The 141,536-nt window shown below is 42.5% G+C and overlaps 8 protein-coding genes across 12 annotated transcripts; 2 read left to right on the top strand and 6 right to left on the bottom strand.

The window, feature by feature from the left end:
* Window positions 1–1,052: 1,052 nt before the first annotated feature.
* Window positions 1,053–6,284, bottom strand: dnal1 (dynein, axonemal, light chain 1). The gene is made up of 8 exons (XM_026163961.1): window positions 6,204–6,284; window positions 5,733–5,771; window positions 5,009–5,118; window positions 4,766–4,821; window positions 4,623–4,678; window positions 3,935–4,061; window positions 2,366–2,506; window positions 1,053–2,286 (listed from the first exon to the last, which is right to left on the bottom strand). The coding sequence occupies exons 1-8, from the start codon at window positions 6,204–6,206 to the stop codon at window positions 2,237–2,239; spliced, it is 582 nt and encodes a 193-aa protein (XP_026019746.1). The 5' UTR covers window positions 6,207–6,284; the 3' UTR covers window positions 1,053–2,236.
* Window positions 6,285–11,430: 5,146 nt separating this feature from the next.
* Window positions 11,431–15,807, bottom strand: LOC113020200 (gastrula zinc finger protein XlCGF57.1-like). Of its 3 annotated transcripts, none has more exons than XM_026163962.1 (3): window positions 15,678–15,807; window positions 14,994–15,252; window positions 11,431–12,963 (listed from the first exon to the last, which is right to left on the bottom strand). In XM_026163962.1, the coding sequence occupies exons 2-3, from the start codon at window positions 15,187–15,189 to the stop codon at window positions 11,462–11,464; spliced, it is 1,698 nt and encodes a 565-aa protein (XP_026019747.1). In that variant the 5' UTR covers window positions 15,190–15,252; window positions 15,678–15,807; the 3' UTR covers window positions 11,431–11,461. The 3 variants fall into 3 exon arrangements, with proteins under 3 accessions (XP_026019747.1, XP_026019748.1, XP_026019750.1); XM_026163963.1 differs by lacking the exon at window positions 15,678–15,807 and adding an exon at window positions 15,631–15,650; XM_026163965.1 differs by lacking the exon at window positions 15,678–15,807 and adding an exon at window positions 15,480–15,502.
* Window positions 15,808–17,590: 1,783 nt separating this feature from the next.
* On the bottom strand, window positions 17,591–38,309 carry rab40c (RAB40c, member RAS oncogene family). Of its 2 annotated transcripts, XM_026163967.1 has the most exons (7): window positions 37,584–38,309; window positions 36,671–36,852; window positions 30,277–30,337; window positions 26,547–26,607; window positions 26,396–26,473; window positions 22,909–23,131; window positions 17,591–22,408 (listed from the first exon to the last, which is right to left on the bottom strand). In XM_026163967.1, exons 2-7 carry the CDS (start codon window positions 36,810–36,812, stop codon window positions 22,134–22,136), a joined length of 840 nt encoding a protein of 279 aa, XP_026019752.1. In that variant the 5' UTR covers window positions 36,813–36,852; window positions 37,584–38,309; the 3' UTR covers window positions 17,591–22,133. The 2 variants fall into 2 exon arrangements, with proteins under 2 accessions (XP_026019752.1, XP_026019751.1); XM_026163966.1 differs by having other exon boundaries at window positions 36,671–38,309.
* A 2,032-nt stretch (window positions 38,310–40,341) lies between these two features.
* Window positions 40,342–52,488, bottom strand: pigq (phosphatidylinositol glycan anchor biosynthesis, class Q). The gene is made up of 14 exons (XM_026163968.1): window positions 52,369–52,488; window positions 51,133–51,323; window positions 50,756–50,942; window positions 50,214–50,377; window positions 49,882–50,078; window positions 48,806–48,937; window positions 48,579–48,699; window positions 47,667–47,793; window positions 47,390–47,543; window positions 44,213–44,324; window positions 43,187–43,267; window positions 42,815–42,929; window positions 42,659–42,720; window positions 40,342–41,691 (listed from the first exon to the last, which is right to left on the bottom strand). Exons 2-14 carry the CDS (start codon window positions 51,283–51,285, stop codon window positions 41,539–41,541), a joined length of 1,758 nt encoding a protein of 585 aa, XP_026019753.1. The 5' UTR covers window positions 51,286–51,323; window positions 52,369–52,488; the 3' UTR covers window positions 40,342–41,538.
* Window positions 52,489–54,262: 1,774 nt separating this feature from the next.
* On the top strand, window positions 54,263–61,593 carry eef2kmt (eukaryotic elongation factor 2 lysine methyltransferase). Its single transcript, XM_026163970.1, has 8 exons — window positions 54,263–54,414; window positions 59,175–59,237; window positions 59,312–59,392; window positions 59,517–59,618; window positions 59,792–59,925; window positions 60,003–60,247; window positions 60,337–60,528; window positions 61,075–61,593. Exons 1-8 carry the CDS (start codon window positions 54,307–54,309, stop codon window positions 61,173–61,175), a joined length of 1,026 nt encoding a protein of 341 aa, XP_026019755.1. The 5' UTR covers window positions 54,263–54,306; the 3' UTR covers window positions 61,176–61,593.
* Window positions 61,184–67,469, bottom strand: alg1 (ALG1 chitobiosyldiphosphodolichol beta-mannosyltransferase). The gene is made up of 13 exons (XM_026163969.1): window positions 67,063–67,469; window positions 65,575–65,652; window positions 65,386–65,489; window positions 65,010–65,158; window positions 64,776–64,865; window positions 64,170–64,283; window positions 63,878–63,984; window positions 63,193–63,231; window positions 63,050–63,109; window positions 62,852–62,962; window positions 62,631–62,745; window positions 62,348–62,423; window positions 61,184–61,761 (listed from the first exon to the last, which is right to left on the bottom strand). Exons 1-13 carry the CDS (start codon window positions 67,424–67,426, stop codon window positions 61,627–61,629), a joined length of 1,542 nt encoding a protein of 513 aa, XP_026019754.1. The 5' UTR covers window positions 67,427–67,469; the 3' UTR covers window positions 61,184–61,626.
* Window positions 67,470–68,817: 1,348 nt separating this feature from the next.
* Window positions 68,818–78,619, top strand: c4h16orf89 (chromosome 4 C16orf89 homolog). The gene is made up of 8 exons (XM_026163973.1): window positions 68,818–69,077; window positions 70,909–71,061; window positions 71,602–71,752; window positions 72,043–72,160; window positions 72,762–72,921; window positions 73,523–73,627; window positions 75,771–75,860; window positions 77,048–78,619. Exons 1-8 carry the CDS (start codon window positions 68,897–68,899, stop codon window positions 77,149–77,151), a joined length of 1,062 nt encoding a protein of 353 aa, XP_026019758.1. The 5' UTR covers window positions 68,818–68,896; the 3' UTR covers window positions 77,152–78,619.
* Window positions 78,420–110,719, bottom strand: ift70 (intraflagellar transport 70). 2 transcript variants are annotated; one of them, XM_026163971.1, is made up of 20 exons: window positions 110,525–110,719; window positions 110,096–110,161; window positions 108,894–109,103; window positions 97,476–97,532; window positions 97,211–97,346; window positions 96,530–96,634; window positions 96,303–96,431; window positions 93,678–93,727; window positions 92,157–92,309; window positions 90,004–90,069; window positions 89,820–89,873; window positions 88,709–88,774; window positions 88,383–88,459; window positions 88,064–88,271; window positions 87,912–87,959; window positions 82,386–82,457; window positions 81,550–81,653; window positions 81,244–81,322; window positions 79,621–79,750; window positions 78,420–78,966 (listed from the first exon to the last, which is right to left on the bottom strand). In XM_026163971.1, exons 1-20 carry the CDS (start codon window positions 110,570–110,572, stop codon window positions 78,830–78,832), a joined length of 1,995 nt encoding a protein of 664 aa, XP_026019756.1. In that variant the 5' UTR covers window positions 110,573–110,719; the 3' UTR covers window positions 78,420–78,829. The 2 variants fall into 2 exon arrangements, with proteins under 2 accessions (XP_026019756.1, XP_026019757.1); XM_026163972.1 differs by lacking the exon at window positions 87,912–87,959.
* Window positions 110,720–141,536: the final 30,817 nt, after the last annotated feature.

Genomic DNA, 141,536 nt, shown 5'->3' on the forward strand with positions numbered 1-141,536 from the left:
TTTCTCTCGTCTTAGTGGACATATGTTAACTTTGTATAACACATTCTTTTGCAGCTTCGTCCTTGAGCTACAGAAACAAATGAAACACTGCTTTTCACTGATACCATCCAAGGCAGTCTTACACTGTGGCTTTTCAAGGACGTCACGTTACATCAGGTCACACTGTGCTCACACTTTAGTGTCTGTGTTGAGTAACAATAATAATCTTCCAAAGACAAAGAAGCAGCTTTATGTAGCACACAGGACTTCATCGGTGACTTCAAAGCTGAGCAGTGTTCATGAGACTTGTGATGGGAGGCTGTTCGTCCATCCTGCACGTGCGGCTGTTTAAATATCTGTCTGCTTTTGAACATGGACCACACCTCCTAGTTTAAATGCATCCCTGACTTCAGTTGCACGTGGACGCTGGCAGCACCTGCAGTTTGATCTGTGGTGGATAAACTTTCACCTCATGCAACCTTGTTTATAAAGCGGGTGTAGCTGCCAGTGTTATTAACAGTTAGATGCCTTTTGATGCCAGTTTTGCAGGCTGTGACTCACCCCGAAAGACACAGCTGCTCATAAGAGTGCGAAATGAAGAGGTAGTCAGCGATCAGCATCTGTGAGGTGGTTTCACAGCCCAAAGTCTCTGTGCTGACTTCATAAATCCAGCTTTGCACTTCATAATCGTTGCATTATTTGCCTCAGTGCCTGTATGCTTTGAGTAATGCTCGAATACTATGAAATTAGTATTTCTGTGTGTTTTTGCTTCTGTGACAGCCTCTCGTGATTTGATTGGATTCATATAAAACACCTTCCACAGATGCACCGCAGCCTGAGCATTTCTGCACGTTGGAGCTGAAGTTGAAGTCCAAATGAGTTAAATCAGACATTAAAGCTAAAGCTGTCAGTTTGCCAGTGAACGGTCTGTGCAAATTTGATCACGGCTGATGAGAAGAGGAGCTCACGATGCAGTCAGAAACAAAACAGCACCACTAACAGGCTGATCGGTGGTGCAGGGCACTGGGTATGTTCTGGGCGTAGGTTTGTTGTCTGCTGTGAGTAAAGACATGTTACATCAACAATATTTATTAAATCATTCCAAGGACCATAATAATGTACAAACATGAAATAACTTAAAACACATGAGGTTACAGAGACAGTGGTGGATAAACGAGCAGGAAAAACCTTCTTCTTCTTCAGATTTGTCTGGTGAAGCTTTGCAGCCTCTGCGGTGGACACACACCGAGTGACACACACCGAGTGACACACACCGAGTGACACACACCGAGCAGAGGAGGCTGATCTGAGGCAGCAGCAGAGCGTAAACAGAGATATTCCCTTTGTTTCCCATCAGAAGCTCAACTTCTGAGAGGTCAGCTGATATCAGTGCACAGCAGGACGCCACTATTGGCTGGATTGTGACTGACACATTTGAGAGGTTGCTCACTCCAGAGCCAGTGGGCGGAGCCTCACCTGGCCCAGCCTCACACTCCCACATCGACATCCTCTGATGCACGATCAACCCCGTGAGTCGTTTTTAGACCTACGACCTCAACGTTAGTGGGTTGTAGGGGTGGCAGTTTCAGAAGTGGTTAAGCTCAGGCACTAAAGGGGTCATTTACAGGTCGCACACAGTAACCAATGAAAGGCAGGCGGCACGTTTGGAGACAGCCTCTGGTGGACATTAGAGGAACTACAGCTCCATTTTTCAGCCTCAAAGGCTGGAGTCCAGGGAGGTGGGAGGTAGGCTCTGTAGGGAGCAGCACTCGTTAAAAAGTGGCGTTAACTATTTAACCATTAGTGACTCTTCCAGTGTTTAGTCTTCTTCTATTATTACTCAAACAGCTGCTGACACCACTGCTGAGCAGTTTTCCTTGTCTGATGTAGTGTCTACTTTATAAAGTTGGTTTTAGTCCAGTGTGATGTGAACGGAGGGAACACAGAGTTCAGTATTTACAGCCAGAAACACCTGGTGTGATGCTAACAGTCTGAGAACACGGAGGATTTGATGCTCTTGCACCATCACAGTTAACAACAATCAGCTTTAAAATCCCAGTCGGTCAGTAAAAGGCTGTAAACAGCTTTTAGGAAATTAGCTTTAAAAACTCTAAAACAAACATTCTTGTGCTTGTTGATCTACAACAAAGTCTGTGCTGTCATTAAAAAATGGTTCATATAAAAGAAAGCACCGTAACAAACCACAGAAAACTCAAAAAAAGAGGAAGACTCTGAGGGAACGCAGGGCTCACGCCTCTCAGCTCTCTCCTTCTCCTTCATCCACTTCCTGCTTGATGACCGGAGTTCCTGAATAATGCAGAAGAAGAGATCAGTTGCAGGCTGCAGCTCGGCACTATGATCCGTTCCTGCTCTGAAACACTCGTACCGTCCAGTTTCTTTAGATTAGGGAGTCTCTTCGTGGCCTCGTCCATCCACGTCCCCTCGGCCGAGTGTTTCTCCTCCAGAGGATTTCCGACAAACACGAGGTCAACGAGGCACGGCAGCTCCGCCAGCCTCACAAACTCTCCTGCAACGCACGCAAAACACAACATTCACCACAGCAACTTCACAAATCAACAAGTTAAAAAAACAACGCTGGATTCAAGAAAAATAAAAACTTATTTCACCTAAAGAAAACTTTCACAGTAGAACAGACAGCAGGCGCACCGGCGCTCTATAGATACCTTAGTAAATCTTAAAACATGGACTTGAGTAAATATCAGCCGACCGTCCTCCATGTTGTCCTACAGCTGATTGCGCTCTGCTCGATTATAAATCCCACTTTAGAGGACCACGACTGTCATCACCAGCTGCAGTCCAGCATGGAGGAGGAGGCTGTCTGAATCCGTCTGATTTTAGCGTCCAGAATCAGATCAGCCTGCCGGTGAGCAAACAGGAAGGCCTGGAGCTCGATGGTTACCAAACACTGTGTTATTAATAATACGATAGAGCTTTAATGCAATTGCACAGCAATGTGCCATGCTCCGGGTGTTTCACAGAGGGAAAATGATAGAAGTTTTACTTCATGAGTAATGCTCGAATACTATGAAATGAGTATTTTGATTTGTTTTGCTGCTGTGAAGCCTCTGGACGCTATAAACACTACACAGCTTATACGAAAGGCAGATTTCAGTCAGTGAACCTAATCAGCACCACCTTAAATATAAACTGATGTAACAATAACTCACCACAGTGCAAGACTGAGATCACCAAAATCAAAATCATTCCTGCCTGTGACCATCTCCCTGTACAACTCCTCCATCTGATACACATAACATGTTGTATTGTTAAATAGTCTAGCCTGTTTTTGTTCATGTTACCGTGCCTAAGCAACTGTAACCCACATAATTTCCCTATCGATTAATAAAGTAAGCTGATTCTGATTCCTGTAAACTTCATCACATCACTGCAAACTAACCAGTTCGGTCTGCACTAAACTGGCTGGTATGTTCATCCAGAAAATCAGTAAAACTAGTTTGTTTTGCAAGAAATGTAACAAAAACACAATTCAGAGAAACATAATGTTTCTCGTTTGATTTATAAACTAAACTAAAATGAATGAGGCCAATACATGTAAGATCTCGCAGTCCTTAGTGTAAAAATAGTCTCTTATCTGCCCCTCCTGTCCTCTTTCATCTTCCTCCATCCATCTCACACATTGACATTTTTTCTCTCCCTGGAAAACAAAGCAACTGTTCATTTATCTCTCAGACAAACTGCAGACAAAGTGTTTGTGTGTGATCATTGTCGAGCTGTTTGAAATCACCTGACACTTATATAAATATTATACTATTCATGCTCGCTAGTCTTTTGTAGCTGGCTAAAGGCGCAGCAACGGCAACTTTACATCGGCACCATGAACCCGTCACAGCGATGAAGGAAAAAGGACCGCGGGATGTTTTTGTGTTCTTATTACTGAGCGAGCATCACCACACCTGCTCTAACCCCCGCTTACCCCAGTCTTTGACCAGGTTGTTGGACATGTAGAGGACTTTCAGGTTCTTCAGGCACTGGATTCCCTTCAGCTTCTCTATCTGGTTATAAGAGATCCACAACTCCTCCAGTATGTCACCTACAGCCTCCTGCTCACACACACACACACACACACACACACACACACACACACACACACACAGAATCAATGTAAAATAATTCACACAAAAAATGGATCCTGGAATTTAAAAAAAAACCTTGGTTATTATTATTACTTTTAGTTTTACTGTTATGATTATGAATGTAACAAAAGCATTTTCCAAATATATGATGAAGAATCATCTCGTTATCTTATTATTCATGTGACCTCTTGCCAGGTTGTTGATGATGATGTTGGGTTAAGTGAAGCCAGATCACAGGCAGACATCCTGGATCTGTTGAACCTGTGTCGTAGGTTTCAGGTCAACATGCTGTCATGTTAATAATGTCGGGATAAACACAGAGTTTCTGGTGGTAATATTCTTTTTATGACACAGGTATGAAAAGATAAAGGAGAACATTTTGCATGGGTGCTCGTGATTTGTCAAATCTAAAGTGCTTGGAAACTTTAGACCCGGCAACAACTCAGTCATCATGCGTCTTAACTTGTGGCCGTGCATTATTTGTCTCACCCACGTCCCCAGGACGCCTCAGTGTCCCGTGTGACTCACCAGCCCTGCGAACGACTTGATGTTGTTCCTTCCTAAAGACAAAATCTTCAGGTTCTCTGGAAGGACCAAACATCCCATTACAACAACACGTTTCCATCTGTGGTCAGAGTGTGTGTGGGTGTGTGTGTGTAGTCAGCACTCACTCAGGCCGTTGAGGTTTGTTATCTTCTCGATGCAGTTTGTGGACAGAGACAGTTTCCTGTGAAGAAAGCGACACAACAACACGTGATGGATTTGAAGGATGAGTGTTTGGCCCAAACCTGCCACTGCTGCTGTTTTTAAGGCTGTTTCTGGGTGTCCTCCTGTTCTGCTGACCCGCACAGTTTAACATGAACAAGTGAAGTACTTCTGACTTTATGAGACGGCGTCCCGTCTGCACGACTCACTCGCAGTTTGTTAGCGTGGAGAGCGATGCGTCCATCTTCTCTATAGGAGGAATCTGACCGTACAGCTTGACGGCTTTTGCCTCGCTTCGTTTCTCGCCTGACTTCTCCTCCTGCACACACACACAGTCACATACATGTACACACTGTGGCAGCCAATGTGTGAGTCTGGGTGGTGTCGTTCTTGGACATTAAGGTGTCTGAATCTGCAGAGCTGATTGTGGAATTCAAGATGAATCCTATGACTGTCTCTCCTGTGGTGGTAAACTATTTTGTGTAGCAGTGTAAATATCTTGGCACGTGAATCAGTGATGAGCTTCAGGTGGACAGAAAAGAATAATGCTCATAAAGACCTTTAAATCTTTGGACTATCTGCCTTCTGAGCTCAGAATGTTGACATTATTTTTCAGAGCTCTGGTTGGTCTGATAGGCAGTGATTTCATGCTTGATCTTGGACTAGAGCTGCTGGGAAGCAGGTTAAGGTCTGCAGCACTGGTAACCATGGTGATATAAAGCCAAAGTTTTCTGAATGAGTCTCAAAGCCTGTTTCAGAGTACAGCCCACTGCTGTCTTTCTAAAGGAAATTATTTTTCCATGTGTTTTATGTGATGTTTTGTTTGGTTTACATCCGAGTCCACTGTATTATGATTGATTGATTGATTGATTGATTGATTGATTGATTGTGTGTGTGTGTGTGTATGTGTGTGTGTGTGTGTGTGTGTCGCACCCATTTGGCCAGCGCGTCTTTCACAGTCATTGCTTTTGCCTGGAAACATCAACATTTAGACCAATCAGAAACATGTCCGATTTAAAGTGTGATGATAACACAAACAAACACTCTGGTTTGGGCTAACATAACAATAAGAACCATCTTAATATCAATGATAATAATAGTTCACTATAGATTTTTAATGTTGGGCTCGATGCTGACTCTTCACACACAGCCGAAGAAGAGATTAATCCAGCTTCTCCTTCAGGACTCTGCTGCTGTTTTCCGGCTACTTAACGAGCTAAGGAGCTAATTAAAGTTAGCCCGTGTTAGCCGGCGGATGTGGCGCTGCTTCGTGTTTCCGGCCGGTAAAACGCTCAGACATGAGGTGACTCCGAGCTTCTGTCAGTTTTTAGAGGTACCATCACTCAAGCAGCAGCTCAAAAACGGCAAAAAGCTCCAAAACCAACCGAAAACACAAACACTCACCATGTTCGCGTCTGATGTCCGCTGCTGTTGCTATGGTACTGTCGGGGACCGGCTGCACATGCGCACTGTACTTGACCCGTATTAGAGGTAAAAATTTAACTAGAAAGAAATAAAAGTAATCTGCTACAAGTCGTTGTTGACCTGATAAAAGCAAAGTATTGTTATTCAAGATTATACTATTCAAGACTGTAGTAGTAATAGTACTAATAGTGATAATATAAATCACTGTAGCATAAAAGGACACTTCTATTTGTTTCCATTTCTTTAGTTGAACTTATAAAAAATGCCAAAGACAACAGTTTTACAGGTGTAAATAGTATTTTTGCTTCAAAAAGGTAAATCCCAGAGACAAAAACGTGGGTTATCTCAGTTGGTGTGCAGTATGTTCTTAAAAAAATTGGGTAAGCTAGACAAGTAAAGGAAAAAGATAGTGTCAGTCCTATAACAAACTATCTACAACAGAAGAACAGCATATGAAAGTCATGCCCTTAAAAAAACAGGAAAAAAAATCCAGATCCTGACAATCCACATGAGAACTGCATCTGGACCTTCAGCTGATCCATGAAGGAAGGGAAAGAGGGAAATGTTTGGTTCAATTTGTCAGTATATACGGTGGAGGAGAGAGGTATAAGTGAGGGTCTACATCCATCCAACACAGTGGAGTGTCTGTCGTGGTTTAGAGCTAAATTCTAGTGGGTGGTGTTGGAGATCTTTCCAAAACTGATGGAATTCTGAACACAGAAAAGTTCATTTTGATCAACCATGCAGTGTCATCTGGGAAGCATCTGATTGCTAACAGCTTCATTTTTCAGACAATGACACCAATGCACTGCAGTAAAATCATATAAAATATAAAACACACTAGAAAACCTTCAATCGTGGATTTCTGAAATGCTTTTTAAAAAATAAACAGCTGACAAGACAACAAGGATATCGATTAAAGAGACCCACGTTCCCTGTAATCAGTCTTATTTGAATCAAACTCTGACTTCTTGCAGGATTAAAAGGCACTTATAAGGTTTGTGTTTTTACCTCCTTCACAGGACCTGCAGTCCTGACTGTAGAAAACAAAGAATCATGTTTCAGCCTGATGAGACGAGCATTGGAAGTGGAGATGGCAAATCAACTAAAGATGCATGAAGTTAAAAAGGAAGCAGCTGAATTAACTGATGACACATAAACCTTGTTTTTAAACCTCGGCTTCTCAAATCTACCAGAACAACGAGTCAAATGTGACACATGAGTCATCAGTGATGAAGTTTGTGCACTTTTGCTTCACTGCTTTGATTTCTATTGTTGTTCCCATTGTTTGGACTCTGTGTCATCATCGTCTCATCTAACAGGCAGAAATCTGAAAAATTGAGCAGTTCTCTAAAAAAACACTAGAGTTACATCTGCACGTACGTAGGATTTTTTTTTGTCAAATTTAATTTGCAAAATCTGTCCATCCAGATCAAAATAAAACAGTTTGCCTGGTTCATAAAAAAAATGTAGCCACCAGCGGGCATTGGTTAGAATGAAACTCCTTTATTGAAATTGCACTGACACGATGCTTTATACTGTGTATACAGTGGGGCAAAAAAGTATTTAGTCAGCCACCGATTGTGCAAGTTCCCCCACTTAAAATGATGACAGAGGTGGAAAATAAGTATTTGGTCACCTCAAACAAGGAAAATCTCTGGCTCTCACAGACCTGTAACGTCTTCTGTAAGAAGCTTTTCTGTCCCCCACTCGTTACCTGTATGAATGGCACCTGTTTGAACTCATCATCTGTATAAAAGACACCTGTCCACAGCCTCAAACAGTCAGACTCCAAACTCCGCCATGGCCAAGACCAAAGAGCTTTCGAAGGACACCAGGAAAAGTATTGTAGACCTGCACCAGACTGGGAAGAGTGAATCTACAATAGGCAAGCAGCTTGGTGTGAAAAAATCAACTGTGGGAGCAATCATCAGAAAATGGAAGACATACAAGACCACTGATAATCTCCCTCGATCTGGGGCTCCACGCAAGATCTCATCCCGTGGGGTCAAAATGATCATGAGAACGGTGAGCAAAGATCCCAGAACCACACGGGGGGACCTGGTGAATGACCTGCAGAGAGCTGGGACCAAAGTAACAAAGGTCACCATCAGTAACACACTACAACGGCAGGGAATCAAATCCCGCAGTGCCAGACGTGTTCCGCTGCTGAAGCCAGTGCATGTCCAGGCCCGTCTGAAGTTTGCCAGAGAGCACATGGATGATACAGCAGAGGATTGGGAGAATGTCATGTGGTCAGATGAAACCAAAGTAGAACTTTTTGGTATAAACTCAACTCGTCGTGTTTGGAGGAAGAAGAATACTGAGTTGCATCCCAAGAACACCATACCTACTGTGAAGCATGGGGGTGGAAACATCATGCTATGGGGCTGTTTTTCTGCCAAGGGGACAGGACGACTGATCCGTGTTAAGGACAGAATGAATGGGGCCATGTATCGTGAGATTTTGAGCCAAAACCTCCTTCCATCAGTGAGAACTTTGAAGATGAAACGAGGCTGGGTCTTCCAACATGACAATGATCCAAAACACACCGCCCGGGCAACAAAGGAGTGGCTCCGTAAGAAGCATTTGAAAGTCCTGGAGTGGCCTAGCCAGTCTCCAGACCTCAACCCCATAGAAAATCTGTGGCGGGAGTTGAAAGTCCGTGTTGCTCGGCGACAGCCCCAAAACATCACTGCTCTCGAGAAGATCTGCATGGAGGAATGGGCCAAAATACCAGCTACTGTGTGTGCAAACCTGGTAAAGACCTATAGTAAACGTTTGACCTCTGTTATTGCCAACAAAGGTTATGTTACAAAGTATTGAGTTGTATTTTTGTTATTGACCAAATACTTATTTTCCACCCTGATTTACGAATAAATTCTTTACAAATCCTACCATGTGGATTCATGGATTTTTTTTTTTTTTTTCACATTCTGTCTCTCACAGTTGAAGTGTACCTCTGGTGCAAATTACTGACCTCTGTCATCATTTTAGGTGGGGGAACTTGCACAATCGGTGGCTGACTAAATACTTTTTTGCCCCACTGTAACTGCTTAAAGGTTAATCAGGCTAGCTTAATGAAGTAGCAGTAATTGCTATTTTTGTTCACTTACAATGTGCCATTTAAGTAATTACATATAAAATCTAATTGAATTAAAATCAAACTAGAATAATAAAGAATAAAGAGAAACAGGAACTCAACATTGTGAGTAGCTCACAGCATTTACACAATTAACATGAACACGAAAGCTACCAGTAAGAGTTTGTTTGTTTGTAAGCTTTTGGGGCTTTACCAGTTCATAAAAATAAAGAATAATTAGGATTAAATAAAATAATTTAAAAAAAACATATACAAGAGATTTTAGCTAAGTGTATTAATGTTTATTTATATGTTATATATGTGTTATAAGTTATTTATTCAGCACTGCTAAAAGCTAACCAGCCAAGCTGAGCAGAATAAAGAAGACCCCTGTAATTATCCATCCATCCTCTTCCACTTATCCAGTCCAGGGTCAAGATGCACCCCACCTCCTGCTCCACCCAGGGTCTTCTTGCTGTGAGGCAAAAGTGCGAACCACATGCCAGCGTAATTCTATAAAGCCCAATTTTAAAAAAAAAGAAAAATACTGGTTTTAATCACATTTTCTTAAACTCGCTGTAGTTCTTTGGTCATCTGTGCACTGTGGAGAAATAAGCAAGGAAACAACCAAAGTTGACTCAGAGTTTATTAAGAAAATTTGAGCAAAAGATTTAAAAAAAAAAACCCCAACAAAATCTAAAAATTAGTCTCCATCAAAATACAGAAGGCATCTCTCAGCAAACAGCTTTGACCAACTCGAGTTAGCAGCTCGACATTAAGTGAATATCTGAAGTCGTGACTCCAAACTGCTGCACATTATCAGTCCGTCAGAGGCACGATGTGAAGGACACAGATTTACATCATGTAACCGCCTGCATGTGTACTAAACAATAAAACGTTACATTGTTGTCGTTTGTTTGGGGCTTGAAGTACAAAGTTAGACCACGAGGCCGCCCGTGTAATAGGATAAAACGTCTGAGAGCAAACTTTTGTTATATTCTGCGATAGCGTTATAGCAGGATGTTAGCGTTTGATGCTCGACCTATATGTGGGTGAAGTTGGAATAATGACAGAAAAGCATTTAACGAAACAAAGCGTTAAACACGTTATGGGTTATGGGGGCTTTTCAACGTAACTACCAGAATTTCTCCTTTGGTGTGTAAACTAAAAAGCTGGATTTGATTTTTAAACTTTGTTTCCTCCCTGAAAAACAAACAAAAACATTAACTTCTTTGACATTTACACCTAATTCAAAATTTCAAGTTATTTTCTCAGACGTGTGAGACGCGTTTTGATGCACGCTAAATCATCCAGGTAAGGAGCATTGGGAAGAAGCATTTCATCCAAGTGACTTCTTCAGTCTCAGCTGACAGTGAGCTGTGAGCTCGGTTCTCACAATGAAAACACTTCGCCCAGAAGAAAATCAGCTTTCAGGGAAGTTTCAGGTGCGTCATGCAGAATTTTGGGTTTCTCTTAGAGAAACCTTATTTCTCTTAGACTCCAGGAGCTACTCTAGTGGAGTCATTAGAAATATGAAGCTGATGAATCTATTATGGCTGCTATAACCAAATATGGCTTTAACCCCTCAATGCCTAGTGCATTATATTTGATGTTTTTGAGACTTCTACATCATCAGTGTGATTTTTTCCCCCAGATGTAACAAATATGATACAAATTAAAAGTCATATATGAAAATAAAATGTAATTATTTTTATAAAGAAATTTGTCAATTGGTTCAAAGACTGCCCGTTTTCAAAAACTCTTAATTTTCTGGCACTTAATATTATTTTACATTTTGGGTTTTAAGTGATTAAAAAGAAAACAAAACTGTGTTGGAGATTTAAAAAAGTCTAATAATTCAAATTGTCCCTTAGAAACATCGGACGAGTCAGAAATGTGTTCTCTGCCTTTCTTTGGTGCAATGTGGGTCGTCCTTTAGTCTTTACCTTCACCGTGAGTCACGCCGAGCTCAATATTACTGGAACGTTTGGAGTCACAGCCGCCTTATTTTTGGAACAATAAGCCACCTTTGGATATTTTCCTTCCAACATTATATTCAGGACCAATGATGCATGAAGACGATATAAATTCTGTCAGTTTTTCACAATAAAATTCAAAAACATCTTCATTTTCAAAATCTTTATTTACACAGCAGTCACTTCCCAGACGTGTGGCTCTTCATGTGCAGCCTCACGTACGTCTTTCGGTGGAAGCCTTTCCCGCAGACCTCGCAGCGGTACGGTTTGACTCCCGTGTGCGTGCTGCTGTGCTGCTTCAGGCTCGTTTGGTCGCTGAAGCCTCGGCCGCAGACGTTGCACAGAAACGGTTTCTCCCCCGTGTGCGTCCTGATGTGCCGCAACATGTTGTGTCTGCAGTTGAAGGATTTCCCGCACTCATTGCACAGAAACGGTTTCTCCCCGGTGTGAATCCTCATGTGCATCTCCAGGTTTCCGTGCCCGTCGAAACACTTACCGCACACTTCGCAGACCTTCCCGCTTTTGTGAGTCTTCAGGTGACTTTTCAAGTTTTCCTCAGAATCAAAATTCATCCCGCACACGCCGCAGACATCTGTGGCGTGACTTTTGGCGTGATTCACCAGAGAAACCACCGAGTGGAACATTTTCCCGCATACTTCGCATATAGCCCGGGACTTTTTTGACTGCGATGTCTTGAGCCCCTTGTCGCCGTCATCGTTAACCGATGAGTTTTCTGGATTGCGGGTTTTCTTGCGGATATGAACCAGCAGGTGGCGCTTCAGAGTCGAGTAGTCATTGAAGCATTTCCCACAGATGGTGCAGGTGTACGGTTTTTCCCCCGTGTGTATCCTGATGTGTCGCACCATGTTGTGACGGCAGTTGAAGGATTTCCCGCACTCGCTGCACAGGAACGGTTTCTCCCCCGTGTGGATCCTCATGTGCGTCTCCAGGTTGCTCGAGGTCCCGAAACACTTCCCGCAGACGCTGCAGATCTCCGCTTTCACGTGAGTTTTCACGTGACTGTGAAAGCTCTCCTCGCTGTCGAAACGTTCCCCGCACACGCCACAGACGTCCTTGGGGTGAATCTCCATGTGGTTCACCAAAGAGATGTTGGCGTGGAAGCCTTTCCCGCACACTTTACAGCAGATTCTGGATTTGAGTTTTTTGGCCAGGTGCAGTGTCGGCGCCATCGGTACACGAGGCCCCTTCTTCTTCTTCGGCTTCCACTCGTGGCTTCTGTCGCTGTCGTCGCTCTGAGAATCCACACTGGCCCTCCACTCGTCATCGCTGTTGACAGTCGAGGAGCTGGAGGAGGCCTCGTCATTGTCTTCCACAGTCACTTCTTCCTGCGCCTGCTCCTGTTCTGTGGACGTGCTGGGTAGAGGATCGCCACCGCCTCCTTTAGTGCTCAGAGAGCTGGGCTGATGCTTGAAGATGAACCCGATGGCGCTATCCTCCTCCCCTTCAACCTCTTGCAGCGCCTGCTCTTCCTCCTCCCTCAGCTCCTGAAGCGGGTGCTGTGGCTGCTCCTCGTCCTCCTCCTGGTTCTTGTCCGTCTGTAGAGATTCTTCATTCTCCAAGTCTTGACTGGGGCTCCACTCCAGCTCACACTGCTCCTCTGCCTGCTGCTGATCCTCAGGGAAGTCCTCGTCCCAGACAGTCAGCGCGAGCTGCGGCTGGTCTGCAGAGAGAGAGAAAAAAAAAAGTTCAAACTTTCAGGAAACAGTGATGTCATCAAGAGCCATGATACAAACTATACTCCAGATACCACCACAAATAACTGACTGAGGGCTACATTTTATTCTGATCTGCAAATTTGACAGATAAACAAAAGTGTTCATCAATGGTTCAAGACTGACATTTAAAACAAACAAATAAAAATCAGACAACTGATATTTTGTCTTCCAGACAGGAAGAATGAAGAGATTTCCCCTAATATTTGTTATGCATAGTCCCCGCCCCCTGGAGGGGAGGAGTCTGTAATCAGGTCTGTTTGTCTGTCTCTTAGTAATCTAGCATCTAGAGTTTCAACATATCATTTTCTAACTTTGTGTGATTGTTGATACCAATAACGGCTCAAGCTGATTTAGTTTTGCTGCATATTTGGTCAAAGTCGCACCAAATGTGAAAATCAGTAAAAACTTCATATTACCCAGTTTTCTATGGATCGTCTTCAAACTTCACAATAATACACTAGACCTCAGGGCACATGAGTGCTTAGGTTTTAGATCTCTCTTATAGAGTGTGTTTCACCTCTCTATGCTGTCTCCCCCCCCCCCCCCTTATCCTGGTAATGCTGGAGGTCGCTTCCTGTTAAAAGGGATTTCTTCCTTCCCATCCTTGCCACGATCACCTCACAGGGGATTGTCTGACTGTTGAGGTTCCCTCTCTTTGTATCAATATTCAGCTTTTAAGCCCTAACTTAAAGTTAAGTTACACTTGGTAGTTTTAAGTTTAGCTTAATTCACTTTTATTTATATGGCGCCAAATCACAACAACAGTTGCCTCGAGAAGCTCTACAGTTATGATCAGTCACGGATCGGCCTCCCCAGAGCCCGGACCTCAACATAACTGACACAGTATGGGATCATCCCGACAGAAAACAGAACGAAAGTCAGAAATATCCAAGGAAGATCTTTGAATGTCCTTCAAGAACCCTGCAGAGCTATTCCTGAACACCACTTGCACATTCTAAGGAGCTTGGATAGAAAGCGACTGGACTTGTTTAAGTGTGTTGAAGACATTTCACCGCTCATGCAAGAAGTTTCTTCAGTTCTAAAACCAAATGGTGGAGAGGCCCAGGTATTTAAGGCCTAGTGGGAGTTGTCCCTTAAGTGTGTTCTTTATTAATCACGTGCCTCATCATATGAGTCAAGGTGTGGACAGAAGCGTGGGTCATTTTTAGCAGAGGTTTCAGGTAAAACCACTGTGAGACCTTCACTCCCTGACTGAGAACCTACACAGACTCTGCTTGGAAATGTTTCAATACAAAGAGCATTGGTGTTGCTCAAGACTTGTGCAGATCACTGTAATATTTGCATGTGGAGAAATAAAATTGTCTTACTAAATGTGTCTGTGGAGTTTGGTGTCCCAGCAGCAGTCTCTTCATGAAAACCAGCCCGTAAAAGTTCATTTTTCTCAGACTGTAGAGCAGCTCGGTGAATCACTTGTCAGACTTAAATGTCATGCTTGGGTAACAAACAAACGAATTATATATATATATATGTATAGTTTGAGAGAATTTAATGAGCAAACACTGTCTTTTGAACTGTTGAAATGAGGCCAAAGAAAGTTTGTCAATCTAAACTTAAAGCCGTTAATTGAATAACAAAGCAAGTCACGCTAGTCAGAAATAGGCTTCCAGACTTTGTCAGGTGAACATCTTTGAATTCAGAGGCGGAAACGATTTATTTCGAAAAGTTCGGCGCCCTGACGGTCACCTTTCAATCAGTCATTTAAAGTTTCTATTGCTCAGAGTGTGAGGCAGCTTTGTCAATAACTTTTATGCCGAATTCAAAAGCATACTTTGAAATTAAGGAATGTGTTTTTATTGAGGTTGGGACCTTTGCTTTTAAATGGGAAACGTTAAATCTGCAGATTTTTTGAATGGGGTACCACTGGGCAGACATGCTGCCCCAGATGGGCCTGTTTCCAGTACGGCCTGTTAGCGGACAACCTGAAGGGCTGAAGACACGCCGGCAGCTCACAGACCTGAGTGTTTGCCGGCGTACGTCTCTGATCTGGACTCTCTCTGCAGCATCCGTCGCTGGCGGCGGATCTCCCGTTTGGACAGCAGGATCTCCTCCTCATAGCCCGCGATGGTCTTCTTCACCGCCTCCAAGATGTCGTCGGCGGCCGCGGCCAGCCGCTCGTTAACGAGCACTCTGAGCAGCTGGATGCTGGACATGACCGAGAGCCCGATGAGCCAGAGACGTGGAAACAAGAGCTTTCTGTTTTCAGACGCTGATTTCTGAAGAGAAAACAGCAGCACAATGTGCTAAAGGACTACTGTCAAGATGGCGCCTATGTTCGTCTGACAGGAAGAATTACGGTTAGCTGGGCTTCTTTTCAAAATAAGAGCTTCAAGTTGATAGCTGTTGAGATTATTGCATAAAAGCAGGTTTTAGTTGGATTTTGCACAGGTAAATTAAGTTTGTTTTTATGATAAACACCAAAATGACAGAACAGGGAGCTCACTTCTTTCTGACGCACATCAGAGCTTTACAAACTCCAAAGCATTCCTAACATGAACATCAGCAGGTAGGGACCAAGATTACCCTTTAAATCAGGTTATATAACCTATTTTAAAAGGTAATCTTTCTCCCTTACAGGTACTTTTTGTAATTACCCTCTACATGTTTTAGCTGCAAGTGAAACCAGGTGGCAGTGTTTTACCAGGAGGTGATTCGAGGGGTTTTCAATTGCGTGCTTCTCTTTATTCGTTTTTAGTCTCACAGGACTGGAATGGGATCAAATCGGCGCTGGACGCTCTCTCTCTCTCTCTCTAATGCAGGGGTGGGCAACTCCAGGCCTCGAGAGCCGGTGTCCTGCAGGTTTTAGATGTGTCCTTGATCCAACACAGCTGATTTAAATGGCTAAATTAGCTCCTCAACATGTCTTGAAGTTCTCCAGAGGCCTGGTAATGAACTAATCATTTGATTCAGGTGTGTTGACCCAGGGTTAGATCTAAAACCCGCAGGACACCGGCCCTCAAGGCCTGGAGTTGCCCACCCCTGCTCTAATGCTAAAAACACATTTTAATTAACCCAAAAAGTAAATACTAGATTTTGGAAGATTGTACTTGCTTTTTAGACCACAGACTTTTATATACTAAACTGAGACGTTTTATCTACTTTATTCTGAAATAATTTTGAATCACCTCTGAACATAATTTGGTTTTTAATCAATCAATCTTACCATACAGATAAATGTAATCTAAATGATTTTATTCTTGTAAAACACTTCCAACTGCAGTCTAAATACTTCCGGTTGGACTTCTGTTCAAACTAAAGCAACACAACCATCCACTAGATGGCAGCCTTCTCTAATAAAACACTGATTCATGGACTGTGCTCATGTTTTATGTGCATAAAATGATTTATAATTATTTATTTTTTTGAGGTGTTTATCTTTTGGGCTGTAAAATAAACAAAATCCTGAGACAGGTTGACGTCAACATTCAATACTTTTATTGTGAAAAATCTTCATACACATCGCCTTAAACTGTACAATCAATAATTTAAAAACAAGAAAGAAAAATGTTCAGCTTGATGTTTAAAGATCATTACCTCTCTCTCACACTCACTCTCTCACACTCTCACTCACTCACACTCTCACACTCTCACACTCTCTCTCTCACACACACACACACACACACACACACACACACACACACACACACACACACACACACACACACACACACACACACACACACTCACAGCAGCTTCAGCCAAAACGACAGGAGTAGTGTTTTACTGGTCATTTTTCTTCTTGCTGTTACAAACATTCCCACAATCCTCTGAACGTTTTTGTGGTTATTCAAATAAAAAACTGTGGCTGGATGAACAAACACAACAACACACGAGGTTTGTTGTGCTGATGTCGAGAAAATAAAAGCCTCAGAGTGGGAGAAGCTAAAAACCTAAAAATGTTGGCAAAGAGATGAAACCTGATGGTGAGAGTGTTTTTCCATTCATGAACTTCCGTAACAAACGTTTAAAATACGTGTGAAAACTGCAGGAGAAGAAAACTGCTGAACCACGCTCACAGGCTCCTCATCAGGAGGACAGTTTCTTCACTTCCTGTTGTTGTGACTACGAGAGTTTCTGCACGTTTACTAAAAACCATGTGATCATCACTGCTGATTTCCTTTTATTCAGCTGTGCGTCAAACGTAAAAGTTCCTCCAATTATTTACATGTATCTTCCATAGTGTGCAATAGGTCGGCAGCCTTAACATGAAATTTCCCACTCGTGGTACTAATAAAGGTATCTTATCTTATCCTGGGACTCCATCAGAGCAGCGCCACATGACTTGCAGATCAGGAATGACCTTATTTATCGCCGCCCGGCCTTTCTGTCAAACAAGCTGACTTTCCTCCCGTTGCTTAAAGGCACCCACCTTCCTGAACCTTCTTCTGACTGGCTAAAGTCTGGACGACTGCTGAGGGGCCGTTTTAATTATTTGTGAGCTGTGCTGTCTGCAGAAAGGACGGGATGAAGAAATCTGCTTCTCTAAACCTTAATCAGAGCAAAAAGAGGCTGAACTTTGGCTTAACAGGGTTACATTTACATATTGTTGCCTCATTATTAGAACCAGTAGACATGTTTAATATAGAAGTCTGGCATTATAACAGAAACATGCAGAGTGCTTTAAGTGTAGTTTACAATCCTGCATGAAATGAGGGGTATGTCGAAATTTTTAGGACTGAAAACACAAAAACATTTAAAATGAATCGTCTTAATTCACATTAAAGTTAGTAAAATGATGTCACAGAGAGTGGACATGCCTAATATTGTATCTCAGACCATCCAATTGCACGTGGTAGCCAATCAGAAGAAAGCTGGTTTAAACAGGGAGGAGCTAAATTACTCTGTTTCAGGCAGAGGATGAGCTGAGGGGCTGCACAGAGGCTCGGTTTCAGATAAAGAAGGGTTATTCTGAACTGTGAATCATGCAAAGCTGCTCTGAGGGAGCTGGAAACGAGCTGAACAGGTCAGCTGTAAATCTACGTCATGTTTCTCCTTTAATCAGCGACTCATATCTCTGCAGTTTATCGAGAACTTAAACTCTGACTCTTCTTTATTTGACCTTTCAGGTGACTTGTGCGTTATTTTAGATGAACAGCATTCAGCCCGATCGAGCTTCTATTTTTAGAAGCTTTGCACTAAAACACTTTCAGTGAGAGGCCGAGCACAGATGCTGTTTACTGGGCTGAGATCAGTGAACATTAAACCACCATAAACAAGACTCATCTCATGGTTTGGCTATTCTTAGAGAACATTAGGCTGGTCCTGAGGGTGCTGCTGGAACTACAGTTAATGTGTGTGGTGGAGGAATAATCTGACTCTGGATCAGTGGCGGGCATCATTAAAGGTTAGAAAGGAGACAAAACAAAACCGAGCGGATGGAGAGGGCGCTCCCACCGACCGCCTGAAGAGACGCCACAAAACCTGGAACGAAGCGCAGAGAAAAAACGAAGGAAAAGAAGGCAGAAGCAGAAACTGAGGAGGAAACAAACCACGCAGCGAGCAGAGAGGAAGAAAGAGACAGAGATGAAGCTCTTCAGAGATCTATGAAAGGAGCATCTATTATTCAGCAGCTATGAATCATGGGACAGCGTGCGGAGGCGGCGGTGCAGATCAGAGGCAGAGAGAGAAGAAGACCTGCTGCTTTGGTTCCCGTGGGAGATCCAGTCGGAGGAGTTTAAAACGCAGCGACTCGGAAGACTTCACGTGTTCCGGCTCGTTTCTACACGAGCGGCCGCTCGCGCACGGAGGCCGACGCTGCGCTGACGAGCAGGGCGGGAACACGGACGGCAAACACGAGGCGGACGGTCATTTAATTCCACCCTCGTGGTCGCAGCTTAATTCAATTATCAAGAGCTCACGTTTAAACGCAGTCTGCTGTGTTTTGTATTTCAAACATCAGGAAAACCAGCAGCAGACATCCTGAACACACGTCTGTGCTTCAGTCCTCTGAAAGGACCTGCAGCTCGCTCCCACCTGACCTCTGACCCCCTCAGAGTCAGCTGATTTCTGCTGAGTGGTTTATTTAATGACGCCGTGCAAAGGTAAAAAGTTATCCCAGCAGACGTGTGCGATACGCGGCCACACGTCTGCTTTTTTCTACATTTGACACCGCGGTCGTCTTCTAACTCCGACTCCTTCTGGGTCTAAATTATTAACTACTGCAGTTTTTGTCACTCGTGAAAGGAGCTGATGGTTGTGACGGAAATGAAGGCGAGATTTTATCTTCAGATTGAGACTCTGAGTGGGCGGAAACTGATTTGGTCGCAGTTTATCAAAAACACATTATTGATTTTCTCTGAAATGTGACGCAAACCACAGAATAAAAAATTGCAAACAGCATAAAAAAGGAAGTTAAGCATCCTGAAATGAAACTGTTTATGCTTCCACTGAGAGAAAGGCTTTTTAGATTTTTAACATGTCCCGATTAATGTTCTGCTCTGTGCGACGTCTCAAAAAGTGAAACGAGTCGATTAAAATGAAAATGTTCCTGTCGGCTGACACTTTGCTCTGAGAGTTGGTTATGAAAGACAGCGAGTGACATTCAGAGCGCTCCGATAAACACGGGTCACTGTTTACTATCAATACTGGAAAGTTTCCACTGCAACACGAGCCTGACCAGCCGCTGCGACTGGTTTCCTGTTTGCCCTCATCAGAACTTCAACTGTCACATCATCAACAGCTTCAGAAAGTCTCGGGCGTCGCTGCCTCTCCCCACGAGAGCTCAGGCAGACTGAAGCGTATGGAAACACCTCCGCAGACAGACGTGCGGGACGCCCGCAGCTACAGCAGTCACAGGAGCGCAGTAAGCTAACAGCTGAGGGGACTGTGTGGGTTAAAGATGTGACCGGATGGTTACAATGACTCGCCACCCAATGAAGAGCAGCAGCTGTGCTCGGGTTAAACTCGTGAAAATAAAACCAAACATGTTGTTACACAAAGAGCGGGCGCGACACTCAGCGAAGCCCGAGTGATCGCCGATCCACCAAAATCACCAATCAGCAACCAAAACATAAACACGTGAGCCAATCATGTCGCAGCAGAGCTTCAGGACCGTTTCAGACAGAGCCAAGCTTCATCACAGTAAATATGATCATTTTAATCGGAAACAGCACCCCGATGCTTCAGCGCCGTGTTGGGAAACTTCAAACTGCATTTTAGGCCAAAGAAAAGCTGCGTGCTGAGGCTCTCTGCCCACGCGTTCAGATCTGAGCACAAAAACACTGTGGAGATTTCCTCTGTGCTACTTCTGGCTCCTAATTAACAGTTTGCAGTTTTCAAATCTGCACGATCGGCCGGTTTTCTTTGTCTTCTATGACTTTAAGTTCATTCAATTTGAACTTTTTGCAGTGAAAATCTGAGAAATTCAATGACAGCTGGAACATCTTTCAGCAAAGTTAGTGTGATTTGGGTTTTATTAATCAGTGATCAACTGTGACACTGCAGCCATTAGGGTGACACCATATATTTGCTTCACTTCTTTGTGCTCAATTTAGAGGTTCAGCTGACGGTTGAGTCATAAAAGAGCGAAAAACCACAAATAATCTGTTTAAAATGCAATAAAACCCCAGAAAAGCAGCATTATTTAATGAAAAATCACTCGGTCCCTCGTCTCTGGGTCTCTCAGAATCAGCTGAATTTTTTATGTTCAATAACTTTAGTTTATTTAATGAAACCAAGCAAAATTGTGACTCCCAGCGTCACAGTTTGTGCACGAGTGTGAGAAGACGCATGTATAATGTTCTTAATCCACCCTGATGTACTTCAAGATGCGATAACTCTGAAAACATTCAGAATGTGAAGGCTTCATTAAACGTGCTGAACTTATCGTACGTTGCTGTTTTCAGTGAAACCAACACATGGATTAATGGACTGCAGCAGTGTCACTATCTGCTCCGTTACCAACACGTTTGGGTGGAGCATCGCTTCGAGGCGAGTCTGGATCGGCGGCACGTTGTCAGAGAAGCAGCAGGTGAGCGCAGACGAGACTCTGCTGAGTTAGAAAGGTGCGACACGACAGGTGAGGCGTGAAATCTGAAAAGCACGATGTCAGGAAGGAGTGGGGGGAAAATCAAGTCGCTGAAGCTCTCGGATGAAAAAGAAAACAGATGCACCACTGACACATAACCACACTCCACACTAGAACACCAAATGTGGATCACTCCTCCACTGAAAATAGTCCCAAGCACATTTCCACCTGTCTGAAAACTTCAGTTTGGGTTTGTACATTTGATTGGCTGACTGTCACATGTGAAATATTGAACAACAAACACATTTTCCTTAAAAAATATGTATATAAAAAGCGTGTTTAAAAGTATAATTCATCACATTTGGCTGCATTTAAGCGACAAATGGAGTCCATCAGAAGATCAGAAGCTGAAGGGACTGCAAACTAAAAATAGGAAACTCTTTCTAATTCATGGTTACTGTTGTGCTTTTAGCGATCTATCTGCTGCATGCTCGTTCACTTGGGCTCAAGGCACACTAACAAGTCTGGACTCGGCTCGGGCCGGGTCCTCCAGGGGTTTGTTGGGGGGGTGGGGCCTCTAAACCTCTGTGGATTTATAATATAAAATCACTTTAAAACACGTGTGCTGACAAAAAGCGACTGATCCTTTCTAGTGTTTTGATGGTTAGCTTATCAGTCATAGAACAAAAAATATCGGAGGTGTGGACAGAAAAAGGAAACAGGAAAGGTGTGAGAGTGAAGGCTGCGGTGATGCACAGACACTGAGCGGCGTGCATCATGTAGAGTAACGAAATATGCGTTGGTGAGGGATCTCTGTTCATGTAGTAGCCTCTCCAGCAGGGAGGAGTTTCTGGAGTCTTTTCCTCTTGTTTTAGTGTAAATAAGATCAAAACATTTGTAGTTACTCTCTAAATTTCCTGAGGCACCATTCGAACCCCTCCCCCTTCACCTGCAAAGAACATTAAACACTTGAAACATGACCTCGTGTAGGTGGGAGGTAGCGCTCATGCATCCCTTTATCCATCATTCCTGCTCTTCGGGTTCAGGGATTTCCTCCAGCTAACGACACCCTGCACATCTGTCTCCTGATCCCACGCCCGCTCCAAGCTGCGATCCGGGGAGCGGCGCTTGTTAGGAGATCTTACAGTTGCTGCGGGTGCAGTTCTGCGGCGGGCTCTGCGGCGGACGGATAGACTTGGAGCGCTTCAGGCTGTTGCCTTTGGAGCCGCCGGCTGGGTTGGCCAGCGAGTAGGAGCGTCCGTGCATCATGACGGCATTCATTCCGTTGGCCATGGAGAAGGACTTGAGGTGGGACTTGATTGCGACGGGCAGCGGGAGCTTATCGATGAGGTGGACCGGCGTGCAGGACACGATGGCTCTGCAGCAGAGGTCCTGCAGGCTGAAGACTGCAGAGAGGGAGGGCACAGAGACGAGGTTACCGTCAAACATCCGTTAAGGGAAAATGTCAGGTTTTAGATAAATGCTTTTTATTACCGATTTATGAACAGATTGTAACAAAACTAGAGAAATCAGACCTCTTTCGACTCTTATTGCCTCGAATAAACTGAGGACTGACACACAGGAGGAAGCTCAGACTGAAAGAGGCGAGTTTCAGCACACTGAGCCCGACTCTGTTCTCTATAAAGTCTCAAAGGACGTGCAGGACATCACTTCCCACTGCTTTATACTGTAATTACACACGAAGGAGACAGAGCGATGACAGGAATGAGCTCAAATTAATTAGTTTGAGCTTGTGTGGCGATATGACATCCATCTGCTGATGGGCTCCACAGTGCTTCACAGACTCATTTTCTCTTGCTCTCGGCGGTAGTGAAAATCCAGTTTAAGTGCAGTTTAACAACCCATCTTTCCTCACTTTGATGACCCCAGCTCCACATCCACCCACCTCTGTTGGGCCTCCAGAACTTCTCCATGCCATGCCTCATGAGGACGATGCGCGACAGCTCCGTGAACGACTCGATGACGTTGAAGTTGCACAGCGGGCTCACTTCAAAGAAGGTCATGCCATTCTTCTCGGCGTACGCCCTCGCCTGCTCGGTGGGAACTTGCCGCTTGAAAGCCAGATGTAAACGGTTACCCACGAGGATCCGAGGCACGCCTGGGGCATGCTGGGAGAAAAAAAAGTGAGATGATGTTTGAATTGGATTATTGGTGCTTTTTGCAACTTTAAGTCCCTGAAAGTAAAAAGGGGTTTTGCAAGTTAAGCACAGGACGTCAGCATGCAGCGCGTACCTCTCTCTAATTCATCCCAGTCTGTTCTGCAAACTGAATGAAACATGACTGCAGTGACCGTCACCACTAATCTGTTTCTTCTCAGAGTTTCTGCTCACTTTTCACACTCAGACCACCTCCAATGACGTCATCTACCTTTGCCATTGGTACAGGTGTTCCACAGGGACCTATTCTTGGTCCTCTTTTATTTATCATATTATTTAAAAGTACTCAGCTATTCACGTATATAAAACTTCTGTAACTATTTCAGACTCTGGATGGATGTCATTAGTACAGGTGTTCCACAGGGAAGTATTCTTGGACCTCTTTTATTTACTCTATTACATCTTTGACTCAAAAACGAATGCACATTTTTACGCAGATGACACTGCGTTATATACCACTGGATCTTCCCTTATCCTGATGACTGCAAAACTACAGCCTGCTGATACATTAAAGAAATATTTCAGCAAATGTAAATGTGTTCTAAACTACGATAAAACTAATCACGTTATTGGTGAGGTCACTAAAAACCATAATTTGGTCTATACTCAAACCCTTCATGGTATTAAAATGTAAAAATTTGATTGGTGTAAAGACCTCGGACTCAGAGTCGATACCACACTGACTCATGTGGAACACCTACCAAGAAAACTGAAGATTAAGTTGGATTTTGCTAAAGAAATACATCTTTTTCCCCTTTTCCGAGGTTGTAAGATCATTCCACAATCTAAAATTTATCTGGACTTGATTGTGGCGATGATGTTTGTATTCATGTTTGGCACATCCTGTCGCCATCGTCTTTAGGTGTTTTCCACTATTAGAAACACCATCTCATATGCCACCGGCTCTTCCAATGATCCCGCACGATAAATTTGCAACCTACAAATTTCTCTGTGATGGTGATATTATTACTGTACTGTATATGAAGAAGCCAGATGGTCCTGCTTAGCAGCACTGCATGATGTTTATTTATAAGACTACTTCATCTTACATCTGAGCCCCTGCTGTTGCGTTTAAATATAATAACACTGTCTGGTCACAGGACACTTCTAACATTAGTTGGACGTTTTACTCACACTGAAAACTGGATTTAAATACTTTGCAAACCTATAAGTGAGCAACAAAAACACTGGAACATGTATTTGTCTTTCCCCTTTTGCACATCCTTTTCTTAAGTGTCGGTGTCCCTTAAAATTAGATCTCAAAACTGACCTGTTAAAATAAAGAACACTACTACTACAGAGAAAAAGAAGAAGAAGGTGATTGGTTCAGTTTCTCTGTTTGTTAGCTGGACAGCTCAAAACATTATGCTTGAAAATTTTAAAATCAAACTGACTCAGGAGTGATAACCATCTTAGAAGGACTCTTTACCATTGTGAGATTATCTCATTTTGCCCTATCGTTGCAAATACAATCACATTGAAACCTTCTGGGACTTTTCTCCGCTCTTTAACCACATTTAGTGGCAGATGCATCGGATTCATCCTCGCAGGCTGATCGTGTCTCGTCTTGCGGCTGAATTCACAGATTTTCTGCTGGCTGTGCAAATCATGATGTGTGCAATTTAGTAATAGTATTAGTATCCTCACAGCAGCAGGATTTAAATTTCATTGATGAGGTTATTTGACCAGAACGGTTCTCATTAATCAACAGGAGAAGAAGGACAGAAATGTGAGTCATCACCTCTAATCTGAGATCAGTTTTTAAAAAAGGGAAAATGAGATGAAATGACAATACTGTTGTAAGGAGACAGAAGCACAGCAGAGGATTCAGAAAAATTATGTGTCAGCATCTGTTGTGCAGTTCTTAAGAATGTGGTCACGGCCAAAAGTTAAAGGCTGTGACTTTTCATTAGACCCGGTGCTTTTTGGTGCAAATGAGACTCAAACAGCACTCAGATGAACTGTTAAAAGTATTTCCTGTCTTTAATATGTACTGATTTATGTATATAAACATTTAAAGCTTCAAACAGGAAATGCTGACTGACTGAGCCAGAACAGAAGCTTGTTTTTGTTTTTCATACCCAGAAGTTGCAAATCCACACAGCACAGGAGCTGATTGGTCTACAACGTTATCATAACTACTCTGGTAGCTGTAGGCATCACAGATTTGGGGGTTTCAGGACTTGCATTAGACGCACTGCAGACTTTCAGGAAATCTGAATATTTCAAACTTTTTAAAGCTGAACGTCCGTCATTAGGGACCTGCTGCATCATCATCCCTGCACACTTTGCTGTGTTACAGTTTTTTCTTTCCTCTTCTGTTCCTGCAGCATTAGATTTTATCTTTCATCTTGCAGGGATTATCTTAGATTAGTTAAATCTTACACTTTAACTTCGATGCTGAGAAAACATATATGAGTAAGCAGTGAGTTACTTTGTATGTGTGTGTCCTTCCTGCTGATTTGGAAACAAAGAGGATGTCCTCTTTGTCTGTGTGTGTGTGTGTTGGTAATTTTGGCCTTTGGAATGTGCGTTCCCGTTTGGCCTTTCCTGCTCCACCTCCACAGAATTAAACACTTTTAAGGACAGAAATAAAAACGAGATAGTCGACTCAAGAATCTCTGGAAGGTGAAACATAAACAGATGACAACTGATGACAGTTTGCTGGCTGTAAACTGATTACATTCAAATATTTGATCACCAATTTTCTGCAACAAATGTTGCACCAGATTTGCCTGAATATATGTTTAGATGTTCATATATTATTTTTTATCCTTTTTCCTCTGATGTTCACTGGTTTGTGTTACGGCTTGTTTATAGGAATCTCTATAAAGGACTCGGCCAAGAAAGGCTGCAGTTCCTCTAACGTCCAGCAGAGGCTCCAGCAGTTAGTCACTCCCCAGAGACTCCCGACAGAAATAAACATGTTTACAGCCTGACACAGAAACGGTTTTGTCTCTACAGATAATTTCTCCTTCATAACAACAGTACAGGAGGAGAATGTTTTTATAACTCACCTGTTTACATCTGAAATCAAAGTAAGAGCATCAATTAAAACTAAATAATCATTTTAAACACAGCAGGACATGATGTAGAAAAGAAACCAGGCTCAAAGTGTGTGCAAACTCTTTATGCTAATGCAGAGAATAACTCAGGTGTAGGTCACATGGTCAGACTGGATTCATTAGAAACAAAGCCAAACTCTCAAACGCTCACCTCATCGATCTCTCTGATCCACCTGTCGATGCCGTCGAAGGACCACCTGTTGGTGATGTCATACACCAGCAGGATCCCCTGAAGAGAGACAAACGATGTCAGCGTGCAAACTCCAGCAGCATTTAAATGAATGCAGCTGTTTGCTCCTCACCTGAGCTCCGCGGGAGTACGAGCGAAAGATGGTGCAGAACCTGCCCTGTCCCGAGGTGTCCCTGAGGAAAGGCAGCACATTAAACACTCAGGTCTGTGCAGCTGCAAGCAGATAAATCCTTCTTCTGCTTTCGGGGTAAACAGCACAAAGCAGCAGGCTTCAGCCAACAGGACGGAAATCTGAGCCGACTTCTTTTTGGGGGTTTCAGATTCAGCAGAGCCAGCGATGGTCCTCCAAACTGAGGCAAAAACATGCAACTCAATCCCCTTCATCCCTCTATCTACAACACTTTCAGCCTGCTCGCGCTCTGACCCAAACCCTCCATGATCTGCCGCAAATGCCACAAATTTATATCAAAACGTGCAACTTGATCAAAGATAAGAGTGCTTTGGTCTTTGGTTGTGAGTCGCTTTAAGTATTTTTTATAAAATGAGTAAACGACTGCACTTTTTTCCACCACTGAAGTGATTTTGAAACCATCTTAAAGAGTGAAAGGTCCCGCCTACTTTGATGGTTTCCTGGTAAAATACTTCTGAGCGCACCAAAGTTTAAATGGGTCACGGAGCTCTGAGGGAACGGCTGTTTGGATCTCTCTCAGGCTTTTTCACAATTGCACTTTAAGTTTTGAGAAGATTCGAGTTTTCCCTTCACTCTGCATTCCAGGGTGATGACATCCACTCCAAGTTCTCTGCCTGGAGATTACTCTGGGGGAAAAAATGTCTTTCCCATTGTTTCACGCCCGGACCCTTCCCCTCCACAAGCACGAGTTCTACATCGACGCGCCGGCATTTTTCTCCTCTTTCACCTAATGTTAGAAAGGAGTTACTGTTATGACACAAACCCCAGAATGGAGTGCGTGCCCAACAAAACTTCCACAGGGACGCATTATAAAACAGCTCCCAAACTTCAGCTGGAAATCAGAAGCAAATTTAATGCTTCAATAACAACTACACTGGGGATGAATCCACCTGGTTAACTATACTCATTATCTAACAAATAACACGGCTGTACTGTGCTAACAGACTGCTCAACGAGCCGATGCCGGCAGGAAGGTCAGATCCGACCTCCAGCTCTCTCAGTCCTCATACAGACGCGTCCCCGGGCAAGACGATCAATCCTAAATTGCTCCTGATGCGCCGATTTGAAGTGTGAGTGACACAGAACAGGCTCTTAAAAGCAGGGAAGAAAGTGCTGCATTAAGGTGTGTGTGAGCTCTTGAACGTGGCTTGTAGTGCAGAAGCAGTAAAAGTAGAAAAGCATAATAAAACTATCAGTGCATTTACGGCTCCCTGTCATCCAAACATGGGTTCAATATATAAATAAAAGACAGCCAGACGGTAACGACGATGGTGGTGGGGGCTTCAGTGTTTAGACCCAGTCTGTGGTCAGACTGGGTCTTTGTTTGCATCGAAACCTGTGACGTTCGCTGTATCTCACACACTGCATTTCCAACCCACCACTGTGTGAAGTGTCTGTGAGGAAGTTCCTACTACAGCGAGCGGCAGCAGGACTGCACATTCCTACAACTGCATGCACACAGACTTAAAATATGGTAAATCTAAGGACGTCTGAGCCGTGGGCACAAGATAACAATAGACTCAAGGCAGTTTAAATGACATATAATCAGTGCAGGCTGTGGGTTTGGCTCAAACTCAGAATCACTTTATAGTTCTGACTGGTTTATTCTCCAACACAGTAACTTATTTATTCAGATACTCTGCAGGTCAGACGTGAGTCTCACACAGAGCTGTACACACCAGAGAACTCATGATTCTCAGATTTATGCAAACCGGATTGACACATGGAATGAGAATAAAATCTCTTTTTTCAGGTTTAAAAAACAGCTGCTCCGCTTTTCCAAGCAGCATCAGTCCATCTACGCGCTGCCGTCTGAGAGGATCATCTGTTGTGCAGCGTACCAGAAAACAAACATTTTCTGGCTTCTTTACGCCTGCACACCTCCAACTTCACGAACTGCATCCTTACTGAAGTGCTTCTAAAAAAATCCCAAATGTTCATAAAACAGCTGCATGCTGATGGTTTTCCCAAGGAAAATAGTCCCTGTGCTTGTTGGGGACTATTTTCAGCAGCAGATTAATCCACGTCTGGTGCTCCGGTGAGCATTCGTGGCACCAGGACGGCGTATGTGGGCTTGAGTCACAGTAAACTAATGAGGGGACATGTAAACAATGGACAACATGGAGCCTCGTGGCTCAGAATAACAAACGGATTCTTGTTAGGTGAAACAATTTCATGTTGTGCTTTTGGTCTTATCGTGGATTTGATGGTAATAATAATCCCAGAAGTTTTCAGCATCTGCTGTTTTCCAACCCAGAGACTCAGAGGAGCCCGAGTCACCACACAGGAAAAAAAAGGACGCTGAGGATGAAGGGGAAAAAAAAGAGGAAGAGGAAGAGCGGGATATTGACACTGTAAAACAGCGAGGAGAGGAGGCGAGACTGAGGCAGCAAAATAAAGATCCTGCATCACGCAGCTGCCTTCAAACTTCTTTCTTCACACAGAAGACGAGGCGTCGGTTCCCCCCTCAGGAGTCGAATTCCTTGCCCTACTTCCACCAAACAGGCCTCGCCTAGCACTGCAGACAAATACGTGAATCTGCTGCGACTCCACAGATACAGGATTACGTCACCGGCATGACAGCGTGCAAAGAGACCGTGCACGTGCACCTCGCAGCTTTAAAATCATGGCAGTTATGAAAGCTGTGAGCTGAAAGTACGGGCACGTGACAGAAGGGCTGAGACACGGAAGATGATAAGAAAAAACTCAGCGTGGGAAACAGATCTGACTGTAGTGCCAGTAAAGCTGTCTTCATTGCAGTGAGATTCCTCTTTATCTTCAGAAACATCTACTGGACCATCTACTGGCAGGTGGAGGTGCTGTTTACTTCCTCCTAAGGAAATGACTTCACCTGTATGGGAGTTGATGCGAGCTGGTTTCCTCCTGAACTGCCTCTCTCCTGGAGGCTGCTAGCTATTCATTGGCTTTGGTTTGATTGTGCAGCTTCACGTTAGCGCCCGTTCTCTGTGGTCTGCTAGTTTCTGTGCTGTTGTAAACAAAGCGAGGTGGAAGACGGTTCTGCAGTACTTTGACACAGAAGCTGTAATCCAGTCCACTTATTACTGACCCACTCTCTGTACAGGCGTGATGATGCTAGCCACACAGCGTGTGATGCTTTGCATGGTGTGGAGCGCCACAGACGACTCACAGTTTGTACAGGTGATGTTTGGCCTCGTCCCTGCTGTTGTAAGTTTAGAGTCTTTACTTTCAGACCCATCGTTAAAGTCTGTTTTTACTCCAGTTTAAACTTAATCTGTTTAATATAATCTTCTTCTATTTGTTCATTTTTACAAATTTAAAAACATTCCCTTAAATGTTAATCTGCCTTTGCTCCCCTCACTTCGGCTCATCTCCTGTTGCTTTTAAACGAGCTACATAAACAGTAACTGAGTCACATGCCTCACTTCTTCTCTTCATTCCCTCCAACTCTGTGTTCAGACTTAGAGACAATAAAACTGTTTTTCCAAACACAGAAAACAGAAAGAAAAAAAAAACTGCTATCAATAAAAACTTTTCCCATTCCTCACTAAACCAAAGGCATGCTCCATTTCTGCTTTAATGTGACCAAACTCTGGCTTCAGGCCACAGACACATACTGCAGGATTTTAGAGTGGATGCAAGAAAAAATACAAAAATAAAACCGTGTCCTTACCACAGCTCCAGCTTCACTCTCCTGCCGTCCAGGAGAATAGTGGTGGTTTTGTAGTCGATACCTGGACAAGAGGAGAGCGAGAGATGGACATTAGGGAGATAGAAGCACAGAAAACGATAAAAATCAATCAAGTACAATACTCAGTCAGAGAGAGGCTGGAGGAAGTGACTCATCATCACCATGAACACTTGAAACACGACGCAGACGACCGTGACGTTCTTTAAAAATGTCCCAACCACGTGTTTAGGAATGATAACAAACACAACGCCGCTCTTTCATGGCTCTGATTCTATATCTAAACAGTGTATTTCATATGGCTTCAGTTGCATAACAGAAAATATCAACTCCTAAATAATCAGGTGGCAGTTTAACGCTTTGCTGTGCTGCCATAACGTTGGGACTGAAAGCTTCACCTGATCCTTCAGCTGAGTTTACGTTTTAGCCATTACACCTTCATCCGTCCATCACAAAATGCCGTGACAAACTTTTGCGTGTGACCTGTAACGAGCCTTTACACACCACGTTTACCGTTTAGCCATTGTGATGGAGGCGGACTGTGGCGCGGCGCCACACACAGCTAACAGCTCGTTCTGTTCTGTCCTTGTTGTTCAGCTCTGCTCTGACAAACCTGTCAGACCGCTACACCTGCCACCCCACCGCGCCACGTCTGGACATGTTCCTGAGGTTTGCACTGAGCCTGCTTCCACCTGAGGCCTCACAGGTGAGCCACTGAATACTCCGATTCTCACCTCTGATAAGATGTTTATCTTTTCGCTCAACAGGTTCTCGTGTCACTAAATGGTTTTTGTGTTTTTATCCTGGAGTCTAATTAGCTTTGCATGATTCACAGTTTAAAATAATCCTAAAGGCTGACCACAGACTGGATTATGATCAGGGATGTTTCCTGACTGTGGATCTATAAGGTTATTTGATAATGAAAGTTCTCACTTCAGACACCGCCACCAAACCTCTCCTGGAAGAAGTTATTTGTGTTTGGTATGTTCAGCCTTTAAAGAGCAGAAGCACACAAACGGGTCAGCCTGGAGCTCTGATAAGAAGGGCGAACACTGTAAATAAGGACTCTTTGTTTCTCAGTAAAACTCTTTGAAACTCATGAAATTCTCATGAATGTTCTTCACTGTACCACAGAAACATGTAAAAGTATTCACACAGACAAGTCCTGCGTTACATTCCCACAGTTTCACTTTTCCTCGCTGCCCTTTAAGGCAAAGCTCAGCGAATCTTCAATCCACAGCCATTATTAACACTAATGAAAGAGACAATAGCTCTATCAAATGTTACTGTGTCAGCCTCCGGCGGTTAGCAGGACCACATTACTAAGATCTTCCAATTTTCCCGGCAACATCAAGCTGCTGCCGGGCTAAAGTGCTGAGCTCAGGCTGGCCTAATTGAATCGGAGCGAGTGCAGGGCTTCGTAGCGAGCGCTTCCTTCCCCCTCATATCCAGGGTGCACTTAGGACATCCCAGATAATCAATAGCTTCTCTAATGTCTCAGCTGAAAACTGCTTCTATTCTGGGAACGGACTCACTTTGTGGGAGAGACGTGTGAAGCTTCAGGCTTTCAGCTTTTGCTCAGACCGCGTCGAAGAGGCTTTGACATGGTCGCAAATGAGAGCGCCTCATCTAAAAGCGCTGCGCAGTTAAACTCTTTCCACCAGAAACTAAACACAAGCCGACATGCTGCAGACTGCTCCTGTCTCATTCACAAGTCCAACACAATGAAAATGCAGCTTGATGCATCATATTTCAGTTTAATGCGCACTTCCATCTGTCATTTATAAAACCTGCAGACATATCACATTACCAGCCCTGACCATACTGCAGGAAAACACTGATGGACCAGCTGCGCAGTTCATCAGCTGCTTTCACCTGAACCTTCTTCCGTTTTACACCATCAGAGAGTGATCATAAATACTGCATCTCCCAGCATCTCAGGAATCGTGCCACAGGACGAAGCTGCCTGTTGCCACTCAGCAGCATCACGGAGACCCTCCCTCAGTTCGTGTGTGTGTTTGGAGATGGGTACACTTCAGCCTCTCTAAGCCAGATTAAATGTTTCACTGCAACAGCTGCAGGTGATAAAACCCTGGCTGTGACGGGGGTCCTCTCCTCCACTTGATCCCTTCACTTCCAGCCAGTTTGAAAAACAGACGTTTCCCAGAAACAACAACAGTGAGCATAGAATAAATAAATCAGACAAACTCCAAGTCCCACTGTGGACTGAAGCTGGTGGAGTCTGCTCTGCTGGCTCAGTGTGAGCTCGGTGTAGCAGCACATAAACCAGTTCTCCACCTGCTAGTTGGAGATTCTCTCCATCTTACAGATCAGAACTGCCCTCGCCAGCTGCAGTCGATGCCCGTCCTATTGCAGGACTGGGAACTAATTAACACGGAGGACCACGGACTGAAGAACAGACGCCTACCCTGGTATATATCATAACTGTTTCTACCATCAGAGAGGAAACAGCTTTGAGGTTTTGGACCAACTTCTTAGAGAAGGAAGCAGTTTTTGCATTAAAAAACAACAAAAAAAAATCCACTCAGGACTGTTGCTAGCTGATCAGATGACAGATGAAATGTTTGTTGCTGCCCTGCTGTCAGGCCAGCTCCTAAACAGTCTGTAAAAGAGGAAGCAGCCCCATTTGATGAGAGGAAGATCAAAAGAATTCAAAGAGCTTCATTAAATATGGAGTGCAGAGTGGATCGCAGCTTCGATGGGGATGTTTGTGCCGACGGAAGCGCTGCTATTGATTTCCATCCCTCTGGCAAAGGCAGGCTAGAGTGCCTGCGAGGACCCTGAATATTTCAGAAGGGAAAATCAGGACAGATTTTGATTGGATAACGCTGTCCTCAGGCTGTGATTAGCTGGCTGTCGGGTTTGGGGGTGCCAGCTGGATAGACCGGTCTGTCACATTTCCTGCTCTGTCATTAGAGTTTGTGTGCTTTATCGATCACAAATCAGACGTCCATCAACGGCACAGAAGATACAAAGACATGTCTGCGATGCACGAGAAGACGGCGACTGTTTTCATTATCAAACCGATTATAGATCGAACAGTTCACAAACCCACCGTTTCATCCATACCGCAACCTTCTTCTCTGGTGAGGATAACTGGAGTTCACAAATCTATGCATGTGTTCATGCTGAGGGTCTCTACAAACAATCCTTATGAACTGAATGATAACAAGGAATAATAAGGAATTAGGGTTTAACCTTTTTTTTAAACTTATTCTAGTTCAAACAAAGCAGAAGACAGAAGGTCACAACAGTGACGAGCACATTAAAACCAGATCTGGGAATTTCCAAACATCTGGGGATAAATGAAGTAAATCTTTTTATTCATCAAAATGACTTCCATCCTTGCTGGATGTCATTAGTCTAATTTCTTTGAACTATATCCCAGTGATGCTGGAAGAACTGCGTTTAAGCCGACCAGCCAGAAGGAGGAGGCTGTTCCAGCGTTTAGGAGCCTCAAAAGCAGCTAGACGAGTTAACCTGATGATCAGACTGCTGGAACACGGTCTCAGAAAGGCTGCTTTGCAAGCTCGAGCCGTGTCGGGTAATTAACGACATTTTAAAATGATTTCACTTTGAGGCAATAAAGAGAAGCAAAACATGGCTGACGTTAGTTCTAGTTAGCGGCACAGCTGCTGTGCATTAATAATTTCTAAGAGGATTTCAAATAATTTCCCCTGATCTGAGATATGCTTCATGGCTGATAACAGCAGGCTTTAGCAGAGAAGACAATTAAAAAAAGCTGAAAAGACATCTCAGCGCATCAGTTAGACAAATGAGGCTCTTAAACCTTTCTTATTTCAGTGCACAACAATGAAATATCCCCCCAGGACTCGACCAAGCTCAGCCCTCCATTGTGTTATTATTATGATGGACTGGTTCACTTGACAGCATCACTGCTGCTGCTTGCAGGCCGGCTCATTCTCTTCCTCCTTATCTTCTAAAGTGACGGCGGGTTTAGCGCGAGGAACAAAGAACTGGAAGGTAAATGAAAAGTTGAAGCTGGACTAACAGACTGACACAGTGCTGGAGACGCACTCTCACCGGGTAATTAGTCATAATTAATGCTCGTTTCCATCTGAAGCTTTAAAGCATTTTGATGGTCGTGATTTTTTAAATGTAAAAGTTTGTCACTTTGTCTGTTTTTAAAGGTGGTTTAAAGCTTTTATAGCACCTATATTAACAGAACAGGCTGTCGTCAGCTGGATTCATACTAGTTTACTCCTCCAGTCTCCATCTGCTCCACTCTGTGTGCGAGGAGGTGCACTCGCAGTGAGACTGAGAGCCGTGAAACTAATGAGGCCAAAAATAACAACAGGGATACTCTCACACTGAGATGAGTGCATTTTTCACTTTACTTGTTATCATTTATTTCATTAATAAACATCAAGTTGACTCTAATGACAAAAACGTGACTCCCATTTTCTTCTTCTTCTGACTGAAATACCAGCTTATTGAATGTACCCTGGTATTGAATTGGTGTCTGCAGATACTGAAGCAAAGCCGCTGGCATTGTATCGGAAACAGAATAAATTGGATCAGTGCACCAACTATGTATACGCCCCAGGTGGCACTCTTCAAAGAAGGATAACAGGAATGACTGCTCATCCCTCAGCTGACCATGTCCACAAAAAGTATAATACCTTGATTACAGACGGACAGCTGGAGACCCAACGGCTGAGCGCTCCTTCCCGCTATACTTCTAACGGAGTTAGACGTTAGCGGAAGTTAGCTCGCTAGTTTCGCTAGTTACCTAAACATGATATAGCATGTTCTGACTGAGAGATTTCTGAAAAAAAATCAAACGTACAGCTCTGTTATCACTTCCAACATAAATGAAGACAGGAAACTAAACAGCAGTGACATTTGTAGGGTTACTGAAGTTGGGCTAGCTGGTATATAACGATGTGCTACGTGATCGCTAGCTACACAGCTATGTTAGCATAACATAAACAGTGAAACTTTTTTCCCCTCGATAAAAGTTAACGTGAAGGTTCCTGATGGTTAGGGACAAATGCAATCGCATGGCAGGATGCTGTAAACGGACCAAACTTCAGTCAGAACAACTGAGATAATCCATCCACAATACGAGGTTAGTCATTAATATACTGCAACAACATGGGAACAGAGCCGCTGTGATAGAATTCAACATTAATGAATCAATGGTACAGAAGTGGAGGAAGCAAGAAGAATGAGTTTAATAAAGTTTGATTTATCTGACTGCTTTGTTTTGCTTAATGTGCCTTATAATCCCGTGCACCTTATGGTCCGAAAAATATGTACTGCACACTGCAGTTTAATGTTGCAAAGCTCCTCTTTTTAACTTCAGTGGATATTATACATGGTTAACTCAGGATATGTCAGCACATTTCTACTGGAGATGCCTTTTGGTTAAACTTTCATCAAGGAATTTGCATTTGCACTGTTAAATGTTTATATAACTTTAATGCACATAAAAAACAGCAGCTTGTTTAAGTGAAAATAAATGGATGGTTTTTTTGCACTAGTAAAGTTGTGAAGTTGTATTTTGTGGTGGCACGAGTGGCCAAAATGACACCAAAGTGCGCCTTGTGGCAGTGACAAGGATGAAAAAGGTGAGTATAACAGGCGCCACTGTCATGACCTTAGCTTCATCCCAGGTTACGTTCTGTGAGTTTCTGTTTAAAGACTCCTGGTTTCCACTGACTCGTCTGACAGTATGCTCTAAGTGCAACAGAGAGTTAGGAATACATTTTATACATGAAACCTGTTCAGTTATATTTTATTAATGCCATCAGATGAAGCTGTGCAGCAAAGTTCCAGCTGAAAATGCTTCCCACTGTGTCGGGAATTTGCATGTATGCTGTTGGTGATGAATGAGTCATAAAAATGTTTTCATGTTTAGTCTGTTTCACACTTCTGGAGCTGCAGTTAGTTGATCAGAGATCTATTAGAGAGACATTTATTTCAGTTACACCTCACTGAACTCCTACACTGAAGGTGAGACCTTCTGACCTCCATAGCAGCTCAAAAACAGCTGATGTTGTTAAACTAAAACACGGCCGGCTCTGTTTTTTCCCCCACAGTTGGCCGCCGCTGAAGGTGTTTAGGAATAAGAAGAGGAACTACGCTCACTGAATAATAACCTGTTTTTACACTGACATCAGAGAAAGCATTGTTTATCCACTATGTGCAACAACAATGCGCACACACATCCATGACCGCCTGACTCACTGCTGTGTTGTGAAGTTCAGTGTATGTGAATGTGTCATTGTACGCTCTCCACAGCAGCAGCGGTGGTGGCGTGCGCAGCTTGTATGTTCAGGACTTCAGTGATGAGCCAGCAGGAGCCCGATCAGCTGAGGTGGGAGTGACTCACCACTACTGTAAGCGTAAGGGGACTCTGCAGATCCATCCTGCAGGCTGTCCAGGATCTCGCCTTTGCCCACGTCGCTGTCTCCTACCAGGAGGAACTTCAGCAGGTAGTCGTAGCTTTTCACTGGGCTGCCCTGGCTGCCCATCCTGTCTCACATGGAGGTCGAGGGAGTAGTCTCCAAGAAGCTGAAGGGGAAACCAAACAGCACCCTTACGCGTTGCTATTCCCTGATACACAGTCTGTTATGCCATGAATGTCCCGCATGCGGGTCTGGGAGTCTTTGTTTTGCCTGCTAACAGTCTTCAAAACTGTAGGTAGTTTAATTTCAGGCAAAGAAAAAAAATAGGAAAAAGGGGGTCACAGTCTCAGAGGAATGTCCTGTTTGGCTGCCAAAAATGTGGTTGTGGAAAGTAAAACATTGTTTAAAGATAAGAGCAATAATAGTTTTGGGAGGGAAGAAAAACTGGCACTGACAACTTAAAATTATGTTTAAAAAAGAACAAAAGACTTTTCTTTGCGAGATTAAAGATTAAAGCACATATTTAAAGTGTAACTGGAGCTGTGGAATGATTGTTGTAGTTGCAAGAAAATATGATTACTGTCTGCTCTTACTTTAAACTAAGTCTAGCAGCTGTTGCTTATTTTTAAAGCAGATCTTTTTTGTGACACATCAAACTCTCAAACCTGGAGGGTGTCTTTTTGTTGTCATTTCAGCGCAGCTTTCCGGCTAACAACAGACTAGCCCCAGCCCCGCTAGCTAGCTTAGCTATTATCCCTGCTGCTGCTATCCCAGACTGCTAAAACAGTAATCATATAACGACACCAAAGCGCTAATTTTAGCCATGCACAGGTTTAGCTTATTGAATAACTTTCTACAGAATAAAACAACGATGTTGCTTTGTAACAGGCAGCTAACCGCGGCTGGGCTTCAGCTGGAGTCCGAGTGATTTCAGGCCGCCTGGATGGCTTTCTTCAGACCGAGATGACAAAGATTCCAGTAACTTCACTGTAATCCAGAAAATTCCCACATCTGTGGCGGAATCAAAAGGCCGCGGAGCATCTACGTCCAGTCCAAATCTCTGTGAGTGATCTCAGTCCGTGCTGTTTCCATTTTTCTCCATTATCCTCAGTCATAACCACACATAAAGCCCCTCAGTGCTGCTCACGGATACAGCGACGACTGACCGAGTTCAGCGCTGACAGATCCGTGCTCTCTGCTGTCCCCGCCCACCTACAACATCGCCCCGCCCATTGGGTCCGCGCCGACACGAGCCGCGGCTTCCATTGGACAATGGAAATACCCATCAACGCGTGCTGTCAACGCCGCGCAGATGGCGCTGAGAGAATGTGCACAACAAAGATGATTCATTTCTCTGTGAGTGTAAACAGAACAAAGGCAGAAAATTCTCATCACGTGGGACAAACTGGATCAAATCAAAGCTGCGCCCCGTCAGTGAGAAAAACAGAAAATAACCGAGGAAACAAGCAGAAGGACGAGAAATAAATACATGCATAAACGGTATACTTCTGTATTCTTTTCAGTGCGTGCAGACTGCAGTATGAAAAAGAAATCGATAGGAAAATGAATATGGACGAAATTAGGTTAAAGAGTAAAACAATATATAAACAAATATATGAATGCATAAATAACACCGTACCACTTACTTATTTATGTATTAATATTTTCTCTTCATTCCACCACTTATTTCTTTGTTTATTCAGTTCAGCAAAACTATAAAGAGAAGATATATAAGATATTTTTAACAGAAAGTGATTTTTTTTACAAAGTGGAAGGTGGAATATTATATAGATTCAAGATTCTTTATTTCTCACATGCATAGTCATACAAGCACAACACACAGTGAAATGTGTCTGATAAGAACAGACACTACCACTAGATATTTAAAGTATTATATTATTTATTGTGTATTTATTGTGTTTTGTTACTTAGAATAGAAAATCAAATAAATGAATGGGGTCAAATAGAAAAACACCAAAGTAAATAAATAGGAAAATTAATCCAGTAACTTATAGTTAATGTTCATCTTGCTGCATTTAATAACATGTGTTGTAATTCTGCCACCATCATGTGTTGCTGGGTTTATGCACCAAAATTCACATCCTTTTCTGTTTTTTTATTCATTAGGTATTTGATTGGCACTTTAGGGCCTCCGTATGTTTGTGTAAGATCATTTTTATGGGGGGATTTGGGGAAATCCCGTTTGCCTTCTTGCAGTCTGTATGAAAAAAGACAATCGGCTCAGTTTAATCTCTGATTATTTTCGGACAAAACAGGCTAAACTCAGATTAAAAGACATGAAAAACTGCATCAAATCTTTCATGTGACTCATCAGACAAAACTCCCTGAAATGCTGGACTGTTCATAAAACACGCAGTTTTTTACATTTCCTATAAACAAAGAGTATTTAAAACAATAACAACTGAAAGGGAAATGTTTGTGGAGAGTGTCATAATCTGCCCTGTTACTGATTATTTTTCAGTTTTCACTGTCGTAGGGGAGCAAAATACATTTGGACCATTTCCCAGAATATAATTCATGTTGTGTAACCACGGTAGGAATAATATTATGAAATGTGATGTACAGTAGTGGGCTGAGAGTGTGTTTGATTATGTGTGTCAGGCCTGTTTTTATAGCACCATGACTCATCTCTCGCCTCAGCCTCCTGAGGAAGAACACCTACACGCATAATTAATGAAGTGTTCTGGCAGCAACAGCTTGAATGAGGCAATCTAAGATAAAATAGAGATTAAAGTGTATTTACATCTGGGATGGATCATATTTATACTTTTCATGCAGTGGAAATAAACACTGACTGAACAGTCTTCTATGCGTCTTCAACAGCTGTGCTTTTATTCTGAAAAGCTTACGGTCATTTACAGGGTGTTTCCCCCCATAAATGCTACAGGATACCCTGCTTTATCATGCTTGTTTACTCTAATGGGGCCAAAGTTTACAAAATGAACATCATAATGATAATGCATAATACTGGATACGGAGGTCGTACAAACCCAATATTCTACTTTTGAGACATCCCTGTATCTGTGCAACAGCAGAGAGGTTTTTGCCTCTGTGTGTGAACTGAAGCTGTGAAACACGCTGAGTGATGCAACGTCCCAGAATCACTCTGCTTAAAAAGTGGTTGAAAAATATGATTTTTGTAAAGCACAAGGATGTGTGTATAAGTCTGTATATATCTGTAAATATGTATAACTATCGGCGTGTTAGTGGGGTTCTAAAACCAAATGCAAATTGTAAGCTAGTATTTATGATATGATGGGGAATACACAGGAAGAAAAAGTGAAAAGGGACATGATTAATTAAGCTAACGCTTCTTCTTACTTCTTTTTGAATGTTATTATTATTATGCTTATCATCATTAGCATCTTTATTATTATTTAAGCACAAAGACAGCAGCAGTGATGACATCATCAGTACGTGCCACATTAACGATGTCAGCTGAGTTAACATTCATTAGTATAAAGTCTCTCTGCTGTTTGGTTGCCACTCATATACACTGTATGTAATGATATAATAATTTTTCACCTTATTTTTCTAAACTTTCCATTGTTTATTGTTTGAAAACAATAAAAATATGTTGTGATGTTCCAGCTGACTCAGCATGAACACCAGAGGAGGAAGGACGTGCTCAGAATCCTGGATTTTCCCCAACGTTTAATGAAAAGCTGAATTTAGTCAAAAGGTTTGATCAGACATAACAAAACAGGCACATTACATTTAAAATGAACGACAAAAATCAGACTTCACGGCTGTAACAGACGTGCAGAGTCAGTGAGTGGAAGAAGAACATTCATTATTTCATTTAGACTAAATCGCTCTCAGGTTAAAAACAGACACGTAAAAGACATCAAAATAAAAAAAACATTTTTTCTGGTTACAATTATTTAAGGATTAAAGATTCCAGCTATTAACATATTCAGTGCAGTTGGTTAATATAAAGAGTCATTTGATCGAGTTTGTGTGTCTGCACTGAAGGCGAACAGTTTACGGCTCCACAGTTTTACTCACGTTAACACAAAACAACAAGATCAGGTCATTCTTAAAAAGCTCCTTTAAGGTGCTTTACAAATGTACCACTCGCCATAAACACAAGAGAACAATATTTAGATTTTCTCATTAAAAACATGACTTTGATTGAAGCCTTGGTGCATGCTGGTGGATTAACCAGGGCAGCTGGCACACGTCTGTCCAAAAGTCCTCCACAGTGATGTGAGACTGATGAAAGAACACCTTTAATTTAAGTTTCCTCAAGTTTAGTTGCTGCTAAAGTGGTTCTACAGTTTGGAGGGGGAACTTTATTTTAAGTGACTGTACAAAAACCAAACAGAGAATTAGACGTGTGTTTGTTACTTTTTATGGCTGATCACAGCTCGTACAGGAGTTGTTTTGGTCCAGTTTTGTTGTTCTTCCTTAAACATAAAGTCTTTTATAATGACAAATAAAAATGTAAATCTGTAAAGTCAAAGGAACAATCAGGTTAGTTGAATTTTACTCTGAAAGAGTGAAAGAGCTTCCTCGAGTGTTTTTATACCCACAGCTCTTAAACCAACACCAGCAGGACGTGACTATTTGCTGGTTGTCCTGTTTCTGGTATCCGTGTGAGCTCAAATATTCATCATCCACCTTCAGGCTGAGCAGAAAGCTGTAGACGCGATGAGTCGGCAGCTTCAGGCGATGTTCTCTGTGACGCTCTTCCCATCAAATATAAAAGCATCTCCCGAAGGTCGTCTGTCTTTTTCCTGTCCGTTTCCATCTCTTTATTTATTCAGTCTCTTCCCTTTCCCCCGCTCCCTCGTCTCTCCTCTTCCTCCATCGCATTTCTGGCTCTCTCTCAGTCAACCTTGGTGCTTTTGTGTCTCCAGGGATAAATCAGCTCCCCGACAAACAGCTTCTTGACCAGAGCGGCCCATGAGTCTCTGGGGTAGCAGCTGTATGTCGGGGTGCGGTACAGCTGCACCACAGTGCTGCACTTCAGAGGGTTTATCTGAGGAAGAAAGCATCAAAATAATGGCTTACTGTCAGGAGGAGCACACACTGATGACACATTATTAGCACGCTGAGGTAGGAAGTAAGGTACAAACAAAACAAATGCACCTGCAGTTCTTATAAAGTCCACTAGAGGCGCCAGCAGTGAGTCGGTCCCCGTGGGCTCCCACGTTAAACTTTACAGCAGATATAAACACGTTAACCGTCTCATTAAGTGTCAGTTTTATTTACTTAAGTGTTGTAGTCTGTAAGTTTTTGGTTCTTTTGTTTTTTATTGAGCTTCATCTGATATTTCCCCTCCTGAGTTCCTGGATCACAGCGGCGTGCCAAGTCTGAGTTTTCCTGTTCCTCAACCACCAGATGTGACCTCAGCATCTGTTCCTGCACCAAACCTGTCAGACGTCTCCTCAGGACCAGCCGTCAGGCTCTGCTGCTGCTCGCCCTCCAGCGAGGTCCGGCCTCCACCCTTTTCTGTTTCTCTCTGCAGCTCCATCATGTTAGTTTTCTCCAGCGTTGGCTGGCTTATGTTTATTTCCTGTTTTCCATTTTTCTTTCAGTGTCTTGTGTTAATTTTACTTCCTTTTTTTTTTTTTTTTGATCGTCCGCCTCGCCCAGATTGTTCTCACCTGTCATGTGTGTTTATAGCCCCGTCTTCCTCTTCCTGTTTTTAGAGGAAGTCAGTAGTTTACCTGAAGTTGTAGTAGATTGTGTCCTGCTGGAGCCTTTGGGTGAATTTTTAATGTGACCAATAATAAAGTTGCTGTGCAGTCAAGAAAAATAATTTGGCCTCAAATGTAACAAACTAAGTATTTAGCATTTAAAACAAGCAAACAGCTGGATGATCATGGAAATTTCATCCAGCTGTGATGATTTGAACACAAAGAGGCTTCCTTGTAGCAGCCAATGAGGTGCCTCCATGTTTAAATCTGCGTGGTAAGACAACGAAGACCTGTGTGACCTCTTACCTCCATCAGCAGGTGAAGGGCGGTGCCCGGCTCCTCACACAGCACCTGGAACTTTACACCTTCTGAAAACGTGCACAAAGCCTCACGATGAAAACCTGCACACCTCCCCCACGCAGTTATTTAAAGGCTTTATAAAGACGGTTCAGTAAAGCGTACCTGCCAGTCTGTAGGGTCTGAAGAGGCGGAGGCCCATGGCAAACAGCGGGAAGGAGTTGATGAAGTCCACGCTGAGGTGGAGGACGCCCTGGAACAGCACCACCACGAGCCGGAGCTGCACGACACAACGAGACCCGGGAGTCAAAAAGAAACAAACAAAATAATGGATTGGATTTATATAGCGCTTTTCGAGACACCCAAAGCGCTTTACAATGCCACTATTCATTCACTGTCACATTCACACACTGGTGGAGGCAGCTATGGTTGTAGCCACAGCTGCCCTGTGGCAGACTGACAGAGGCGAGGCTGCCATATCGCGCCATCGGCCCCTCTGACCATCACCAGTAGGCGGCAGGTGAAGTGAAGGCGTACCAGAGTGAAGACCAGGTAGTAGAGGGCGGTGGTGGGCAGCAGGAACAGCAGGATGGTGAAGAGCAGCGTCCCGATGAAGAGCTGGAAGAAGCACAAACACAACAACACTCAGAGAAAATTCTCTGCATCTCTAAGAACTGATGAAGATTATGTTGAGTCTGAGGCTCTCGATGCCTCCTCTTCCTCATGATAATTCATTTTTTAAATAAATGTAAAAATCTTGGTATTAAAGCTCTTGAGTTAGTTTGGGTTTGAAGCTCCTGTGATGAGGTTTCAGATCAGTCTCAGCATCCAATCGCTGACAAACGTCCCTCTAAGAGGGGGCGTGTCTCCTCTTCACAGTAGGAAATTAATGCGCAACCAAATAAATCAAATTACGTTTGTTTATTCAGAACATTTTACACCAGAGTCGAGCACAGAACAAGCAAAATCAGGAATAAGTGCAAGAAACCCAGATGTGATGCTCCCATTTAAAGACTGCTCAGTAGAAATCTATGAATGCCTTTAAAGAGCCAATCAGCAGCTGAGCCTGGAACCATGAGCCAATCATGCTGCAGAGCTCATTCACAGCTCCTAAAGCTGAGTGGAGGACGATGCATTCACCGTTCTCGACGCGGTAACAAACATCTTTCTTTGATTTCTTTGCCTCCCTGATCCTGGTTCTGCTGGAGGTTCTTCCTGTTAAAAGGGAGTTTTTCCTCCCCACCCTCGCCAAGAGCCTCTCACAGGGGATCGTCTGATTGACGGCGTCTTCTCACCAATATTTAAGGTTCTTTATCTTATAAAGTGTTGTTGTGAAATGGAGCTGTATGAATCAAACTGACATCAGTGGTGCTCAGATATACATATAGTGAGGAAAACAGCTTCCGAATCCTCATTTTGGGATAAATGTACCATTTTTTTTTAGCAGTTTTTAAATAAGATTTGACTCTCATCTACATTTGTAGAGACTCTTTGTCTCTACAAATGTAGATGTTGAATTCATGGATCTCTACCTGTTTATTCTCACAGGTGTTTGTGGGTTACCTGGTCCACGTCATAGGAGCAGGAGTCCACTCTCTGCCGCAGGACGTTCCACTTCTTCCCTCTGAAGAGCCTCCAGAGCGACGAGAGCCCATAGATCTTCAGACAGTACAGCCTGACAGAGACACAAACAGGTGATGAGTGACTGCTTAAAAGGAACAGGTAGATATCTGACACAAAGACAGGTTTCATAGAAGAGCTCTGCAGAGGCCTGTTCAGCTGGTAAACCACCAGCTTTATGCGCAGCAGCACTGACAAATCATTTCAAGTGTAGTCACAGAAAAAGCACCACGGCTGTAATAGGAGCAGTCATTAATGACACACTCAGTCTGTTTGACAAAGACTAAGAGAGACAGAGAAGCTTTCCGTTTGAAGCACAGCGAAGCTTCTTCGACTTTCATCCTCTGCAGAGCCGAGCTGTGTTCACGGCAGGAGATATTTTTAGACCCGGGCGCGCAGATTTAATAATAATAAAAAAAACTCAGACAAAAAGCTCTCAAAGCGAAGAGCCGGCGGAGCATAAATATGTGAGGAGGAAAATGGGTAATATTTCACTGTGCACCACGGGGCGAGGCACTGCTATCTTTAGAGCAAATACATAATTTAGTCAATCCTTCACGACAGCACTCAGACTCCCGTCACACCACACGGCAGACTAACAGACCTCATTTCTCCTGTTAAAGCCAAAGCAGGTGAGTGTACCTGAGAGCTGACAGAACAGAACCAAGATTTAAGAAAATGAAGATTTAAATGTCATCGAGCTCATCTTTTAATCCTCAAACGGGATTCAGCAGCGATGACGTGCTGTTTCTGCAGCTGAACACGTCTTCAGGTTAAAGATTAAGAAGAAATACTCATTAGTCCTGTGATGCTCTGCAGTTACTGGCTGACCTACTGAAGGCAGCAACATTTCCTGCTGCAGAAGTTTCAGTTTCACATGCTTGTGCACAAAATATTGTAAAGAGTGTCATCTCCAAACCAGATGTTTGCTTAGTTTGAGTTTGACAGCAGCAGCCTGAGAGGACGTATGACAGAGTCATCGGTTCATCTGCAGTGTGGTGTTACAGGGATGCAAGCATGCTGTCACTTTTAAATGGTAAGAAGCGCTAAATAAAGGCTGCCAGGGTGGTTCCAGAATTTAACTTGACCCTAAAATCTTCCAGAACCAAAAAACTCATCATGAAAGTAAGAATGCCCCAAATCTGATCCATGCATGATGCTGCATGGAAGGGGCCCTCAGCACCCAGACATGAAGAAGGCCCAGCAGAGGCTCGACTTCTTCAGGGTTCTCAAACAAAAACAGCCCGTCCTCCCACTGCTGCTCCATCAGCACCACCGAAACCATCACCAGGTTCCCACCACCCTTCCTGGAGGACATTTGGAGCCACCGCTGCCTGATAAGAAGCACCAACAGAACCACGAACTCGCCCCTGATAATACTAATACTAATATATTTATATATTCATGTGCTTGTATATTTTCTGAGGATATTTTAATACATTTGTATTCCTTATTCTCGCTTCCTTTCATTGTACTTTGTTCAAAGACAATAAATTCATCTGAAAACCAATTAATTGATTATATTAGAATATTTTGCAACAAAGTGTTGTGCAAAAATCTTAAGGCACCCTCATTTCTTTATATTTGTTAGTGAAATGTGGAACAGTTGCAGGGATTAACTGAAACGTGTGCAAACACAAAGAAATACATTAGAAAATTAAACAGAATAAGTTAATATTTATTATTATGACCACCTTTAATCTTCATCACAGCCTGAAGTCTGAGGAAACTCTCTGTCATTAGTTTAAGTATCCTCAGTTCTCCAGCCTTCGTGGAGGACGTTCAAAGCTCTTTGGATGTTTCTGCCTCTTGTTCTGTTCTCTGTCAGGACGATCTCACGCTGCTTCAGTAAGTCTGAGGTCCGGCTCTGAGGAGGCTGATCCACGACTGGTGGTGTCCCACAGGTGTGTTGGCATCACTGTCAGTTCATAATCGTCAACACCGCTGGTTAAACTGCAGCCCACATGTCCATCACTGATGCCCCGTCACAGGTTTTCAGTCCAGTTCTTGTGTAATTTCCATACCTCAGCCTTTCCTCACAGTTTTCCTTGGCAATGGCTTCTTGACGGCCGCCCTTCCACTCAGACCATTACTGATGGCACGTTCATACTGAAGGGTCACGTTTCACCTTCATCTCTCTCTCATGGTTTGGACCCTCCTCTGAATCTTCACCATCTTCTCACAGTCAACAATGACTCTGTTCAGCAGCACAGTGCGAGTGTGAACATCTAAAGCAAACAGGCCTGCAGAGCAGAGCGTGCACCAGCTTAGGCGAGGCTCTTCCAAATGTCCAACCCTGTTATGTAACCGTGACGTCAAACAAAACATCCTGCAAGTCAGATTTGGTTCTTTTGTGAGCGGCTGCAGAAATGAATTATGATGCTCTCATCTTCATCTTTCAGTTTTCACTATTGTCCAAAAGGTATTTTATAGTAAATTTACCGGCTGTGTAAAAGTTTTTATGTGTAAGATTTTAAATAGTTTCTTTTTGAATGAACTGCTTTTAGCAAACGTCCCAAATATGATCTTCAAACCCACCAATTTGGCCTCCATCACCTCAGTCCGGTCGATTATTTCATTATTAATAAATTCTCATTTCTAGACCATTCTCGGGCCATTTTCTGCCAAGAAGTTTTTTTCTAGATGCACAGAGGAAGGAAAAGATTTGAAAGCACTGCCCCCTGCAGGTTATCAGAAGTACCTCCTCTCACAAAGCTTTACCGCGTGCTTATTCAATAAGGTGGTGAGATGAAAACTAAAAGAAGTCCTAAACAGTCCACTCATCCAGGTCCAGAGGCAGACTCGTCCTCAAACCCAGCAGAGAAGACTAATCTCTGCGGAGAGTCCTGGGTCTGTCCCAGGGCTTCCTCCCATTAACACCTCAAATGGCTCCTGTTGAGGTGGAGGAGCATCAGTTTCACTTCCTCACCATCCTCGCTCTCTAACCCTGACACCCACAATCTCATTCTCTCCTCACAGCTTGAAGAAATCAGCAGCTTCACCTTCACACAGACACTGTGCACATCTGTCGGCCTCATTGCTCCAGGCCTTGTTGCCTTCACCGATCAGAATGAGCTTTGCTTCATAGCGGAGTAAAAGCTGGCCGTTTCTAAGACATACCTGGCTCCGTAGACGTAGAAGCAGTAGATGTGGAAGGTGAGCAGGGCCACCATGTCTGACAGCAGCGAGAGGGCAAAGGTCAGGCCAAGGCAGGCCGACAGACCTCCGTACCACAGGATCCCCTCGATGAATGGAGACATCAGGTGGATGTAGCCTGGATGGAGAGACCAAGCAGCACAGTGAGAGTCAGCACAAGCTTTTGTGTCACTTTAGCGTGAAAAAGATTTAAACAAATTAAAGGAAATCTCAACACTGCAGAAAACCTCCTGATACTCACTGATCCAGAGGTGTATGTGGTACAGGAAGAAGCGGCCCAGAACCTGGTCCAAGGCCCGGTTCATCTTCAGCCCGGCTGGAGCTCCCATCAGCCACTGCAGCAGCTCCTCCAGCTCTTTAGCCACATGCTGAGGAGGAAGCGCAGGAGTTTAATGACAGAAGAACAGAAGCTGAAATTACACCAAATCCAGCCGGTTATTAGCGACTTAATGAGGCCTGTCGGCGCTGCGCAGGGCGCTGAAGTCTCTACATTTATAACATGAAGAGTTTTTGTGCCTTCAGGCTGTTTCCACAACATGATCCAAACACATGTCTGAGCATCATTAGTTCACTTATCAAGAGACTGTTTTTGTTTTCAAACCTGGAGTTTCTATAAAGCAACAAGCTGAAATTATTAAAGCTAAACTTTTTCACGTTTTTCCGATCCGGCGCGCAGCATCCTCTAAACTGCTTTTTGTCTCCTGGATGAAGCAGCAGTAATGTCTGATTATGCTCCTTCGATCCGTCTCTTGCTGGCAAAAGATGCTCATGAAGTGCAGGCAGCACAGGTCATTGGGCTGTGCCCCTCAGCAGGCTTCTGGAAGTTGGCCAATCAAAATAAAGTTGGTGTTTTAAAGAGACACGAACTAAAACAGCTTGTGTGAGACAGGAGGGCTGCATGAAGGCCAGCATGAGGTACACATGGATCCTTTTTTTAAACAATGAATCATGCAGAGCTGCTTTTTCCAACAGTGAACTGCAAAAACAAAACCAAGCTCATATGTCATGATGGCGATTCTACATCAAAGACACGACCATGAACCTGTAAAACAAAGACAGTCTGCGAATCGAGGACATTCATTCAGCTCCAGCATTACTCAGCTGGTCCCTCACACTTGCACACAGCAAAAATCTCCACAGAGCAATAACTTACATCAGCTGCAGGCATCAGCATGTTAGCCAGCGTGGCGATGTGGTCGTCTCTGTAGAGCCACGACATGAGCAGGACGCCGAGCCCCACGTCCACCAGGAACGACACCAGGATGTTGCCTTTCCTGCCGACAGACATCAAAGCGGAGACGCGGCGTTACAGTCGGCTCGGTTTCAGCAACAGTTTCAGTACAAACCAGGTGAAGCTCCATTTCTTCACCAGACGCCCACCTCATGAACTGCTTATGCTCGATGGCTGGTTTGGGCGAGCTCAGCGTCCTCATGTGTTCGGTCCTGTAGCTGATCTGGACACATGTGGACAGTTTACTGGACAGGAAGCGCAGCGGGTAAAGACTGAAGATCCTGCATGAAACAGAAGAGGCAGCTTAGAGCTTTACAGCCGCGGTCGGGACTTTCTTACAATAAATGCTGGACTAATAAATAAGAGCAAAACAAAGAAGGAAGCAGGAAAAGTACGTCGCTTCTTCAATTCAAAAAATAGTTTTTATCCAGCTTTGCATTACTCCAAGTCTGTGGAGGTGAACAGAGAGCCGAGTTTGAAAGCAAAGCTGTCGATTCACCGGCTGAGCTACGTTCTGACCATGAGACCAACAGAGTGAGTCTGAGGATACAAGCAGCAGAAATGAGCGTAATGATGCTGCACCTCCACATTAAAAGGAGCCAGCTGGGGTTGTGCAGCATCTGACTCGATGCCTCCTGGCTGCCTCAAAGCTGAGGCATTTCGGGCATATCAGAGTGGGTGAGGTCCTGCAGCAGAGCCAGAAGCTGCTCGATAGCTGCTCCTTCTCTGCTAGCTTGGAAGGATCTTAAAGCTCCTCACAGAAGTGTTGGAGGAGGTGGAGAGGGAGGCCTGTGCATCGATCTACTATACAGCTTTTCTATCAGTCTTTATTAACAGATTAAACACACCCAAACGCTGAGATGTAATAAAGTGTAACTACCTCGAACTTAATCCGTGCTTTGATTTTTTTAGAGGATTTTAGTCTTTTGCACAAACAGGACTTGAGCAGATTGCTTGAAATGAGTGTTTTTTATTTCATTTTTTAAAATGAATAAACTCACTGAAATTAAAACACGCAAAGTGAAAAACACTGAACAAGAATCTTCTCGTGCAGAAACTGAAACGGTGAAAGAAGGCACGGCAGGATTATAGTTTGTGGTTTATTCATCATGAATTAACAGGATGTTTTGTGCAGTTTCCAGGGGGAGGACAACCAGCGATAAAACAATCAGCACATTGATCAGTATATAAAATTATCTCTCAGCTGTAGCTCTCTTCCTCTTACCGGATGCTGCAGAGCCACGTCCACAAGGCGAGCAGCCAGCTGATGAGCACACACAGCGGCACTGAGGCCTGTTTAAGCAGCTCCACGATGATGCTGGCCTCCCGGCCTTCAGACTGCCAGTGCGTCGACTTCAGCGGCCCGTCATCGTAGCGATCCAGGAAGAACAGAGGCTGGCTGCGCGCTACCGTCTGGAACACCTGCAACAGGAAGAGGAGGAGCATGTGAGAGATCACCAGCTGCCCACATCAGGGATTGGACGCATGTTGGTGGAGGAGCTGATTTGAGAGCTTTGCACCAGCACGGAGACATCACAGTTTTTTTCTCCTCTCTACCTGTTTCAGCTCAGACGGCGGCTCGGTGTTGAGGTCAGGATCTCCACTCTCAGTGGGGTGGAGCTGCGACAGCATCACCTTCCTCTGCTCATAGTGGACAAAGATCACCTTCTCCTCCTCCTCATCATTTTGCTTTTTTGCTTCCTGCTGAGTTTCTTGCCCATCTGAAAGTTATTCAAATCAGAGCACAGAAACTTTCAAATTAAATGAAGGACATTTTATTGGACATTTAAAAACAGAAAAGAAAAATAATCTTAAAAACAGAAACAAACTGTCAGATAAAAAAATGAAAGACAGCTGTGAAAAAGGAGAACTATCATTCCAGGGTCAGCAGGCTTAAAAGAGTGGGAGGAGCTAAAGCAGCTTAGTTCAGACAGGATGAACTGCTAGGCTGCGCCAATGCCTGCACCTGTTTAAGATAAATAAGGATTATTTTGAGCTGAGAATCATGCAAAGCTACTCTAGCACAGTCCAGAATAAAAAAAAAAAAGTATGGAAAAGAAAAGCCAAGGAGGAAGCAGATTCCAGTCTGAGGATCTTACTTTGGTTCCGGTTGACGACCTCACAGATGAAGCCCATCTTTCCCATTTGGCGACTGACCTGGAGCCAGCGCTGCTGGGGGAAAATGGTGCTGAGGTCCCTGAGGAAGCTCTCCATGCTCTCCTGACCCTCTTTAGGCAAACTCCAGGAGCCGAGTACCGTCAGCTCCACCCCGCTCTGGGCCTGCATCTTAGAGACGAACACAGAGGACGGCTGAGGGACTGACGTCTGGCTCACGTTGCTGAATGGATTCATCTGATCATCTGCAACCTGACTAAAAGTTTTCCTCTGCATTGTGTTTAATTCAAAAGTCAAAGGTGACACCTATTGGACAACTTGTGCCCTACAAAGACTCAGCTCCCTCTTTATAATCACCAACCTGCTGGATGTACTGTTTGACCTGCCCGGGGATGAAGGGGTAGTGAATGACCGCCAGCACCACGGCTGAGTCATGACCAGAGATCCAGCGGCCCACCAGCAGCCCGCTCTCCGCCCGGTTACAGCACTGTGGGAAGAAAATCTTCAGCACCATGACTGCACTGTGGCTCAGAGTCCAGCAGCTCTGATGATCTGAGAGAAATAAAACAAGCAGAGGTAAACTTTAACTTCAGTTACCGCCCTGACGGAGAAATCCTTCATCACAGATACGCGTGCTGATTAGCGCGTGCAGGTCCCTCATTGGTGTCCACACCTTGGTTGGAGACACTCGTCTAACCCTGGAAAACTCACTGCCAGCAGCAGATATTACAAAAGTCCAACTTGGAAATCAAAGAATTCTGAAATAAAATTTATGTGAACATTTTACAACAGCAAAGATGGCGGTAAAAGTAAAGCGTTGAGGAAAAGCCTTTAAAAAAGTTTCAGCCAGTGTCTTAAAAAGATTTTAAAGCCTCTTCTCTCTAACCTCTATTCTACTGGTGCTTTCCTGACATGAAGCCCAGCATGGCATCAAGGCTCAGTTTCCCAGACATGGAATAAGCCTGGACCTGTTTTCAGTGGGACACATTCACGGAATACTTCTCATTTAGGAACAGGTCTAATCTATGTGTACAACACACTGTATGTGTGTATATATACACAAGAGTAACAGTAACCAAGTACGAACTACCCGCCGAGGGGACAAAGAAGTCCTTATTAATGAAAAATATCCCCGCGTTTCCATTTAAGTGCTACGACAGGAAAACCACTCAATCTTCCATTTTTTGAATGGAGTTCGGCAACAGAATGGAACAGGGTTAGAGACGGCTGTCCTCATTTTTTGCCCTTCAATCAGAAACCCGATTGGAGCACAACAGGAAGCCTGGGGCAGGGATGACATTGATTTCCGAGACCACGAAGCCGGTCAGCTGCAGTTTTATCTGCAGTGTTATTACAGAGTAACCGCGGGAACATAAAGAAATTACCCATCACGTCAAAGAGAAGAGTGACACCCCAACCTGCTGGTTTATCATGTCCCCCACCTGACAACCACCTCAAAGTTCTTCGCATTTTTCATTATTTTTCGTTAAAAGCGTTTTAAAATCAATGAACTGAAGCTCGAACAAACAACGGAAAGATCAAAGTGTCTAACATCACTGCGGAGACGAGACACGAGTGTTAAAAATGCAACTTTTACCTTGTTTAACACGACAACAAGAGTTCACCTTCCCTCTGCAGCTACGTGCAAACCGTCGGCGCCATCTTCGTTGTTGATAGTCCGTGCGATAAAACGCTCCGGAGAGAAACACGCGTTAATGACTGTGCTGTGTTCCTCTTACTGCGATTAGATTTCAGTTTTTGAAAGAATTAAAAGTCTCACATATTTTTTTTTACCAAAGTTTTTTTTTATTTGAAAGGGAACTCTTTCAATAGAGAATATTAATAATGTTATTTTGAAATGTGACTATATTAGTTTACATTCCTTGTTGTTTTATGCTAATAGTTTGATCAGGATTTTCTGAATTGTAATGTCTGAATGAAGGTATTGATCCTTAAGGGGAAACGTTTCAACCCAAAACATCCCAGAACAATAAAATAAGCATTTAAAGTCAACATGTAGTTCTCCTTACTCATAATTCCAGTTTACACTGAATTTATTACGTTTGCTTCAAAATTGAATTTTACCACGTTCACAGGCTTCAGCATTGGCCACAAGACGCTCCTCTGATTTTGAAAACAGTAATTCGTGTCGGCGTTATAAAGGACTGTGTTTCTGCTAATCCTTTTTAATTAATTTATACGGTTATTTCCTCTATGAAAAACTTTCTATATTCACTGTCTTCATGCGGTCCTTTTAAAATAATAAGAAGATATTATAATACTATAACAACATTTATAATTTACCTGGACCGAAAACTTTAAAACTTTATTATCCACAAATAATCAAAATCGTTAGTTTCTCTTAGGTTCTTCTTTTCTGTTAAGAAAACCAAGTGAAATGATCAAACTGATGTTTTAAAATAATCAGCTCATACTCACCAGTAAATGCTCAGTGTGCTGGAGCTGCTGCTGTGAATGCACAGTTGGTCCAACTGAAGAGATTTTATCTCCGGCTGCAGTGACACAGCAAGAAAAGAGCGCGAGGAGAAAGAAATATCAGAAACCTTCTGGACGAAGCGACGTTTGTGAGCGGGCAGAATTCAAGGCCACAGCAGCAGATCTGACTGAAGCTTCACAGATATCAGCAGATATCACAGGTTCCAAAATGAACATGAGTGTGGCTCAGCCCTTTGATTTATACCACAGTAACCTTTTATTCATGTCACCGAGCTGCTGAAGCTGGCATAAAGGGGAGGTTTCAACACGCTGCTGGATTCAGGTATAAAATTCAATAAGAACTGCAGCTGGACTTGAACCTTGAGCCTCAGTGTTTAAATCCACTGACAGACAGAACCAGCCGAGCTCTCCAGCAGCTCTGATGGATCAGAAATTTACTCTGAGGTTACAAAACATGCACACGAACGAAACGGACAAAACCTCCTTAAAACAAAAGTATACACGATTTTAATTCAGAAAACTTACACAGAAGATCTTTAAAGCATAAGACTACCTGCTGGAGAAGTGGGTCATCTGGAGGTTTGATCTCATGATGCAGAGGAGAGCCACAGGAGTGGCAACTTTTAATTTTGACCTTAAAAGTAGAAAAAGATATTTGCTGGACTTGAATCCTGAACCTTTTAGATAAAATATGATGAGACCATAATCAGAGCTCTCCAGCAGCTGATGTCTGAAGACCCTCCAAACTAAAAGGAAAAGAAAAACACACAGAGAGCAACAGAAACTGTATAAAAAGGTTAAGGAAAGCCCCAGAACACACTCTGGTTCAAAATGAAGTTAAGTTCTAATTAATACAAAACCTTACATTTAAATAATAAATGTCCACTAATAAAATATATAACAATAAAAAGAAGACTGTATGTATGTATGTATTAAACACATGCACTAGCTCTCTGTAGCTTTAAAAAAGGCAGCCGATGCTCAAACCTACAGATAAACTTCACTACCCAGAGGCTCTGGCGAGAGAGGGTCGCGCAGGATTATGGGTAAATAGGAAGTAAACAAATACACGTGTAAGATGGCGCTTTCAGAGCGGTCCTCGGTTCAGGGGTCAGTTAAAGAGGTTTTAAGGGAGTTCCAGGTGTCGTTTTTCGCTCTGACTCGGCTCCCTTCGTTTCCCTGGACTGTGAGTACGAGTCTGGCCGAACTTCATTCAGAAATCTCCGCATTTTAGCACCAAAGCAGCCTCTGCCTGTGAAACATGAGTAAAGCAATGCTTGTAATCAGTCAAGGGACCTCCCTGAATAATTTTGGTCTCAGTTCATAAAGATAATCTTTATTCTTTCTTTTAATTTGTTTTTATGTTTTCAAATTGGCCACGGGCTCTCTGAGCCTGCTTCTGCCGGAGATTTCTTCCTCTTAAAGGACATGTTTTCCTTTCCACTGTCGCCCAGTGCTTGCTCGTAGGGGTCGTCTGATTGTTGGGGTTATGGTGGGTCTACCTTAAATCAAATTCAAATTTTCAAATTCAAATTTTATTTGTCACGTACACAGTCATACACAGTACGATATGTAGTGAAATGCTTGGACAACTGCTCGTGACCTAAAGAAAACAAAAAAGGAAAAGGCTATGAATAAGATAGGAAATAAATATGAAAAATTAAAAAGGGTAAATTTAACTAGGAAGGAATAAAATATAAATTAAGGTTAAAAATGAAATAACTGTACAACACAAATTAGAATGAAGGGTAAATTTAACTGGGAAGAATAAGATAAATATATAAATTAAAGTTGAAAATAAAATAACTGTACAACAAAATACACAATATAGAACTATATAAGAATGTATGAAGAAATCTAAATATAAATAAATATATACACAATAACAGCAGCTGTACAAGTATTAACCGGAAATGAAGAATATAGTGACCAGTGTTGTGCAAAACCAAAGTCCAGAAAGTCCAGTGTGTGTGTAAGAACCATATGTGTGGGTCAGTACTGTGTGGTGGTGTGATTGAGAGACCGTATCGCCTGCGGGAAGAAGCTCCTCCTCAGTCTCTCTGTGTTGGTCTTCAGGGAGCGGAATCGCTTTCCTGACCTCAGCAGAGAGAACAGTCTGTTGTTGGGATGGCTGAGGTCCTTCACGATCTTCCTGGCCTTGGTCCAGCACCGCCTGCTGTAGATTGAGTGCAGGTCAGGGAGCTCGGAGCGGATGGTGCGCTCAGCTGACCGCACAACCCTCTGTAGAGCTCGTCTGTCCTGCATGGTGCTGTTCCCGAACCAGGTTAAGATGTTTCCCGCCAGGATGCTCTCTATGGTGCACGAGTAAAAGTTCCTGAGCACCTTGGAGGGCAGTTGGAAGTCTCTCAAGCGTCTGAGGTGGTAGAAACGCTGTCGGGCCTATTTCACCACGGTGTTGATGTGACAGGACCATGACAGGTCCTGCGTGATGTGAACTCCGAGGTATTTGAAGCTGTCCACTCTCTCCACTGGGCACTCATTGATGACAGGGGTCTGGTAGTTCCTCTCCTGCTTAGTGCTGAAGTCCACTATCAGCTCCTTTGTCTTACTGACGTTTAGAAGGAGGTTGTTCCTCTGGCACCAGTTCTCCAGATTCCTAATCTCCTTCAGGTAGGCCGTCTCGTTGTTATCAGAGATCAGGCCCACCACGACGGTGTCGTCAGCAAACTTGATGATGGTGGTGGAGCTGGTAGTGGCCACACAGTCATATGTGTACAAAGAGTACAGCAGGGGGCTCAGAACACACCCCTGGGGCGCTCCAGTGCTGAGAGTGGTGGAGGCTGAGACATGTCCGCCCATCCTTACTGCCTGTGGTCTGCCAGTTAGGAAGTTGGAGATCCACTGACACATAGATGAGCTGAGTCCCAGATGCTCCAGCTTGGTGGTGAGTGTGGAGGGAATTATGGTGTTAAATGCAGAGCTGTAGTCTATGAAGAGCATTTTAACATAATTCCCCCTTCTAGTGTCCAAGTGAGTGAGTGATGTGTGGAGGAGATGAGAGATGGCATCGTCTGTGGAACGATTTGGACGGTAAGCGAACTTTAGTGGGTCCAGTGTGTCTGGTAGTGAAGAAATGATGAAGTCTCTGACCAGGCGTTCAAAGCACTTCATCACTACTGAGGTGAGGGCTACAGGGCGATAGTCATTGAGAGAAGCAGGGTGGGGTTTCTTCGGGACAGGAACAATGATGGACTCTTTGAAGCATGTGGGGATCACCGAGTGAGATAAAGAGATGTTGAATATCTCAGTGAACACAGGAGCTAGCTGGTATGCGCAGTCTCTTAGGATACGACCTGGGATGCCGTCTGGTCCTGCTGCTTTCCTGGTGTTCACTCTCTTGAAGGCTCTCCTTACTTCATGCTCGGAGATGACGAGCACGTTTCCGGTGCTGGCAGTATCTTCCTGTCTGCAGCCGTTAGCGCCGCTAACACTAGCATTGTTGGAGACCTTAGCTGCAGCCTCGAAGCGAGCATAGAAAGTGTTCAGCTCGTCTGCCAGAGTCACGGCCGCGTTCGTCATACCGGTTGTTGGTGCTTTATAGTCCGTTATTGTCCTTAGTCCCCGCCACAGGCTCCTAGAGTCACTCTGTTGGAGTTGTGACTCTAGTTTCCTCCCGTAGCGCTGCTTCGCCTCTTTCACCGCCCTCCGCACGTTATATGACGCGGCTTTGTACGGGTCCATGTCCCCCGTCATGAGTCCCGTGTTGTAGGCAGCGGTGCGGGATCTCAGAGCGTTGCGGATGGTTTTATCCACCCACTGCTTCTGGTTGGGAAACGTTGTGATAGTCTTTGTCTCCACGGTATCATCCGCTAGTTTCCCGATGAATCCCACAACCGCTTCCGTAAACACGTTGACGTCATCGTCGGAGCTGTTTCTGAACATGCCCCAGTCTGCGTCATCGAGTGCGTCCTGTAACGCGGCCACCGATTGATCCGTCCAGCGCGCGACCTTCCTCTGAACCGGAACTTCCTGTTTTAGCCTTTGTTTGTATTTTGGCATGAGGAAGATGGCGGCGTGATCAGATTTGCCAAACGGGGGGCGGGATTGTGCCTTGTAGCCGTCCTTGACCGTAGTGTAGCAGTGGTCCAGTGTCCTTTCACCCCTGGTGGGGCAGGTGATGTGTTGATAAAAGTTCGGCGCTGCGCGTTTGAGGTTGGCGCTATTAAAGTCCCCCGTCACAATAAGCGCAGCGTCCCGGTGTTGTGTCTGGTGCTGTGTGAGTGCCTCATGCAGCTCGCATAAGGCGGTGACCGTGTCCGCTTGTGGTGGAATATAAACGGCACTTACAATGACCGATGTAAATTCCCGAGGTAGATAAAAAGGACGACACATGATGGACAGTAGTTCCAGATTTGGTGTGCAGGAGCGTGTGAGAGGAACAACGTTCGCACTGTTGCACCAGTTGTTGTTCACCATTAAACACACGCCGCCTCCCCTTGACTTCCCCGAGTCCCGTGTCCTGTCCATGCGGTGAACCGAGAAGAACTCGGCCGGCTGGATGGCTTACAATATAAGCGCCTTGAGGCGAGTGTTGTGATTTGGCGCAATGTGAATGACTTTAGCCTTCAGCCTCCCTGGGAAAGTCTATGCCAGGGTGCTGGAAAGGAGAGTTCGTCCGTTAGTCGAACCTCGGATGCAGGACGAACAATGCGGTTTCCGTCCTGGTCGCGGAACACTGGACCAGCTCTTTATCCTCTCCAGGATACTTGAGGGTGCATGGGAGTTTGCCCAACCAGTCTACATGTGTTTTGTGGACTTGGAGAAGGCATTCGACCGTGTCCCTCGGGGTGTCCTGTGGGAGGTGTTGCGGGAGTATGGGGTGTCTGGCCCATTGCTACGGGCCATTCGATCCCTATACAACCGTTGCAAGAGCTTGGTTCGCATTGCCGGCAATAAGTCGGACTCGTTCCCGGTGGGTGATGGGCTCCGCCAGGGCTGCCCTTTGTCACCGGTTCTGTTCATAATTTTTATGGACAGGATTTCTAGGCGCAGCCAAGTGGCGGAGGGCTTTCGCTTTGGTGGCCTCAGAATCTCATCTCTGATTTTTGCAGATGATGTGGTTCTGTTGGCTTCATCGGGTGAGGGCCTCCAGCTCGCACTGGAACGGTTCGCAGCCGAGTGTGAAGCAGCGGGAATGAGGATCAGCACCTCCAAATCTGAGGCCATGGTTCTCAGCCGGAAAAGGGTGGAGTGCCCACTCCGAGTCGGGGATGAGTTCCTGCCCCAATTGGAGGAGTTCAAGTATCTCGGGGTCTTGTTCGCGAGTGAGGGAGAAGGGAGCCGGAGATCGACAGACGGATTGGCGCTGCAGCTGCAGTAATGCGGACGCTGCACCGGTCCGTCGTGGTGAAGAGGGAGCTGAGTGTAAAAGCGAAGCTCTCAATTTACCGGTCGATCTACGTCCCTACCCTCACCTATGGCCACGAGCTGTGGGTAGTGACCGAAAGAACGAGATCGCGGATACAAGTGGCAGAAATGAGCTTCCTCCGAAGGGTGGCTGGCCTCTCCCTTAGAGATAGGGTGAGAAGTTCGGCCATCCGGGAGGGGCTCAGAGTAGAGCAGCTGCTGCTCCACATCGAAAGGAGCCAGCTGAGGTGGTTCGGGCATCTGACAAGGATGCCCCCTGGGCGCCTCCTGGGTGAAGTGTTCCAGGCATGTCCCACCGGGAGGAGGCCCCGGGGCAGACCCAGGACACGCTGGAGAGATTATATCTCTTGGCTGGCCTGGGAACGCCTTGGTATTCCCCCGGATAAGCTGGAGGAGGTGGCTGGGGAGAGGGAGGTCTGGGCCTCTTTGCTTAGGCTGCTGCCCCCGCGACCCGGCCCCGGACAAAGCGGATGAGGATGGATGGATGGATGGATGGATGACTTTAATTGAACTTAAAACGTGACTTACACAGAGGTTGAACTTTTTATCTGCTTACAGTTTGTAGAAAAAGACCTTCAGAGCAGCGGGTCATCAGAGCTCATTTCTCAGGTGCTGAAACAGGTGAGTGTTCCTCCATCGTGCTGCAATCATAAAACAGCTTCGTCAGTGTAATGAACAGTCACATGTTTTTACAGACGTGCCTTCATCCCCTGTGCCGGAAGTTTCCACCTTCAGTCAGATACAGGAGGCTGTTTCTCTCCCAGCTCATCAGACGGGTAAGGAGAGGTTAACTCTCAGATTATTAGTTGAGCTTTTTTTTTTCTCTGGGCAGAAAGATGTTGAAGTACTCGATCACAGAGTCAAACCCGGCTGTGTGCTTCCTGGTTTCTTCCTCCACAGCTGGAAGCTTCAGGCTGTGAACCCCTGGATGAGCTGTACGATGCTCTGGCTGAGGTGGTGGGCGCTGAGGAGACCATGGAGTGCTACAAGAGCTACCTGCTGGTACCGCACACAGAAAACCCCCAGTGTCACTGTTACCTTTATATCAAATTATTTGTTTTGTGCCATAAAAATATCACGATCTGATTTTCGGTCTGAATCGCCCGGCCCTACTTTTGCCAGCTGTTGCTTGCAGGAGTCTTAATTTGAAGTGCAGCGATGTTTGTGTCCTGCAGCCTGCTGGTGGCGCCGTGAGCTTGATGGAGAACATTGCTCTGATCTCAGAGGGGACCACCGGGCTGGTGACGTGGGAGGCGGCTCTTTACCTGGCAGAGTGGGCTCTGGAGAATCAGCAGGTCTTTACAGGCAGGTAAGCGGAAGGATCTGCAGGTCGTCGCCCTCCAGGTGGAGCTTCTGCAGCTTTTAGATTTGCTCCTCCTCCTTCAGGACGGTGCTGGAGCTGGGCAGTGGTGCGGGGTTGACGGGTATCGCCGTCTGTCGGTCGTGCAGCCCGAAGCGATTCATCTTCAGCGACTGTCACTCCACAGTGCTGCAGAAACTCAGAGACAACGTCCGGCTGAATGGGCTGAGCGAGCAGACGACCCCAGCGGTCAGCGTGGAGAAGCTGGACTGGACGGCAATCTCAGAGGAAGAGCTGAGGGAGATCGGAGCTGATGTCATCATCGCCGCAGGTCAGATTTTTGGAGATGGCGTGGACACACATTCACACACCTCAGTCTGTTCTGGATTTTGTGGAGCTGTTGACAATCTGCTTTCTCAGATTTGGAGTTAAAGCAGATTCCTGTTGTTTGTCGTGGTGCAGACGTGGTGTACGACCCCGACATCGCAGGAAGTCTGGCGAAGCTGCTGTCCATCGTCCTGAGGTGTTCGTCTGCCGAGGGTCTCCCTCAGGTCTTCATCTGCTCTACGATAAGGAACCTGGAGACGTACGGCGGCTTTAAACAGCAGCTTGGTAAGACAGCGCTGAGGAGGCGGCGGCTGTTGTGGTGAAGATGGTTCAGATTAATTCAGACTTAAACCTGATCAGAGTCTGGTTTACTTAAACCTGACGTTCTGCTGTGGCTCTTTGGCTCATGCTAACCTCACGTGATCGACCTCATGCTCGAGTCTGAGTTTCATCAGCCTCGCCCACAAAAACACGTTTTCTGCCTGAAATGAACAGTAAACATATAACACAAGGGGAAAAATACTGTGGTTTGCTGTAGTAAGTAGTTCTTTAACCAGCTGTGCACAGTGTCCACAATTCATGAAATTCATGAAGCAAAAAGGACCTGGAGACAGCTCACAGGAAACACTCAGACGTTCCAGTGTCGACAAAACGAGACTGCAAATCTGGCCAGATTTGATCCTGGATACTTCCTGGTTGCAGTGGGAATAAATAATAATAGTTGTTTTTGAGGTGTGCTTGGGGAATTATGAAGATGATTTTATAGAGATCAGGATTTTCGCAGTGCAGGACGTTGGTTTGAACGAAGTCATTGTTTGTTTGTTTTGGCAGAAGCTGAAGGAGTCGGCCATGAAGTGATCCCAGCACCCGTCAACCACGTGTTTCCTTATAACAGACAGTCGGCTATAGAGCTCATCAAACTGCGCAGATGACACGAGGGGAGCATGATAAAGATTTTATTTACAAATGTACATCCTCATCGTCATGACAACTTCCTTTATACATTCAAGTGAAGAAAGAAAAACGCCAGGAATAAAAAAAGAAGACCTCAGAAGACTTCGTCTTTTCACCCACTGATCCATTTAAATTTTAAATGTACATTTATCAGAAAACACCCCAAACAAACAGTTTTGTCCTTTATGCTCTCACTCTGCTGTAACTGGTGCTCATCTCATCCAGGCATTCACTGGATACTGGACTCAAAAGCTGGGCCTACTTTATTCCATGAAGTGCTCACCAGGCACAAAAGGAAAAAAAAGGCTTGTTTCCATGGTGATGTCTACTGCACGTGCCCAGTAGGGCTTACAAAGCGAGACTTTCATGAATAAAAAAAAAATGGTTATAAAACTGCAGCGCTGTCTAGCTCTCTAAATAGAGCCAAGGTTATCTCGGAGCAGTGATTAGAGGCAGGACGTTCTGGTCCCAGTTGTCATCCCAGCGCTGCCCCCTGCTGGAGTGGAGGTTCCTCCTGAAGGTTCCCAGTTTGCCGTCTGAACTGGGAAAGTCTGACAGGAGAGTCTGGAATCATAAACGTTCAGCATTATTTGAAAGAAGTCAAAAGAGCGTGTCGATCACCTTGTTTGTTTTTTTGAGAATAGAAGAAAGAAGGTGGAGTGCTAAGGTATTAGCTAACGCTAGCTAGCTAGCTACCATGCTATATAAATAATTAGCTATTAACTTATTTATCTGTAATATCCAATTAAAATCCTAGAATTTCACCCCCAAAACTGTGGCTCCAGCTTCTTGGACAGTCTGTTAGTACAGTCACCTCACAGCAGCCATGTTTTTGGTCACATGATGTTATTAAAAAAAGCTCCAACAGCACAAACACGGTCCAGAGGTCCAGTTCAGTTAGCCGAGGTGAAGCCTAACGGACATCTAGCTGCTACAGCCGCCTGTGTCACCCTCTCATCACAGATGTGGCCACTTCACTCCCACTCAGGCTTCAGAACCCACAAAACCATCTTTTATATACAGTCTATGCTTAAATCGTGTTGTACAGTATTTTCAGAGAAGAATAAATGTTGGTAGATATTAGAGTCCATATCAGGGTCTGCCCGAATCTTTCTCCTGATCATGTGACTGGTTTACAGGCATCTCTCACCTTCAGCTGCTCGGCGAGCTCTGCAGAGTCTTTGAAGATCAGCCCGTTCTCCTCGTGCTTCACCAGCTCATCCAAGCTAGGAATAAAAATAAAGCCGAGTCAGGTTTAATTCACGTTCATGAGCTTACTGGAAGCACATTCTCATCTCCAGTTTAAATAGGTGGACATCAACACAGAGAGGGAAGTATTTACAGAGGTCACTGATGAGCATTTTACTTTGCAACCAGCGGAGTCGCCCCCTCCTGGCCACTAGAAAGAATGCAGGGTTAAGAGGTCGGCTCACCAGTTGAAGTGGACGGCGCAGACGGGGAGGCAGCAGCCGAACATGTCCACCACCTTCATGGGCAGATCCAGACCGCTGGACGACTTGTGGAGACAAACACCCAGGTCTGCTGAGCCTGGACGACAGAGAAGGAAACTCCTCCAACGACCTGCAGGAACCTTTGTGCGCAAACACGAGTGAGACTAAACTGGTCGAACAGACCAAAATTAATACTAAAATACCTAAAAGCAGAGGGTAATCTTCTGCCTCCAGCCAGGGGGTGCAGATCTCCACGTGCTCCAGGTGCAGGGAGTCGATGAGCTTCATGTAGTGTTCCTTCTGAGGACCCTTACCTGCACAAACGCACAAAAACACACAGAGTGGAAACATGTTCTGAATAAGGGAAAATCTTCTAATCTGTAAGCAGCGAGCTGGACTACCTGTGATCACGCAGAGTAAAGGTGGTAAGGAAGCTCCTCCCCTAATGAAACCTTCGTACTCTGGTGGGAACAAACAGGCGACAGGTGAGGAAACACGTTTCATGGATTATTTAAACGTTCGTTTCTGGAACAGCAGGTCTCACCTTCGAGGGCCGTCAGCAGGATGGAGAAATCTTCGTCCTCTGCAGAGAAAAAATGTCCTGAATCAGTGATTCAGTGTTTCCAGAGATGAAACACAAGGTGCAAAATAAAGTGAAACTGGCTGAATTTGGAAAATTTTACATTCTGTTTACAATAGAAGCTGCAGCCAGAAACCTTCAGTGAGCGTCCTCGCGCATCCCGACATTCCCGCATCGTGTTTACGTCGATGATGAGGAACACCGGGAGTTTAATTCCCCTTTTCCACGAAAAAACTTTATTTATTTCCGCACTGAGATCACGATCTCTTTACCGAGATTCACAGCAGGACTTAAAGCGAAACCGTTGCTCCCAAAATCCTTTCCTGTAAATCCTGAACGGGCCGAGGACGCCGCTGAAGCGGAGGTCACGACCTCCAAGCAGTAACTTCTGTTTTGTTTCTGTTTCTTCCTGATCATTGAAATGTGATTAAAAACCCTGCAGTGAAGCTGCCTGTGTGTGAGCCGCTGAAGGAAAGTAAAAGCTTGTGAAATTAAAAACAAGACTTTTTGAACTCCTGAGATGAACGACTTCAGCAGAAATGTTCGAACAGCAAACGCAAAACAAAAAATCGGTTTGCAATCAGAAAACACCAAAAGCTCGCCGTGGTTTTCGTTCTTAAACGGGGGGGGAAGCGTCTCTTCCTCAGACCTGTCCAGCTGGTGCTGCTGAGCAGCAGCGCTGGTCGCTCCGCCCTCAGGGTCACGGTGCCGTCAGCGGGGTCACGAACTGAGAAGATGGTCCTCTCCGCCTCAGACCTGAGAGAGTAGGTGAGCACACAGAGCTGATGTGTTTTTTTCTATAACAATAAACTGAACAACCGAGGAAAAGCCGACAGTAAAACTCTGCAGCTCTACGATTGCACACATTACACAAACTTCCTGTTTTGTGGGCGATCAACAGTGTTTCACAGGAACTGCCCCCCGACGGCGTCATCACTCACCCCGCGTGTCTGAACTGAGGATAGACGGCGGCGAGCCTCACGAAGAGCTCGTGCTGCAGCTTCAGCGGAGTCTCTCTGAAGATGGAGGCCGGCCGGTCGTACAGAGTCGTCGCCCTGCAAACGTCAAACAGTAAAATGTCGCGCTGCGATCCAGAGTGAGAACAGAGTCACTGCGGTTAGTTTACTGGTTTTTATTAACTGCATTAAAAACTCGGCCCTGCAGTGAAACACAAACGTGAACATCAGGAGCCTCACAGAGGACGGATCACGGGACCGTCCACAGCAGAGCAGAGACTTCGAGCAGGTACGAGTTATGTGAACACATCGTCCGCAGACCTGGAGCAGCGTCTCCTTTTAACTCCGCTCCTTCAGTGTCTCCTCAGGTGTCATACACATCACGGCCTCCAGAGGCCGCTAGTGAGACATCTGACCTTTGTTTCAGTCTTTCTTTCCTTCATCAACTTCACTGTAAAGTGACACGTCTGCATGTTTTTATTGGTGTGTTGTGAGAATCTTAAATTTCAAACATCTCTCAGATTTTCTGCCACGAGCATTCGTCAGTGAATGAAAAACAGCCATGCAGATAATAGAAAGAGAAAGTCATACTTGATGCCCCAGTTTTTCTGCAAGTCGACCTTCATGGCGTTGGTGACGCACAAGTTGTGAGACGCCAGAGGGCCAAAGAAGCGCTCGTACCTGAAAGACGAGAACGAAAGCGCCCGTCAGAGACGACAGAGACAGAAACACCTCGGATCAGGATTTAACATTAAGTATTTTTATCACAGTCCTGAGGATCAGGACACCGCAGAGCGCCACCTTCAGCCTCTCAGCGGTACTCACCACTTTGCCAGTCGGACTATGGGATGCGCCGGGCCGTGGCTCAGCGCCATGATGGTGTAGCCGTAGTTGTGCCAGTCGATGATGAATCTGCTGCCACGCAGCAAACACACGAACCAGGTCACTGCGATGCTGGGCAGCCCAGGAGGATTCTGGGAAACAAAGGCAGTCGTTGATGTTAACAGAGTGAAGTATTTATAGCAGAGTTCTTTATCGTTCCTCTAGAGTTCATTTAACTCTCAAAATAAATGTTTTTGAGTCAAAATGAGGATTTTTGTCTTAATTTAAACAAATAAAAAAGAAGAATGGATGAACCAGTGTGATGTTTACGTCTGTACGTGAGTTATTGTTCCCCCTGTGAGAGTCACAGGTAACACACCTGCATCAGAACATGCGCCTGCAGCTCCATCGTCAGCAGGACACGGAGCAGCTGCAGGGACTGAACCGTCACCTTCGTCACATACGAGACCACTTTCGGTCCGACTGCGAAACAGGAAATGGGTTCATTAAAAAACAAACAGTAAAGAATCACATCCTGTTTGTTGTTTAAGCGCAGATGTAAATGTACCTCGGACACCTTTCAGCTCTGCGATGGGCACTATGGTGATTTTCTCCTCGCTCAGCACGTCTTGATGAGGTTTGGTTTCTGAAAAACAATCACAGCACAAATTCTTCACTTTCACTGCCGACACGGGAATTTTTCAGGCACGATGAAACGACTTCCTGATTGTTTTTAGTCCAAAGCTCACATTTCGTTTTTTGTTTCTCAGAACAACCGACTGTTTGTCTGAAACTCTTTTGGTTTTCAGTGCTGTAGAAACAAAAGGTATTTCTTTTCTATCAGGTCATGTTTATAACGCACAGCTGAAATGAACCCGGCTCAGTTAACCGGGATGTGCTGCACCGAGTTTACGTTTTATTAATTTTAATAGAGTACGTGATATTACTTCTTTCAAACACCACCCTTACAAAGAGGATCGGCTCCATCTCGGATCACTTACAGCGACCTGCTTTGAGGTGTTTTCTGTCTGTGGTCATTTTGCATACTTTTTTTTCTGCATATACTTTACAGTCACGTCTTTTTCTTTATCTAAAGTTTGATTTATCTCAACCTGCTGAAAGCACCAGTTTTATACTTGGATCAAATATTCTTTTCTTTAGATTTTTGATTTGGAACTTTTACGAGTAACGACATGTAAACGCTGCTTCTTTAAAATACCACTCCTTATAAATCCTACAGGCAGAGCGCTGCAGTATTGATGGAGGTGTAGAAGTTGCAGCACATGTTTCAGGAACAAATAAACTCGCACAGTGAACCACCTCACTATACAGCTCCAACAGGATGTAGACGCTTCAGTGTTTGTTTCCCCCAAACCTCCAAACATTAGGAGGTATGGACCACCTCTGTCACTCCAGCCCTCCTTCACTACATCCAGAAATATCCTCAGAGGTCGTCCTCTTCTCCTCCTGTGTATATCCAGTATATGTACGCTCCCTCCTCTGCACACCTCAGCCTCTCTGACTCTGAGATGTCCCTCTGATGGACTCATTTCTAATCCTTGTCTCCACCCACGCCGCCCTGCCTGCACGTTCTTCTTCACCTCCTCTTGTGCACTGTATGGATGATTGACCCCAGGTATTTAAACTCATCCACCTGCACTGGCTTCTCTCCTCACATGTCCACCTGTCAACATGTCTCTCTCACTCACGTCTATTCTGTCTGGATTGTACCAATTTTCATTCTTCTTCTCTCCAGATCATACCTCCACCTGCTCACTACTCACACTACAAATCACAGTGTCGCCACAGGGACTCCTGCCTACCCCCATCTGTCTGCTGACCAGAGTGGGCTCAGGGTCGATCCCTGATGTAGTCTCACCTCCACCTTAAACCCACCTCCCCACTGTCTCTCTGTCCTCATACTGGTACGAGGATACGCTGGTATCGGTACCTACCTGAACATGTCGGTACGAGAAGTGAAAGAAGCTGACTGTTTGATCTCAGCGGCAGGTGGGAAACAGGTGAATCAATGTGTCACAGGAAGCTTCAGTCTCACCTGAAAACCCCACGAAGGTCACATGGTACCCGTGTTTACTCAGGGATAAAGCGTGATACTGCATCCGAGGACTGCGCCCGATGTCCCCCAGCACCAGCACACAGACCCGCCGGGAGGTCCCGTCGTCCCGCCGCCGTAGGCTGCGGCCCCACAGCGGCAGCAGCGCGGCAGCGACCGCCAGAGACACCGCGGGCCACCTCACAGCCGAGTGTGGCGCCAAAAGTCCCGCTAAAAGCGCCAAAACCGTCAGGGAAACTGCCAGCAGAGCCGTGCAGGAGCAGCGCGGCGCCATGTTTGTTTGAGATTTGTGATGACGCGGCTCATCACAAATGGGCGGGGCTTGATGTTTAAAGGAAGCGCGCATCGTATCGTGACGCGTTCATGTGCAAACCAGGAACTTTCAGTCTCAGCCGTCAAAGCGTGTGTTAACTTCTATTGTTATCAAAAGATTATATTAAAAAACACACAAAGAAAAAATTAAAAAGTAGGGCTTTGGTAGCACATTTACATTTTGTTTTTTAAAAAAGAAAAATCTCAGAAACATCTTTTCACAAACATTTTGGAACAAAGAATAAAAAGTTTGACTGAGCAGATTTTTGTGAATATATTTACACAATTAAACATTTGTTCTGAAGTTTTGTGCTTTTCAAATGTGAAAATCTACTTTGTATTAACCAATCTCTCTTTAGGATATTTTCGGTTCTATTCTTCATTTAGAAACAGGAGGATATAATATATACACATCAGAATCAAAATAGGATTCAGGATTATACTTTACTGTCATTACACATGTATAAATACAGTGTAACGAAATACAGTTTGCATCTAATCAGAAGTGCAAGAGCAGTAAGTGCAATACTTTCTTAATCCCTGAGGAAATTATATTATACACATATACACGTATAAGAATGCGTGACATTGATATGTAATATATGTTTTCTAGTGCCTTCCAGAAAATATATTCATAAAATGTATGCATTAATATACTATAAACAAAATTGTTTAAAAAATCTAAATAATAACATATACATATTCATCAATTTGTAAATGAGCCTGAAAATTGTACTCGTGCTGTCCACACTGTATTTTTCTGATGAAATAGTCTGACTTATTATCCTGGAAATGCCCTGCACACATAAACAAAAACAAACAAACAGAAACAAAAGAACCAAAAAATTAAACATTACTGAAATAAGAAAACTGCCTTCAGATTTCTAATTTTTCTTTGTACGTTGTATTTACAAAATCATTTACATTGTAAGCAAATTATTGAGAAATTTACTTATTGTTACTTCCGCTTGTAAATAATTTTAAAACCAGACTGATCTTCTATACTAACCTTTTGTGGTCAAATATTCTGGCTCCCTGCGCCGCCCCACTGGAAAATCCCGCATACATAAACCTCACCTCACTGTGGGAAACTGCAAGGAAATATGATATTAATTCTGTGTACATTTTCCACTTTTTGAACAGCTTTTGTCTTCCATGCGTTGCAGCTTTCAGGCCACTAACTGACTTTTTTAAAATGTAATTTTGTTTTTTGGTTTCGGTTAAATAAACGTGTAAATGGTTTCACTGCACATCACTTTAACTCCTCTTAGGAGGTAAGGTGAGCTTTTCTTGGTGTATTATTTTTATTCTAATATTAATTCAAATTAAACGCAGTAAAAATAAAATGTCATTTCGTGAGCCCCTCTGACGTCATGGATATTTCCTCCCCCATGCTGCTGAGCCCTTGACTTTCCTCCCCCCGTGTTAAAGCGGAGACAGGCTGTCCTCCTCCGCCTCTCTCGGTCTCCCTGCTAGACTGAAGCTGTCCCGGACCTCAGACCGGATGATGCGGGTTTCGGTGCTCCGGCTGGCCGCAGCGCTGGCTCTGTTTGCCGCAGTGTGCGGCTCTCGGGCGGAGGTGATCGATGACATCCTGAGCAGCCTCTCCCGCGGAGTGTCCTTCCTGGAGCGGCAGCATGAGCACATCAACCTGGACGGAGTGGTGGGGTTCGTCATACTGCAGGGTAGGACTGTTTACCAGCTGCAGGAAAACATCTGGAGAATAACAGCTGTTTATGGTTTGCTTGTTTTGGTGAAACTCACTGATTTGAGATGCAGGTGCAGATCGAACAGGTTATACAAATATGCGAAAGCTTTTAAAGTGAAATGCTTTTAACCTCAGTGTCGACTCAGAGGTTTTTGTCTCGCAGTGCCTGAAAGTGACACATTTTCTGCTTCACTCTCAGACTTTTCACTGATCTGTTTTATTTTATAGTAAAATACAGTAAAGTACAGCGCTGCCAGTACAGCTACTGCTCTGACATTTGATTTTATGACAATGAAAACCCCAAAGTAATCTAAAAATAAAGTAAATCTATTGTTTTAACCCCTTCTGTCCAAAAACAAATGATGAACATTTCCAGAATAAAAAGTGTATCCCCCCCAAAAAAACGTTGATTTTGTGGCCGTAGCTTCTTAAAGAGCTAAAGTGGGATCATGTGTATTCAGAGCACAGAGGATAAAATGATGGCCAGTATTTTCTGCACGGCATTTAATATTCTGATTGGCCAGCTTCTAGGTGCCTGCTGAGGGGCAGCAATCTGTGCAGCATTAAACTGTAAAGTCGCTCACAGGTCACGTAACATGTTTTTAATGTGAACGTTTGATGCTCTAAGGACAAATAAAAAGGAAGCGTGTGACGGCCTGAGTGGTGGCTCTGATATTTTACTCCGCTCCACAGTGACAAACATTTAAATCTTGTTGGTTTCAGCAACTTTGAAGACAAACAGTCTTTGTTTTGCGTCACACTGTTTTCAGGTCTCACCACCACTCGGCGAACAGTCCGCAAGTGTCTGCAGACGAGTCAGGGTCTTCCATGTGTAACATTGTTAAAAAGATGCAGATTACAGTTCACTAAATGACACAACACTGACTGAAGCTGCGCCGCCACATTTGGCTAAATAGTTTCTGCTGTGGTTTGTTTTCTCACCAGGAAAACGAACTGACTTTAATGTGAGGCCGTGTTTGCACACAGAGCTCTGTTTGCCCAGCAGAGATCATCTTCATGCTTTATTATCTTTCCTCATAAATGCAGATGTGCAACAGCTGCTCTGCTGTTTATGAAACAGAAAACAGCAGAAAGTAACAGCTCAGTATTCACCATCTGCCTGCTTTTCTCATTTTAGACACAGACCGTGTCCGTGAAGTGACGTAATTTGAACCTTTATATTTTCTGTATGTTGACAATACACAGCAGCCTTGTGAGAATCACAGTTAAGTTATAAGGCTTTTTGTCAATTTTCTACCAATCATTCATGAAGCTGACCTTGAAGACCTCGGTGGATGTAAGTCGGCATTTACAAACTCAGCCTGCTCCAGATTTAGAGAGACAGACATGATGCCACTCAGGAGATACACCTGCAAACCTGTTGGCAACCAAAGCAGTCACACAGAGGCTTTCTGTGCAGCTGACCTCTTTGCATATGCAGCTGACGTCACCTAGAGCCAGCCGGTCAGGTAATATCGAGACCAGAAGGCTGCTGGCTGGTCTGCAGGTCTGTGTGACTGAGGCTGAAGTAAAAACACTGAAGAGCTCACCTTTGAAATAAAACAGGAAGTAAGCCAAAAGAGGGAAAACACAAAGACAAAAGCGAGGGCACGAAAAAGAACAAAGGAAGAAAGTAACAGATCAGAAAACCAACTAAGGGCCTACCTTTCAAAATAAAACAGGAAGTAAACCGAAAGAGGGTCCATCCACAGGAGGAAACAGGCAGAGGAAATTAAAACCATAAAGCAAGTTTACTTACATCCTTTTATTTTACGAATGAACTCTTTCTTCCTGTTTTTGTGTCTCAGCTGAGCTGAAGGAGGCGGTCCGGACGTGGCCTCACACCGACCCGGTCAGCTGGGCTCAGAGAACCACCGCCGTCGCTCTGGTCAGACGTCTCGACCAAAGTGTGGAGAAGGCGAACGCTGCACTGGAACAGGACGACCCAAAATACTACAGAGGTGAGACTTTCAGACTCCGTGTCCCAAAAGTCTGCAGGTACAGTGCTGATCCATTTAGTGGTTAATTCTTGGAGCTGTTATGGTTTTTATGAAAAGGCTCAGGGCAGTCTCAGATATGTATTTTTTATTATCACACCTTATATTTATGAAGGTAAAAGTGTCAGTGATGTTACAAATCTGTTCTTCACAGTGACACTGAAACACTACAGGTCAGTGAACACAACATCAAGAACAGACAACAGTCAGAAAGCTGAGAGACAAATTTCAGTTTCACTGCTGTGACGTCTTCTGTAGGTGTTTCCTGAAAAAGGAGGAGCTTATTTAAAGACTGTTTGAACTTATAGGGGCTGTTTTTGAGTTAAATTTGTATTTAATTATGTTTTTAATCATCACGACGTATTGATTAAGGTTTAATTATATAATTTAAATATCTGACTTGAGAGAAATGAGCAGGCAGGTGTTGCACAGACGTGGAGGTGAGGTTTGTTGAGATCCTAGCAGACTTTAACACTTGTGCGTTTCTTGCATCCTCCTCTCAAGAGTTCGAGCCCCTGTTGTCGTGGAGTTTCTGGCTGATTCCTCAGGAATGGTACACCACAGATCCCAGCCTGGTTTATCCCTCCACCATGACCACTGAGTGTTACGATGAGCAGCTCAGTGACAAATGTCTGACCCTGCTGCTGGGAACCTGGTAGGAACCCACACCAACACCCCAAAGAGTCCGGCTTCAGAGGCTCTTTACTGTGCTGGTTCCCCTACATTTGGATTGTTGGACTGTGCAAATTATTCACCGACCGCAGCCTGTTTTTTAACTTTAAAAATGCTGATTTACACTAAAAAGAAAGTTCTTTATCGCATTGTAACTGTCAGTAGTTTGGATTGTTTTTCACTACTGTGTAATTATGTATGAAGGTAACAATACCTGTTAGCTGAGGTGAGGACACTCACCTGCCCGAGTCGTGTGTGTGTGTGTTCGGACAGGAAGATGAACGGGACGCCGTGCATCGTCACCAAGCCCTGCCGGGACACCATGACTCGTTTTGGGTGTCCACACTACTCTCTGTCCCACCAGCTTCTCTACTTCATGATCGGAAAAATGGTGAGCAAACAAAGATGGAAACAACACGTAAAACCACTCAAAGACCCACAGATGTGTGTAACACTAACAAGCATTTTGGAGAAAGAAACAACCTCATTTTAGGAAGCCTCACAGAAAGAGGCTCGAAACCAGATATGAGCCTCCTGTGTGGAGTTTGCATATCGGCCCAGAACCTCCGGTTTAACTCAAAATACCAGATTAATGCTGCCTATCTCTGCCCAAGCTGAATTTTTAATATTTTACTTCCTGGTAAGACTCATTACATTTTCATTAACAATTTTGATTAAGAGTCTTTACATTTGTATGTTTTTCCCAGTAAAATACTGAGCCAAAAGCTCAGGCTGTAGGCTGCTCTAAAAGCTGTGAGCACAGAAGCCCCACCCACCCGCTCTCCAAGACATTCTGTTTATAATGTGCAGCCAATCAATAAAAAGCTGTCTTAAAGTGAGACCAGTACAGAGCCAAAGACAGAGCCTTGGGGAACACCACAGGTGGCAAAACTACTGTTAGAAATATTTGATTAAAGTAGCGAGGACCATGATTTCAGTACGAGGGGAATTTATGAGCTTCACAGTTTGACTCGTTGGTATTTCCATTTCAGAAAGGCTGCACTAATCTGCTGAAAGGTGACACACGAGCATCCAGAGCAAACATGACTGAACAGAACTACCAGAGGATCTTCTGCTCCAACATGATGAAGACCAACCAGGACATCAAAGACGGTCTGAGCGAACAGATGGTCGACATCTTCATCGAAAACAGTGAGTGTCAACATTTTCCTGATCCGGTGTTATTCCGGTTTGATGCAAAATGAATTCCCATATTTTAAAAAAATGTTCTTACTCATATTTTAATATTTTCATGCAAAAAAGCTTGAAAATGAATTAATTTATAAATATAAACCACTAATTATGATAAACGTAAGGATAAACTCATAAAAATGATTGACTGGAATGGGAAAACCATATTGTCAAATACTGATGTGTCCTTTTGAATGAGATAAACTAAAAACGTTTACTTTTTTTGATGACTACATCACCATTTCAATATAAAAGAAAATTATGGAATAAAAGAGATCACAACAAAATCTGAATTTCAACAAAATTCAGAGTGTTGGTTGTAGAATTTGGGGATTTTAATGTTGAGTCCTGACTTTTCAGGAGACATTGAGGCTCGCCTTCAGAGAATTCATGTAACAAAGAAAGTTTTTTCTTGTTTTAGGACTTTTTAAGACTTTTAATTTAATTTTTGTTTTAGATTAAATTGAAAAGTGTACAGGGGGGAATTTGGATGAGCAGTCAACTGTAAAAATGTCTGAACTGTAAATAAATTAGTTTCTGAGTTTCCTCTCTATGTTGGCAGTCCTGATTTGTGGATTGTCTGGATTCTCCGACTTCCACAAAGCCGACTGGCTGCAGCACATTCTGAGGCTGCAGGACGAGGAGGTGGGCTGCTTTGGGAGAGACAGTGAGTATCACAAACCTGCTAAAATATATGTTCTTAGTCAAAAATACCAAATATGTCAAACCTCATAAATATAGCAACAGTGTATTTTAGAGGTCTTAATGAAACAAAGATGGCCACTGATGCAAGAATATGCAGGTTTTTATGTGTTAGGCAAATAAAACACAAAGAGCATTCGTACAAGTAACGTGGCGATCAGATCTCTGTCTGACATTATGTCAGTGAAAAATCTGCACGAGATCTGAATTACCTGCAGATTTCTTGAGAAAACTTTTGAGGAAGTGCAGTAATTTGTTATAGAAGACACTTCAGAAATATTGTTATAATTTACCTACAGTTTCTAAACTTTTCATGATTTATTTCTTGATTTCTTTGGACAGACCAGCAAACAAAGACTGCAAACAGAATTTTCTGCTCATTTATTGTGAAAACTTTTAATAAGAATAAATGTTTGAAGTAGTCGTCAGGGATGCTGGTGAATAATAATGCTGCCCAAGGGGTGTCTGTGTGTGGATAATAAAAACTGAAGAGGACCTAGAATACTTCCTTGAGGAACACCATATTTAACATCAGCTGCCCTGAACCATTAAATCACTTTTTACTTCAATTTTTAACTTTTGAGTAGAAACAATGATAATGAGAGTAGTGATTAAGAGTCCTTCCATCTCAAATCGCTGCCAAAGTTCTATATCTGCACATACACGCTAATCCGGTTGTTCAGTGATGACGCGACGAATCCTACTTCTGGGTCTAAAGTAGTCTGCGTTTAATATGGCTTTTGTGTTGTTAACATGTTTAATGTTTTGTATTTTCTTCTATTTGATCTCAAAAAGCTCCTAAAACAGTCAGTGATCACTGTTGACCTCCCTCGGCTTTTATTACCGCTAATCATTTATTTAAGCTCAGTTTTTAAAACCTTACGATGTAACTACAGCCCAGCCCATGCAGCAGTATATGAATGACTAACCTCGTATTGTGGATGTATTATCTCAGTTGTTCTCCTGGCTGAAGTTTGGTCCTTTTACAGCATCCTGCCATGCGATTACATTTGTTCCTGACCACCGAGAACACTCACATTAACTTTTATCGAGTGGAAAAAAAGTTAGCTTGTTTATATTATGCTAACATAGCTGTGTCGCTAGCGGTCACGTAGCACATCATTATATACCAGCTAGCCCAACTTCAGTAACCCTACAAACGTCACTGCTGTTTAGTTTTCTGTCTTCATTTATGCTGGAAGTGATAGCAGAGCTGTACGTTTGAATTTGTTTCCAAAACCCGGCAGTCAGGACATGCTATATTGTATTTAGATAGAAGCTAGCGAGCTAACTCCCTGCTAACTTCTAACTCCGTTAAATGTCATAAATTCCGTTTTCATGGATGACTGGATGTTAAACTCAATTGTTACACCTGGTAGAGGAGAACGCTGATCATTTTATTAAAGATGAAAGACTTTAGACAGTTTTTCAACTCTCAGTAATGCTGAGTGATCGTTTGATATATGGACCTGCAGCGGAGTTTAGACCCAGACACGGCTAGTGACGTCAGACTGAACAACCGGATAAAAAAATTGAAAGCCATGCAGAGTAGTTTACAACATGAAATTCTTCAGTTAAGTTGTAGCATTTTAAACTTTGGGAATTCTTTATGTTGGCCAAAGGCAGGATGTATAATGGAAACAGGTTACGAGCCTGAAACTTCCTTGAAGAACATAATTTCAACAACAAATGTCGTCGACACTAAATCACCCGAGTTACAATTTAACTAGAGGGATGGAAAATCTTTGGGCTGTTCAGAAAATTTGAGGTTTTTGGGAGCTTTTCGTCACAATTATTATTGCATTCCTACAATGTTCATGTTTTGGATCCTGTAGTAAGATATATAATAAATAGATTTAAATATCTATTTGAATACAATAAATAATAAAATCAGCCATGGAACAGACTTTTTATATGCACTGTACTGATGTATTAACCCATTTGATGTATTTTGAAAGCAATTAGTTTTAAACAAAAAAAATCTCCTAATTACTGATGTGGATTACACAAGAATCAATTATCTGTATTTATCTGTATTAAATTACTTATTTCTGGGCAGAGATTGTGAACGGATGGATGGGCAGTTCATTCTCTGTTGTTCTCCTCAGAGAGCATCATCTCACAGATCATTGGAGACGAGCTGCTGGAACAGCTGCAGCCTCACAGGAGAGTGAAGAGGAGGGAGAAGATACTTCCAGGTCCGTTTACATTTTTCTCAGCTGAGGATCTGTCACGGTCTGCAGCTGCAGAATGTGGGAAGTGATGATGAGGCGGTCCCAAATGCAGGCTTAACAAAAAACGAGCTGCTTTATTCATAGGCTGCACAAAAACAGAAGCAAATGGCGAATGGAGATAGAACTAAACTAGGTAGACTAAAACATGAATCACAAAAATGAAACTAAGAACCTGGACGTGGACAACTGGACAAGGGACAAGAGGAACCTGACACAACATATATGCGCACACACCCACACCCACACACACACACGAGGGTGATTAGGAAAAGCAGAAACACATGGGGAACACAGCTGGGACGAATTAGGCGTGACGAGACAGGGAGGAAGCAAACACACTGAACACAGGATGGCAGACTGTCAAAATAAAACAGGAAACACACTAAGACACAGACTAAAACACGCAGCATGATACAGGAGCCGGGAGGAAGGAAAGCACACGGGACCAAGACAGACTGGAGAGACAACTGGATGAGACACAAACAGTTACAGAGGCGAGACATGGAGGGAGAGAGAGACAAGACAGGCTGGGGAGAACACACATGGACAGACATGAGTGGCTGTGGAAACACAAGGAGGGGAACGTGTGGACACAGAAGGGAGACGCAAAACAATGACCCGACTAAGACATACACAGAGGTTGAGGGAGCGAGACACCGAAACACAAACACAGACGACAAGACAGATTCTCACAGGAGACACGACGACAAAGGCACAAAAGGGACCTAACAGACCAGAAATGACCAATAACTCAGTGACATGGAAAGGACTGAACTCAATACTGAATGATAGAAAACTCAATCATAACATCTCAGGAATCACAAAAACACAATAAACTCAGAGCTGGATCAAATGACCCAGAAGCATGACAAGATCGTAACAATCACATCAGCTGATCTTCAGCCACTGTGGCTAAAGAAGCTTGTTGTTACGTTTGTAGGTTTGGAGGAAATCTGAAGAACGCTGGTGTTGTGAAGCCAGCGGAGGTCACATTAAAAATGCAGTTTGATGCAGAGCTGCTGGAGCTCATATGCTGATAATTTCTTGTTATGTGTGAAGCTGGCATGAACAGTCTTTACCACCTTAAGTACTTCATCTGATTTGAGGTTTTTGTTATTGTCTGATAAACTCTGTTTGCTTTCATCTGCCAGACGGCTGTTCCAGTCACATGACGGCGGTGGCGGTCGGTGCTCTGGGAGGATACCTGAACTACTACCTGACAGAGCAGGACATTACAAAGAGGCCGCTCTCCTGAGGGGCGTTCTCACGAGAAAAAAACACTGTAGATCATCAGGTAGAGACTTTCGTCATCGGCGAAACGAGGCAGACTCTCCACACCACATGTCGCTTTAAGAACGTAGTGTTAACATGATGAAAACGCCTAATGCAAAGCTGGGATGTGGAAGCTAAAGCTTTATTTTCAGTCATGTTTTGTTACTATAACAATAAAGCTGATTTTTTTTATCATTATTATTATCAAACCTAAACAAGATGTTTGAAAGTAGTGATGCTCCAACCGTAAAAAAGGATGGCGTACCCAATAAGTAGGACCGTGGTAAAATGTAAATGAGCGTTTTGGAGGATGAGACTTGGATTAATTCGACTTTTCGAGGTCATCACGAGATTTTTTCTGGCTCCAGGGGTTAAAGTGGGCCACGGCGATCCTGAAAGCCCACCTCCAGTTAATGAGTGATTACATTTGATCGGCAGCTTTTAATATTAAGAGTTCATTTTTATTGCAGCTCGGCTTTGTTTCCAGCTGCTCCCACCTCAACCAATCAGACGGTGACACACGGCTGCATGCACACTCTGAGCCTTCAATCCTTCCATTCGTGTCAGAGTTCATGCTCACAATAAGACTGGAATCTTAATACTTTAGCATTTAGCCATCACTACAGGAGTCCACAGAAAGTGCTGTATGAAAGTTACAGTGCTGAAGTCCCACACTGAGCTGTAATGGTGACGAGGGCAGAGCTGGTCCCGATGTTTTCAGCTTTGAGAAGTGAAAATGCACAGCTAAGAGTTTTTATACAAAAGTATAAATTAATTCAATTCAGTTTTATATATATATAAATTTATAGGGCCAAATCACAACAAGAGTCACCTCGAGGCGCTTTATATTGTACAGTAAAGACCCAGGAAATATACCCACCCCCCACCAGCCCAATCCCACTCTAACCCCTGTGTATCAGCGACACTGTGTCCACAAAACAGTGTTTTTTCTTTGATGTAGCCTCTTTAGGAGAAATTTGTAGTTGCAATGAGTGAACAAGAGATCAGCTGGACTTGGAGGGGGGTGGGGTCACCTTTGTGTGAACACCACAGTGAGAAAAACACAGAGGACACAGCGTGATGTGGTCAGAGACTCGACGATCTTTGATTTTTAACGATTCGATGATTTTTAAAGTTTATATGAAGCTAAAGACGCTGATTGGAGCATCTCTATTTAAAACACATATTTACATTTACTTTGAAAAAAACATCAGAATCCACCCAGGTTGTTTTCCTGGTGAAAACCTTGAGTTAAGTTCTAAAAATATCTTTATTTACTTTAAATCGTATTGTTTTTCACACGTATTTAATCGACAAACAGAGTCGGGAGCAGCGGCTGCAGAGGATCTGCATGAACCGAATGCATGGAGATAAACTTACATTACTATCATCATGTATGTTTATGTTAGTGAAATAAACATAACCAATAAAACTAAAGTCTGTTCTACAAACCGTTGTGTTCATAGTGATGATAAATGCAGCAATGTGATTATATCAGATCTGCTCACTGAGATCACGTCCTTCAGCCAGAAGTGTCCCAGCGCAGAGAAGCCGGACGAAAGCTCCACAGAAACACGTCACTGTGTGCTGACCGTCTTTAAACCGAGTTTCTGTGGAACTTATTAAACTGTCCTAACTCAGCCGGTAACACCTTTGTGATGTCACTTGTTCCAGCCAATCACCTCGTAGAACAGGGCCTTGAGAAGCCGAGCCTCGTAGGTGACGGTGTTCTTGCCGATGTGAATGCGGACCTCCTCCAGAGGCTGCTCGATGATGGCCGGCACCTCCTTCCCATAAACTGCAGGAAAGCAAAGAAAACAGTCGGTCAGAGCATTCGGAGTACAAAATGACTTTTTACCGCAGTACAGGAGGCATCAGCAAGAACATTTAAAATGGAAACACTGCACACAATTTTACACTCCAGCTAAACAACCTAAAGTCCCAGCGTGACTGTGATGGATCGATCACAGTTTGAATAATGTGCAGTTAAATATCTGTGACGCAGAGGACCAGAAACAGGCAGTAACACCCTGAATGTTTGATCCGTTTCCTGATAATTCACTGGACAAAACTTCAAAAAGTGTGTTTGGATGAGCTTCAGAGGCTCATATCAGCAGGTGGCTGAATCGAACACACGTCAGTGTTCACTGGTTTCTGACTTCTGGACTTATCATAACTCTAAGCATCAACATTAGCTGTTTAAGTTGCCACCATGTTGGTTTCTCAGAGCTGAAGGGGACTGAAGCTGTGGTCAGTGTCTCTTACAGCGGTTTCCAACTGTGTGAAGAGACTAAAGATACTACACTATCACCAAAACGTTAACAATCACTAAAAACTGGGACCCGTACACGAACATTTTAATCTGAAGAAACAGAGTAATCCCATTAATCGTGTTGTCACACCGGTGTGTTCTCGAGATATTTCTGCAGGCGTGTTTGTGACGGCTGCTCACCCTCGCAGTGCTCCAGGAACTGAATGCACTCCTGTACCACGGTGTCCCTCAGCATGACCATGTGTTTGGACATGTTCTCCAGCAGGGACAGGAAACAGCGCTTGGCGTAGAACCATGTGTCCGTCCCCAGCTACACACAAACAGAACAGATTAACAACATATAACCAGACTGAACGCCTCAGCGCCTGCCAGCAGGATTTGTTTTGTGAACATTGTAAGCTGTCGTCGTGACAGTTTAACCACGCAGGCCGGTTTCCTGTATAAAATGATCTGAAGTAACCAGAGACGAGAAGCTTGTGTGATGGGCGTGCATCTCGCCAGGTTTCACATTCCTGTCGTGCTCGCTGCTTTCACTGTGGATGCGACTGGATGGTGATTGTTGGAGGGGATGACAGGCTCAGGATGATGGCGTGTGTTCTCAGCTGGATTTTAGTGGACTCAGCTGCAGCTGGACTCCGCTGATGTTGTGACCAAACGGGATCAAAAGGTTCCCAAAAAGAGCAGCTCGGCCTTGGAGAAGGTGCTCCTGCAGGACTGTATTTGTTGTTCAGATATTTTTTAATCCTTGGACACAAAGTCCGAACACTGCAAGTGGGATTACCTGCATTTAATATTAAATTAAGCTAAAGCATGATTAGATTTCATCAGACTGTACAACGAGCTGTAAGTGGAGTCAGATTGCACAGAAACTGCAGATTTATGAATAAAACTAAACCATGAAGGATGAAATGTTCAGACTGCTTTTGATAAAACTGTCCATGTGCATGGTTCTCTTTTTAAGTCTTAATCTAAAACTACATGCATGAGTCTCTAATCTATAAGCATGAACGTGGACATGGAAGTGAAGAAGACTGTCCGGGTGTTAAGCATATTAAAGAACACTCCATGAAGCTTGTTTGTTCCTGTGCCTCCTGCTGCTCCTGCAGCTGGTGGGGCTGGTTTGGGCCTGGGCCACCAAGCATCCTCACTGTGGCTGTGTTTTTCCATCACAGCCATTAAAGGCTTGCATTGTTATGCTGTGTGTCCTTCCAGTGTTAAATGACACAGAAGTGTGTGGTCTGTACGAGCCCTGCTCGTTTTTGTGTGGGAAAAGGAAAAATCTTCAAATTAAAGAAACAAGATTTGAGTTTTCATTTTTTTCATCCATCTGTAAGAACGATGCCATCCAGCACTGATTTACTCGGTTCAGTCGGTGCTAAGCATTTAGCCCCGGCCCTTACACCACTTACACCAACACCAGGCTCTGATTGGAGGCTCACTCTCCCAACAGATGGCCAATCAGCTGCAGTCCAAGAAGCAGGACTGCGGAGGGAGACTTGAAGTGTTCCTGAGTGGAAGCACAGTCGGCACCTCTTCTCTCACTAAAGCTGATCGCCCGGTTGAATCATCATCGTGATTACAAAAGTACTGGAATCAAAATCTTCTGAGTGTTGTTCACAGTTTGAGGATCTCCAGGGTGACCTGCTTGATTTTCTTTTCTTAGCTGTAGGCACTGGGAGCCAGTCAAACATCAGGGGCATTAAACTGGGCAGTAGGAGACGACGTTGTGGTCAGCCTCGGTGACCTGAAGGTCTCTGTGATCTTTTGTATCTGACTGATACAATTGGTGGAAAAATGGCTGACCTTCTTGTTGTAAGGCTCCAGGCTCTTGATGACACGGGAGATGCCAAAGTCGTAGTTTCCCTTTGCACAGTACAGCGTCCTGAAAGACAAAACACAAGTGTGCAAAGAAGGTTTCACAGAGATGATCTTACCGATGAAAGCAGGACGTTTTTGTTCTTCCTCTCTAACCTTCACATCAGAAATGATACAAAATAAAATACTTAGGACTGATTTCTGATTGCATAGTAACTCCCTTTCATTACAACTGAAGAATACAGTAAATAGCTGCTGACTGTCCCCATAAAGCTCTTCCTGTGTGGGACTCACCCGATGACCAGGTTGACGATGCAGAGGTGAAAGACCTTTTTGTCGGGGTCGTCGTAGGAGATCTGCTCCTCTTCTTTCTCGATCTTCCTCATCAGCTCTTCAGCCTGTTAAACCGGGACGACACGCAGAGATCATCAGTCAGAGAAGTTATGCTGTCCTGTTATTGCAGAGGCTCGATTCTGGGCTTTGCTGCTCTCTCACACCTTTCCTTTCTACTCTCAGACACAACAAAGGCTCCCCCCAAAAAATCATCCATCCTGGACAGTGGAGCTCGAGTTTGGATGAAAGTATCACACAGGGACCTGATCAGACTCCCAGCAGGGAAAGGCTGGAGCTAGCTGTCTGAACTTTCAGGCAGTCTAACAGCACTGCTGGATTTCAACATGTTTCCATGCCCGGCTTTTTGTTAATTCCGTCACCGTCAGTGTGGAGATAAAGTAGTGCCCACTGTGGCTTTACTGCATAAAAAAGAATCAACAGTGACAGTGGCCATCGCAGAGAATGAGTACAATAACCATATGTGTGCATGAGTCTGAACAGATATCCTCTGTGCTCCCTGTCTCTTTAGGAGGACATCCCAGTGGACATTAATCTAATCTTCTATCAGGATATAAATGCTGCTTCATCTTTTTTCTCTACATTGATATATATTAAACTGGAATAGGATAATTAATTTATTTCGTTGACTTCTTTTGTCTCATCTGGTGTGTCTCTGTTTTTTAAAGCAGTGCTTTGCATGAGTTTCATTACTTTCATGTGTGTTATAAACATGTTCTTCTGGATACAAACTATATAGAAACACCTTTGGGCTGACAGTGACCGTGTCTGTACGTTACCTCTTCGTTTTGGCTCGTCATGATGTAGGACACGCACAGGTTGGCTAAGACCACTGCGCTCACGTTCAGGATCTACAGAAGCAAACACCAACATGGATCAGAGGCTTGACCAATGATTTCACAGGAAATCTTTTCAGTCAGCAGCAGAACCTTTAAATTATCCCACTGATGTGAGGTTAAATCTGAACTGGAACATATAAGAAACCTGCAGGTGTTTTCACAGCTATAGTCTGTTTACTCTGGGTTGGTAAACTTGTAGCTTTTTCTCAGGGTTTGGTTTCTTTTCTTGTGTCACTACAAACCACATGAGAATGTTCAGTCTACTGATTGGCCAGATGTGTCTGAGGTGAGAGAAACAAAAGTAACTAGAAAAATTTGCATTTCCTGCGAAAATGCTGTGTGGATGCCTTAACGCTGAAGATGTCTGCTGAAAAAAGCTGAAAAAGTTGAAAAAACAAAACAAAAATCATTGCCCTGAGCAGGATTTGAACCTGGCCCTTCTGGTCTAAAGGCGGCGATTCACCTCACTGCACCAAACTCATTCACACAAAGAAGAGGTGGAGAGAGTGACAATTGTGGTGAAATTAGCAGAAGCTGCTTAGAATTGTGCTGATAAGAGGTGAAAAAGCTAAACATTTGGCAGAAAAGAGGTGAATCAGAAGAATTTCTGCTGAAAAGAGGCAAAGAAGCAAAAAGATGAGCTGAAAAGAGGTGTAGAAGCAGAAGTGCTTGCCGAAGATGGCTGTATGTGTAATGACACACTGGAGAGCAGTGACACACAAGAAAGCAGAGCGCATGCAAGCAGGGAACATGTGTAGCAACTGTCACAGGTAGGATTCAAACCTCTGCCACCGGGTCTCACGGCAGATGCCCTACCCTCTGAGCCAAATGAGTTCTGGTCACAAGCAAAGATATGATGAGAGGGACAATGTGCACTGTGGAGCAGAAGCTCAAATTAGCAGAAAAGAGGTGAAGAGGAAGAACTTTGTTGTGAAATGAGGTAAAGAAACTGAAATTTTTGCTTAAAACAAGTGACAAAGCTGAACTCTGAAATCCTGCTAAAACAGCAGAAGAGGCTGATATTTTTCAGCTACTCATTGAGCCAAACTGGTTCTCACGTAACTGAAAAAAGGTGGAAAAGCTTACAATTCTAATGAAAACAGCAGAAGAGGCTGAGATTTGTGCTGATAAGAGGTGAAAATGCTGAACCAATCAGAGGTACTGCTTCTGTCTGCTTCATCAGGCTGTGTACTTGTATGTATTTCTGCCATAGACTGTTAACAAGAATCTGAGGTCCATATTAGAAAAGCTGCTAAAATCATAAAACTTTGCAGAATTGTAATAAATTATCAATATGAATTACCGGTCTGTGATAGTGTATAAATTTGTACTCAAAAACTAGGTGGGATAGAAGCATAATTCTTGCACTGGGTGAATCAGCGGACTTTGGTGTACTTTGACTGCGATTTACATAGCTCTTTGTATCTCTGTCGCGGAGATATGACGAGAGAAGAAATGGCTTAATTTTCGGAGTTTGAAAAATGAGAGGAGGACAGATTTCCACCCCTCAAACATGTTTTTGCAGAAACACTGTAATTTCGCTTAAATAGTATGAAATAGCAGTAATACTATGATTTGGCAGAAATACTACTTTTTAGCACAAATACTATTGTACAGAATGGTGTACGTCAGTTTAATGCTGGGTGGTGCTGCAATAGTAACTATCCTCGGTCAGAAGGAGAGGCTGACATCCAGGGATTAGATTACCACAGGTGGAGTTTATTGGCGGTCAGATGGATGGTACAGGGAGGCATGGCATACAGTAGGAGGATGTGGAGAGGTGATATGGTGTGGTTTCTATGATTAAGAAAACTGGCAACAAATTCCTCCACTACAAATCAGTCTGATACCACTTCTTACAGGGTTCACGTTTACTAAGGCACTACCCAAAAGGCGCCACAAGAGGGCACTCCAACACAAGAGATGACCTATTTACACTGTAAACACCCCCTACTTAGCCACTACATACTACAGTGATATTACAGTATACAAATTCACACAAATACTATGATTTGGCAGAAATACTATGACTTAGTAGTAATACTATAACATAACAGTTCAATGTTCTTGCACAAATACCACAATATGGCAGAAATACTATGTTTTAGCATAAATACTGTAATTTGGTATAAATACTACGATTTGGCACACATACTATATTCCGCAGATACACTATAACATAACAGATATTCTACGACTTAGTAGTAATACTATAACATAACAGAATTATTAATTGGGCACAAATACCACAATTTGGCAAAAATACTATGATTGGGTACAAATACTATGATTTGGCAATAATACTGCATTTTAACACAACTACTGAGATTTGATTGAAATACTATGATTTTGAAGAAATACTATTACTCCATACAAATACGATGCTTTGGGACAAATACTATGTTTTGGTTCCAATACTATGATGTGCAACAAATACTATGATTTGGCACATGTACTATGATTTAGTACAAATACTATGATTTGGCAGAAATACTATGCCTTAGTAGTAATTCTATAACATAAGAGATATACTATGGTTTTGCAGACATACTATGTTTTTTCACAAATACCATGATTTGGAACAAATGCTATGATTTAGCAGAAATACTAAGATTGGGTACAAATACTATGATTTGGCAATAATACTGCGTTTTAACAACAACTACTGAGATTTGATTGAAATACTATGACTTAGAAGAAATACTATGACTCCATACAAATACGATGCTTTGGCACAAATACTATGATTTGGCAGAAATACTATGACTTAGTAGTAATACTATAACATAACAGATTTCCTAAAAAAAACTATGAAATTGCAGTAATTCTATGACTTGGCAGAGATACTACGTTTTAGTACAAATACTATAAACAATGGAGAAATACTATGACTTAGTAGTAATACTATAACATAACAGTTCAATGTTCTTGCACAAATACCACAATATGGCAGAAATACTATGTTTTACCACAAATACTGTGATTTGGTATAAATACTGCGATTTGGCACACATACTATGATTTGGCAGAAATACTATGCCTTAGTAGTAATACTATAACACAAGAGATATACTATGGTTTTGCAGACATACTATGTTTTTGCACAAATACCATGATTTGGCACAAATGCTATGATTTAGCAGAAATACTATGATTGGGTATAAATACTATGATTTGGCACAAGTACTATGATTTAGTACAAATACTATGATTGGGCAGAAGTACCATGTTTCAGTACAAATACTATGATTTGGCAGGAATACTCTGGTTTAGCAGAAATACTGTGATTTAGCAGAAGTACTATCTTTTGGTAGAAATTCCTGCTAAAAGGTACTATTTCTGCGTTTTAGCAGAAATACTGTAATTTGGCATAAATACTATAATTTGGGATAAATACTATGATTTGGCACATATAATATATTCAGCACATATATTATAAAATAACAGAAATATTTGGCCCCAAAACCATGATTTTGCACAAATACCATGATTTTGCAAAAATACTATGAATTAGCAGAAATACTATGATTTAGCAGAAGTACTAAGATGTAGTAGAAGTACTTTGCTTTAGCAGAAATACTATGATTGAGGAGTAATACCTAAACATAGGAGAAATATTGATACACAGACACACATACACAGAGAGTAAAGGGAACAGGAGCTGTGGAGAGTCTGGGCTTGGTATATGAAGGTCAGTTAAATTAGCTGCACCTGCTGTAGTCAGCCCTTACACACACAGACACAGAGAGAGGTGTGAGTTTTCTTCAGTGTATTTCTGACATTCAGGATTCCCCTAGAACAAATGGCCATAATTTCCTAACCGTAGAGGCTAGAACGGTCATTCAGGCATCGTTTTATTCAGAAGAGATGGGGGAATCTTCAGGTCTTCATAATTCAGAGATAAAACATAAATTCTTAAAGATATATGACTTGTAATACACTGTAACTGAGTAGAGGCGAAGCAAAAACTGCCTTGACTTGCGCTCAAACAACCTTTGGTAACTCAAAATCTATATGGAGCATCAAAATCATTCTTTCACCGTAAGAAACAGCAGGCTTTGGTGAACAGTCATGGAAATTTTCAGGGCTCTGTGGAAATCCATCAAAAAGATATGACGAGAGAAAAAAGTGGTTCATTTCCAGAGATTGAAATCTGATGAAATCTGAGGACAAATTTCCTACCCTCAAACAAGTCCAACTCATTTCAGAACGGTAATAGGTGAGAAAGAAATTCTTGAATTGTGAGTGTCAGGAGTGTCTGAACATATACGGGGACAAGCCTCATGTCTTAACTTCGCTTCGTTAAGGAGATATGACAATTTGAAAATGCCTCTCATTAGAGAAATCCAGCGGTGATTTTGAACAAACTCTCCATTGAGTTTATATGGAGAGTTTTCTGACTTTGTGTTACTCTGAGGAGATTTGCAAAAAATCTCTAAGTCCCACAACAATGATAGTGACATTTTCTGAAAGCCAGCAAAAATACCTACGTTTTGATGTATAATGTGTGGGGCTTGAGTGGAAATTGAGCGAGTAGCAAGAAGTTGTTTGGACATGAAGAGAAAATTCAAACAGTTTCACTGTCCCCTCTGAGTTAATTGCATAGCAACCATAGCAACGCATGTATTTTCTGAAAAATCACAATTTTGCAACTGAAAACTCAAAGAGGGATAAGATTAAAACGGTAGAAGATCTGAAAAAGCTGAATCATACAGGAATAGCCAAATCATTTGAGAACATTTTAAAGTTTGAATGAAGTTTCTAGGTGAAAGTATGAGGCAGTAGTTAAGTTTCAAAGACAAGAAAGTTTTAGCAGAATTGTGGAAGTTTCCCATTCATTTCAATGGGACAAATTAAAGTGTAATATTTTAAAAAGTATAATAGTAATAAACACCAAAAGTCATAGCCGGCATTAGCAGAAAGAGCAGAACAGTTTAGAGTTTGAACGGTGAAAATAGCACAAAAATTGTGGAAGTAGATCCACGGCAAAAAGTGTACGGAAACACCCGGAATAATAAAGAATAAAGAGAAACAGGAACTCAATAGTGTGGATGCCTATTAAGGCATCCACACAAATACAGGAAGAAGGTTCTGCACTACCGCACAGAGCATGGAGAATATTTTAGCTAAAACCTACAACGTACAGCTGGCTTTGGCTCAGATCGAGGATGGATCACATTCACACCATAAAAAAATGCTCTTTGTTCAACACTGGTGCAATTACTGCGTTCACACCTGCACAAACCAAAACGAACCAGAGTTTGAATTGAACAGGTTAAAAACCACCTCTTTGTTGTCCAGTGTTAGTGCGCTCTGTTAAACACTCCAGACCTTCAGCCATGTGACTGTCTGAAGTTGTACAACATCAGAAACACCACTGCAAACCATCACACTAAACAGCGGATTCATGCACAGATAGAAACTGCAGAGGCAGAGAAACAGGTGTTTGGTCTGTTTTTTGTTTACCGATGGTTTGCACTTGCAGGGACACTCTTGTATGTTACACTGCTCCACCTGGACAAAAAGGCACACTGTCAGCTTTTACAGCTGACGTCACACTGTCATCATTTGGTGCCCACAGTTGAACAGGCGGGTAATCATCCGCCCTGAGCACTCACGTTGTCGTAGTGCTTCTTGACGATGGGCTCGTAGAAGCCGATAGCCTCCTTGTACTTGTTCTGCATGAAGAGCACGTGAGCCACGTTCAGCTTCCAGGTGTCGTTATCGTTGCAGTAGTCCACCGACTTGCGAAAAATCTTCTCCACCATCTGGAAGTTCTCGCGGTTCCAGTAGATCTTAGCCTGAGCCATGAGGACAACGATGTACCTGTGAAGAGATGCGGCCAATCAGAAAGTAATCCTCTGTTACTGAATTTGCTTTGTTTCCATTGAGGAAATGAAAACACGGCTTAGTGTGTTTATGTTTGCGTGTCCTCACTTTTCCTGCATCAGTTCGAAGTCCTGCACGGCTTTCTTCAGCAGTTCCTCATCTCGAGTCAGCCTGGTTTCCTGCAGCTTGAAGAAGATGAGTGATTCACACAGACATTTTATTTGTATTCAATCCTGTCCTGCAAGAAATCGGCAAGTTCAACTGCAAGCCCCTTTGCAACCAGCCTCCAAACCACGTTTTATAGTTCTGAGTTAACCCACAACGCCACTCCTATAACAAAAGCATGTCTGATATATAACCCCACAAAATAAAATACAGGCAGTGTGAAAATGCTGTGTGCAGTAAGACAGAAAGAGCAGCGTGAGGTAAACAACCTGCTTTGATAGTTTGCGTAGCTGTTCCGCCAGTTTTCCGTTCATCTCTTCAAACTTCCTGAAAGCCTGAAAAAAGAACGCAGGTAATGAAACATGACGGATACTAAAGACACAAAAACAAATCTGATGCTGAACCATCATACTGGTCTTTTCCAGCCGACTGTCATCCACAGCATTAGTTGTGTTTCATTCACAGTGTTGACTGGTTAGCTCAGCAGGTTAACGTACTATGGTTCATGTTTCTAGCACTCCAATAACGAGTATTATTTTGTAATTTCAGCCTTCTATACACTCTCTGCCGATTGTCCAGGTCTGGATTGTGGCAGCAGCAGTCTAAGCATAGGTGTTAAGACCCCCCCCCTCCCAGCCATCTCCTCCAGTTCTTCTAGGAGGCTGGTTAAGTGTTCCTAAGCAAGCCAAATTACAAAACCTCTCTAGAGTGTCCTGGTTCTGCTCTGGGGTCTCCTCCCAGTTAGATATCCCTGAAGCACCTAGAGAGGGTCCAGGAGTCATCCTATTCAGAGGCCTGAATCACCTTGACTGACTCCTTTCGATGTGGAGCAGCAGCTCAACTGAATGACTGAGATCCTCATCCAATCTATGGCTGAGTCGAGAAACCCCTCAGAGGAAGCGGATGTGTCTTCAATGCTGCTTTCAGTCAAAACGCAGAGCTCGTGGTGAGGGAACGTAGACTGAGCCATAAAGAGTTCCTCTTTACCACAACGGACCGCTACAACGTCCTCATTGGTCCATCTGTCAGTCTCGTCTCACTTGTGAACACCCTCACATAACTGAAACTCCTTCCCCGTCCTGGAGTCTGCACTCTCTTTGTTTTCCAGCTCAGGTGTAAAGGTACTAATTCTCATTTCAACCACTTCACTAAAATGATCTGTTTCATTTACAGTCATTACAAAGAGACTCAGAAAAATCTTGCACATGAATCCAAGTCCAAGCTGGAAGTCGACATTTCAATGAGAACAGTTTAAACAGAGCTTAAATATATTTTTCGGCCGTGAAACTTTCATATCATGTGGACATTTGGTTGATTTTATACAGATCATTAAAAATAGCTTCCTATTGTTAATAAGGTGTCAGGTGTTTTGTACCGTACCTCCTCTGGTGCCGTCTGGCAGGTCAACAAAGCATCAAGAAACTCGTACATGTACTGAAAAAGAAAAAGAAACAGATGACTGTTTTTGTTATTACTAGTCATATTTGTGCAGACGACACTACACCAGATGTGCTAATTAGAATAAAATCAACTGGCTGGTCTCTTGAGGATGCTCGTTACTCACCGGGGAGAGGAACTTGTAGGTGAGATGTGCGTTTTCTGCCAGGACATCAGCTGCCAGGTCAAAGTACTGTGAGAAGTCCAGCAGAGAAGTTAATGCCATCTTAATGAAAGACTTGCAGCTCTTTGTTTTCAGCTCTTTCCACTGGAACTCACACCACATGAGTCCAAATCCCTTTGCAAACAGTGTTACTCCCTGCGTGGATGCTCACTGGTGGAAACTGCTGACATGCTACAGAGAGGCGTCGTGGTGTTTATGGAGAACGGCGATAAATCTCTGAATAATGAGGTCAGCGTGAGCGCTGTCAGGGAGAGGAGCTGTTCAGCGTTTATAGGGCTGCCAATTAAAACTAACTGTATGGAAATTTTTAATTTACTGAGGAAAAGAAAAGAAAAAACATAGAAATTAATTGTAAAACTGTGTTTTTGGAGCAGTAGATCTGAATATTGATGCTTAAAGTCAGAAATTCTTTATCTGTCTTATTTAAACTGGCATGGTGGCAGATGCTTTTGTGAAAGATGTTTTCTTGATTAATTTCTTGTGAGATTTATTTTTGTGTCTTTTATGGTTCAGTGTCTACTTTTCTTTATCTTTGTTTTTTCTTCTGTCTTATTTTGGTAATCTGCAGCAGCTACTTCCTGTCGCCTCTGTAATTTTCTGCCACACCCTGATAAATTTCAGCTGTGTCTTCTTCTTCTCAGTTTTTGGTTATTCCACCTGGTTTCCCTCCTCGTGCTCCTTTGTGTTTCTGAGATTCCTGCGTTGTTTGGCCACGTGGATGTTTTTTAAAATGTTTTTTTTCTGAACCTTTGTGAGCTAAAACTGCTTGTTTCAGTTACCTAATTACCTGAACTAATCTGAGCTGTTACGAGCCTTTAAAGCCACGGTGGAGTGGGACAAATTATTTCCCACACTGTTTGCTGGATCACAGCAAGAGCCTGTCTGAAAGTCCAAATAGCGCTGAATACAGCACGTTTCATATTGATGTTATTGGTTATTGGTAACTTTATTGTCCCTAACGGGAAATTGATTTGCAGTATGTCCGTACAAACAAACAGACAACCAACACATCACATACACACTCCAAAATAATATAATATAATATAATATAATATAATATAATATAATATAATATAATATAATATAATATAATATAATATAATATAATATAAGCCTGAGAAAACAACCTAGATTTTTCATCAAAAAAGTGCAGTGTGCAATGGCAACAACACTTATGGTTTAGTGTTATTAACTATGATAATAGCAGCAGGTACAAAAGACAATCTATGTCTCTGTCTTCACTGCAGGCACTCTATAACGACGACCTGATGGAAGCAGTTGAAAATCATTAAAGAGAGGATGATCTGTTAAGTCTGGTCTTATTATTCAGGGACATATTACCGTACCAAGCGATGATACAGAAAGTTAAAACAGATTCAATAAAACTTTTATAAAAAATCATTTCAGATGAAACATTGAAACCTCTCAACCTCCTTAAAAAGTCTTTGTTGAACCTTTTTCACTCTAGCAGCAACATGTGACTCAAAGGACAGAGCCTTATCAAGAACAACCCCCAAATAACTGTCCACCAGTTCAATGGCTGCACCATTTACCACTGTTAGTGCAGGATGGCGGGATGTCTTCCTGAAGTCAATAACCATGTCCTTGGTTTTCAAGGTTTGCTACAGCAACAGGAACAATTACCAGGATCCCATTGTTCTAATTTCTATGCACATATTTTTGCTTTTATTCAAATGTACTTTTTACTGAGCCTCTTAGCTCATCATCTGTCTGAAACACAAGCTGTTTTTAGTGCCGTTTAAGACAACCTGCTGACTGACCCTCAGAAACACCGGGTTATAAAAGCAGCTGCATGTGATGATCACAGTAAGGAAATATACCGTCACAGGCGTCACGCAGGGCCAAGACTAGAGTGTTTGAAGCAGCCTGAGCTTCTGGCCCACAGGGAGTACTTGTACATACGCTACACTGACTTTATCAGACACTTTGCTTATGTTTAATATGAACATCCACCGCTGGAACATGAGATACATGACAGAAAATCAAGAAAAGCATCTTTGACCTGACGTTTAGCAGGTCAGTGGGAGTCTTTGCTGCTGTAGTTGGTCTCCTTCAGATAAAATACTGCTGCTTACCTCGTGTTTGCAGTAGAGCAGCAGCAGGTTTCCAAAGGTGACGGGGGGGAAGGAGGGCTGCTGCAGGAGGAAGGCCAGCTTCTCGAAGCCCTCCGACGGCTTCGTGTCCATGTTCAACAGAGCCTGGTTGTGGAGTGTCACTGGGTCCAGTTCCTGTAAAAGTAGACATAATATAGGAGATGAAGTACATAATACTGCACTGAGTGTACAAGAATAACTGCACTTTTTCGAATTGAAGCGGGGCTGATTGCTTTTATAATGAACCACATAAAACTAGTTGTACAGACTTCAACAGAAATACAAACTTTCATCGTTTGTGAGTTTTCAGTTGCTCATTTTGTTCTTTTTTATTGTTAGTGTATAAAAGAGGCACAGCTGGAGGGAGAAGGACTCTTTGAACAGCCTGTTTAAATTCTTGTTTCAGTTTCTAAAGATGAAGAAGCTTTTTCTCCTTCACTGTTTCTGTGTATGAGCAAAAACACCAGGTCTGGAAACGGTCACTTTGCTCCTCGTGGTGAATTTAATTAAAAGTGTCCGAGACTATAAAAATGTCACGAGCACCGTTACACCTGAGATCATGAAAAACTGCTGTGGCTACAACAGAACAGTTTATGATGATGTCAAACATCATATTTAATTGACATCATTTAAAATGATGCTCAGAGTCGAGGATGCCTCATTCTGTTAGACGGTGTTTGTCTCGTCTCCTCTCTCCTCGTATCTCCTCCTCACCTCCTCTGCTCACATCTCACGTGGGAGGGACGAAGGAGGGTGAGCACCCTGATCCTCCCTTTGTCATATTAGGAACAGAGACATCCTTTAAACTGGCACACTGAGACTGAGCTGCAGGTCATAGTCAGGAGGACAGAAGAGACAAGGAGGCACAGGTTAGAGAAAAAAGCCCCCCGCCCAATGAGTGGTTGTCTATAGTGATAAACAGTAAAATGATGGTGTTTACGTTCTGTTCTACCGATTATTTAATTCACAAAAAACAAACACTTTAAATCATATAAATGACTAGAATAAGAGTGTATTTTTTACACTCTGGATCCATTTCATTTGAGTGTTGCTGCTGTGGTCCCATTAATTTCAGCCTGTAAAAAATTTAGGTAAAACTTCACTTCCTAGTATTTCTGACTCAGTGCACTTTGCATGGATTTCCACTAGGGGGCACTAGTTGTTCATAAGCCATGACTCAGAGGCAGTGACAGGCTGGACCAAGGACAGTGTCCCATCTGTACATTAATTTTAAATAAGTCATGTTAGGATGATAAAAATACCATCATTACCTCCATGTAAGCCTTCACACCTACGTCTCCATTCTAATCTTGAATTAATCTCTGTTATCTACAGGCTGTCAGGCTCAGCGAGCCCAGGCAGCCTTAATTCAGACAACTACTGAATAACAACACAGAGTCATTCGTTTCCTTCCTTTCGATTGAAGTCTTCACCCTAACAGTAATGAATTTGTGTTTATGGGGGCCTCCAAACGTGATTGTGCAAACAGTTTCAGGTCCTTACCTCATCTGATCTCGGGGGCATGTCTGTCAGAGCCTCCTGAGCTGTTTTCACTGCAGGAATCCACATGGAACACAACAGAGAAGAAAACAGGTCGTTTCAGTGCACATAGAGGTTTTTTTCTGAGAAATTTCTCTTTGAGAGATGAACTTTATGAACCTGGGAAACTTAAACAGCGCAGAGTCTTGAAAACCTCATAAGGAAAATCGATAATCATCATCTGCAGGCGCCCCGTGGAACTGTTTTCAGATGTCAATTCCTCAAACATGAGCAAAGCTGATTTTCATCCTCACTCTCTCTCCCTACCTACCTGTCATTTAACGCTCAATATCTAATAAAATCAAAACTGTAACACATGCCACAAAGCATTTACAGTTTTTCTACAAAAGGTTTTTCTGGAAAACAAAGTTCTGATCACTTCTTATTGGACTAAAAGTATCCCACTGGTCCTCTGGGCTTATTGTTAGGTTCTACCTACCCCTTTAAAAGGATTTTCTCCTGTTTGGCACTCCCAGCTGGAAATCTTTTAACAAAAACCTGTAAGGCTGACAAGTAACGTCTAGTTTCTGAAACTAGGAGTGTTTAGACTAACCCTAACCCTCTCTCACAGTGGTTTTCCGGTGACCTGGTGGCTCTTATTTGGGGTTCATATCTTCCTGAAACACACTTCAACACGCAGACAGCAGAAGCCTGAGATCAAATCAGCACCAGTGGTGTTGATGAGGTTAATAAGAAATGTCCAATATAGCCAAAACGTGCTCGGGATGTCCCCTAAAAACGTTTCTGAGCTCATCCCTGCAGGCTGGGTTCAGCACATCTTTCCATCCGTTTCATGCAGCAGGTGACGCGACTCTCCGTCCGTCTGACAGAGCCGGCCGTTTGATGTGGGCTTCCTTCCTGCATGTCGTCCTCTGATCACTGTTCTTTAAAGCTTTGGTCTGATAATGTGTCAGAGGGTGGAGAAAGAAAGGACTACAACCCTGCTTTTGAAGATTAAAGGAAGCTTTGCAAGTTCTCTTGCAGCCGATTTTCATCTCTTTCTATCGGTTTCTGTTCCTCTTATGAACAGGGAAAAGTTTACGGCTGTGACCTGGTTTAGGACACAAGCACTGAGCCTGCAGTCAAGTAAGAAAACACAGTCCCAACACATACATCAGTTAAAAATTCAAAGGACTGAAAAAGACCCAGGTCATCAACACTGACAGGTTCAAGGTTCGAGTCCCTTGGTTCTAACCTTTTTGGCAAACAAAGTTAAACGCTCACTTTTTGCATTGAATGTAAAAGTGTACAAGCTCCTTCAAAGGCTTTTTCAGTGTGTTTAATCACATGCATACGTTTTGCTTTAGCTTGCTTAAAGTAGTACCTGATGCTTAACAGACAGACTGAAACTGCACTTTGTTAATGTTATTACAGATGCTCTGAATAGGAGAATCTGGTGTGCAGTTGTTGTGTCCATGGTCATTTATTCATTGCTTTGCAGAGTATTTTTTGATGAATAAATGACCATGGCATGTTGCGTCTTTCACAAAATTTCTTAAGGTCTAAAACATTAAGGAGCCCTGGCCACCAGACTCACCTCAGTGGAAACTTCTGGATTTGTTTCTTGTCGCAGACGCTGTTTTTTCTGCACTGGTGAGGTTTTACACATGTGAAACCACAACGAGCGTAAACAGTTTTACAGGCCTCTTCTTGATAATTGCGGCCTATGCAAAAATATTTTTAGGCTACAGGGTAAATATCAAATTTTTTTTTATTTTTAGTTTCTTTCTTCTCTTGGTGTTCAGGAAGGGTTCTCCGGGGCTTTGGAAGGACATTCAAAGCTCGTCTTTGTTTCATTCTCTGCATCAATAATGTTGAGTTTCGGGCTCTGGGGAGGCCAATCCAGGACTGATGGTTTCTATCCATTTATGCTTTTACTGCATTGGCAGTAAATCAAACTATTGGCAATCAGACACTTATCTTTGCTGCATTTCTTGTTTCTTGTCCAAATAAGAACTTTGAAAGACCTTCAGAAAGCTGGAGAACTATTGTTCAAGAGGACTTAAAAAATACAAGTCTGGCTCATTTGAATCAAAATATAAAGTAATGAGGGATGGTTCAAGACTTTAATCATTTATTCATTATTTACTACAGTTATTATTAACTTTAACCGCCTGCGGACTGATATCTATGTGACTGAGCAAAACTTTGTGATAGCTAGCTAACGTCGGCTTGTTGTTCTCCTCACTGTGACCTAAAACCAGCGATTAATCCACCAGGAAAGTGTTTACTGTGGTTGAGGGGAAGGTTTAAGGAGCTTTTACGATGGCTTTTCTTATCAGACCCAGGACCCACATCCATCCTTTATAATGTAAACAGTGAGAAACAGCCGCTAACGTCAGGTTAGTCAAACTAAAGACCAGCTCTCAGCACACCCATGTGTCTTCACAGAGGATTTAGATAGCTATGATTGGCCACAGCATGGATAGGTTTGTGATGTTCCTCAGCTCTTGTGTGGTTGGTGTCTGAATACTGACTGTGGTTCACTTTACAGCCACAGTTGTCATCAATACTGTTTTTTTACGCGGGCTCGTCTGCCACCTCACTACCTCTCTAAGTGACGTGTTGGAAACAGATGGAGGTTCTTACAGTTCTTCAGCTCGTAATTGATTGCAGCTTTGAGGTTAAAAGCTTCGATCAGGGCCGACTGATGCAGGACCAGCGTGTTTCCCACGCTGTGAATGTCGATGCCTTCGGTCGTCATCCCGACACTCAGCTCTGGTACGCAGAAAAAAAACAACCCTCATGCTGATGACAAAAACATGATCTAAAAATAATAAATATCTAAAAGAGGAGAAAATCACAGCTATTTTTACCTGGATGTTCCTTGATTCCACGGTCTATGATCTCTCCGATATACTTGAGGGCCTGATTGTGGTTCTTCAGGCTGTAATAAGTCAGGGCGATGTTGTAGGACAACGCTGAAAATAAGAGACAAAAATGACACAAAAACCCAGAGGTGTACAATCATTTTATCTTAATCAATTTTATTTAAATGTATGATGAATTCAAGTCATGTCCAGTTTTTGTTCTGGTTCTTTTTGTTTAACAGAAATAGAAACTCATCTCATCTGCAAATATTTTCGGTTAACCTGAAAAATAAACCCTTTCCACTGTAAAAAGTAGTGCGGAGTTGATTACAAAAAACCCAGAGACAGCTGATATTCTCCCACAGACTGTGGATTCTCCCACAGACTGTGGATTCTCCCACAGACTGTGGATTCTCCCAACGCCACCAACTATAAGAAATGAAGGACAAGATTATTTCTGCAGGAGGAGCTGTTTGGGTCAACATTGCTTTTTTATAGAGATGGAGCAGATGAAGATATGTTACTGGACCGTCCTTCCAGCGGTTAGACAGCGTCGTCTTATTGGCTGTTACGGGTGAATATTTTTGGGTTTCCAGAAACACTCCAGTGACAGTAAATAAATTGTCTTTTGATTTCAGGTCAGTGCATAGAGAACAGCTTACTGAATGTGTGTTTTTAACTGATCACCTGGCACGTATCCCAGCACTTGCATGGCAGACATGAACTTCCTGCAGGCCTCCTCATACTTGCCGTCCTGGTAAAGCAAACAGCCCATATTGTAGACGTAGTCCGGGTCGTCCGGCGGCAGCTGCTCCAACAGCGACTACAAAAACACAACAGAAAGTGACGCTAATGAAGGCGTGTCTGGCTGTGCATAATAAGGATTAATCTGATGCTATACTGAGCAGAAATGGTATCGTGTGTTAACAGATGACGTGTTAAAGCTCCTCACCTTGGCAGCGGAATAATCTTCCTCACAATATTTAATGCAGGCCTGCAGCTTGACCATCTGTGCCAGAGAGAGACAATAAACCGAAGGTAAAACAGGGACACGGCAACAGCAGCCAAGTGCTAATTTTAATATGGGGCCAAAAAAAAAGAGCCAGTACAAAGTGTAATCTGTAATGCAAACTGTCATCCATAACTATTTTTATGAGCTTCTTTTCCCACATTTGGACCTTTTCTCCAAAACCTCTGAACTTTTCTTCTTGATATTATCACAAGGACAAAACAAGCTTAACCCTCTGAACCCCAGAAAGCTTCTAGATGATACTTTTACTCTGGTCTAATTTTTACAACAGCGCAATAGCTCCACTGAAGGTATGTCACAAACCGTCCACGGGCAAAGGAAGGGAGGATAGAGTGGGTCATCAGAATAAAAATAATTCACATAACAGGACGGCAAAAGGTTTTGTTGTAAATTTGTAAATTTATAAGAGAAATCTAACCCAGTTACAGTTAAATGTATGAAAATTTGTCACCAGCTTTCATCATCAATGTTTCCATTTTTTTCTTGTAGGTTTTAGTTTTTTATAAATAGGAGATCAGGAGATTTTTTCTTGCAAATTTACAAATTTAAACTTGAAATTTCTGTGTCTGTAAAATATATTTGGGAGTATGTGTGCGAATAAAAATATAGATTCAGCCCCAGCAAATAGCTAAATTGTCGTTACGTGACTATGGCTCCTAGCCGACTCAGTCTTAGCTTCTCGGGACTGTTTAGCGAAAACGATGTATTTTTGCTTTAAAAGTGACACGCTGACTAAATTAATTTTCATAAAATGCCACATTATTAGGCATAGATTATAGATTAGCCTTCATTCTCTGCCTTGGCAGAAGTTTGTCTTGGACAAGTCAGAGAGACGCGCCACATAAAACAGCGTTTATGATGCTGTTTTAAATTCATACACACAAACACACACTCGTAGCTTGACTTATTATCATTCAATGATTTATAATGGTGCTAAAGAAAATTTGCACTGATTAACTTACAAGTTGTTACCCTGCACCTTTTCAACAGCGTATTAGAGCCACTGAAGGTACAATCAGGGCGTCGACTCTTGTGATTTATATCTTTGGTGATTTTCAGAACCTGCTTTATCACTGACGCTTCAAATATCTCCTGGAGGAAGATGGAGGGAGCATGCTAACTATCTCTTTAGACCAAACTTTGAATTTGATTTAATTAGATGTCATTATACTCAATTTTCCCTGAATTAGACCTTTGGAAAGCTAAAAATCGATGACGGAATAGCCAAGGAGGTAATGTTTTTGGTAGCATTTGCATGCGTCTGTAAACACGACAGCTTTTGAATAAATTCTAATAAAACTTTGTAGGGGTGTAAAGTGGAGTCATGTTAACAATCCATTAAAATTTGGCTTACACCCACTGAGGTTGTCAAGGTCAACTTCATGATTTATTGGTCTAATATCATTATAAACATAATATCACATCTGACCTCTGACCTTTTCTTCAAGGTTAAAAGTTTGATCCGAAAGTCAAAGTTCTTCCATGTTTCTCATTGCCATTGTTCGTACTGACAACAGCAAGACATTTGTGAGGATTCTAAATATCACGTTACTTTGGACCTCTGACCTCATTTTCATGGTCAAACTTGTCAAATCTCTTTTATGTGCAGAATTATGCTTAAAATTCTACTTCCTTTGTTTGTATTGGTAACAGTTAGGAAGTGATTCTGGTGTACGGGGATTCTAAATATCACATTAGAGTTTGCATCCAAATATCATGACACAGCTACTCTGACCTCACTTTTACATTTCACATCTGCGTTTCTTTCAAATTGACCCCAAATGCGATATATCTTTAAATAAAGTATTGTCAGGAGAAAGAGAATGAGCTGTTAGGAACACAGAGTTATATTACTGTAGTAATATTACACAATAAGATCAAGTAATTAATTTCAGGTACTTACAAATCTGTACTTATAATTCATTGCCGAGTCCTTTAGTGTAATCAAAATAAACGTCTTTCATGATACCTGTATCTAGTTTTTACTGCACTACAAACTTCCTAAAGTCTTTAAGTTCTTAAAGTAGATTTAAAAGAACAAAGAATACAAAATGTATCTTCAGAGTAAATATCACCCAGAGAGTGAGCTGCCTTGACGCAGGTTTGTGTGCTCTGAGTGCTTCTTGTTAGTGTGAATGCTTGAAAAGCATTCACAGTATTGTTGTTGTAATCTTTATTATTATTATTAGTGTGAATGCTTGAAAAGCATTCACAGTATTGTTCTTCTAATCTTTATTATTATTCCATTTTTTTATTATTATTATCTATTCCGTACGTTTTTTGAAAGCCTACTCCTTCAAAACCGTTCAACTTAGAAAAACCATTCAAACACCGTTAGATTCCTATTCTTTTGGACAACACTGCTTCTATTTTTCATATTTTTAACATTTATATTTTTAATTTTATTCAACTTTATTCAACAAAAATTTATAATGTATTTCAATGGGGAGACCCTTCAAATCCTCATTCAACTTACTCATTTTTAAACTCTTACTACTTCCACATACATTGACATAGAGCCACCATTCAAACTTTAAAACGAAGACAAGACATTCAACTATTCAACTTGTATTTATCTTTTCAATATCTATTATACTTTTTCTTCAGTTCCAGTTTAAGTTTCATGATGTTTTTTCACCCGTTTCAGAGTTTATAATGGGTGTGTATGGGACGGAATGTTGGGGCTAGAGTGAGGCAGCTCAACTGCTAGAGTGAGAGGAGCAAAAAAATTAATCTTAAAATCTTTTTTAAAACTGCTGCTGTGTCCGCAGCGTTTGCTCTACAGGTATGATTTTACCCTCAAAACGTAGCCATGGCTGTCCTCTTTCATCCAATGTGTTTACTATTGTCCTAGGTGTTATGGTTCTTTCATAAATGTCACCAATGCACAGCCTCCTCCCTCCAACTCTTCCATAGACTCTAATGTTAAAATGGCTCAGAAGGTTCGTTTGAAAATCAGAAGAGCATGGTGTCTTTCCACTGTCACCACGTCCATATAATAAACTCCACAGGCATGAAAACTGAGAATTCAGTAGACTAGACATTGCTGTCACTCACGGTGAAAGAATTTTGTCAATACGACTTTTACTTTTCATTTGGGAACGATTTGTTTCGGCCTGACTTTTCTGTTCATTTTAAGCAGCAAAAGTGAGGCGCATGTCTGTGTACGTGTGTATGGAGCCATTGGGTGCGGTCACTATAGCAACCAGGCTCACACCTGCCTGCTTAACGAGCTCTGCCTGCCACTGTGCCAAGATTCATCTTAAGCACTTCTCTTTCAACTGCTGCTGTGTCCACAGTGTTACAGCCATCATTTTACCCTCAAATTGTCGCCATTATTGTTCTCTTTCCAACACCGTATCTTTCAAAGCTCAGGCATTTAAACTTTTTAAACTGTGTGGATCAAAGTGGAGGGATCACATTTGAGTCATTCTGTGATTCAAAGAATATGACCTTTTAATATTCATTCAGATGTTTTCTGACTCTAAATGTTCTTTTCTCATTTCTTAGGGTTTTCTAATTTACATTTAAAACATTTTCAGTTTTTTTTCCAACTCCTTCTTCTGTGTAACCTTCAGCTTTTAGCAGTTCAGCACCTTTGTTTTCAGGTTAAATTCGTTTTTTTTTTTTTGTTTTTTTTTTAATCTCATTCAATATTTTTAACTCAAAATTCAGCAATTAATTCATTTCAGTGCATACATTCAGATTCAAGCATTCACACTGCAGTTTCTTCAGAAAATGCACTTTCTAGTTGTGTGGATGCCTTAATAGGCATCCACACTATTGAGTTCCTGTTTCTCTTTATTCTTTATTATTCCGGGTGTTTCCGTACACTTTTTGCCGTGGATCTACTTCCACAATTTTTGTGCTATTTTCACCGTTCAAACTCTAAACTGTTCTGCTCTTTCTGCTAATGCCGGCTATGACTTTTGGTGTTTATTACTATTATACTTTTTAAAATATTACACTTTTTTCCTTTAATTTGTCCCATTGAAATGAATGGGAAACTTCCACAATTCTGCTAAAACTTTCTTGTCTTTGAAACTTAACTACTGCCTCATACTTTCACCTAGAAACTCCATTCAAACTTTAAAATGTTCTCAAATGATTGGGCCATTCCTGTATGATTCAGCTATTTCAGATCTTCTACTGTTTTCATCTTATCTCTCTTTAAGTCTTCAGTTGCAAAATTGTGATTTTTCAGAAAATACATGCGTTGCTATGGTTGCTATGCAATTAACTCAGAGGGGACAGTGAAACTGTGTGAATTTTCTCTTCATGTCCAAACAACTTCTTGCTACTCGCTCAATTTCCACTCAAGCCCCACAGATTATACACCAAAACGTAGGTATTTTTGCTGGCTTTCAGAAAATGTCCCTATCATTGTTGTGGGACTCATAGTTATTTTGCAAATCTCCTCAGAGTAACACAAAGTCAGAAAACTCTCCATATAAACTCAATGGAGAGTTTGTTCAAAATCACCGCTGGATTTCTCTAATGAGAGGCATTTTCAAATTGTCATATCTCCTTAACGAAGCGAAGTTAAGACATGAGGCTTGTCCCGGTATATCTTCAGACACTCCTGATGCTCACAATTCAAGAATTATTTTCTCACCTATTACCGTTCTGAGATGAGTTAGACTTGTTTGAGGGTAGGAAATTTGTCCCTCGCTCAGATTTCATCAGATTTCAAATTCTGGAAATGAGTCACTTTTTTCTCTCATCATATCTTTTTGATGGATTTCCACAGAGCCCTGAAAATTTCCATGACTGTTCACCAAAGCCTGCTGTTTCTTACGGTGAAAGAATGATTTTGATGCTCCATATAGATTTAGAGTTACCAAAGGTTGTTTGAGAGCAAGTCAAGGCAGTTTTTGCTTCGCCTCTACTCAGTTACAGTGTATTACAAGTCATATATCTTTAATAATTTATATTTTATCTCTGAATTATGAAGACCTGAAGATTCCCCCATCTCTTCTGAACAAAACAATGTCTGAATGACCGTTCTAGCCTCTACGGTTAGGAAATTATGGCCATTTGTTCGAGGGGAATCCTGAATGTCAGAAATACACTGAAGAAAACTCACACCTCTCTCTGTGTCTGCGTGTGTAAGGGCTGACTACAGCAGGTGCAGCTAATTTAACTGACCTACATATACCAAGCCCAGACTCTCAACAGCTCCTGTTCCCTTTACTGTCTGTGTATGTGTGTCTGTGTATCAATATTTCTCCTATGTTTAGGTATTACTCCTCAATCATAGTATTTCTGCTAAAGCAAAGTACTTCTACTACATCTTAGTACTTCTGCTAAATCATAGTATTTTTTGAAAAATCATAGTATATTTTCCAAATCATGGTATTTGTGCAAAATCATGGTTTTGGGGCCAAATCATAATATTTCTGTTATGTTATAGTATATGTGCTGAATATATTATATGTGCCAAATCACAGTATTTATACCAAATTATAGTATTTATGCCAAATTACAGTATTTCTGCTAAAAAGCAGAAATAGTCCTTTTTAGCAGGAATTTCTGCCAAAAGATAGTATTTATGTTAAAACATAGTATTTCTGCTAAATCAGAGTATTCCTGCCAAATCATAGTATTTGTACTGAAACATAGTACTTCTGCCCAATCACATTATTTGTACTAAATGATAGTACTTGTGCCAAATCATAGTATTTGTGCCAAAGCATCGTATTTGTATGGAGTCATAGTATTTCTTCTAAATCATAGTATTTCAATCAAATCTCAGTAGTTGTTGTTAAAACGCAGTATTATTGCAAAATCATAGTATTTGTACCCATTCATAGTATTTCTGCTAAATCATAGCATTTGTGCCAAATCATGGTATTTGTGCAAAAACATAGTATGTCTGCAAAACCATAGTATATCCCTTATGTTATAGTATTACTACTAAGGCATAGTATTTCTGCCAAATCATAGTATTTGTACTAAATCATAGTACTTGTGCCAAATCATAGTATTTGTTGCACATCATAGTATTGGAACCAAAACATAGTATTTGTCCCAAAGCATCGTATTTGTATGGAGTAATAGTATTTCTTCAAAATCATAGTATTTCAATCAAATCTCAGTAGTTGTGTTAAAATGCAGTATTATTGCCAAATCATAGTATTTGTACCCAATCATAGTATTTTTGCCATGTCATCATATTTGTGCTGAATCATGGCATTTTTGCCAAATCGTGGTATTTGTGCCCAATTAATAATTCTGTTATGTTATAGTATTACTACTAAGGCATAGTATTTATGCCAAATCATAGTATTTATGCCAAATTACATTATTTCTGCTAAAACGCAGAAATAGTATCTTTTAGCAGGAATTTCTACCAAAAGATAGTACTTCTGCTAAATCAGAGTATTTCTGCCAAATCAGAGTATTCCTGCCAAATCATAGTATTTGTACTAAATCATAGTACTTGTGCCAAATCATAGTATTTGTGCCAAAGCATCGTATTTGTATGGAGTCATAGTATTTCTTCTAAATCATAGTATTTCAATCAAATCTCAGTAGTTGTTGTTAAAACGCAGTATTATTGCCAAATCATAGTATTTGTACCCAATCATAGTATTTCTGCTAAATCATAGCATTTGTGCCAAATCATGGTATTTGTGCAAAATCATAGTATGTCTGCAAAACCATAGTATATCTTTTATGTCATAGTATTACTACTAAGGCATAGTATTTCTGCCAAATCATAGTATTTGTACTAAATCATAGTACTTGTGCCAAATCATAGTATTTGTTGAACATCATAGTATTGGAACCAAAACATAGTATTTGTCCCAAAGCATCGTATTTGTATGGAGTAATAGTATTTCTTCTAAATCATAGTATTTCAATCAAATCTCAGTAGTTGTGTTAAAATGCAGTATTATTGCCAAATCATAGTATTTGTACCCAATCATAGTATTTTTGCCAAATTGTGGTATTTGTGCCCAATTAATAATTCTGTTATGTTATAGTATTACTACTAAGTCGTAGAATATCTGTTATGTTATAGTGTATCTGCGGAATATAGTATGTGTGCCAAATCGTAGTATTTACACCAAATCACAGTATTTTTGCTAAAACATAGTATTTCTGCCATATTGTGGTATTTGTGCAAGAACATTGAACTGTTATGTTATAGTATTACTACTAAGTCATAGTATTTCTGCGTTGTTATAGTATTTGTGCTAAAACGTAGTATCTCTGCCAAGTCATAGAATTAATGCAATTTCATAGTTTTTTTTAAGGAAATCTGTTATGTTATAGTATTACTACTAAGTCATAGTATTTCTGCCAAATCATAGTATTTGTACTAAATCATAGTACTTGTGCCAAATCATAGTATTTGTTGCACATCATAGTATTAGAACCAAAACATAGTATTTGTCCCAAAGTATCGTATTTGTATGGAGTAATAGTATTTCTTCTAAATCATAGTATTTCAATTAAATCTCAGTAGTTGTGTTAAAATGCAGTATTATTGCCAAATCATAGTATTTGTACCCAATCATAGTATTTTTGCCAAATCGTGGTATTTGTGCCCAAATAATAATTCTGTTATGTTATAGTATTAGTACTAAGTTGTAGAATATCTGTTATGTTATAGTGTATCTGCGGAATATAGTATGTGTGCCAAATCATAGTATTTATACCAAATCACAGTATTTGTGCCAAAACATAGTATTTCTGCCATATTGTAGTATTTGTGCAAGAACATTGAACTGTTATGTTATAGTATTACTACTAAGTCATAGTATTTCTGCGTTGTTATAGTATTTGTGCTAAAACGTAGTATCTCTGCCAAGTCATAGAATTACTGCAATTTAATAGTTTTTTTTAGGAAATCTGTTATGTTATAGTATTACTACTCAGTCATAGTATTTCTGCCAAATCATAGTATTCGTGTGAATTTGTATACTGTAATATCACTGTATTATGTAGTGGCTAAGTAGGGGCTGTTTACTAAGTGCATCAGTGTAAATAGGTCATCTCTTGTGTTGGAGTGCCCTCTTGTGGCGCCTTTTGGGTAGTGCCTTAGTAAACGGGAACCCTGTAAAAAGTGGCATCAGACTGATTTGTAGTGGAGGAATTTGTTACCAGTTTTCTTAATCTTTAATCTGTATGCATGTTGTAATGCATACCCTGTTCTTAATCATAGAAACCACACCATATCACCTCTCCACATCCTCCTACTGTATGCCATACCTCCCTGTACCATCCATCTGACCGCAATAAACTCCACCTGTGGTAATCTAATCCCTGGATGTCAGCCTCTCCTTCTGACTGAGGATAGTTATAGTATTTGAGCCAAATCATAGTATTTGTGCTAAAACATAGTATTTCTTCCAAATCATAGTATTTGTGCCAAAGTATAGTATTTCTTCCAAATCATAGTATAACTGCACAATAAAGGTTCTTGAGCCACATCAGTGTTTGTGCCAAATCTTAGTATTTCTTCTAAATCCTAGTAATTCTGCTCAATGATAGAATTTCTGCTATGCTTTAGTACTTTTTTCCTAGATTGTAGTACTTCTGCTAAGTCAAAGTATTTCATGTAAATCATAGTATTTCTACCAAGTCCCAATGTTTCTGCTAAATCATAAATAATGTTTTAGTACAAATTGTATGATTTGGTGGAACTTTCTGTGTTCCAGCACAAATGCTATGATTTGGCAGGAAAAAAATATTATTTAGTATAAATACTAAGTTTTAGCAGAAATGCTATGTTTAAACTTTAAAAAATTCTGCTATTTCTGCTGATGTGTGTTATGACTTTTGACCATTGAAATGAATGGAACACATTATCAATGTGGTCAATGATTTTGCATGATGGGCTGAGCTGTGTTTTACCTCAGTGAGATAAGCATCCGTTCTCAGACTGGGAGGCCTGGGTTCAAATCCAGCTTATGGCAACATTTCTTTCACTTAACAGTTAAACTTTTTTTAAACTCTTTTCAACACAAATTTCATTTTTTTCACCCCTTTTCAGCAAAATTTTCAGTTTTTTTAACCCCTTTTCAGCACAAATCCAAACTTTTTCAGCTCTTTTTCAGCAAAAACCTCTTTTCAGCAGGATTCTGCTCATTCACCTCTTTTCAGCAGAAATTCTGCTGATTGAACTCTTTTCAGCAGAATTTTCACCCCCTTTTTTTTGCCCAAATTCTGCTAGCACAATTGTCAATCTCTCCACCTTTTCTTTGTGAGAAAGTGTTTGGCTCAGTGAGCTAAATAGCTGTCCTTTAACCAGGTGGGCCAGGTTCGAATCCTGCTCAGGGCATTTTTTTTTTTTTTTTTTTTGTTTCAACTTTTTCAGCGTTTTTCAGCAGATATCTTCAGCCGTTAAGGCATCCACACTGCATTTTCGCAGGAAATGCAAATTTTTCTAGTTATATTTTATTCTGTATTCCGTACGTTTTTTGTAATCCTACTCCTTCAAAACCGTTCAAGTTAGAAAAACCATTCCAACACCGTTAGATTCCTATTCTTTTGGACAACACTGCTTCCATTTTTCATATTTTTAACATTTATATTTTTAATTTTATTCAACTTTATTCAACAAAAATGTATAATGTATTTCAATGGGGAGACCCTTCAAATCCTCATTCAACTTACTCATTTTTAAACTCTTACTAGTTCCACATACATTGACATAGAGCCACCATTCAAACTTTAAAACGAAGACAAGACATTCAACTATTCAACTTGCATTTATCTTTTCAATATCTATTATACTTTTTCTTCAGTTCCAGTTTAAGTTTCATGATGTTTTTTCACCCGTTTCAGAGTTTATAATGGGTGTGTATGGGACGGAATGTTGGGGCTAGAGTGAGACAGCTCAACTGCTAGAGTGAGAGGAGCAAAAAAATTAATCTTAAAATCTTTTTTAAAACTGCTGCTGTGTCCACAGCGTTTGCTCTACAGGTATGATTTTACCCTCAAAACGTAGCCATGGCGGTCCTCTTTCATCCAATGTGTTTACTATTGTACTAGGTGTTATGGTTCTTTCATAAATGTCACCAATGCACAGCCTCCTCCCTCCAACTCTTCCATAGACTCTAATGTTAAAATGGCTCAGAAGGTTCGTTTGAAAATCAGAAGAGCATGGTGTCTTTCCACTGTCACCACGTCCATATAATAAACTCCACAGGCATGAAAACTGAGAATTCGGTAGACTAGAAGCTGCTGTCGCTCACGGTGAAAGAATTTTGTCAATACGACTTGTACTTTTAATTTGGGAACGATTTGTTTCGGCCTGACTTTTCTGTTCATTTTAAGCAGCAAAAGTGAGGTGCATGTCTGTGTCGTGTGTATGGAGCCATTGGGTGCGGTCACTATAGCAACCAGGCTCACACCTGCCTGCTTAACGAGCTCTGCCTGCCACTCTGCCAAAATTCATCTTAAACACTTCTCTTTCAACTGCTGCTGTCTCCACAGTGTCACAGCCATCATTTTACCCTCAAAACGTCGCCATCGTTGTTCTTTTTCCAACATCTTGTCTTTCAAAGCTCAGAGATGTAAACTTTTTAAACTGTGTGGATCAAAGTGGAGGGATCACATTTGAGTCATTCAGTGATTCAAAGAATATGACCTTTTAATATTCTTTCAGATGTTTTCTGACTCTAAATGTTCTTTTCTCATTTCTTAGGTTTTTCTAATTTACAATTAAAACATTTTCAGTTTTTTTCCAACTCCTTCTTCTGTGTAACCTTCAGCTTTTAGCAGTTCAGCACCTTTGTTTTCAGGTTAAATTCGTTTTTTTTTTGTTTTTTTTTAATCTCATTCAATATTTTTAACTCAAAATTCAGCAATTAATTCATTTCAGTGCATACATTCAGATTCAAGCATTCACACTGCAGTTTCTTCAGAAAATGCACTTTCTAGTTGCATCTGTTTTTACACCTTCTGGTTTTGATGGATGGTGTTATTTTTGTGATTTTTTTTGTAAAACCAGACACTTTTTCTGGTTTGGGGGTTCAGAGGGTTGACTCTGATGCACAGGCTGCCTTCTTGTAACTTTGATAAAAAGTGTGGCCCTTGTTGCTGAATTACAAACATTTTTGTTTGCTTTTGTTCATTTATTGTGCATTTATGGGCCATATGCATTCGCTAGAACACGTCTGGTGAACAAATGTTCCTCGTGATGGAGATCATCTAACAGATGGTGTTAAAACAATTCTGTACAAATAAAGTGGAATTGTTCATAAACTGACAAATTTGATGCAATGATGAAACACCTGGACCACAACACTTCCAGCTCTTCGTTTATTTATTTAAATGACACACGCATGCACACACAGCTGGGCTCAGTGTGTGTGTGTGTTGTACCTTGGTTTGGCTGCTGGGGTTGTCGAGTGCAAATGAAGCCTTGGTGGCCTCGGGATAAGCACCAGCTTTGTACAGGGACTGGGCGTAGTACACTTTGTACTCCTCCACCTCCGGGTGCAGCTGCGTGAGCTGCTCGTAGCACTCGGCGGCGTTGGTGAAGTCCTGGATGTGATAGTAGCAGAAACCAAGCAGAGACAGCGCCGCCCTGGACTGAGACACAGGTGAAAGGAGGAGAGAGTGACCAGCTGAGGCACATCTGTAGAGAAAAACACACAGCTCACCTGAGGATGTCTGAGCACAAAATGCAGACATCTTCAGCCCACCAGGGTTCCTGCTGCATTTTAAGATGTTCTTTTCTGTATTTTAAAAACCGTTTCCTTTTTAAGATCTCAATAAATAAAAATTAAGAAAGAACAAAACTGCAGGGATAGTTCAGTAGGTAGAGTAGTGGCCCCATGATCGGAAGGTCGGGGGTTCGACTCCACTGAACGGCTACCCTGAGGTACCCCTGAGCAAGGTACCGTCCCTACACAATGCTCCCCGGGCGCTGCATTGGTGGCTGCCCACTGCTTCACTGGGTGAATGGGTTAAATGCAGAGGAACTATTTCCCCATGGGGACTAACACGCACACTTTACTTTACACTTTACAAAGCTGAAAACAATGTCTTGCAGCAGTGCAGTAATCCCTACAACTGAAAGTGTGCCAGATTTACTGAGGTGCAATATGCAAAAATGCACTTACAATGTGCTAATTTAAAAAGAAAGATGTAGCCAGTTTATTTCAGTCATAATGAAAGAAACGTACTGAGAGCAGAGCAAATTAGAAGGGAAAAAATGAGTGACTCAGATGAGGGAGCGAATAATTTACTACCCAAAGTAATATAGTTTCATCACAGTAACAGTGAAGCAATTCAGATCAATGACAAGACACTATAATAAAATTAATCTTATGGATCCAATGATGAAGTCTTGAAAATGAGCCCCATTAATTGCTGTATTTGGACAAACATGTATGTAATAGCTTTCCAGACCAAAAAAAGCCCATGTAACAAACAAACAAGAAAATCAAGTTGTAATGTTTCAGAGCTCTCTGTGTGCACTGTTGAGTAGAGACAGGAAGAGAGAGAGGATTACTGTTTCTTTAAGTCTTATATCGCGGGTTGCATATCTCCTTTCCCCCCTTGAAGATTGGCAGACTTACCTTGGTGTGTTTTTGGAGCTGGCCGTTCAGGATGTGAATGGCATCCACATACTGACCATCTTTAATCTACAACGCAGACACATATTTATTGGGAAAAGCTTGAGTATGTAGACTGATTAACACTCGCTCTCTTTATCCAATCACTTGTAGTAAACTACAAGGACTGGAGCGATAAGAACTTCAAAGATTAACCACCGGTACAAACCTATAAACACTGCAGTTTACATTTTCTCTGTTTATTATAAGTTTAAACTTAAGCCGAATTTACGGAAAGTGCATCTCAATTCCAGAAAAATATAATTCGTCTTGGATAAGTACTTCATTAAGAATGAAACACTAAAATAAACTATTTGTGAATGGAGTTTGGTTCACGCTGTGTAGCTGTTAGCTCAACAAGCTAAGAACCCTAACTATTTGGCGTATTCTCACCAGTTTGTAGATCGTAGCCGTGTACTCTCCGTCTTTTATAGCAGTCATTGCTTCAAATCTGCACTCTCATCAAACAGACACTACTTGTGGCTTCGGGTTTTCCCATAATCTGGGTCGTAGCATTTAGCTAGCTTCTGCTTGGCGAAGCACGGAGAGCATAGGAGCTGTTACTTAGCAACGGAGGAGAGCGGAAAGGGACATTTGCCTGGCGTATGTAACAGCCAATCACCTTACAGTTTGAACGTATTTTTTTTCTAGAACCTTTATTTACTTGTTGGACAAAGACAATCACCGTCCCGTAGAAAATATAAAACTTTCCTGCTGTCTTTAAGTTTCTTTCTTTCTTTCTTTCTTTCTGTGGCATTTTTATAGTGTTTAAATTCATTTGCAGCTTCTCCCCCTTTGGTTTGACAAAGAATGTCTTATATTAAGTGTCCTTCTAGTTTCTAGTTGTACTGGTTTTGTTTTAGCTTGTCTCATATATTGCGTCGCCTTTTGGCAGTTTTACAAATCGTTAGTAGTTTTGAGCCTGCGTGTGTGAATTTGCAGTCATTGTCTTCCCGCTTGCATTGGTTTTGCATGTGTTTTTTGTTTGTTTTTCTTTATTTACTTTCTTCTCTTTATGAATTTCCTTAAATCTCTTTTAAAGAATTTTGAGTGTCTTTGTTCTTTGTTTAACTTGGTTTTGTAACTTTTGTTTTATAACTTAAAAAAAATTTTTTTTTGCTTCTCTTTTAAATTTTCTGTCTATCTGTTGGTGTTTTGTGTCTCTTTGTGATTGTTTGATTTACTTATCAGCAAGAAATACTGACAATCATCACTGACCAGGGATCTCTGTTCCTTTGTGCTCCTGGGCCTGTGCTTTGTAGGGCTGTTCTTCTACACGTTTACAACTTAATGTCTCTAGTTTTGTCTCTCTTAAAGTCTCTCTGTTTTTCTCTTTCCTTCTTATCCTTCAGCAAAGCACAAGCACAGGCTGGTAAAATCCACAGATGATCTCATATCTGAAGGATTCAGGAGAAGGAAATATACTCACCAAACAGTGGCTAAAACAGATGAAACCTGGAGTGTCGCCTCAAACCCAAACCACAGTGTGCTGACCACCGGGCCTCCATAATGACGGAGGAAAGGTTTGATGCCGAGTGTGTGTGAGAGAGTTTCAGAACGTGAAGTGTTTTTTTTAGTGTTTATATGCATGTGCATGCATGCTTGTGTGTAGGAGGGGTGTGTTTTATGCTTGCGTTCTCTCCTTCTGGTACTTTCTGCACTTCTTGCATGCCTGTCACTCACTTCTGTTGGGACGAGTGAAAAGATCTGCAGCAGAGGAGCTGCAAAACAACAGGTACATATTAACATTAGCAGGTATGTGCAGAAATATCCATCATTTACTCACATTTATTTTATAGCTGGCTGGCTCAGAAAAGGAAGAGAAGCACTATCAGAGGGCTCTGTTTTTTTTTAAACTGTATTATTTTTACATTTTCTTTATATTTTCTTCTTGTTTTCTTGTTTTGCGTTATTTTGTTAAAAACTGTTGCATTGCTACTTTGCTTTGCAAGAAAACACTTATTGTATTCGTGCTGCATGAAAGCTCGAGCTCCATAAGTCTAATGCATACTTGAGATGCACCTGAATGAGGTTCTTTATTAATGCAGAGCATGTACATGAATCTGGCATCTGCCGTTGTAATATTGAAAAACTCTTGGGAATGTTTCCATGTGACTTTCTTCACTGCGAGGCCAAACTTATTTCATGGTTCCCAGATTGAGACTGGTTGGAGCTGATGAGATTTTGGTGGCTTAAAATGATGTTGAGGAGAAAAACTGCAGCAGAGACGAAGGCAAAAAGATGTGTTTGTTTGTGTGTGTGGTTATCTTCTTTGGATCCTGTGGGAGTGTGTATACTTGCACTACGGGTGGTCAAGTGTGTTCCATTGGTTTAAGGATATGTTTGAGTCCTAAGTAAGTGATGGGTTTGCATGAAAATAATCTGGTAGACCTTCAGAGAAAATCAAGGTAACTTAAGGAACTGTTGTACTGAAGGCACTCAGTCTGTGTGGCTATGATTAGGCAGCTCAAAGATGAAGAAAGACTGGGTCATAGTTAATAAAAACTGGTTACATAAGTGTTTTTTCCCCCCTGATGACAGAGTTTATTTAAAGGGGCAGTTCCTCTTCTGATCGCTGGATGATGCACCAATGTGCAAATACAAAAATCAATACAGGTTTTGGAAAGCATATTTTGGCATCGCTCAACACCAGGCCACTAATTATGAGTGCTGCTGGTGATTTTTATGATTATGTATAATATGTGCACAGTATGCTGCCTTTATTTGGAGTTTGTGTGGAGTCACTCCAGGGCCTCTGTTTTCCTTCGACAGTCCAAAAACGAGTGATTTTAAACTGGCTGGATAGTTAGATAGATACTCCCCAGGATGCTATGTTTATGAATGATTCAAAAGAGACTCAAATGATAAGTACAGACACGTATTCTAAAAAGACGACTACAGCTGTAAAACAAAAAACTTTGTTATCCAACAAGTCTTCTCAGAGAGAGCCAATGGAAAACATCACTGGTTGAAATGAACCAGAATGATCCCTGAAATGGCTTCAAACCCCGTCCGCTTCACTTTGAGCTTAACGGCAGGTTTATTTCTGTTTAAACACACGTGTGCAGGAAGGCCGGCTGTATAGTCTGCTGCTGCCTCTGTGTATTTTTGCAGGCATGTGCGGAACAAACACAAAGCTGCTGAGGTAGACTGTACTCGGCGTGCCTCTGCAGCTCTCCTCTAAGTCGCTCTGTCAGGTCTGGTTTGTGCATTGGCGCTCTGACTCGGGCTCGGACTCGCTCTTTAATGCGAGCTGACTGCAGGAGCTGAGAGTTTATCGCTTCTTCCTGTGTTCCACTCCTGACAAGCCTGGAAGACTTAGAAGTTTGTACACTCAGTAGTTAGATTTCCTTTCTCTGCTTTATTAGGATTGATAGCCACGGTGGTAGTAAAGCCACACAAGGCCTTACACAGTGCTGAGGAATAATCAAATCTCTAGAGCAAACTCGCTTCGGCCGTACAGAGCAATGTTTCCAGACAGATATTGTGCAGTTCAGCAGGAGGCAATCTGCATTTCATAAGGCTGAGCACAAAGAAGCAGCTTGAATATACGATTCAATTATTTTAATGCCATGCAAACAACCAAACTTATCGACATGTCTGAGTCGTTTGGGTGTGATGCTGAGCCGTTGGTGGTTTGCTGGTGATTCAATTAAATTGCTAGAGTGCCTTCGTTAAACCATTGTTGCCAATTATTTCTAAATCAATCAATCACCCAGTCAAAGAATCAATATTCACACAGCAAAATTATTTAAAGTGCTCAATAAAAAACGAGGTGTCAAAAGAAAAGCTGCGTCTGCATGTAAAGCCAGCAAATAAGCAAAGCAGAGCAGAATAAACAAGGATTAAAAGAGACAAGTGGGACACATGTCAACATTTAAATGATTGAAATAAGACAAAGAAACACAAGGGGAAGATTTGAAAGGACCAGTTCTTCTCATTTTCAATTTTTAGAGCAGCTTTGCATGAGTCACAGTTCAAAATAATCCTTCTTTATCTCATACTGGGGCTCCTCCACCGCTTTCTTCTGATTAGCTGCCCCTCATCAACAGAATGTGGGCGGGGCTTCTGTTCTGAGGTAGACCTGCGGTGTTTATCCTTTTCATTTGTACAGTTGTAATCGCAGTAATCGCAGTTGGGTGCGGAGCAAAGCAACTGCACCGAAATGCTTTGGAGGAGAAGGTTCATTTACCATGTGGAAGTGATCTGACTTCTGACTCCTAGCAGGAGTACGTTGCAATTTTGAGCAAAATAAATAAATAAATAAATAAAGAAATAAATGGCAGTGTATGCTTTGTGTTCTGGTATACAGCGAGGTGAAAGGTCTGTATGGGCTAGCAACTATCCGTGAAATGAATGTTAATTCTCTGTGTTCTCCAACATTTGAGAGTGCAGCATCTTCTTCCTGTATTTACTTTTGTTGCTCCCGCCTCAAACGCATCTGGCCAATCAGCAGACTGAAGATTCTTACGTGGTTTGCACTGATTCCTTTTGGCTCGTTTGGAGTTCGCTTGGATTTTTCTGTGTGAAAAGAAATCAAATCACGGAAAACTACAAGTTTACAAACTTGTCAACTGATTCAGACCAGAGTAAACGAACTATAGGTGTAAAAACAAACAAACAAACAAACAAACAAACAAACAAACAAACAAACAAACAAACAAACAAACAAACAAACAAACAAACAAAAAACCCTCCAAAAAACCAAAAAAACTCTAAGGCAATAGACAGGGGTCAAAGTAGGTGGTAACTCTCTCCTCTATTTGAGCAGTGTATTTATATGTTAGGAACTAATGAAAAGTAATGCAACAGTTTATTCTAGAGGAACAGAGTGGCATTTAAAGCTTTATAGAAACAGAGAGCAGCTGGGACAAGTCGCCAATCTATCACAGGGCCAACTCAGAGAGACACACTCTTATTCACACTAACAGCTAGCTTAGAATCACCAGTTAACCCTAACAAGGATGTCTTTGGACTGGGCAGGAACCAGTGTCCCAGGAACCCATAAAAAGCATAATATCCTCTGGGATCAATAAAGTATTCTGATTCTGAAAGCGTGCAGGCAACAACAACACCACAGAGAAAGGCTCCAGTCAGTTAATGATAAACAGTAACTTTTCATATGTCTACATATCTGTAGAAAAAACCAACCGTGCTAGAGGGACAAGAAAAACATAATTAGGGCAAAGTCAGGGTTGCGTGATCCAGCTCTAACTGTATGCTTTATCAAAAAAGTCCAATCTTAAAAGTAGAGCGTGTGTCTGTCTGCTGGACCCAAACGTTTAAAGTTTATATGTAAATAAACTGTTTTACAAGAGCAAAAGTCACAAAATGTTTTATGAGATAAAAAAAGGTTAAAAAACTAAAAGTGTTTTTCTGGAAGTGTAATAAAAGTTCCACAACCTCAAACGCACGTCTCCTTTTGTCCTTAACCAGCACTGATCAGCTCACCTCAGAGATCCAGTACTTATTTATGGCTGAAGTTCTGGTCATCAATAACTCTGTGTGTGATCACCAGATTTTTAAATTGAACCCTAAACCTTTTGTAGAGCCGGTGTAAAGAGGACAGTGTCACGGCGGGAGCTCTGAGAGGACCTGTGAGAAGCCTCGCAGTCGCTTCCTACACTGTTTATAAGAGAGGATGTGCTCAGGCAGAGGACTCATGAATAACTGAGGTGTTCAACAGATGATAAAAACAAGTTCGCACAAGACAACCAGCGTGTTTATCAGAACTGTCTGATCAGAAATTTCACCCAGCTGGAGGCTCTGGCTGCAGTTCAGCTCCAAGTGCTCTGTTAGGATAAGACAACGAGGTGTTTAAGACCACACGGGGCCTGATTATTCGAGACGCTGTGTTGGAGAAGGACTTTAAATTCACTTATTGAGAGAGAAGCTAATACCGTAAAACTGAAGGCTTTTCATGGCGTGATTGTAAAGAGACCACACTCGCAGTAACAGATCAGTGTGCTGGTCTCTGACACAGGATGCTTCTAAAGATGCCAACACTGATGAGACTACAGAGGGTTGAGATCTGTTCAGTATTTCCATTTTAACTTGGTTGGATTTATGTAACCATCATGTTTTGGGTTAAATATGTTTCAACCTCTGTGCTGGGCTGGACAACAGTTATTCATCGATTTAACAGGGTGGTAATGTTAAAACTGAGGGCTCAAAGTGGGGCTCAGATGGATTGAAATCACTCTTCCTCATCATCAGATCATCTGCTGCTTCTGCCTGCAGGTGCGAGTGCGATCATGGCCTCCAAGCTGAGCGTGCTGCTGCTGGTACTGACTGGCTCCACCTTGACGGTGCTGGCCCAGAGGCGACGCCCGGCGTCCAAAGCCACCGACGAATGGAACTTCAAGGAAGGCTGTGAGCACCCAGATTACTCTCTGTTTACTCTGGGTCAAGGGTCAAGTTCAGGGTCCATCATGATGAGGTCAAAGGTAGAGGTGAAAGATCACACTGCTCAGAGAAAGCCTGCCTGTTAAACCTGTACATGCAGGTTCCAAGCTGGTGTCTTAAAATATGAAATACTCCTTTAAGAGGCTCACACAGGAGCTTCCTTGAATCTGAATTTATTTTGAAGTAAACAGGACCTCTGGGGCTTATTATGGTGTGTTCTCACTAATCGTTACAAAGTGAAGATGGCTGAAAATTAACAGTGCTGTGACTTTCTGTCCCAGCTGACAGGGTGAACATGCGCAATGTGGCCAACCTGACCGAGGTTCTGGACAACTGGCGGTTCGACATCATCAACCAGATGAAAGGGCTCCTGCAGAATGACCACCAGTCTCTCCTGCCGGACTACGCCAGGTACAAGAGAGGGTCTCATTTATTCGTTTATGACGCCACAAAATCCCACGGCACACAAACCTCTGATGTGCCTTACAGTTCAGATCTACTGTTCCTTTTAGCTGAGTGTTCCTGCCATAATGCGACTAATGCAGTAGCTGAATTTTGCCATTTGCACAGCTGATAGGTGCACAAAGAAGTCCAGAAATCCAGCACGAGCTCATGAAGCTGGCCGGTACACTGACAACTGTGTGCAAAGCTGTCATCAAGACAAACAGAGGCTGAAATAGAAAGCATATATTTGGGTCTTTTCTCACTACATAAATCCATGACAGTAACAGAAGAGTGTAAACGAACGAGTAAACTGTTCCCCGTGAGTGAAGCGAAACAGTCTCTGAGAGGCACCACAGGAATGCGGTTTAGCCGTGGGGCTGAAAATGAAGTCGGGGGTTTACTGGGTACGCTCTGCGGCCGATGCCGTCAGAGGAAGCTGCAGCTGAAACGGCAATTTAAACGTCAAAATAGAAACTGACCGAAAGGAGCTCCAGTTTTCCAGAGGGGGACTCTGCAGCTTCCTGCCGCTCACCGCAGGTCAGCAGACGAGACATCGCTGTGGTCCAGAAGTTACATAAGCACAGCTGCAGACATGTTTCTCCCTCAAATTTAATTTTCTTACATAAAGTCTTTTAGTTCAGTTTTTCTGCTGATCCACTGATCAAAGTCTGTGTTTGTCATCTTACTTTAACCCACAGTTTGATGTTGTGATTGATCCTGGACTGTTGGTCGCTTTCATACATGGTTTGCTTTATAAATGTCTACATTAAGGAACACACCCACTCACAATGAGAGAAGAGAGTGTGCAGTTTGCAACAGGAGTATAAAGAAAGAAGACTTTGTAGCCTATATTTCTGGGTAACTAGACATGAACATAAATTACAGATGTCATGTAAAACCTGCAAGAAAAAGACTTTTAAACTAGAACAGGGAGCACTAACTGCAGCGAGGATCACACGTGTGCTACCAAAGAGACTTTTAGTGAAAGTTATGTGTGTGGCGAACAGGCAGCAATCTCTACTAGCACAGGATGAAGAGGAAACTAAAGCGTTGCGTGTGTGTTTGATTTATATTGTCTTCACTCGCCCCGTGTTCAGGATCCAGCCGCTGTCTGAGGCCTTAGACGACCTTTTCAAAGAGTTCAACGCCCTCAAGACTCGTCTGGGCGATCTGACCGATAAGTTCACCGCCATAGAAACTTTTATCGATGAGGTCAAAACCAGCCGCGCAACCAGCTCCAACGCCAACACCAACCCGAACCCCAACACCAGCGCCAGCACCAACCCCAACACTGGCACTGCTGTGGCTCCAGTCGTCAGGCAGAGGCGGGTGATGAGGAAAAAGGCCCCTGCCTCGTCCTAACCGGACGGCTACGACGAGGCTTTTCCTCTCTGACGTTTGCTTCTCAGGCTGTTTGTGTCTGAAGCTAATCTATTCTTTTTAGCAGGCTTTACTATATTATGAGCTTCTGCATAGCTCAGCTTTTTATAGGGAGATCTAACATCTCTCACTCTCATTTGAAAATTCAGAAAAATGCCAAATCAGCCATTATTCGCTAATATATGCAATTAGTCGACAGAGAAACTAAACAAATGTGCTCTATGCACTGAGTTTTACATTTTATTTTATTCAGAACCTCTTCATCATCTTTATCATCAGGTGAGATCTCACCTGCATGGGTGTATTAACCTCTTTAGAGTCCCCGCAGCCCTCGGCCTGGAGCTTTCTGCTCACCTCCATTATACCTGTCAGTTTTCTAATTTCCTCAAAGCCAAGCAGAGCTCACATGTCAAATTAAAACAAAACTCTAATAAATGACCAGCTAGCTGCTTCTTCACGTGTTATTCTGGTGCCTAAAGAACAAAAATGGGCTGTTTTTAAACACATTATAAAAGAACACAATGGCCTGACCTGATGACCTGATGACCTGATGACCCTGACCCCTGACCTGGTTGAGGTTTTCTTTGTGTAGATTATTTTTAAAATGAAAGAAAAAGCAAAGCTCACCTGAAAGCAGAATCTGGAGATCCAGAAGGATACCTGGATCTAGATCAGTTTTTGTCTTTGAGAACATCACAACAACACCTTCCACTTTTTACTTTGTATTGATGACGACTGTCCTTTCTTGCAATGATAAAGAATCAAAGAATCCTCCGAAACTTCCTGGTTCCAGATCCGGAGCAACTCCAAGTATCAGCCCACGTCTGTGCCTAACCTGTTCTGCACAGGTTAAGATCAGGTTTGAAGACACAGTTTGGTGAATAAACTGAATACTCAGGGATTCTGGCATTTTACTAAAATATCATCAACAATTGGACACAAAAGTCTAACCCACCAAAATCATCAAGATAATGCTGCCTTATTCAAGCCTTCCTGTGTCTGCACTCTGCTTGCTTATTGTACAAACATGTTTACTGGTTTGTACCTATTGCTGCATTATATAACCTGCAAATAAACTCACTTATTGCATTCAGCTGAGAGTTCTGCTGTGGACTTCTTCAGAAACGAGGTTCGTTTGATCTGAGGAGCAAAGCTCAGAATAAAGCTTTGGTCTTAACTGCGTGACAGTAGATTTCCTGTAATAGTCTTAAAGCAAAGAATCAGTGAAGTTTGAATAGAACCGCTAATTGTGACGTCACTAACGCAATGCATTATGGGACGGTTCTGCACGCAAGCCTGAGATGTATGCATGGACTGTACAGAGACAGTCTTTTGGGGGTTTAAACGTTCCATGTAGACATTAGAAAGCTGTTTTGTTGTAAAATGACACAATGGTACAAATGACGAGGACGGAGAAAGTTCTTTGAGTTTTCTGCAGTGGGAGGAGCAACAAGGAGCTGAGGTCACAGAGCCGAAGACAGCAGCTGGAAGACAGAAAACCATGAACTTCAGCAACATTTCAGGAAATATGCAGGCACTGCTAATTTATCTTATAATACTGATCGTAGCATACGTATGTTAATATGTGCATGTTTACCCTATAACAGCACAAACATGCGAAACAAAGAACTGCCAGTAAGATGGGTTCTTGCTGGTAATTTAAAATATTTTTACACGTTACCTCAGATAAGGCTGTTATCTTAGCTGTCGCCACACAGCAGCCAAAGAAAATCTTCATGCTTTTGTTTTCAAAGAGCAGCTTTCAGAACGTGACAGTGTGATCTTTTGGGTTGTTTTGCGACCGGCTGTTTTCAGTGTGTTTTCTCCCTTATTACCTGTTGGCGTCTATCTCTGCCTTGCTTCTGAGTGAACGGCAGCTTCATGTGGTGCAGAGAACTCCAACCTTCGTGTCGAGTGTGGATCTCAAACCTTTCAAGTCTGATGTTTAAAAGGACTTTATCACAACTTTAAAAGAATTTAAGTGTTTTTTAAATCTCAGTTGCCTCTAACAGCCTTTAGACTGATTTCTAAAAGAGCATTTTCTGCTAAAATCTAAAAGATGTCTTGACCGCGCTCACTCCCAGCATCCAACATGAGCAAACAAATAAAAGATTCAATTCAATTCAATTTTATTTATACAGCGTGAAATCACAACAACAGTCGCCTCAAGGCGCTTTATATTGTGAGGTCGACCCTACAATAATACATACAGAGAAAAAAACAACACTCATATGACCCCTATGAGCAGCACTTTGGCGACAGTGGGAAGGAAAAACTCCCTTTTAATAGGAAGAAACCTCCGCCAGAACCAGGCTCAGGGAGGGGCGGGGCCATCTGCTGTGATTGGTTGGGGTGAGAGAAGGAAGACAGGATAAAGACATGCTGTGGAAGAGAGACAGAGGTTAATAACAGATATGATTCAGTGCAGAGAGGTCTGTTAATACATAGTGAGTGAAGAAGAAACACCCAGTGCATCATGGGAATCCCTCGGCAGCCTACGTCTATTGCAGCATAACTAAGGGAGGATTCAGGGTCACCTGGTCCAGCCCTAACTATATGCTTTAGCAAAAAGGAAAGTTTGAAGCCAGATCTTAAAAGTAGAGATAGTGTCTGTCTCCTGAATCCAAACTGGAAGCTGGTTCCATAAAGATAAAAGTGGAGGCTCTGAGGCTTTTCCACCAGGCACCCTGTTAAAGGTAAAACCATAAAATATTTAATCTTAGGAGCAATCAAACAAGCAGAACAGACTGATGTGTACTGAAGTCTTGATCAGGGTCAGTCTTCGTAGTTATATATCTGCTTTATATTGTGTCCGGTATTTTAATTTGATAGACTTCTATTTTATTTTATTAATATGTTTGTTTCTTCAGAATTTTTGTAACAATTTTAATTGAATGCAATCTTAATTTTGCTTTTGAAAAGTTTTGATTTGTCCGGCTTATAATATAATTTACTTTTGATTTACATGTTTTTATGATTTTACCTTTGACAGAGTTCCTGAGAAATGTCTCTTTTATTGAGCAACACAAGCTTAGCTTAAAAATAGAATTAAAAATAGAAAATCCTCTCATTACGAACGTCACCCAACAACCGTCTTCTAGCACAACATAAAGCAAGAAGAAGTGAACCTGCCAGCTGTTACTGAGCTACACACCATGCATCAGCTTCATTATACTTATACTTTATACTATTCATGTAAACAGTGTGTAAACTGCTGTGTAACATATATGACACAGTACATGCAACAGTGCAGCATAACAGTGCAGGACAATCTTCTGTGTTCTCATTGCTGTTTTAGTCTTTCCAAACTTGCACCTAACTTAAAATTTAAACATTTGGGACCTTGAAATGTAATCCATCAGAGGCTTCAGTTCAAAAGTGTTTGCAACAAAACACTAAAACTCGGCTGTAAGTGGGTCTCTGAGCCGTGACCCACATATGCATTACATCAGAGCCACGGAGAGAGGCTTCAGTAATCCCGTACTATAACATACTGTGTGTAATCTGTGGTTGCTCTCAATTCTGATTCACTGCAGGAGACGACGTGGGAAGGATCACACAGGGAGGCAACAGAGGAGATGAAACTGTGTGAAAGGAACATTAAAGGGTGACACAACTGTGGTGGCTGTCAGCCACTTAAAACACAAAATATAAACTGCAGCACTTACAAATGACTATTTTAGCGCTCTTATAATACTTCCTTTGACTCCGTGTCCTCTTTGCTGCTTATGAAAATAGCTGAAATGCTCCATTCTAGCAGAAGATAAATAAGAACCTGCAGAAAGCCTTTTGACACTCGGGCTAAAAAGCCAAATGCCGTTTAAAGTTTCTGTATTTCTGTTTACTGTGTATCTGTAAACACTGAAGTCTTAGCTCAGAGCTTTGTGTGCAGTTATGACACACAGGGTTTGATGTCCCAGAGTGAGAAAACATTAAAATGCTTAAATTTAACCGAGTACTTGTTATCTCGTCCGGCCAAGGCACTGATGAGCTCATGACGTGGCAGCATCGAGGTGCTCAAATCTGCAGTTGAAAACACTACAAGCAGTGATGAGTTTTGGAAGGAGATGCTCTGCTGTGGCAACATCACCAACTTATATAACGACAGGAAACCAAACAGAAAAAACGAGCAGCAAAAGAAACAAAGACAGGAGGAAGGAAACCCCCAGACTCAGCACAGAGGTCGGAGGTCACAGTCCTTTCATAGAGGTGAAGAATAACCAGGTAGCTCATATACCGATGACAATAATGTTTCAGTCATGACCACAGATGGGTTAATGTAATCCAATTACTTTTTTCAAGTAACGAGTAAAGTAAGGGATTAAGATTGCAAAAAGGTAATTAGATTACCATTACTTTCCCGTGACATTTGACATTCACAGAGAAACCCCCGGATCCCCCCACTGACACGACCGCTGCGGCACCGGGCAAACCTCCTCCTGCTAAACAGGTGACAATAGACTTAAGACTGACAGGACTCGGTGCTGCTGAATCTTTGATTTTATTTATTTTTTGCTGTGTTTGACTTTAATCTATTTGAAAAACATTATTTTATTTGATATGCTGGAATTAGGTTTAAATGTTATCAGTAAAGTAACTGGATTACTTTCTTGCAGAGGTAATCAGTAATTAGTAACTAATTACTATTTTTAAGTAACTTAACCAACACTGGTCATGACTGGTGTACAGCTGCCACAGGGCGAGAGGCCAACACAGAGAGACAGACGACCCTGCACACAGTAAACTTGGAACCACCAGTGAATATTATTCTCTTTTATCATTTAACACATTTGAAACATAAGCTGACCCAAAGTGTTTTTAAGAGACGCACATTTAGATTCCAGGTCTCTAAAAACCCCAAATTCAAAATCGATGAAAAGCAGCGTTTACTGCTTATTGTGGAAAGCAAAAATCAGTGATTTATATGGTGGTCATTAAAATGTGTTCAGAATTTGCAAATCATCTCACAGGAATAACACGTAGAAATAATCAAGCTCACCGTAATTGTGCATTAATCGAAATGATTTTATGTTTGTTTCGATATAAACAGACAGACACGCTGGGATTTCCTGTTTTGAGGCGGCTCCGAAGAAAAGCCATGAACTCCAGATTCACTCGCTTCGCTGACAGCTGGCTGAATCACCTGATGAATACAACATGAGAGCAGGTGCTGGAAAGAAAAACTCCAGCCCGGCACTCACTTTCATGCTGTAATTCGTGGTCACACAGAGTTATTGCTTTGCTTCACTTGATCAGTTCATGAGTGGATTGACTGGCTGCAGCTCTTCAGCTGTCCTACATATAATTCAGTGTCAAAGAAGCTCCAGATCAATACCACATTTCATGCCTTATGGTGTCAGCGACACACTGCACTGGTGTCAGTATGGCTGAAGGAAAATCACCGCTCTCACTGAAACTTTCTCCTGAGACATCTGCAACGTGATTTTTGTTTTTCTTCTTCTTATTTTCATCCAGCTCAGAGCAGGAAATCCTCTTTATCCTTTTCCTCTCTGCTGCTGCAAATGCACTTTGACCTTTGACACCTCATTTGAAAGGCAGTCACATTTTACTGTGCGTCACAAATCTCTCTGAATCAGATGTGACTATTGATTTTACAGCTCATCTCTCAGGCCAGCCTTGACTTAATGTTGAGGTCAGAGTGAGGCATCACCTCCATCTGAGAAGAGTGCATCCTCTTAAATCAGCCGCGAGCCTTCAGTCATCACCTGGAGTCGGCTGCTGAACGTGAGCAGCAGAGCGTGTCATCTCTGCATTCTGACAAAATATGTCTTTTGCATCCATTTGTGGTATTTTTGTTTCTCTTTGTAGTCATTTTCATTATATTACAGTCGTTTTACTTGGCATGCTAGTGTTTTTGTCACGTGTGCAATGAAACAAATAAAGTGGACCCAGGTGCAGATAAAACACAGAAGGACTGGCAGGGCGGTAAAGGGATAAAAAGGTACTTTAATTACTCGGTGAAACATAACATTAAAAACAATCCTCAGAAAAGGGAGAGACTACAAAAACCAGTAACAATGTTCAACAACAAAGAAATCCAAAACACTGGCAGAAAACAACAATCAAGACTCAGGAACATGAAGGATTTTGCTCGGGGGAAATCTCCCCTCTGATTTTTTTTGTGCTTTTAAGCTGCAATTGCACACCAGCAGGTTGTATCAGTGTAAAAACCATAGCTTTTAAAAAAGGAGAAAATTAAAGGATTTAGTACAGCAGAGCACCCTGAGAGTGTATACTAGGCAGGAGGGAGGCAGAGGAGTAGTCAGTGTCACAACCATGGTCCAGGTTGAGACAACAAACATACATGAGTGCATCAGGAAGATGGCCACTACTGACCATGTGCTCGGTGAATACTTCAGGCAGCAGAAACCCAAGAATGAGGAGGAACCATCATGAGAAGACAGTCCCTTGCATGGTATGTACCACGGGCAGAGGTGGCTGACATCCAGAAATCCTACCAGTGGTTGGGTAAAGATGCCCCTGAGACAATCCAGCATGTAACAGCAGGGTGCACGATGTTAGCATACATGGAACGCCATAAGAAGTGTCCAGCATAGTGTACAGAAACATCTGTGCCAAATATGGCCTGGAAGCCCCAAGGTCAAAATGGGAGATGCCCCCAAGGGTGATGGAGAATGACTGAGCTAAGATCCTGTGGGACTTCCAGATACAGACGGACAAAATACTGATGGTTGACAAGCAGAGGAAGCCGGCTTATAGATGTAGCCATACTGAATGACAGCAACATCAGGAAGAAGGAACATGAGAAGAGAAATACCAAGGGCTCAAAGAAGAGCTGGAGAAGATGTGGAGGGTGAAGGTAACGGTGGTCCCCGTGGTAATCGGAGCACTAGGTGCAGTGACTCCCAAGCTAGGCGAGTGGCTCCAGCAGATACCGGGAACAACATCGGAGATCTCTGTCCAGAAGAGCGCAGTCCTGGGAACAGCTAAGATACTGCGCAGGACCCTCAAGCTCCCAGGCCTCTGGTAGAGGACCCGAGCTTGAAGGATAAAGACTGCAGGGGCGAGAGGGGCATTTATATATATTACCTGATTTACCTGATCTTACCGTTGTAACAGGACAGGTGGATTTTGAGACAACCTGCCCCAGAGTGATGAGCACTGCAACATCATAACATCCATAGAGATGCATTTTAAGATGAATCCCACCTAAAAATCTCAGCGTGATGGTTTTTTCAAGTAAATGTTGCTGCTTCTCTCAGTAAAATGTTTTCCAAAGGGCTCGTAGCTTTCACAGCATCGAGGTGCACTACGGTGATGTTAGACTTTCTGTGTCCTCTCATATCTTTACCATTAACCCGGTAGCCTTACAGCATAACAACAAAGCTGTTTTTGATCATATGAACAGCATTTTCATAATTCTACAAATAAAACTTTCACCATATCCACGCAGCTACTTTTGGCTTGTGCTGGCTCTTCATACCCTGTTAGCTCTTGTTGGTCTCTCGTATCTCAAACTGCATCGGTTGCAATGACGCACTCAAAATTTCTTCTTTCATAAAAAATTAAAACTAAAAATCTGCACTTCAAAAACCTACCTGTTTGTGTAGTCGTACATGCTTTTTCAGAGGTGCACTGATGATATATGCAGCATTTGAACGGCTGTCTGTAAAACACCAGCATGCTTTCAGTCTTACCTGTCCTGCAGGAGATGGGATGATTGCATCATTTTTCCCCGGTGACGTGACCTGCTGGGGCCGTTTACATCATTTTCTGGATTTAAGAAGAGATCCCTTAGCCAATAAAGTAAACAGACTTTTATTACATATAGCTCAATGGTGAATTTTCTCAACAGCTTGTGGTGTGACTTAACTGAAAAAAGCAAGTGAAAGATGAGAATGAACGCTCATAAACTCTGGTGGGGGAACATTGCACTGGAGGTCGATTAGTCAGCAGCGAGGGCCGTCTACGCCATGCAGCAGGATGTAATATTAGACACAGATGTCATTTTTCCTAAAGTGCGCTGAGTTTCTGAAAGGTTCAATTCAAGCAAAGCGTTGCATGAATAAATTAAAGTCAGGAAAAAGGGCGGCTGCCACTTTGCTTTATTTCTGCAGTGACCGTTCTGATGCTTCGCCCTCCACAGCGAGAGGCAGTATCAGACTGAGAGTCTGCAGCTTTAGACAAAATTCAAATTAGAGGGTAAACCTCCCAAGGCCCCTGAGGGTGAAGGATGTGATGAGCTGCCTCCTCCCCTTAATTTTAAGATATTAATCTGTATGAGTTACTTTACAAACTCCCTCGTGTGTGTATGCAAAATCTGAATGGAAGAAGGTTAATAAACTGGGTAACCCTGATTCTGCTTTCTTTTGAATTATCAGCTCATCAGATGCTCTTCAAGTTCATAACTAGAGTCCGGCCTCACGTCAGTCACTAATCAACAGTTAAGAAAACGCACAACCATCTTTTTTATTAAGATTTTTGTTCCCCTGGTAAGCAAGAAAACTGCAGTTCCTCTAATGTCCAGCAGTGAGTCATTCCCATGGACTCCCATGTTAAATTGCCAGATTTACATCAGAAATAAACACGTTTACAACCTGACGCGAAAACATTTTTGGTCTCTATTGCTACTTTTTGTCCTGCATTAAAGCTGTATGGGTTTGAATTTCTTTACAAGACATACATTTGGATTATGCTGAGGCTTAAAATTGGGGATGTGGCCACTTTGACAGGTGTGTTTCCATTATATCTATAATTTAGACACGTGTCGGGACTTAGAATAGCTGAATGTCGTCTGCACAGAGGGAGCAGCAGAGTATGGGCAAATAAACACAAATATGTGAATCATGTGCAGTAACACATCATCACAAGACATCAAAAGCAGTCAGACTGACCAAGGAAACTATAATATATAGTATATAATACATCCATTTGCTTTCACGGCCTGGGGGATCAGCAGGACGTTGATCAGCCATTTCTCCCTTTCTCTCTCTCTCGCCTCCTCTCTGTCGCCGGGGCGAAACTCATTGTGGGTTCACGCCCACGGAAGGGGAACACACCTGATGCCCATCAAGGCAATCGGCATTTAGACTAGGAGGAGTCTGTTGGTCTTCGCTGGATTGTTGTCTACCACGCGTCAGTGAGAGTCAAAGCTACAGCTCAAGTTAAGTCAAGAGTCTATTGGGAACGTTGGATACCTTCCCTGTGTGAATCATTCTGTCAATTGTGGAGAGTGGAACTGCGGTCGTGAGTGTTCTAAGAACGAGTGATTACCCCCTTTGGATTTCCCTGGAGCCCCGTCACGCATGTTGTTGTATATAGCACTGCCCTGCACTTCCTGTACATACACCTGGTGGATTCTGTAAATAAATTCTTGTGTACAGCTGATTCTGGAGTCCTGCGCTTGAACCGTAACAATCCCAGCTGTCATTGGGTAGGGTACACCCTGGACAGGTCGCCAGTCTGTCGGGGAGCTAACGTGGGCAATTAACCTATCGCCACAAACCACTTCTGTCTGGACTGTGGGAGGAAGCCAGAGTACGGGAGGGAACACGGGGTGGTGGAGTTGAACTCAGGACCTTCTTGCTGTGCGGCAAAAGTGCCACCATGCTGCCACAGTGCAATGAAAATAAAAGAGGACCTAGAACGGGCCCCTGAGGGACACCATATTTAGTTTAAACAGGGGATGTTCAGGCAGTGATGGTTTTACCTTTTAATAAGTTAAAAGATGTTCAAAGGATGACTGGAGGGGAAAGGACAACAGTACTGATTTTGCCCTCCAGGTGGGAGTGTCCCAGTAGCTCTGATGTCACATAAAGACAAACTATGGCTATCCAATCAAATCCTTGTAATAATTAGCACAAAGGCTTAGACTGAATTTTGTTGTTTAATTCAACATTATTTATCTTCCAACACGTCACAGATTTTCCCTCAAAAAGCCCTGACCCTGTGTCCCTCACTTTAATTTTGTCATCGCATTGATAGCAAACGCACTTTTTAGAGCCGCCCTGCAGATGTCAGAGGGGTTGAGTGGAGACACTCAAACCCAGCTTTTACCCACGCTCCTGCTTTTAATCATGCTATGTTGAAACTGAATGTGGTATAGCTGCTTAACCATCTCTGCTGATCTTTAAACTTCGCTGCTGAAACAGCTGAACTTTGTGAGCTACCACACCCACTCTGATCATTTACATGTCAGTGACTCCTTTCTCTGATCTTTTCTAATCAGGCTGCTTCCATTGAGAGCCGGAGTGTCTTTCTCTTTCCCTGAACTTTCTCGCTCTGCTGTCTTTTCACTTTAGAAGCAGACGCTGCACAGCATCAAAGGCTGCAGAGGAGGGTTCATTTAAATTCACTGCACTCGGTGAGAATCTAACCGAAACAGCTTTCGCTCAATAAACGAATGAAATACTCTACCGACTGTCCGGCCAGCACCGCGTTACTGTCCACTAGTTTAATTTAACCCTAAAAATGTGGTGAGTTATTACTGTTTTTAATAAACACTGTAGTTTAAGTCACTTTGGTGTTCTTTTCCCTCTTTTATCAGATATTCATTTAAATATTCACTCGTTCACACATTAGTTTCGTGTTCCTTTTCATGTAAAACATTTTGAACGGGATGTCTCAAATGAAAGGACAGCGCATATCCATTACTACTGCTGCTCGTAGAGCCTCCCCAGTCTCATCTGCAGACGCAGAAATCCTGCTCGGATTTCATTAATTAGCAGGTGCAGATCTACAGTTATCTTTACTGTCTGAATTCACAGATACAAGCGTCCGATGTGATTCCTCATAGGCTTTCTTTACATTACTATGCTGGGAAGCTCTCACCAAAAAGAAGCAATAACATCTGAACAATGAAACCCACAGTGAAAGATGAACAACCTCAGTTTTTGTAATAAAAAATAAAAGAACTGATTGATTTTATTTTGGTCTGAAAGGTAACTCAGAGGGACTCGAAGTGCTGCCTGCATATTTGAAGCAACATTTATAAAAGTGAAATGTTAGCAACTGCAGAAAGAACCTAAATCCAAGTTCTCCAAGACAGTGACTACTTTTCTGATCAGGAAACGCATCCCCAGCCGCTCACGCCCCGTAGGCACCGGGCAAAATATTTATTCACCAGACTGGAAAGTAATTAAATGATGAACAGGAGCCTGATTCAAACAGCCTCACCCTCTTTTTTTATTTATTATTCACATAATTGCAGAACTGAAGTATCCTAAAGGACTGTAGCTGTTATAATGAAACATTTCCAAATATTAACTTTCATGTTTTCGTAAAGAAAAAAAGAGAAATCTCTGCTGCTTGATTAAACAGTGAAACACAGTAATAACAGCCGGCTTTATTAAACCTAACAAAGTGAGTGAAATGAGATTCATTCAATATTTGCTGAAAGGAGACTGAAAGTGAAAAATGCATTTCTGAAGATGAGATTTTTAAAAAATGTGTGCAAAGATTCTGCAGACATTATAATGTTTTCTGACCTCCTGATGATGCCGTACCGAGTAATGGAATAGATCAATAAGATAACCTACAAAGCAGAAAGGATGATCAGACTCTGAATGAACCATTGATAGTTGAAAATAATAATTTTAAGCTGAAGTGTTAAAAATGATGCAGGGAACGAGTCAGGTCGAGGACTTTGTAAAGTCGGAAAGTTGCAGGAATGAGAGAATATGGTGAAACAAAGGTGCGTTTGTCTAAACTGTTACAGTCAAATTAAAACAGAACGACTCTGTGCAGATGATCAAGTGACCTTTAACAAGTGTGAGCACCTCTATAAAAGCAGGCATTTTGTCAGTTTGATGGTCTGGAGTATTCAAGTGTTAACTCAATCCCACAGTCTTCCCAGGAGCGGGAGTCCCAGCAAATTCAGCCCAAGGTCAGAGCGTGCAGAAACGGCAGAAAAGCCGAGCGCTCCGTCCCAGACTCTACAGGCCTCAGTTAGCAGGTTAAAGGTTAAAGTTCATGCAGGTTGGTTTTTTTTGGAAGAGTTGCAGGAGAAAGTCTCTTCCATTTAAAAAGAACATGGCCCCATGACCCAGGTTTAAAAGCTGAACAAAGCACAAGACTTGTTGAACATTGTTCTTTGGACAGACGAGACCAAAGTGCAGATGTTTGTTCATAATGCACAAAACTGAATACAGCATGTCAGCACAAACACCTCAGACCGTGGGCACGGTGGTGGAGGGATAATGATTTGGGCACCTTGCAGTCACTGAACTTGTCTTTATACCAAACTGCTCTACAGTCAGGCGTCTGTCCTACAGCTTAAGCTTAAACCAAACCGATTCATCAACAGGACAAAGATCCTGAGCTCAGCAGAAAATCTAGAGAGTCAAGGTGTCCAGACCCCAAGCTGACTGTCTGGAAAAAGTCCAGTGAAAACAACTTTAGTTTCATCGGAGTCAGAAATCTGAAATCTGCCAGTTTTCAGTCTTCTCACTTATTAAGACCCAATCAGTTTCCTGCCACACTGAAGTAAGATGGTTAAGCTCAGGATTACAGTGAACTGTCTGAATGTGCACAGAGTATCATACAAGGTCTGATCAAAAAGTTGAGAGAACAGGTCCACAGGAAGAAAACAAATCTAATATCTTACTTTATTTAAATTTGAGTTATCTCCAATTTAAGATGTCTATGGACCTGTTGTATCCTGTTGTACTTGTAAAATCACAAAATCTCAACCAGCGTGTCAAAACGGCGATCCCTTAACTCACTTTTTATTTCCAAGTACAAGGCCAAAAAACTGTAACTTTCAATTTCTCTTCTTTTTATCCGCTCATTTGACTGAAGGACGGATGAGATCATGTCCATCCATCCATCCATCCATCCGTCCATTCGTTCATCCATCCATTCATCCATCCATCCATTCATCCATCCATCCATCCATCCATCCATCCATCCATCCATCCATCCATCCATCCATCCATCCATCCATCCATCCATCCATCCATCCATCCGTCCATCCGTCCATTCGTCCATCCATCCATTCATCCATCCATCCATCCATCCATCCATCCATCCATCCATCCATCCATCCATCCATCCATCCATCCATCCATCCATCCATCCATCCATCCATCCATCCATCCATCCATCCATCCATCCATCCATTCGTCCATCCATCCATCCATTCATCCGTCCATCCATTCGTCCATCCGTCCATCCATCCATCCATCCATCCATCCATCCATCCATCCATCCGTCCATCCATCCATCCATCCATCCATCCATCCATCCATCCATCCATCCATCCATCCATCCATCCATCCATCCATTCGTCCATCCATCCATTCATCCATCCATTCATCCTTCCATCCATCGATCCATTCATCCATCCATCCATCCATCCATCCATCCATCCATCCATCCATCCATCCATCCATCCATCCATCCATCCATCCATCCATCCATCCATCCATCCATCCATCCATCTGTCCATTCGTCCATCCATCCATTCATCCATCCATCCATCCATCCATCCATTCGTCCATCCATCCATCCATCCATCCATCCATCCATCCGTCCATCCATCCATCCATCCATCCATCCATCCATCCATCCATCCATCCATCCATCCATCCATCCATCCATCCATCCATCCATCCGTCCATCCATCCATCCATCCATCCATCCATCCATCCATCCATCCATCCATCCATCCATCCATCCATCCGTCCATCCATCCATCCATCCATCCATCCATCCATCCGTCCATCCATCCATTCGTCCATCCATCCATCCATCCATTCAATGCAGAGAGGTCTGTTAATACATAGTGAGTGAGAAAGGTGACTGGAAAGGAAAAACTCAATGCATCATGGGAATCCCCCGGCAGCCTACGTCTATTGCAGCATAACTAAGGGAGGATTCAGGATCACCTGGTCCAGCCCTAACTATATGCTTTAGCAAAAAGGAAAGTTTTAAGCCTAATCTTGAAAGTAGAGATAGTTTCTGTCTCCCGAATCCAAACTGGAAGCTGGTTCCACAGAAGAGGGGCCTGAAAACTGAAGGCTCTGCCTCCCATTCTACTTTTAAATACTCTAGGAACAACAAGTAGGCCTGCAGAGCGAGAGCGAAGTGCTCTAATAGGGTGATATGGTACTACAAGGTCATTAAGATAAGATGGGGCCTGATTATTTAAGACCTTGTATGTGAGGAGCAGGATTTTGAATTCTGGATTTAACAGGAAGCCAATGAAGGGAAGCCAAAACAGGGGAAATATGCTCTCTCTTTCTAGTCCCTGTCAGTACTCTTGCTGCAGCATTTTGGATTAGCTGAAGGCTTTTCAGTGAGTTTTTTGGACATCCTGATAATAATGAATTACAGTCGTCCAGCCTGGAAGTAATAAATGCATCAACTAGTTTTTCAGCGTCACTCTGAGACAGGATATTTCTAATTTTAGAGATGTTGCGCAAATGGAAGAAAGCAGTCTTACATATTTGTTTAATATGTGCTTTGAAGGACATGTCCTGGTCAAAAATGACTCCAAGGTTCCTCACAGTGTTACTGGAGGCCAAGGTAATGCCATCCAGAGTAAGAATCTGGTTAGATACCATATTTCTAAGATTTTCAGGGCCGAGTACAATAACCTCAGTTTTATCTGAATTAAGAAGCAGAAAGTTAGCGGCCATCCAGGTCTTTATGTCTTTAAGACATTCCTGCAGTTTAACTCATTGGTGTGTGTTATCTGGCTTCATGGACAGATAGAGCTGGGTGTCATCTGCATAGCAGTGAAAATGTATGCTATGTCTTCTAATGATGCTGCCTAAGGGAAGCATGTATAATGTAAACAGAATTGGTCCTAGCACTGAACCCTGTGGAACTCCATAATTAACCTCAGTGTGTGAAGAGGACTCTCCATTTACATGCACAAACTGGAGTCTATTAGATAGATATGATACAAACCACTGCAGTGCAGTACCTGTAATACCTACAGCATGTTCTAATCACTCTAATAGGATATTATGGTCGACAGTATCGAATGCTGCACTAAGGTCTAGCAGGACAAGCACAGAGATGAGTCCACTGTCAGAGGCCATACGAAGATCATTTGTAACCTTCACTAAAGCTGTTTCTGTGCTGTGATGAGCTCTGAAACCTGACTGAAACTCTTCAAATAAGCCTCTGCAGATGATCTGTTAGCTGTTTGACAACTACTCTTTCAAGGATGTTTGATATAAAGGAAGGTTGGAGATTGGCCTATAATTAGCTAAGACTGCTGGGTCTAGAGATGCTTTTTGAGTAAAGGTTTAACTACAGCCAGCTTGAAGGCCTGTGGTACATAGCCGATTATTAGAGATAGGTTGATCATATTTAAGATCGAAGAATTAATTAATGGCAGGACTTCTTTGAGCAGTTTTGTAGGAATGGGGTCTAAAAGACACGTTGATGGTTTGGAGGAAGTAATTATTGAAGTTAACTCAGAAAGATCAATTGGAGAAAAAGAGTCTAACTTAACATCAATGGTACTAAGAGTAGCTGTAGATAATATTACATCTGTGGGATGATTATTGGTAATTTTTTCTCTAATGATAAAAATTTTATTTGTGAAGAAGTTCATGAAGTCATTACTAGTTAACGTTAAAGGGATGGTTGGCTCAAAAGAGCTCTGACTGTTTGTCAGCTTGGCTACAGAGCTGAAGAGAAACCTAGGGTTGTTCTTATTTTCTTCAATCAGTGATGAATAGTAAGATGTTCTGGCTTTGCGGAGGGCTTTCTTATAAAGCAGCAAACTATTTCTCCAGGCTAAATGATGATCCTCTAGATTTGTGACACGCCATTTCCTCTCCAGATTACGAGTCATCTGCTTTAGGCTACGTGTTTGAGAATTATACCACGGAGTCAGGTACTTCTGATTTGAGGCCTTAGTTTTCACAGGAGCTACAGTATCCAGAGTCGTACGTAGTGAGGAGGTGAAATTATTAACAAGATGATCGACCTCTGTTGGGGTAGCGTTCAGATAGCTGCTCTGCTCTGTGTTGGTACAGGGCATTGAAGATGATAACAGTGGGTGGATTATATTCTTAAACTTAGTTACAGCGCTTTCAGAAAGACATCTACTTTGATAAAGTCTACTCTCCACCGCTGTGTAATCAATTATTGTAAATGTAAATGTTATCAGGAAATGATCAGACAGGAGAGGGTTTTCAGGAAACACTGTTAAATGTTCAGTTTCTATGCCATATGTTAAAACAAGATCTAGAGTGTGATTAAAGTGGTGGGTGGGTTCTTTTACATTTTGAGAGAAGCCAATTGAGTCTAATAACAGATTAAATGCCATGTTGAGGCTGTCACTTTTAGCATCTACATGGATGTTAAAATCACCCACAATAATTATTTTATCTGAGCTCAGAACTAAATCAGATAAAAAGTCTGAGAAATCAGACGGAAACTCTGTGTAAGGCCCAGGTGGACGATAGATGATAACAAGTAAGACTGGTTTCTGAGTTTCACAGCTGGGGTGGACGAGGCTAAGCATCAGGCTTTCACTGAACTAAAAGTCTGTCTTGGTCTTTCATTAATTAATAGGCTGGTGTGAAAAATTGCTGCCACACCTCCCCCTCGGCCTGTGCTTCGAGGTTTCTGGTAGTTAGAATGACTCGGGGGTGTTGATTCATTTAAACTAACATAATCATCCTGCTGCAACCAGGTTTCTGTAAGGCAGAGTAAATCAATTTGTTGATCAATTATTAAGTCATGTACTAACAGAGACTTGGAGGAGAGAGACCTAATATTTAATAATCCACATTTCACTGTTTTACTCTTTGGTTCAGATGTGGATACTGTATTGTTCTTTCTTTGTGATTGTTTATGTTTAAGTTGTTTGTTGCTGGTTTTTAGTTTGTTTTTTGTCTTTTTGGAAGCTGACACAGTCTCTATGGAGATGGGTTTTTGGGGGGGTAGCAGGAGGAGAGAAGCTGCAGAGAGGCGTGTAAGACTGCAACTCTGCTTCCTGGTCCCAACTCTGGATAGTCATATTTTGGGGGGTTTAATAAATTTGTCCATATTTCTAGAAATGAGAGCTGCTCCATCCAAAGTGGGATGGATGCCGTCTCTCCTAACAAGACCAGGTTTCCTCCAGAAGGTTTGCCAATTATCTATGAAGCCCACATCGTTTCTGGGACACCACTCAGACAGCCAGCAATTTAAGGAGAACATGCGGCTAAACATGTCACTCCTGGTCTGATTGGGGAGGGGACCAGAGAAAACTACAGAGTCCGACATTGTTTTAGCAGAGTTGCACACCGATTCAATATTGATTTTAGTGACCTCCGATTGGCGTAACCGGGTGTCATTACTGCCGACGTGAATTATGATTTTACTGAATTTACGTTTACCCTTAGCCAGCAGTTTTAAATTTCCTTCAATGTCGCCTGCTCTGGCCCCTGGAAGACAATTGACTATGGTTGCCGGTGTCTCTAGCTTCACATGTCTGAGAACAGAATCACCAATTACCAGAGTTTGACCCTCGGCGGGTGTGTCGCCAAGTGGGGAAAAACGGTTAGACACATGAACGGGTTGGTGGTGTACCTGGGGCTTCTGTTTAGGACTATGCTTCCTCCTCACCGTGACCCAGCCAACCTCTTTCCCCAGCTGCTTGGGGTCTGCCGGGGAACAGCTAGCGGGGCCTACGCTATCTTCGGCTGCACCAGCTACAGGGGCCTGGCTAGCTACAGGTGAATGAAGGGTGCGAAGCCGAGTCTACAATTCAGTAATCCTGGCCTCCAGAGCTGCAAATATCAGTCGGCTACGAGCTAAGCTAAGCTAGCGAAACAGTACAGAGACAGTGAGTGAATACTTTGGCTATAAATTAGGTAGTGAGTACACAGAAAGTGTGCTTCGGATGAAGCACGTGAAAATTATACTATGAAAGAAGAATGTATTTAAAAGTTGTTAATTAAATTGCTAAGCAAATAAGCTACTCAGAAACACCACTGTGTTTGAGCAGGAACAGGAAGTGATACTCTACCGCAGAGCCAGCGAACACCAAGTGACAGCGCCATGTCATGAGTCTCAGCTGGAGACAGAATTGGATTTCATGGATCCATCCATCCATCCATCCATCTGTCCATCCATCCATCCATCTGTCCATCCATCCATCCATCCATCCATCCATCCATCCATCCATCCATCCATCTATCCGCCCATCCATCCGTCCGTCCGTCCGTCCGTCCATCCATCCATCCATCCATCCATCCATCCATCCATCCATCCATCCATCCATCCATCCATCCATCCATCCATCCATCCATCCATTGGTAATTGGTCTTGTGTCTGCCTCTTTGCATAAATGTCATCATTAGGTTTACTGGTCTTAATAATCTTGCTTTGCCAAACATTGGATACCATCCTGTCAGGTTGTGATGATCGTGATTTTATTGGTCGTACTTGTGAACATGCAGCTGACAAATCTGTACCATCTGAGTGATGCTGTGATGTCAATATGGACGAAATCTCTGAGGAACATTTCCAGCACCTTATTGAATCTGAGCCACGGATAATTAAGGCGACTCAAAAGAGGGTCTGACTTGGGACTTCCAAGGTGTGCCTAATAAAGGGAATAATTAAAACACAATATCCAAACTTTCTGGTTTGTGAACACTTTCCAACAGCTGTCAGGAGATTCAGAGACTGTGCTGTTTCCCTGGCTGATCGTATACACTTCTGCCTTTTTTTGCTTGTCTTCTTCTAATAGCAGAGCAGCCACTCAGACCAGCACTCTCAGACTCATTACATCTTTTTTCTTCTTCTTCTTCACGCTAACGCAAACAAACTGAGGCAGGAAAGCTGAAATGAGGCAGGCAGCGTAATCCCTCCTCCATCTCCCTGTCATGGCTTCTAATCCAAGTCCCAGATGCCCCGGGCTCCTCAGCCAACTAGTGTGTGTGTGTGTGTGGTTGTGTGTGTGTGTGTGTGTGTGTGTGTGTGCGTGCGTGCGTGCATGCATGCGTGCGTGCGTGCGTGCGTGCGTGCGTGCGTTAGGTCGCTGCACTCAGTTCACACAAACACAAAGACGGATTTTGTTTGGAAACAAAGCAGGAAACAGCTGGAATCAGGCAGCATCTTGTTAATTTGTTTGGAGACTCTGCAGACTTTTCTGATGTGAGTCACAAACAGCAGAAGGTGTTGCAGCACATCAGACTTCCTAATGGCTCACTTTCAATTTTAAACTGGTAAAGGAGCTGGCTCACCACCAGGCCAAATAAATCGTAGTGGTGGAAAACAAGCAGACAAACCAGAGTGTGAGAGATGCTGTACACGTCGGCTCGGTTCATCCTTAGTCAACCTTTTCCACCTGATTAAATGACTCCAACTGGGTAATATGGAAGGAGCCAGTCATGTTTTCCTGTCTGTGTTCAATATTTATAGTTTATTTCATGTAGCAATCTGTGTTTTTTACCTTACCTGGGTCCTGTTGGCCACATTACTGCTTTACTGCAACTTTGTGTTCCCCCTCAGTCTTTTTGTTTTAATCACCCTTCAGCTCTCCCGTGTCATGACTGACTTCACCTACCTTATTATTCCTCATGTGCATTCAGTCTATATATAAGAAAACTAACGTAAATAAAAGAGGAAGTAAACTAAAAGGGATCAAAACAAACAGGTTAGGTCCTGATGTAGCATTCGGTCCTCACTTTCATCCCAGTTTCCTTTTCAGACACTTCGTTTTTGTCTTGATTGAGTTTACTTGTGCCTTATTATCCATATTCAGATGTTTTTGTTTATCTTACAGTTTTAAGTATCTTTGCTGGAAAACTGTTGCTGTTGTCCTCCAACTAAACAGTCGTATTGTTTGTGTTCCTCAAGCTGCTGACAAACAAAGCCAGTGCCAAAAATGACCAAAAGCTTTGTTCCACGTCCACTCGATGCTGGCTCCTAAAGTGAGCTTCACTTTAACTTGGGAGTCTTCATAGACTCTCAAGTTAAAATGTCAAACTTTACAGCAGAAATAAACATTTTACATCCTGATGCAAAACCAGTTTGGTCTCCATGGAACATTCTTCTTCAGTCCTTAAATCATTATGTCTTTACAACCAATAGATAGCTGATCCTAAGAAGGTGGAGCGTATAAAGACTTTTTAAAAAGAAATGCTCATTAAAAGATTAATTTTTATTGGAAATTGAAGCTGAAAAAACTAAAAGGTCAGATTATTGAAGCTACAGGTTTGAAAGAAGCAAAGTTGAGCATCCACAGGTTGATAACAGGTTTAATTTTGGTGGGAATCAGGTCACGGTGACACTAAAGGTCACACTATTACCGGCAATATTTTATTGATTTTCTTCTTAAAACCTCACAACAACATGCCAGGCCTTCAGGGACATGAGTGCTAGGTTGGCTAAGCGTTTGACCTTTACTGTCATTTTTAGCGCCCAAGGTCAAAGTTGACCTAGAAAAAAGAAACCACATCAACAAACTTATCATGGAGGGAGCTGTACAACACACTTTATCTTTTCAATACGTCGTCACAAAATTACACAACATTCATGAACACCATTCATCTACATCTTAAAATGTAAAGTTTTGCAGCTTATAGAAGCCAAAGATTTCAGCCAGTTGTGCTCCAATCACACAGGCAAAGATATAACACACCATTTCACTATGTAATGCTTTAAGGTTAGTATGGCCTTTGCCTTCTGGGGCTCTCTGAGTGCTCTGAGAAAAATTTACCCTGGATGAATCTGGGATTGTAAACATAGATTTCAGAGTTGAAACAACACTTCACACAGTTTTAATTTCCCCTCAAAGCGTTTTATGAATTGACAGGCCGGTCTCTAAATGCTAAACACACAGGACGCCTTTCACAGGACACTCAGGAGAAATGTCAGATGAGAGCGGTAAAGGCCAAGAGCACCGAGGAGGCTCTTTTCAACGGCAGACACCTTAAAATGCTAGCCAAAAAAATACAAGAGAGAGGAGGGGGGATAGAAAAGGCGTATGTCATGTGTTTCCCACTGGGATCTTTGGCCCTTGACGGCTGTGCTGACATTTACAGTGGCCTCGGTGACAGCAGGTCGCAGGCTGTCTTTCAGCAGGGTGTCATATCTGTCGCAGGAAATCTGGAGGACAACAATGCGCAGGATGCGGAGACCCTTCAGAAGCCAAATTGGCCACAGAGACAGGCTGGTTAGGTTGATTAGGAGCCAGAGACGGTGGCGGCTCCATTTTCTCGAGGAGGCAGTTTGATTACAGACACTTTGATAAACAAGTAGGAGACACCTGAAGCGGAAAATTTCCCTTGTCAATTTGATTCTCTCATCTAAAGCAGCCTCACACACACACGCAGGCTTGTCATCTCCTTCTAATAATGCCTTAACTGTGCTCCTGATAGAAGGCACTGTGCCGTGACCGCACCATAATAACCTCATCCACCTTTACCTGCCTGCCACAGACCATCTGTGGTGAGGCTGGAGATAAACTCCATGAAATCTCTCTTCAAACCCCTTTTTAATCCAGAAAATATGACCTGATAGAAATCTTCAAAGCTTATTTTTTATATGTTTTATTGTTTAGGAATAGAAAACATAAAACGACACAATATATCTGACTGTATCAGAGAACCGGGGTCGTTGCAGTGAAACTCGTAACATTTTAACCCAAAAATCTGCTCTTTAAAGTTTGATAAACTCGACCCATCCTCTCCAACATTTATCAAATACGTTAGTCTTTAGTCTCAAAGCAAATGTCAAATTTTCCATTACAAAAATGTCACGCATCACATTAAACCAGCCCGTGCAGCCTCTGTTTTGTCCTGTTTGTGTTCACTCCCCCTGCCATCTTTATGAGCCAACCACCAGCAGCAGATGTCTGTGCAGGTTCTCAGTTAATCAGGTCATCGTAGTCTTTGAAGGCGACTCGACTTCTTTAAGTTTTTCTGAATACCTGAATCCAGGAAGCTTCCTTCAGCTGATGGGAGACACCTATGGTATCATTTTCAAACCTCTACATCCTCTTGTTCGAGTCATTCACACTGCCTGCCTTTTATGGCTAAGGAGTCGCCTTCTTTTCAAGCTAATGAGACCACCAGCAGCAGATTGCTTCCCTGCTGGTGCATCACTAGCCATCTTCCTGCTGAAAAAAGGGAGTTTTTCTGTCCCACAGTTGCCAAATGCTTGCACACGGGGATCATCATTTGCTGGGATTCTCTCTGGAATGCCACAGTCAAAGGTTTAGTGTTTAATGTACCCGAAGAGCCTGTAAAGACAAACTGCTGTCATATTGTTATTTTAATATAAGTGTACATTCTGACTGTGTTTAGTCCTGCCTCTCCATGCTCTCTTTCTCCTTACCCACCAACTGGTCAGAGAGACCACTGCCCCTCCCTGATCCTGTTCTGCTGGAGGTTCTTTCCTGTTAAAAGGGCGTTCTTCCTTCCCAGTGTCACCAGATCTTGTTCATAGGGGATTGTGTGATTGTTGGGGTGCTTTCTCTTAAAAACCATCCTACACATAAAGAACAGATGATATGTCCAAGGAGAGCACTGAAATGTGAGGAAGCTCCAGAGCAGGGAAGTCATACAGCCCATTTTAATCTCATGCTGGCTGAATGAGTGAAACTCTCCTCTCTGTCAGTGCACAGAAGCTTTAATCCCAGAGATATCTTAAGAAGAGCAGTCATAACTTAAATGAGAAAGTGTGTTGGTTTTATATTCAATACAGAAAAGCTGCTAAGAAATAATCAGCAATAAGAAATGACAAAATTCTGGTAGCTCGTTGTCCAGACTGTCCTGTAACCATAGAACCCAAAGTTTTTGTTACTTTGTAAAAGAATCCTTTTGTGAACTGCAGTCCTGTTGTAACAAAAAGAATCCAGGAATAATCACAGTAAGTGGTGTAAAAACAGCAACGTGTCATTCCAGTATTTATCTATCAATTACTTTGTAGTATGAATGGTGTGTGGGAGGTCTTTATCAGCAGGCAAATCTGTAAAATACAGGGAAAAGTCCAAAATTGGTTTTTGATATCCGAGTACAGGGATATGTGCTGCTGTTTGGGCCTTCAGGTGAACCAAAATGCGTCTCTACAAACCATGTGAGAACATTTAGTCTGTTTATTGGTCAGATGCAAAAATAAATATAGGAAGCTGTGTTGTGGGTACCAAGGAGACTTTACGTTCATTTTACGGCTAGTTGCTGCCTTGCACTGCGTATCGGCTACAGGAAGGCGCTTAGCTTAAACTCACATACTC

Source organism: Astatotilapia calliptera, chromosome 4 (genome assembly GCF_900246225.1).
Source record: "Astatotilapia calliptera chromosome 4, fAstCal1.2, whole genome shotgun sequence".
NCBI classification, from domain to species: domain Eukaryota; kingdom Metazoa; phylum Chordata; class Actinopteri; order Cichliformes; family Cichlidae; genus Astatotilapia; species Astatotilapia calliptera.

What these genes read in the sequence shown, in the direction of transcription:
- eef2kmt (XM_026163970.1), top strand. Translation starts at nt 54,307, where the DNA reads ATGGCGCTTTCAGAGCGGTCCTCGGTTCAGGGGTCAGTTAAAGAGGTT. An exon ending in GCTACAAGAGCTACCTGCTG is followed by an intron (nt 59,619 to 59,791) that starts GTACCGCACACA and finishes TGTGTCCTGCAG; the next exon opens with CCTGCTGGTGGCGCCGTGAG. An exon ending in CGGCTTTAAACAGCAGCTTG is followed by an intron (nt 60,529 to 61,074) that starts GTAAGACAGCGC and finishes TTGTTTTGGCAG; the next exon opens with AAGCTGAAGGAGTCGGCCAT.
- alg1 (XM_026163969.1), bottom strand. Translation starts at nt 67,426, where the DNA reads ATGCGCGCTTCCTTTAAACATCAAGCCCCGCCCATTTGTGATGAGCCG. An exon ending in TGCGCCGTCCACTTCAACTG is followed by an intron (nt 62,424 to 62,630) that starts GTGAGCCGACCT and finishes TTTTATTCCTAG; the next exon opens with CTTGGATGAGCTGGTGAAGC. An exon ending in AGCTCGCCGAGCAGCTGAAG is followed by an intron (nt 61,762 to 62,347) that starts GTGAGAGATGCC and finishes TTATGATTCCAG; the next exon opens with ACTCTCCTGTCAGACTTTCC.
- dnal1 (XM_026163961.1), bottom strand. An exon ending in AAGACGCGCTGGCCAAATGG is followed by an intron (nt 5,119 to 5,732) that starts GTGCGACACACA and finishes GTGTGTGTGCAG; the next exon opens with GAGGAGAAGTCAGGCGAGAA. An exon ending in TAATCTAAAGAAACTGGACG is followed by an intron (nt 2,287 to 2,365) that starts GTACGAGTGTTT and finishes TGCATTATTCAG; the next exon opens with GAACTCCGGTCATCAAGCAG.
- ift70 (XM_026163971.1), bottom strand. Translation starts at nt 110,572, where the DNA reads ATGACTGCTATAAAAGACGGAGAGTACACGGCTACGATCTACAAACTG. An exon ending in AAGATTATTCCGCTGCCAAG is followed by an intron (nt 97,347 to 97,475) that starts GTGAGGAGCTTT and finishes GTGTTTTTGTAG; the next exon opens with TCGCTGTTGGAGCAGCTGCC. An exon ending in TCAAGAAGCACTACGACAAC is followed by an intron (nt 87,960 to 88,063) that starts GTGAGTGCTCAG and finishes CTTTTTGTCCAG; the next exon opens with GTGGAGCAGTGTAACATACA.
- pigq (XM_026163968.1), bottom strand. Translation starts at nt 51,285, where the DNA reads ATGGTGCTGAAGATTTTCTTCCCACAGTGCTGTAACCGGGCGGAGAGC. An exon ending in GAGCATAAGCAGTTCATGAG is followed by an intron (nt 48,700 to 48,805) that starts GTGGGCGTCTGG and finishes GTCTGTCGGCAG; the next exon opens with GAAAGGCAACATCCTGGTGT. An exon ending in TGCTGATGCCTGCAGCTGAT is followed by an intron (nt 47,794 to 48,578) that starts GTAAGTTATTGC and finishes CTTCCTCCTCAG; the next exon opens with CATGTGGCTAAAGAGCTGGA.
- LOC113020200 (XM_026163962.1), bottom strand. Translation starts at nt 15,189, where the DNA reads ATGTCCAGCATCCAGCTGCTCAGAGTGCTCGTTAACGAGCGGCTGGCC. An exon ending in GTACGCCGGCAAACACTCAG is followed by an intron (nt 12,964 to 14,993) that starts GTCTGTGAGCTG and finishes CTCTCTCTGCAG; the next exon opens with ACCAGCCGCAGCTCGCGCTG.
- rab40c (XM_026163967.1), bottom strand. Translation starts at nt 36,812, where the DNA reads ATGGGCAGCCAGGGCAGCCCAGTGAAAAGCTACGACTACCTGCTGAAG. An exon ending in AGAGTGAAGCTGGAGCTGTG is followed by an intron (nt 26,608 to 30,276) that starts GTAAGGACACGG and finishes GCCTTTCCTCAG; the next exon opens with GGACACCTCGGGACAGGGCA. An exon ending in CGTACTCCCGCGGAGCTCAG is followed by an intron (nt 26,474 to 26,546) that starts GTGAGGAGCAAA and finishes GTCTCTCTTCAG; the next exon opens with GGGATCCTGCTGGTGTATGA.
- c4h16orf89 (XM_026163973.1), top strand. Translation starts at nt 68,897, where the DNA reads ATGATGCGGGTTTCGGTGCTCCGGCTGGCCGCAGCGCTGGCTCTGTTT. An exon ending in GGGGTTCGTCATACTGCAGG is followed by an intron (nt 69,078 to 70,908) that starts GTAGGACTGTTT and finishes TTTGTGTCTCAG; the next exon opens with CTGAGCTGAAGGAGGCGGTC. An exon ending in CGACATCTTCATCGAAAACA is followed by an intron (nt 72,922 to 73,522) that starts GTGAGTGTCAAC and finishes CTATGTTGGCAG; the next exon opens with TCCTGATTTGTGGATTGTCT.